General features: G+C 39.0%; 1 protein-coding gene across 2 annotated transcripts; it reads left to right on the top strand.

Moving 5' to 3' along the window:
- Positions 1-12,139: 12,139 nt before the first annotated feature.
- On the top strand, positions 12,140-86,191 carry TTC39B (tetratricopeptide repeat domain 39B). Of its 2 annotated transcripts, XM_058043969.1 has the most exons (19): positions 12,140-12,262; positions 34,741-34,775; positions 61,951-62,055; positions 63,314-63,445; positions 65,208-65,284; positions 66,424-66,491; positions 68,402-68,466; positions 68,628-68,733; positions 70,100-70,165; positions 71,724-71,832; positions 72,649-72,716; positions 72,804-72,863; positions 73,167-73,328; positions 74,391-74,482; positions 74,771-74,891; positions 76,802-76,913; positions 80,248-80,365; positions 81,497-81,613; positions 82,642-86,191. In XM_058043969.1, exons 1-19 carry the CDS (start codon positions 12,212-12,214, stop codon positions 82,736-82,738), a joined length of 1,761 nt encoding a protein of 586 aa, XP_057899952.1. In that variant the 5' UTR covers positions 12,140-12,211; the 3' UTR covers positions 82,739-86,191. The 2 variants fall into 2 exon arrangements, with proteins under 2 accessions (XP_057899952.1, XP_057899953.1); XM_058043970.1 differs by lacking the exons at positions 12,140-12,262; positions 34,741-34,775 and adding an exon at positions 41,777-41,964.
- The last annotated feature ends 30,454 nt before the right edge of the window (positions 86,192-116,645 follow it).

Consider the following 116,645-nt stretch of genomic DNA (forward strand, 5'->3'; position numbering starts at 1 on the left):
GGGGAGCATTTATTAGCTGCCCAAAACCCTACCTGGTCCTGTAGCAGTGGTTGCATATTCAGACAGCCAGTGGATATTCAAAACCCAGTCAAAATACCAATGACAAAACTTCATGAGTTTCCCAAATGTGTGAGGGGTGTTGGGGTGTTGGAACTCCATTTGAGTTTTGGAAACTCTCTATTTCTCCATATCAATTGACTTCAGACTGTCAGCAAACTCTTTCAAGTCAGTGCTGGTGCCAGGAACAGCCATAAAATTTATTTTTTAACTCTGTTACATTTCTGCTAGCCTACATTTGTGAATATGGCCTAAAATACAAGATTTAACCCCACAGATATCATTGGCAAAGAATGGAATTCAGATCAAGTTAGTACTCAGTATTTTTTATAAGGTATTAAGAGCACAGGCACATTTCAGGTATCATACAGGAACACATTTGTGGAATATGTAAAGCACAGCTATTTTTAACATTTTATGACCTTCAGGACAAGGAAATACTCTTGGGCTTATCCCTGTTCATAAAAGACACATTGCCCACATCTAACAAAAGAAAATTGACTCAACCGGGAAGGAAGTTCCATAGTTGTTGAAAAGATGAAGAAATTCCAGCATATTCTTACATCACAGAATTAATGGCCATGTGCAGCTCCTGAAGCAGTCTTGGGCTTGTCCTGCATTACTATTCCCTGCAGAACCACTCCCAGTGAATTGCTGCTGCCATGGAAGAAGACAAGGCATTTGGTGAGAGGGAATCTGAATGCAAAACATCTCCATGACTAGTCTTTGTAAATGCATATTATGCATGATGCATGATGGGGAGCAACTCACCGATTGCTGTCAGCCAACTTTTCCCTTTTTTTCATTAAGTCTTTTGTGACCTCCAGGCATTGACTGATCTGATTTGAAAGGTCAAGGTTTTGGACGGCACTGCAGAGTCTGTTGCCTGCTTACCACATGCTTCATTTTTGGCTTCCTTGAACTGATAAGAATAATATAACTGCCTTGCTTAAGCCTTAACTATTTCTTATCCCCCAAGTGTATTGAGAATAAAGCACTATGAATCTAATTAAATATGAGAACTACTTAGGAATTACCTTAAATACATGGTTAAATAAAGCAAATATGCCATCAAACTTGGGCAGATACAAGAGGATGTGATAGACGACCCAGCCAGAATGGGCAAAGGCAGGTCCAGCCTTACCAGTCTGATCTCCTTTTATGACCAGCGGATCTGCCTGGTGGATGAGGGGAAGGCTCTGGCTACCATGACTTCAGCAAGACCTTTGACACTGTCTCCCACAGCACTCTCCTGGAAAAGCCGGCAGCCCACGGCTTGGACAGGAGCACCCTTCACTGGGTTCAGAACTGGCTGGATGGCTGGGCCCAGAGAGTGGAGGGGAGTGGTGCCACATCCAGCTGGTGGCTGCTCATTGATGGTGTCCCCCAGGGATCAGTGTTGGGCTCAGTCTTGTTTAATATGTTTACTGGTGATCTGCATGAGGGAATTGAGTCTGCCATTACCAAATTTGCAAATGACACCAAGCAGGGTTGGAGTATCCATCTGCTGTAGGGTGGGAAGGCTCTGCAGAGGGAGCTGGAGTGGCTGGAGAGATGGGCCAAGACCAGCACCATGACATTCCACAGGGCCAAGTGCTGAGTTCTCCTTTTTGGCCACAACAACCCCAAGCAGTGCCACAGGCAGGGGCAGAATGACAGGAAAGTGGCCCAGCAGAAAAGGGCCGGAGGGTGCTGGTGGCAATGGCTGAACATGAGCCAGCAGTGCCCAGGTGGCCAAGAAGGCCAATGGCATCCTGGCCTGTGCCAGCAATGGTGTGGCCAGCAGGAGCAGGGCAGGGATTGACCCCCTGTACTCAGCACTGGTGAGGCCACACCTCCAATCCTGTGTCCAGTTCTGGACCTCTCAATTCAAGAAGGACATTGAGGTGCTGGAACATGTCCAGAGAAAGTCAACAAGGCTGGTGAAGAGCACAAGTCCGTGAGGAGTGACTGACAGAGTTGGGGTTGTTTAGCCGGAGAGGAAGAGGCTCAGAGGTGACATTATCACTCTCTAACTGCCTGAAAGGAGGCTCTGTCCAGGTGAGGGGTCGGTCTCTTCTCACAGTCAACCAGCAGTAGAACAAGAGGACACAGTCTTAACAGGAGAGGTTTTAAGTTGGACGTTAGGAAGAAATTCTTCATAGGAAGGGTGATTAGATATTGGAATGGGCTGCCCAGAGAGATAGTGGAGTCACTGTCCCTGGAGGTCTTTAAGGAAAAACTGGATGTAGACATGGGGCCATGGTCTCGCTGACATGAGAGTAGGTGTTCAGTGTCAGGTTGGACTCAATGATATCAAGGTCTTTTCCAATCTAATTGATTGTGGGATTCTGTGGGATTCTGTGATAGACCAACAAACAGTATAGAGAAAAGGACACATCAAACAAATGTAAGCAAATTACAGTAAAGAAATCTATGATGATTTACAATATTTTAGGTAATATCTTATGCAATGGAGAATGAGAAGTTGTTTATCCTACTGGCCTTCAGCAGTTGGTGAAGTAATTGCCAGCAGTTTCAACAAGTCTGTCTGGATGGGTAGTCCTATAATAACTAACTCACTTTGCATTCATATCTCACAGTACTTTGTCAGTGCACCCATATTCTGAGTATGAGTTGATACTTCATGTACTGGAGTTGAAAAGGCCTGCCCTGGCTCAGTCATGTGATGCTGAATTATTTCTCAGAGTGAGGACCCTGGAGAAATATTGAACTGTAAAAATCCAAAAGTAAAATTAGGGCTTTTAAAAGTGGGAAATGAGATTAGATCAGTTCATGAAAAGCTTTGAAGTAGTCTAAACTTTGCCTTCTAAGTGAAATAAAAAGAGAAAATATTTCTTCTTCTTCTTAATAATGATTATGTTCTTCAGTTAAAAATTAATTTTGAAAGCTTTTTCAGCTTATCAACGTAGAAACTAGAAACAGGCAAAATATTATCTAGTCTATTCATGCCTTTCATTCTGCTGCAACACAGAAAACCAAGTCTATTCTGTCCTAGCAGAATATCTTCTTGTTCAATAAAAGTAGTTTTGTGGTTTTGAATAGAAAAAGTAAAAACTATGAAAAGTCTGAGCTGTCTCTTTATCAGTATGAGCCTTAATTTTCTTACCAAAAAACTGTTCTCTGCATAACTGATGGGAATACAAATCACCTTGTCTCCCAAAGGATCTCATATCTTGCTACAAGAACATAATTTTTTTTTTGTCAGAATACCTCTGTGCCCAGCTAGTTTATTGCTCAGATGAAATCTTCTCCTCTGATCTGCCTGCAAACCAAACTTGGAACACTGAGAAAATATTCTCTTTAGAGCTTGTATATTACCTGACTACATGCTCTTCAATGTTTGGCATTTTGCTGATGCATGAACAGAAAATTTTCTTTAGGTTATATGTGGCCAGTAAATGAAATGCTCATTTGGGAAATGTCTACCCTCTATTTGCTGTTTTGACATCTCCTGGGCTTGTGCCATACAAGCTGAGGACATTAATCAAGCCGGAATTCCTTGAGAAAATTTATCTTCATTGCAGACAGAAGCATCCATATGAATTCCATCCATCCATGAGAATTTCTAATGATTTCATGGCTTTTCAAATCAAAGTAAATGCATAATCATAATACACTGATTTCCCTGTCAGTTTCTATGTGTAGCATGTAGTCAGCATATGGCTAAACCAAGTATTTTCACAAAGAGCATAGGTACAGGAGGGGTTTCTACAAGATTCATGAGCTAATTTGTCTCAGAAGCCCAAAATTAGCTATAAAAAGGCTGTAAGTTTACCAGATGCTTGCTTTTTCTGCATAGTTCTCCCCTAGTCCACTTATCCTCAAATCCCTTTGTGAAGTATTTATCTTCATTTCTTTCAAAGAGTCTGCCAAATCAGTGGACAAGTGAGCTCCCACAAAATACTATGTTAACATTTTGCTACAGAATGCATACTTTCAGCCCTAATGGAGGAACAGTGGAAAACTGCTGCACACCAGAGTGGCATGGAAGCATATTAGTTTGGGCACACCATCATCCTGACATGCCTACAGGGCTCTTGATTAGAGCCAGATCAGATACAACCAACATAAAATGTGGACAAGGCAGGCTTGGATTCATCTATAACTCTATCCATACTCTAAATCTATTAATAAATTCTAACTAATAAAGTAAATAAAAAGATTTAAAGAAATTTGTTACACAAGTCTTGCATTTTTAGGACTTTTAAATAACAGGTGGTTTGAATGAGCTAATTAAATCGTGAATGCAGTTAAAATTCAAAGTAAACTTAAGAAGCAAACTACTTGAAACCTACAGTACTTGTATTTAAGTTACTAATGGATACTGTTCACTCTAACAAATATCAGTAAGAGAATACACCAATTCACATTGTTCTTAATATGTGTCTCTTTCTCCATTGGCTAATGTAGAATTTTGAAGCCAGAACACTTATATTTAACCTTCAGGAACTCTTACTAATATACTAGCCAGATGCTGTTATGTACAGAACAAGGTTTTTGTTCTCAGATGAGACACCTTAGGCTTTTCTCAGCTAAATGTATGTATTTGGCTGCAAAATACTGAGGCAGTTCCTTGCCAAACAGCAGCAAAATCTTTTCACTGAAGACGGACCAGACCTAGCATTACAGTAGGAGCTTCTGAACATGGCAGCCTACATGACAAGAGGAAGGAATCATGTCTGTTTTGTAGGTCTGTGTTTTTTAGAAAAGGCATCTATAATGTCAATAAACTGTCAATCAAGAGGAGTTAAAATACAAGTATTTAAATAAATAAATCAATAAATGTATTTTCCAACAGTATGAAGGGATGACCTTTGAATACAATTTAACAACATAGTCTCTTAGTAAGGATTCTTTTCCTTTGTAGGAAGAATAACCTTGATTTGTATATGTGGCATTTTGTATTTTGTCTCAGTGATTTTATTTTGGTGGGGGGAAGGAAGGGGTTGCTTTCAGGCATTTCCATTCCCTGATGACTTGGACATGTAGCAACCATCTGTTCAGCTAGTTCAATCCTGAACATGTTGTCTTTAGAGCAATGAAAGAACAACAAAATGAATAGACAAAAGATGTGACATATTTTCTGGCAAGTATATATTTGAAAACTTTTGTTATTAAGGCAAAGAACATTTCTGTAAGGTGCATTTACAGCTTTTTCCATTGCTTTTCAAATAGTACAGTATGTGATGAAAAAACACATTGGAAAAGACTCAGCTACATAAGTAATATAATTTCAAAGATGTCACTGTCTCCAGTTATTGCAGGATTTACAGGAAAAAACTGCTCCATTTCTTGAAGCTAATAAAAGTATCAAATGACAAAATACAGTTTAGATTGTTAATAGGACCAAAGGTTTCAAAGGGAAAAAAGAGCAAATTAAAAATTAACCTTGGTGCAGCAAAGCAGGCACATCCTTAAGGGTTTATTTAACAAGATATTCTGCAGGAAGAGGTGTATCACTTACAATATGGCATTCAAACATCAAGCATCATGTTAGTGTCAGGGGTAGTGATGGCACATTAATGTATTTTATTATCTAAACAAATACCATAATGTAGTGTGGCTTTTTATATCTTAACAAAAGGACAGCTGGATGAGAACAGTCAGAGGTCATTTCTGACCTCTATTAATCTATAATTGTGTGAAAATGCACTTTGACAAGAGGTTGAGAAAAACCCCATCAAAATACTTCCAATGAGATGAAATGTGATCATGAACAGAAAGAAGCTTAGAGATAAGAGTGGGAGAAATACAGAGAATATCTTGCTGAAATAGCACAAAACTGCAGGAGAGGAGAGGAGAGGAGAGGAGAGGAGAGGAGAGGAGAGGAGAGGAGAGGAGAGGAGAGGAGAGGAGAGGAGAGGAGAGGAGAGGAGAGGAGAGGAGAGGAGAGGAGAGGAGAGGAGAGGAGAGGAGAGGAGAGGAGAGGAGAGGAGAGGAGAGGAGAGGAGAGGAGAGGAGAGGAGAGGAGAGGAGAGGAGAGGAGAGGAGAGGAGAGGAGAGGAGAGGAGAGGAGAGGAGAGGAGAGGAGAGGAGAGGAGAGGAGAGGAGAGGAGAGGAGAGGAGAGGAGAGGAGAGGAGAGGAGAGGAGAGGAGAGGAGAGGAGAGGAGAGGAGAGGAGAGGAGAGGAGAGGAGAGGAGAGGAGGACTGCAGTGAGATGAGAGGTCACACACCAAGATAACTTCCATCAGGTGCCGGAAAGGAAAGGGTTAATCATCTGGCCCGATGTAAGGAGTTATAGGGGAGGCCTCTTAATCCCTTACTAAAAATTGCTTTTTGTTGGATAAATGAGCAGAAGAGGAGAAAAACAGAAAAGAAAACATACAAAAGCTTGGAAAAGCAAAGAAAACTTATCATTTTTATTTTGGGTGGGGGGAAAGGGAATGTGTTGGAATGTGCTGGAATGGAATAGAATGAAATAGAATGGAATGTTAGAGAGTGGTAGTGGAGTGGAACAGGATAAGAATGTTGAGAAGAGAATGTTGACCAGTTACGAGGCGTGTAGGTGATGGGATGCCTACCTGCGCTTTGAAATATAGTGAAATGCCAGGTAGATCTTTGGCTTAGTTGTTTAAAATCACAGAAAACAGAGAGACTTTTAAGCCTTCTAAAATATAATAATGCTTTGGTGTTTTGTTTTGTGGTTTTGTTTGTTTGTTTTTGTTTATTAGTATTCTGCATGGCTTATTGATTTCCTCATATATCATCCTGTTGAATCTGACCTAGTACTCCGAGGTTTTGCTTGGAGGTCTGTACTTACATGGTATATTAGCTGTTCATAAAGTGTGTGTCTAGTGCAATCTTCTTTAACCTTCAGCTTGGCTGTACATTCAGCAGAGGGTGGATCAGATACTCTGTGACTTACACTGTTATGAAAAGCTGTGCATTGGCTGTGGATAAATCCATTTTAAATGGTGTCAGCCTACGAACAGCTTGACCCCACCTGAAGGAGGAGAAACGTATGTAAATGTTGTGGAGTATTTTTTGTTTCTAGGGCTAGAAATTTTAAGTAGCCTTTCTTGGTGGCATCTTTCACAGTTCTCCCTTAGGAAGCTTATAAGGGCCTACAGAAAATAATCCAAATATAGTCCACAAGTTAGAGATAGCACCTGCAGAAATGTTGATAGGATCTATTATGCAAACAATGTCTGTATAGATACATTGGTAAAAGAACTAGAGGCTGCCTGAAATCTGTGTGAGTTAATTGCATTATGCTTTCACTGAGGATCACTTTTACAACCTGGCTTAGGTACACAGAAACAAGTCACATGGTAACCAAGGCAAACCTCTGTACCATGTCCAAAGTTCATTGTTGTCCTCACCCTGGCTTTGTGAAAGACACAGGGCTTCCCTGAACAGAGACTTCCTCATGTGTCTTTTTCAAGATCCTCTTTGTGCTGAATATTGCCTCTGTAATATTTGCCTCATGCTAGTATGGTGAGTGAAGGCAAATATGTCTGTTTGACAAAAAGAAAAGGCTTTGCTTCAACATAACCACCACTTTTACATATGGAAACAAGAGCTGGGAGTTTGAAACCACTCTGGTTCTCTAAAAGAATGCCTAGCAGATAATGAAAGTCTAGGTATTCAAATAAAATCTCTGCATATATATATTTGTGAAAGGAATAACACTGAGGTTCTTCCCTTCCAAATAAAATTCTTGAGAAGTCTAACAAACAAGATTTAGATGAAGCAGCTTACTGCGGGTAGAACACTTTCACTCCTAAGTGTAACAACTCAGTACTTTAAGCTTTGCTTTCTGTCTGTATCTGTAAATCTGCAGAACATGAGTACTTTGGTGTTTTGGAAAGCCAGCTTTCTTCCATGTTTTTCATAAAAATTGCATGTTGGTGTGTTGATTCAGGTCCATAGTTCAGCCCTTTTGGGGTTTTGTTGGGGCCCAAGGCCAGACCATGTGTTTTGAGCACACTGACTTACCTTACTCTAGTGCCTTCAATTGTTGAATTTACTTAGCTAGGTGAGCTGCTTTGTGTCTTGCTACACCCTCCTTTCAGTTGGATGTGGGAAAATGGGTGCTGGGACTGAGAGTTATTTTTCCTTTTAGAGCCTAGGGTAAAACTTGTTACAGGATTGGGTAGTGTGTGTGTGTATGTGCAGGAATTGAATTTATCTTAGGATCTACCTTAGCCTCCTCATACCACTACACATATGCATCAGTGCACTCTCATGTGTTTTAATTTTAAAGGGATTACTGCTGTTGCTATAGTAATGGCTGAAACATTGTTTGTGTCACGGACTAGCTCAGCTTGTGGAAAGAAATAATATTTTCATACTGGTTCCCATCAAGAAGAGGTGTTGCTTCACCTCAATTGGCAAAAAAAGCGCTGGTTAAAAAACCCCTAATTGCCTAGAGTTATCGCACAGCAGTTGTAATCCAAAGGGAAATACATTGTCAGCAATTTTTTGTTCTTGGCTGTTATATCTTGCTTTTCTTTTTTCTTTTTTTTTCTTTCTTTTTTTTTTTTTTTTTTGCAAAATAGTATCTCTGACAAGTTGCTTCAAATATATATGTCTGTGGTTTGCTTTTTTATTTTTTAATTTTTTTGCCAGCTTGTAACTCAATGCAGCAGTAAGAAATTTCATTCTCTTGATCTTGAAAGGTGCTCCTCAAATATGGTGATTCTGACTCTCAAAAATATTTCACAAGGTGTTTTTGTGGGTAGAGTCACATGCAGTTTGTACTGCTCAGAGTACTCACTGTTCTAATAGGTAGTTTATGAAACAGTACTTCTCAAACTAGGTGGGAGTCAGTTTCTGCCCTGCTTACTTGCCTTAGCTCTATCAGGGAACCAGGTAATTGTTTAATGAGTGTTATTTACAGCTTTGCTGTTTGTTTGAGTCGAAGAGTAACCCTACTGGAAAGCAGCTGTAGGACTGCCAGGGCAATTTTCTAGGCTTCTTTTACAGAGAGATTATTCTCAAGGATTATTTTCTAGTCCTCAAGAAAACTGTATCAGTACCAAGTGCTTATACTGTGGTGGATTTTGTTTTTCTATATTATCTAATCATAAGAGGCAGAATAGGACTCTTCATCATTGTAAAATCTGTATAATTGTTTAAGCTCAAAACAACAGAAAAAGATATTTCTTTTTCCAAATTGTCCCATGAATTCTTATAATGAGGTAAATTCACAGTGAATAGCTATACTGTGAAAGGATACACTAGAAGAGTTATCAAATGTCCAAACAGTGTTAACACACAGAAGCATGCAAGTTACGGCTGTGAAAATGGGGAAAATGTAGGCAGGCTTTTTCTGTGTGGGAATTCTATCCAGATATACCTGACCGAGGAGAGCAGACTCTCAAGGTCTTGCCTTCTCTGTCAGATCACAGCAAAATCCTTTCAACACATCCACTGGAATGTTCCCTGAATACTCTTTGAAAGATTAGTAATCAACTCATAATCTTCTTAGTTGTTGCTGCAAGACACCTATAGTCAAATGGATAGAAACCAGAGCTGGCTGAGAACTGCTGCAGGCTCCTCAGAGGATTTAAACCTATTATTCTTGTTCATATTGCTTCAGAAATGGTGGGTTTGGTTTTGTTTTTACAAATGGAAAACCATAAGAGAAATTTACAAGGAATTTCTTTAATGCTTACATTTCAAGTGAGAAGGGGAGGAATTATTAAACTCAATTAAAGCCAAATGGGGTGTGGTTTTGAGATATCCTTTTTGACTACTTGACTATTACATTATTAAGTTACTTTAGTAAAAGCAAGCACTGTAGAAGCTTCTAAAAGACCAAGCAAAACTCAGTAATGGCTCTGCCATTCTCAGGGCTTGTATTCAGACTTCAGTAGCAATTTTCATGCCTTAGCTACCTCAATCAGGCACGATTTGATGCAGTCATCTCCTCCGCAATTATTTTAGTACACATCTTTGTTCTGACTGGAGAAAGGCCATTGATATATATCACCCTCAATCTGCCCAAGAGTGTAAGAGTGGGGAAGAGAGAATACAGTAATATAAATGAAACCTATCAAGAGCTAATTTTGACAAAATGATATACTAGTCCTTGGTCTTGAGTTTGCTGAGTACATTAACTGAACCTCTGACTCATGGAGCTACGTCTTCCACACACAGCAACCACCTATGACTTAACACTCTGCACATTAATGAGATTCCCCAACCTAACTTTAGAAGTGTTGGTGCTATAGTACATTAACAGTTTCTACAAAAACTTAAATGATCGTGTTCATGTTAAGTTTTTATTCTCTGTTGCTAGTGCATAACTGCTTAGATATGTGGCTTCTGCTGAATGGCATAACTAATTCTCATCCAGATCTTATGTATTAGTTGTTATCCTACACATATAATGCATATCCCACAGTATTCTGTTAAATAATAATAGTGGTTAAAAACTGGGTTTCAAATGGAGATAGTATGCTGCTCTAAGCTAAAGGATACCTCAAAGGGATTGCCTCTGAAGTTGAAAAACAGAAAGAGAATCATGTCTTCAAAAGAGAATGATAACTTGCAGAATAATCTTTGTGAACAGCATAAAAAAGGTTTCAGGTGGAGCTGACATGTGGGCAGACATGACTGTGCTGTGAGTCAAATACAAAGCATGTATGAGCCTGTCTTCTGCTTTTGCATGACTAGTATATTTCATATGCTTCAGTTCAATCCTGGAAAATATTAATATCACTGGAATATCTTCCAACAAGTTGCCAGTAAAGAAACGCATTCAAGTGCAATATGAGAATGGGAGAACAGTGTGTCTGTGGTACCCTAACTGAATTTTGCAGGAAAGGTGAACATATTTATGCCAGGTTTTCCTCCCCTTTTTACTTAGCTGAGCTGAGTAAAAATAGCAGATACATCAGAGCAGTCTATGTAAGATTAGTAGGGACACTTCAGTTGTCAGTTTACATTGAAAGCCTGTACTTTTGCCTGTTCTTAGACTTCAGGACCTATCTAGACTATATTCCCAAATCTTACAAAAAGCTCTTAAACTGTATCTTCCTCCTGGTTAGCTGAATCTGTTCAATTCTCTTTCTCTGTTAATCTCTCTCTGGTTCTAATGGAAGCCAGACTAACAAAACTATATGTATTTCTTAACAAGGGCTGTGACAGAGAACCAGAGAACCAGTAGGACGTGGGCATCATGCTACTACCTGCCTTTCAGTTGGCATTGACCTCAGCTGGCAGAATACAGAAAAGCGGAAATTGGTATATTTTGAGCAAAGAGCATTATGATACTGTGAACTAAAGACAGGACAAGGTGAGGTGGGGGACTCTAAGACTTCTCAGAGAACTGTCTGCTTTGTGAACTTTCTTTCCAAGCAAGAGCCAGCATGGTGATGAAGCCGCTCTTCCCCAGAGCCTGGCCACTGGGAGCTGAAGGGCTCTAAGCGCAAGTTTCTCCCGGACATCCGAGAGTGAGTACCTGTAGGTCACTGACACATCGGAGCGGCAGGGGCCACCCGAGGCCCCTCCGCACACGAGCACAGCCCGCGCTGCCCTTCCCTGGAGCGGCGGGCCGGGCGGCGCGGCACTCCCCGGCGGAGGCGGCGGGGCCCGGCACAGACCGCCAGTCCGCCACCGCTGGGTCAGGTGTGCTGAACCGGCCCGGCTGCCGCTCAGGTAACCCAGGCACTGGAAAGGACACCGCGGGAACGACTGCGAGAAGCTTTGCGGCACCTCGGTCACTGAAGCCGGTCACGGTGGCGGGAAGCCGCAGCGTGGCTGGAGGTGGGGCTGCAGGACGGGGGCTTCGGCACGAGTTTGGGACGACGCTCCGCTTCCTCCAACCCGTCCAGCTGCACTCTCCGACCGCTCCCGGGTCCGGCAGCCCCGGGACATCCCATGCCGCCCCAGCCGAGAGGCAGCGCGGGCCGTGTGGCGGGGGCGGACGCCGAGGGCCGGCGGGGCGCGACCGGCGGGGGCGGGTCCTGCCATGCAAACGAGGGGGCGCGGCCGCCGGAGGCGCGGGGCGGCCGGGGCGGGAGGAGGCGGCGAGCGCGGCCCCGGACGGACCGGGCGGGAGCAGCGGGGCCGGGCCAGAGCGGGCCGGATCGAGCGGGGGCGGCCGGGAAGGGCGTGGGGCGGTAGCGCCGCTGGGCTGGGAGCAGTGGCCGGTGCGCGGCGGCCGCAGAGATCTCTCGCGGCGGGCAGCGGAGAGGGAACATGGCGAGCGTAGGAAACGGCACGGAGGAGAGCGGTGGCGGCGGCGAGGAGGTAAACGGAGGGCGATTACCGAGGGGCTCCGGGCGTGCGGACAGCGAGCGGCCGTCCCCGCCGGCGCGGCGGCGGCGAGGGAGATGTGGGCAGGGGCTCCTCTGCACCGGCCGTCCCGGTCGCCCACCTGCTCCGCGGTGGGGGCTGATGGGCGGGCGGCCGGACAGGATAGGGGCAGGCCTGACCGCCGGTCTAGGGGCGAGTCCGTCGCCTGGAGTTGGGGAGAGTTGTCCCGGCAGCGGGGCCGCAAGCGGCCCCTTGCCGCGTCCCCCTCATTTGCTTCCTTTTCTTCTTCATTTCTCCTTTTCCCCCCCTTTTTTCTTTTTTTTTTTTATTTTTAAATTTTGTCTTTAACCCCAGCTCCGTGCGAGCGTGCCGCACGGCCGCTCCGGTGCGCGTCCCTCCCGGCGGGCGGGCGCGGGGCCGAGGGACAGGTGCGCGGCAGCGGCCACCCCCGGCGGGGCGCACCGTGAGGCCGAGCGAGGCCTCGCCGCGGGGGCGTCCCGGAGCGCCCCGTGGGCCTGGGGTCTTACACGAACACTGCCTTGGAAATGCAGCTCGTCATAGCTGTAGTGTGCGTAAGATGCGTTTATAATTTCCCCGTTGTTTTATTAAAGGTCCTTCAAACAGCCCAGACAGAAATGCCTCCAGACGATCGCTTAAACTTGAAGATTGTCCTTGTTACACTGTCAGTGTAGAACACCGGTAGCAGGATTCCTTGACAACACCTCTCAGAAACTGGTGATTGGAAAGTGTTCTCCTAGATGAGCTTTGAGAATGGTACTGCCAAACTGAGGCAGTTTTAACTGGAGCGTGCTTTTAAACACAGATACACAGATACACGCAGTCCTGGCAGGCACGTGTGGGAATACAGACTTGATTTTTGACTGCACAGTCTACAATGAGCAATTTTAGTGTTGCATGCTTCCAGCAGCATCTTCAGGAAGGTTGGCAAGGCAAACCTGCCTAAATTTTGCTGAAGATACTTTATGAATGAGTACTCAATAATACATGCTTTTTCAGTGCGCAGTGTGTGAGGTGTGGCACTGTTGAGATGTGGCAAGTGTCTAAAGTCTACGTAGGACTTGCTATGCCGTGCAGTTCAGTGGAACTAGCTTGTTCTTGGTTAGGGAATGGGAATGTATGTTAGCCTGTATTTCAGAGCATGCTGTGAAAGTTTCTATTTCCTAAGGTTATATGTGGCAGCAATGAAGAGGATGTGAAATGCTTGAATTTCATTGTATACCAGAGTGAATCACTGTGAAATGATAAAGTCATCTCTGTGAAGCCGAGATTTTTATCCAGTTGGGAGAAAAAAAAGTTATTGACTAGCTCTTGCAGCTCTCTCAGTGAACAAATAGTTGGAATTCACAGCTGTTGAAACAGGTATTCAGCAACTTTGTTGTAGCCCAGCTGTTCTGTAAGAACAGTGGGAAAGAATGTACTTCACTGAGTTTGATGTTAAATGCTAATGCTTTTTCAGAGGAAAAGAAACTTCCATGCAAAAGACCAATAAAATGAAAAGGTGGGCATAAAAGACCATGAAAGAGGCGTTATTTGAGCAATACCTTGCAAAAAGTGTAAAGTTTTCTCAACATAAGCCTAAAAGACCTCATGCTCTTTGCATGTGCCTGATTTGCTTAGTGCTTGATCCTTTGGAGTCTGAAACAGACCTGTAGTGGTAATGCAGAAAATACTTTGATTTTTCCTGGTCAGATTCCAGAGTTCAGGAGGAGAGGGTACATGGTTATCTTGGGGATGGTCACTGCTTTTGTAAAAAAAGTTGTCTGGACCACTGTGGACTGTCTTTGCCTAGTCAGTATAGTTAGTATGTCAGTATATGTTCAGTATAGTCTCTTTACTAATAAGCTTGTTGTGATTTTATGCGCATGGTAATTGTTTTTGAGTGTCTTAGCTTTTTTTTTTTTTTGGTGTTTACAGAGGCTGTGATGCATAGATACAGAGGTAGCAGCAAACCTCTATAAGCCTTTTTTTTTTATGAGCTACATGCATCTAAATACTATTGTTTACATAGAGCACAGCAGATGGGAGCTCTGCTTCCTGATTTAAGTGTGCGTGCTTACTACTATATAACGTAGCTTTTAGCATAGAATTTTGCTTTGCAGGGACTTGTGAATGCTTCTTCGCCCCTGAAGCTTTGAAGAGGAATATGTTAAACTAAAACTGGAAGTTGTTTCCTACTTAACAGGACATAGACCAGCAAGAACCTTTCTTCTAAAGTCCAAGCATAAGGTACCAGGTAGCTGCCTCTTGCTGTAGTCTGTCCCTGAATAAAATTTGTGCTTTTCCTGATGCTTCTTGCAGCTCAAGGAAGTGCCAGATACCGTGGGGTTTTTGTTTGTTTGGAATTTTTTGTTTTTCTTTTTGTTTGTTTGGGGTTTTTTTGGGTTTTTGTTTTTGTTTTCCTGATTTATGTCTCATTGGCTGCAGCTGTGGCTTTCCGGTGGGAACAGGGAGAAAATGGCATGAAGTGTAAATAAATCTTTGGATTTTTTAAAACTAACGTAAGTGTATTAGTCCATTGGTGGTTTTTTGTTTAAAGGAAAAGAAACCTGCCAAGAGGAACCAGAGACCTAAGACTAAGAGGCTGTATCAATGAGATAGTGCTGTGGGTATGCCATCTAGGGAAAAAAATAGCTCTTAAACTCAGTATTTTCATGAGTGCAGTGTTGCTTCTGTGGTGTTGAAGTGTGTTTGTGGTCATTCTCCACTATGAAGCAGTTTCCTAAATACTATGTGATCAAAGTGTTCACCTGTGGTGTGGCCTATTGTGAACTCAAACCTGATATACCATCAACGCTTAAACTGCTATATGACACTGAATTCACCCCTTAAAAGAATTCACAATGGTATTCATTTGGAATGAGTTATATATACAGACATACTTACTGTTAAGGGCAAAGTAGCATTCCCAGCCACTGGAGAGTCTTCAAGCAAAACTTTAATTCTTCTCCCCATCCACCCTTTTCCCATCCCCCCTCACTGTCTAAAGATTACTTAAAATAGCGGGCCAGATCTGCTTCCCTTTAAGTTTACTCTTTGCTGCCCTGGTTTTTCAAAGTCTTAAAGCCAGCTTAATTGGTTACTTGGGGATTCCCTATCAATTAAAAAAAATTAACCCACAAACCCAGTCCAGGTCCTTGTGAATCTGAGGGGTGTGGCTGGACACAAAGGTTTATGACTGAGAAGCATCTAGATGATAAAAGAATTCCTTGCTTGGCCAAAGGGAGCTGGACTAAGGATTATTTACAGATCTGAAGGTGTTTTGGTGCCCTTGCTGTGGTAAACTCTAGGGTTTTGTCCTGACTTTAGCTGGGGTAGAGTTAATTGGTGTAATGCTGTGTTTTGGATTCAGTATGAGCACCCTGTGAATAACAGTGACTTCTAGTTGTTGTTAGGTAGTGCTTACCCTAAACCAAAAATTTTCATGAGCTGCCAGCAGCTGGGTGCACAAGAAGGTGTGAGGGACCGTGTCCAGGACAGGTGGCCTCATACCCTTGAACACCATGCCCAATATATAAACTGGGGGGAGTTTGCTGGAAGGGGCCAGTCACTGCCTGGGGACAGTCTGGATATCAATCAGCAAGCAGTGAGAAATTGTATTGTGGATCACTTCTTCCTCTTGGGCTTTATTCTCTTCTCCTTCCCCTTTTCTATACTGTTGTTATTATTATTAATTTTACTTTATTTCAGTTATTCAACTGTCTTTATCTCAACCCATGGATTTTACTTTTTCCACCCAATCTTATTCTCATCTCACTGGCCAGAGAGCAAATGAGTGGCTGTGTGATACTTGGTTGTTGACTGGTGTTAAACGAGGACAGTCATTTTCTTGTGCCAAATAGGAGTTCAGGTAATAACAAATCTGACTAGAACATGTTAGAGAAAATTTTTAAAAGCATTTGTTGTATTAATGGTATGGGAGGAATACAGAGATGCTGCTCCCTGTTGTAAGGAGAAAATTTGTGCATTCAAAGCTCAGGGGGAGTTGAAGATGGCCAGGACTGTCAGAACAATAAAAAAAGGTTTCGTCCTTTGATACGTCAGTAGCAAAAGGCAGTGCAGAAATAACGTTGTCCCATTACAGGATGATCACTTCACAAACAGGGACATACACAAGGCAGAGATGTTTAATGCTTTCTTTGCCTCTCTTGTCAACACTGAAAATGGGCTAAGCGTGTCCCAGCACCCTGAGCTGGAGGACTATGGCTATGAGAATGAAAAAGTAGCTGGATACCCAGAAGTCTGTGGGGCTTGATGGAATTCAGCCAAGAGTACTCAAAAGAGCTGGATAATGTCATTCATCACAAGATCTCTTTAAATGAATTTTGAATGGTCTTGGGAATCTGGAGAGGTCCCAGTCAATTGCAATCTGGCTAACATTTTCTGAAGAGATGGGACTGCAAATGTGGTCCTGGAAACTACAGGCCTGTCAGCCTCATTTCAGTGACCAGTAAAAGTGTGGAGAAGATTATTCTGGGAATAATCTTCTCTGCAAGCATTCAAATACAATGCAGGTGTCAGTCAGAGCCACTATGGCTTCATGAACGGAAAGTCCTACTCCGTACCATCAGAGGAAGAGAAGATCTTTAAATATGTCAAGAAGGTGACAGACTCTAGCTCCATTGATGGGCACTGCAGGTGGAGCAACTCTTACAGGTATCAGTCATTCATATAAACAAGAAGAAATGGACACACAAGTCAGCTCATGGTAAAGTAGGATGAAGCAGGGCTATCGCAAGAGCAGGAGGAAAAGACAGAAAAGAGACAACAATTCAATACCTTATCCCTGAGTGAACTGTGGAATATATTCCACCCATCCTGGAATTTTAGAGTAAGGAAGTAGCTGGGATTTCTTTGCACAGAAGGGGGCATTACCAAGGCAATTAGGAAAAGAATACAAGTTGTCAGCTTCTGGAGGATACTCCTGTCAAGCGTGAAGGAGTGAGGTATCCCCTTAAGGGAGATGTTATGTGACACCCAGGCTAGTGGATCACCATGTCCAGCGCCTGAGGGAATCAGCCATGCTAGAGATGATTTATTGTGACCAAAACAATGTGCAGCCACCCACAGATCCAGGTGAAATCCAGAGTGCATAACTGTTAGGGGTGGCAATATGAGTGGAGCACACCATGCACCATTGTTGTGTGCCCGTTTATTGGTGATAATGAGACAAAGCTCGGTAGCTGCAGAGACAAAGAGGCAGTGGTGGTGGGCAAGGTGCTTGTCAGCTCTGGCAATACTGAGTCCCTGTGGACCAGAAAAAATGGTTGAGAAATGGGAAAAACTGTTCCAGAAGTTCCAGCAACAGAAAAAATGACAGATCCTACTCCTCATCTGTACGGCCCAGTATCTCTGCTATTAAGTGTTCTTTGCTCAAGTGAGAGCATGTAGAGGGTAGACACTGTGGGTTGCTCTGTGTTTTAGTCTGAGGGATCACAGAGCAGGCATGAGAAAGTGGGATGGAAAACCTACCTTGAAGTCTAGAGGCACTGGTACTTGAGTTGTAGGAAGATACAATCCCAAATGGCTTTTTTTACCAGGAAAATTGTTCTTCCAGTCTCCAGTTTACCAGAGTGGAAGATCTTATCTTACTCCTAATTTTTTGCAAAGAAATTCTAATCTTATTTTCTTTATATGAAGTAAGTGGACAGTCCAGTGACCAGGAGTGGAGGGGCCCTGATCCAGCCAGGTGTAGGAGAGGGGCAATCATGATTATTAGACTGTGGATCCGACAACCTAGCATGTCAGACCCATGGGTGTATAAGGCTCTAGCAGTCACCAGTGCAGAGTCAAACTATTAAGAACCCACTTGTACTTCTGGTGTGACAAGGGCATCCCAGTAGCTGACTGTTGGAGGCTGAAGTGAGCTTGACTGGGAGTGAGTGGCAAAAGCACCTTACTGTGATGACCCCTGAGGCCCTGTGCATCCTTAACAGAGGCTACCTCAGGAAAGTACATTTCAAGGACCTAAAGGGTACCAGTGGTGCTTTGGTGTCTCTGCCTAGCACCAGCAGAGACCATGATTCTCACCCAGAAGCTGATCAGCAAACTCCAGAGCCAAGGAGTGATCAGCAGGACCCACTCACCCAGTCAAGTCCAAGGGAGAGTGGAACTAAGGGACAGTAGAACTCTTGTGGCCTGACTGAAGTCATGCTAGCTCTGAGTGCTGCTTTACTGGACTTGCTGGGACTTGAATAACAGCTGGACTCAACGGCCACCAAGTGGTGCCACAACTGATATTATTAGCAGATTTTTCTCAATGCCTTTGGCAGCAGTGTGTGGGCCAGAGTTCACTTTCGCTTGGCGAGGTGTCAAGCACACCTGCAACTGACTGCCTTAGAGTTGAAACACAGCCCTGCCAGGGGGATGGGGTGGGGAATGTGAGGTGTGATGGGGTGAAAGAACATCTATGTGGTATTTAGTTGCTGGCTTAGCTGTAGGTACAAGCCCTGACTTGTATTAAGGACAGCTTGGCCAATTCAGCTAATCTGTGCTTCATCTCTAAACTAAGCTATTAAGGAAAATTTAGGTAATGAAGGTCTTATGATGCATGTTGTACTCTCTTGAACTGCCCAAGCAGGGATAAACACTGTATAGGCTGGCTTTACCAGCCTGGACAGTTTATCTTCAGAGCTAATTTCAAATGAAACCAGCATCGTCTTTAATTCAAAAGCCGGTTAGTACTTGGTTTAAGTACTCAAGAGTTTCATCCACTGCTGCAGCAGCTGCTGCACTTATGATTAAAGAACTTCCTAGTGGTATGCTTCTTTACATCAGTAGCTTTCTATAATAATGAACTTAAGAATAAATTATAGAATGTGCAGCACTGGCTATTTTCTCACTCATATTTATACTGAGGATTCTTCAGCAGTCTCAATAGTAAGGGATGGTGGTAGCTGCCCTTCCACAGAGACTTTGAGAAACTGGAAACAAGCTGTTGTGGTGCCCTTTTCACCTTAAAAACTAGAATGTGGTGGAAATATGGAACTGGGAGGCACTGGTGGGGGTGCTTTCTCTCTTGAAGGATAATTTTTTTTTAAAATCCTCATCTGACTTGTATGATTTTGTTTCCTTGAGTACACTTTAGTCAGCTGAAGAATGTAAAATTTGTACTCTTCTTGCTTGCTTTTTCCAAAGTGTTGTGCTTTGGCACATGGCTCATCCATTTTTCCTGGTTCTGTGTGGGCTCTCCTACTGTCAGAGCACATTGGCATCTAAGATAAGGACCATTCTATTTCAGCAGCGCAAATGGAAAGCTAAACAGGACTAGTAATTTCTTTTTTATTTAACAAAATTAGGTTCTTGTCTGTACTTCCAAGATTCTGAAGTTCCTAAGTTCAAGTAAAACTTTGCTTTACTTAATAGGTGTACCTGTTGAGAGGTACTGTTTCCTTGTGACTACTGTTCAAAATAAGCACGTGTACTTCAATTTTATACTACATATGTTGTTCTGAGATGGCTTACTTTTATTTTTTGCATTTTTCCATTTCTTACTTGCTTCCTAGAGTCATGCATTTGCATTCCTTGGTTGACTGTGACCAAATCTGAAAGTTAATTAGGCAAAAAACCCTGAGTCTTTACTGATTTACTAGAAGGAAAAAGGAGTATGCGGTATTCCGATTAAATTTTCTTCGTTAATATTCACTATTGTTAACCTGTGAGTTGATTCTCCTCAGAGCAAGAGCTAAAGGGTACAGAAGATACGGGAAAAGGTGGAGTCACTGCAAAAAGCACCATGTGCCTCTTAGGGAGACAGATCTGATGTAAATGGTGAAAGCTATGTACCTATGAAGTGAATTTTAAAAAGGAAGTATATTTTGCTTTTACTTCTTTTCTAAGTTTGGTTTGGTTTTGGGGTTGTTTTTGTTTGTTTAGGTTGTTGGTTTTTTGTGGTTTTTTTTTTTTTTTGTTAGTTGGTTGTTTTTTTGGTTTTTTTGTTTGTTTGTTTTTGTTTTTAGTGTTTTTTTTTCCTTAGAGAAAGGGTATGAGGTGGTGATACTTAAATGCTTACTTGTATATGAATGGAAAAAAGTATAACCAAAAGGAAGAGTTAGCTTTTTTCTAAGGTTTTGGGTATTCTTTGTATATTGAACTGGTGCTATTCTGGTGTGGGAAGTAGAATCCAGTATCTTTTAATGTAGCCTTTTCTTGGAGCAGTGAAGGTTACTGTCACTACAACTGTAAATTGTACAGTTGCCTTGGTAATTGGGCTAAAAATTTGCCAGTCATTGTAGAATCACAGAATGTTAAGGGATTGAATGGACATGAAAGATCATCTAGACCCAAGCCTCCCAGCCAGAGCAGGGACAGCTCCCATTAGACTAGGTTGCTCAAGGTGCTGTCCATCCTAGCCTTGAACACCGCCAGGGTTGAGCCATCCACAACTCAAAATTAAGACAGGTCTGAACTGTTTCTACCACAACCTACATGGAAAGACCATTCTGTTTCATGTATAAGCTTAAAGGGGGATGTTTTTCTTCTTGTAGTTCCAGTCAATCTATGTGAGAGCTATGACTTTGTGGAAACACGTTTGGTTCTGCAAATGTTTTTTCTTTTTTTGCTGACATATTCGTGCCAGTATGCTTGGAGAAACCTCTAGACCTGATGAGCTTGATGAAACTGCCAAGTTGATGCCTTGGCTTGGATGAAGGTTCTTGCTAGGCCCCTCTCTTGGCAAAGTGGTTGTGTGTTGAAAGAGAAAAGGAACCTGGTTGCTTCTTGGCAGACCATACATTATTTAGCAGCATGGACCAGGATGACTCAATATAGGAGTAGGTGATAGACATGCCTGATCTTGTGCCTCCTGTCTTAAGTAAATCTCCCAAAGATTGCCTGACCATAAGGACATATTTGAAACTTTCCTTACTATTGCAACTAGTACGGTTTTCTTTTCCTGAAGTTCTGAAGTAGTCTAAGAGTTGGACACACATTACTATTAGTATGTGTTCTGATTAGAGCCTGGACATGGCCAAGACTTGTGTGCCACAGTTAGCCAAGTGTTCACTTGAATAGTCAGAAATGGGAGAGTTTGTGAGAGCTGAAAAATCCTTCTGCTTTTTCAAGCCCTCTCGGGTTCAAAAAAAGGTTTCTGCTCAGTCAACAGTAAATATCACAGACATGTGGACTTACGCGCATACACCAAGTGCTAATGGTAAAGTTTTCTTATCAAGCGAGTAAAGACTTGCTTGTCATCTTATTCTGGAGTAAGGAGGTAATGCTGTTACCACATACTAAGGCAAGATAATCTACTGTCTTAGTAGCAATGCTATTGTTTGTTGTGATGCAGCGAATGAATTGTGCTTTTATTCCAGTTCTCTAAAGCATTCAGTTTGCCACAGAGTGGTATATAAACTTCTGCAAGCCAGTGTTTGGCTGTGCTGCACTCCTCAGATTTCTTGTCATCCCCAGAAGTCAACCTCACACGCACTCTTGCTCTCCAGAAATCCTCTTATTGGAGGGTGAATGAGGACAGTCTGTCATCCAAACAGAGAGGAGGTTAGTGGAAAACCTGTTTCTGAAAATAATTGTGTGTCTGTCAACTCTTGGCAGCACTGGTTCTTCTAAAAAGTGTAGTGTTGGGTAGGTGAGTAGGAATACTTGTCTGTAACTAGTAGTAGGCCAGAGGAAAGAAAAAATATTTCTATTAGTTTTAGTTGAGGGAAGTGGGATTATAGTGATGATAGAATATATCACACTGGCTTTTATTTTCACCAAGAAATAATGGACTAAGATGAAGATGTTTTGTCTGGATTCTCTCCCTTAAGGCTGTTGTTACTAAATCCATTGGGGCAGTTAGTTAAACTTAATGGCTTTGTGACTGTGTAATTTTGTGTTTTACTTTTTGGTTTTGGTGGTTTTTTGTTTTTTTTTGTTTATTTGCATTTTTGGTGGTGTCTTGTTGTTGTTGTTGTTGGTTTTTTTTTGTTTTGTTTTGTTTTTGTTTTTTGGGGGTTTTTTTTTGTTGTTTTTTTTTGTTTGTTTGTTTTTTGTTTTTTTTGTGTTTTTCCCCTTTTCTGCAAACTTACTATTTCCAGGGCTGGAGAATATTTAATATTTTTCTTTTTTTTTCTCTTTAGCATATATAGTAATTTATGGTTAAACAGCTACTCTAAGGACCTGTGGCAAAACTGGAGATAGGCTACTGGAAATATGGTGGAGCGGTAGAATTGCCAGTTGTGGATTTGGTAAATCCATCTCTTTTTAGGTGTATATTATGGTATAAGCCCAACTGACAGCTCACACAGCTATTTGCTCACTACCCCACCAGTGGGATTGAGGAAAGAATCAGAAGGGTAAGAGAACTCATGGGTCGAGGTAAAGACAGTTTAATAGGAAAGCAAAAGCAGTGCACAAAAGCAAAGCAAAACAAGGAGTTAATTCACTCCTTCCCTGGGCAGGCAGGTGTTCAGCCATCAAAGGAGAGCGGAGCTCCATCACAGGTGACAATGACTTGGGAAGAAAAACATCACCACTCCATAGCGTGGTGATGTTTCTTCTACTTCTTCTACTTTCTTCTTCTTCCTTCCCTTTACGTACTGAGCATGATGCCACATGATCTAGAATATCCCTTTGGTCAATTTGGGTCACCTGCCCCTGCTGTGTCCCCTCCCAACCTCCCATGCACACCCAACTTCCTCCGCAAACTGGAATACAAAAAGCAAAAAACAAAGCAGAAAACAAAAACTTGCCTGTGGGTAAGTCCCTCTGAGCAATAACAGAAACATCTCTATGGTATCAACTCTTGTGTTCAGCACAAATCCGAAACACAGCCATATGCTAGCCGCTGTGAACAAAATTACCCCAGCCAAAACCAGCAGAGTGAGGCGTCTTACACAGATGTTCAAGGTTCTTCTCGCTCAGCTGGCTGGAAGGAGCTGAGTAAACATGCAAAAACTGAAGTAGTCCTCATTTTTGACAAAACCCTCCCACCTTAATTTGGGGAATCAGTAATTTGTTACAAAAACAATTTAAAATAATGACTTTGAGAAAAGTAATATATAATAGGGGTTGACTTTTTTCATAAACTGTAGCATAACTGAATACTTATTGTAGTACAGCTTTTTTGGCTCTTCCCAGTAAGAAAAGTATTTTGAAAAGTAATTCTGTTAGCTGCATTAAGGAAGAACAATAGTGTTTGAGCCATTTTAATCTAAATATTACATTATTTTTAATAGATGATGAAGATGTTCATTATTATGTTCCTTTTCAAGAGAAATGGGAAAACCTTAGGAACTCAACTTTGGAGACAAAGCAATCTGCCTAAATTTAAGTGTGTGGTTGGGACCAGAGAAAGAATTTAAATGTAAGACTTGGTGCAAGCATATTGCTAAATAATATTTAAATCTGTGCCATGTTCAGATGGAGAATATTAGCAGGAAAAACATATGCAGCTCTGAGAAATACAGTTTAATATACCTACCTGTGTAGTCTACTTCCCACCACTGAAGTAGCTGGCTTTGTTAAGGGGTGGTCTACTCAGCTTCAGCAAAGTTTTCTTAAAACCATGGGAAAGAGACATTCAGTAGCAGCTCAGTGTCTGTTTTTTAATGTCATTTGGATTGAAATGCCGCACAGTTGTAGCTCTGAATAATATGGGGTAGCTCATGGCCATTCCCTTCTCGAAGATGACATACTTGGTTTGATGCTTTGCCAAAGTGCTGTATCTTCTGCTAAATGTGAACTATGTAATTTCAAGTCATGTTGAGATGAAGGGATGGCCAAAGTTGTATAGTTAAGCTTCAGAGTGAACATTTTTCTCCGCAAATGACACCAAAGGAGTCTTAAAATCCAAGACCAAAAAAAAAAAAAGGAAAAAAAGTAGGTTGTTTAAAAGTCCATTTTCCTTATTTGAATGATAGGATTTTTAGCTGCTGAGTTCGTTAAGTTATATTTGGATTGGAAGTGCAAACTAAATGCAGATTTTTCCAGTTTTGTTCTTTTTTGTGAACTGGAACCAAATATAGGGTCATGTTAGTGTCACAAATCAGGTCCCCCATAGGAGGGTCTTCCTGGAAATCATGGTCTGTATTTATTATCTTCTGCAGTTCAGAGTTCCACTGTGAAAGACTCCTCCTAACTGCTTTCTCAGTTAGTGCTTGTTGTGAATTTGTACACTGGAGTACTGAAAAAGTGCTTGTAATTTTAAATAGTAATGTTTGTGAATGAAGAGGAGGATGTTCAGGGCTGTAAGGGAAAGTAGGCAAGAAGTTATTGGGTACATGTTGAAGTTACTAGTTTCATGCTGAATCAGCCAGAGTGTTCATCTTACAGGTATGTCATCACAGGTAGCTGTGCATGGGCACAAATGAAGGAACAGTAAAGAAAACATAATGGGGACAAAAATTAGACATTACTTAGTGGTTTATGTGCTTTCTCTGAACAGCGGTCTGAGTTGCAACATGGAACACAGTTTGTGGTCCTGTTACCTAGTTTTTCTACAAAAAGCAACTTGTCTTGGCCAATGGGATTTGTACAGTTGCCTTCAATTCCTGTCAGTGTTTCTGTGTGGGTGTTTTCTTCTGGTGCAGCAGAGAAAGGAAGTTGCCTGACATCACTGAAAGAATTGACGTCCAGTGTGGTTAATATTTTGGCTTAGTTTCTTTTGTTTTTTAAATCCACATAACATGTTGCTTTGTGTTTGATGTTTGTGGAAGTCCTCTGGTGTGAGGGAGACATGTCGAGAGGAAGAAGGGGAAGCTGAGATTACATCTTGTGATGACAGCCAAGGATATAGGGCTTGCCTGTACAGTTGTCTCTGAAACATGCTCCTCTTGTCCTTGACTGAAAGTTTTGTGTCTGATCCTTTTTCTTTGTTTTAGGTCTGGTCTTTGCTGTAGATGAGATAAAGCAGTTTTATTCTGGGAAGGTAAACTCTGTATCAGTTTTGTGGTTTATATCTTTGTAGATCATACCATAGTACTTGGTCTCTTCAGTTTATGTATGTGAGGTCTGGTAGCTATTGACCTTAGATTTTATTAGTTGCAGAATTTGGTCTAAATGGTATCTTTCTAACATTAAAAAATAGTCACCCTTAAGTGTTTGTGTGAATGAGTAATTAAAAAATCCATGTGAAATTTCAAAAACTTCTGCAACAGCATCCACAAACTGATAAAAACTTTCTAGTATATAATGACTGTGTGCTAAAATGAAAATGGATAAGGATAGTTGTATTAGGTAGAGATCAGCTATGATATAAGTAGTTTCCTGGCAGCCTGGAAAAATTGTCTGTGTGATACTTCCCTTTCCATAATTTAAAAGAAGATCTCTACACCTCATGTAACATTTTTGGCTTTTTTTCAGTTCTGTGTCTCTGGGTGCTGGTGGAAGGAAGAAAGGGTGCAAGGGGAGGTTGAGTGCTTTGGATTGAACCGTTGTGCGGTTCACGCAGGATTTCCTTTGGCAACGTGTGAGTCATGAGAGGCAGAGACACTTACTGCGGTGTGGGCTTGCTGCAGAGGAGCCAGTGCTCTGATTGCCCATGAGTACTCTGGAGGAGGAGGAGGAGGGAGTGTGTGTGCATGAGCAGCTGCCTAGAGGCACTGACAAACTGTAAACTTACAGTTGTGGTAAAGTGACCCTTTGGGTAGAAGGAGTGATACATCTGGTAACAACTGCTTATTAATCCTGTCCTTGTTATTACATGCCAGCTGGATCTTTGAAAGGCTATAAATTCCCCATGACGTCAGTAAGCTGTACTGGGGGGTGTGCATGCTGGGGAATGGAACTACAACTGTCTGTCAGATGTTACAGCTTCCGACTGGGAAACACATGCTGCTTTCTGTGCACTTGTGTAGTCCATTTGTTGTCTCTGTTCTGGATCCTGCAGTACCTGAAGAAATACCATGCTCTGCTTGGGGATGGACTGGAGGAAGAATTGACATTGGGGGAGACATGACAGAAGAAGTAAAGCTGTAGACTTACATGGACACTTGGCACATTACCAAAATTTAGGGGGGCATTAATAGGCTAACTATTACTTTATGTTAATGAAATTTTTGTGTTACTTGTAGGGTTTTTCTGTTTTATTTTCTTGTAAGAATTACTGTAACTTCAAATGAGAATGTGTTCTTTTTGTGTTTGCCTGTAAGTAGCCCAGGAAGAACTAACACTTTAGCTTACTGGCTGGTTAAGTCAAGATCTGATTCTGCTTAGTGTAATTTAATGTGACATTTGGTCTGAATGTGACACCGTATTTCTGTGTTAGGTGTTTGTCTGGCTTTTTTTTCTGGTGTAAAGAACAAACTCCCTAGAATGCATCTAAAGTAGTTAATCATTAGTTAATTTTTTACTAGTAATGTTTTTGAATTACTAAAACCTTTTGACAATGCTTTTCTGGTAATGAAAATATATAAAGTAGTTTTCAGAAGAGATGGAAGCTAGTCTTGCACAGAGAGAACAAGCCGTGCTCTGGACAAAAGTCGCTGCTTTCATCTTGCATTACAGCCACTTTTAACTGTAGATAAAGTTGATTTCTAAAGGTCTCTTCTGTTACTGCAGTTAGTACTGCTCATGGATCAGAAAATATAGAGACTTTGAAGTTCTGAAATAAGAACAACTTATTCAAAAATAGGGTTGTTGGAATTACCATTACTGCAGCAAGATCTTCTTTTAAAGGAAATGCATCAGTTAAGAAAAATAACTTAAATTGCTTTTCACATAAAATAGAACCTTGTGGTGCTAAATATGCAGCAGCTGCTATTACAATTCATATTCTTTACAAATGAGTGATCAGCTGTATAGTCAAGCAGATACTTAACCAGAGGAAGACAGGAGAAGGTTAAAACCTAAGATAATAATTTTAATGCCCCTTTCATCTTTTTTTTATTTGTTACAGGCAAAGCTAGCCTTTATTAGTTACAGGGAGATTGTTTTTAATATGAGGTAAACCTGTTCTGTTCCCCAGCTTGGGGTCATCTCTGTAATGTATTAATATCACCAGTGGCAAAGTAATGTGTCTTGAATGAGATTTAATATAGGATTGTTGATTACATTGTAGTTTATAAACATTCTGTAACACTGTCAAAATAGCCCTCTAGGAAAGCTGTAATTTGATTTTGTCTGCATAGTCTATATTAAGTGCATGGTGAACCATAATTAGGGTTTTTCCAGGTGGCTTTAGACATCTCTTGGAAGTGGTAAGTATCAAGCATCTTTATATGAAATTGCTTCGTGAAGTCCAGGACAACACAATGTGCTCTTCGTCTAGCTATCTATACTTTGCTTTAGTGGGAAGTAGACTCCACTGTGTCTGTTTCTTATGTTGAGTAAGGACTGTCTCTTAATTGTAACTGCAGCTTGACTTTCTCTATGTCTTTGTGTTTAATCCATCCTATGTGTGAGTTACGTGTCAGTAAAAACTGTCGGGTTCTGCCTCATCAGTCACATTACAAACACTGAAGTATGGGAATGAACGTGGAAAGGTTAGATGAAAATGCTAAATAGACCTACTCTTGTGAGACAGGAGGCATGATACTCCACCTCCAATAAGAGCTGTTTTCTGTTGTTTGTTAAATGGATCTTCCAATAATATTTTTCTTTCCTCTTCACGTAACTTTTATTTTATTTGGTAGGTTGTGTTGACTCAAGTGAGGGCAAAAGGTATCTTGGCTTCTTATCTACTGATACCCTATCTCTTGAAGTGATAACATTTCATTATCAGCAAACTGTCTAGTGATCCTTTGACTAAACTGAGCTGAAGTTTCTGTGGATGTTACTGAGTCATGGAAAGTTAAACTTGATGAGAGAGAGCCAATTCTGAACTAAAATAGATGGTAGGTCACTGGCTAGGAAATACTAACCTTCCCAGATTGTGGAAGACCAAGCTTTTTGGTTTGAGTTCAGTGTGGCTGGTAACTTTCAAGTTGCTCATGCCTTGACTGCCTGTGTTAAGAGAGTTAACTTGCTCTCTTTATGCTGCTCTGCCTTCAGTTAGTGTCTCAAAGTACTCTCTGCTTGTGTCTCTGAAATTACGTTGTGTCCACCTCTTTTATCAAATGAAAAATAATAATGAAATTGGAAGCCAACCGAAGTTTATTGAAAGTTTATTGTTAAGCTGTGTGGCTTAAAGTAGGAAAAGCCTTATCAGATTGGTCTTTCAGCAGTGGTATCTCATCCATGTTTGTGTCCAGTGTCCTGGAAAAAGAGCTGTAACTAGTACTTACTCATGTTGGAATTATTAGGACTAGAAAGATGTAGTAGAACTCTTGCTAACTTTATAAACATAATAAATAGCATCCTAAAATTCTTTTTGATTTCAGTGGTGTTTTATGCAATTTCTGTGGAATGACTGAATGATGGTACAAGATTTTACAAAAAACTGATGAGCTTGACACAGAGTTCTTGAAATACTTAGAGGCTTGTCTGCTGCAAGAATTAATTTGACTGAATAATCTTTCTTTTGGCTAGGAAGGACAAGCTTAGTATTTTCCCTTGTGTAGTATCTGTTTTGAGAAGAATGCTTTTGTATTCTTTCAGTCTTCTCGGGCCCTGTACTAGCTTTTGTGTTCTTCTCAAATTTCTCTTTCTACTGTAGGAAAAAGAAGATGTATCCAGACAAGCTGATTGTATTTGCCTTTCAGGTTAGGATTCCTTGGCAATCAGTTTTGTGTAATGAGGTTGACCAATAATAGAATCATATGCAATATTTGCAGAGATTTTCTATGAGGAGTGCACTTTGGTGCAAATGTAATTAATGTTGAACTCTTGATTATGTGGTTTGTTTGTTCTGTTGTTGTTGTTTGGTTTTGTGTTTTGTTTGTTTGTTTTGGTTTGTTTATTTTTCCAGTACCACTTTCAAACAGATAGAAGCTACATGACACTCCTTTGGTCTTGGGGGTGCCCAGGGAGGTTTGTGTGAGACAGACAGAAAAGGTGATCAGCTAGGAAGATGAAAGCTTTATTGCAGCAGTAAAGTTCTATGCTACTATCCTATTCTTCTGCCTCTTAGAAGTGCTTCCTTTGTAGAAAGAACTGCAGGTTGAAAAGGAAGAAGAAGCCGCTGTCAACACTAAGTAAAGTTGTCCTGGTGTTTAGCCAACTTTTAACTGAAGCTCTATTATGTGTTCTTCAGCAGCATGTTGGATATGAATCTGATCATGGATAACTGTTGACAGCAGCCATTTGTATGTCAATTAAAGTAGTCATAATGCTTTACTTGGTGAGTGTGTAGCTGAATCTGCTGATTTTCCCACTTTCCAGTCATGAAGGAAGGATGCTGTTTAAAACAGTAGAAGCTCGCCCAGTTAATAGCTGGTGAGAGTGATACCAATTTTTAAAATGTCACTGCCCATCTTTACAAGTAGGTTCAGAAAAACCTTAATCTTGAGGCTGCCTTTGGTATGCAGCCAGCCTGACACATGTGACTGCAGTTCCTTTGGCTGAGGTTTGTTCTTGGTCTTGCCCGGGTTTTTACAGTATGGCTGTCTAAGAATCATCTGGCTGCATGCAGTTGAAGGCAGAGTAGGAACTGTCTACTTTCTGTAACATGTTGGTTAGCTGCTCTTAATTATAACAGTTGTTTCCATTGCAAATGTCTGTTCTGTGTAAAAACTGGAGGGTATATATATTTTTTAAAGACTCAATTTTCTTGTATCTTCTGGAAATTTTTGGGTGATCAGCAGCCAAAATCAAAAGGCCAAAATCTGTGTTCCAGACTGTAATGGGGAAGCCTTTGTTCTTGTGGTTACTGACATCTAATTTTCAAGCTAAATGACACTGAAATGTTTTAATTTCTAATTGTTCATCAGCTCTTTAGTTAACTCTAGCAAAAGTGAGTTTTACCTTATCAGATCCACATTTCTTCTTGGTGTGTGGATGTGTCTCTGGCGTTGTAATATTTGGTGTCATTTTGTTTTTGTGGTTTGGTTTTAGTTTCTTTTTTTTGGTTTTTTTTTGTTTTTTTTTTTGTTTTGTTTTGTTCAAGCATGACTCCAAACCAAGTTTTGAATGTCTCATGTTCTATTTAGATGAGAGTGAATAAGTAAGTCTGAATTACCAAGTCTGTTATTTGGCTTCTCACTACTGAAGTTCTTCATCTGCAGTAGAAAACACAGCTTCTCCAAAACAACGACCATTGTCTGTACACTCAGCTCTCTCGAACAACACTCTTATTTTAGGCAAATAATCTTGAGAGTTTTTAAAAAGCAGATGAGTTATGTTTATAGTTCAAATCAAAAAATCTGAAATAATATGTAACCACAAAAATATGTGCTTTTTTTTTAGAGAAATAATTTTACTTTTTACTTTTCATGTGAAAATTGGTTGTACTGTGTAGAGCAGAACTTATGCATTTTCATTCCATTCTTGCTGCCTCAAGGCTATTTCTGTCTCTGGCAAGGGGAAATAATTTTCCTGTTTTGTAACAACTTCATCATCTCCTTCCCCTTTGAACTGTGTGTTATTCAGTTGTTTCTCTTCCAAGGCTATTAATTGTTAATACCTGGATCTGGTGTCGAAGTGTCAAATAAAGCATATGTAGGTGACAGAGATGAAGACTGGGAGATATCTTTTCCTTCCTCTGCTCTCCCAAGTTGTTTCTCTGCCAAGATAGCATTGAAATGATGTTTCTCTCCTATGTTGGGGTTTTTTTTGCCTATAAACATAAGGATGTAGTTTAACTTCCATTTTATTTTCTACTGGCTTGTAGAGTAGATTGCTCTTTTCTGTAAGAAACTGCTATGAAGTCTAATGAAGCAGTAGTTAAAAAATTATGATTTTTACGCACTATATAATGCAAAGTTTTGTCAATTCTACAGAAATACTAGGAAGTGAAAAGCATCTTAAATTTTTGAGATGAAACCTAAATTTTATTTGGCTCATCAAAATACATCTTCTTTACATCAATACTTTATGAATTAGCTGAAGATACATCACAAATAACCTCTTGGATCCTGCTGTAATGCTGGGTATTTTGTTTCCTAACGTATGGGAAAATATGTAGTACTGAGTTGTGTTTTCTCATGCAACTGCCCATTTAAGCAACAGTTGTTCTGTCCACTGCCATCCGATCTTTATGGACACCTTTCCTGCATATTAATAGATGGTTTCATAAGTCAAGTTCTCAGAACTGCTTCTCTTTTTTTAGTTCATGCAGGTACTATCTGCAGTTTGTAGATGTGTGTAGCTGTGTTACCCTACTTCTCTTAACTTCAGATGAGTCAAACCCAATTTTCATGGCTGGATGTATTTATTTTGGACTGAACAGTCTCACAAACTAAATTTTCGTCATTTAAGACCGATAAGTTGCTCTTTTGTTCACCTCCATTATTCTTTTTTTGTGAAGTAGTAATTTCTGATACTTAATGCTTTAGAGTTGTCCACAGAAACCAGATTTGTTAACTGATGTGCAACAAGCTAATAATTCCACAAGAGGGACATTGATTATTTATTTTTTTTCAGAGTTGCGCAAGCCTGGGTGCTCAGTGGTATTCCACAAGTCAAGCATGCCCTTCCAGGCTTCCCATGCCATTATTTAGGCGCGGAGTTGAGTGTTAGCAACCTCCCAAGTACAGCCCCTCTATTTAGTTAATGATTTCCATACAAGTTACATAATCACAGGGATGGGTCTTCACCTGAGCAAGGGTCTTCCCGACTCGACTGTCTGGGAGTTGCGTTGGTGTTCGTTGTTATTATCCAGCTTCTGTTAGCAGTTCTCAGTTCAGTCAAGTCAGCTAAGTGGAGAGATAGCATGTTGTTGTTTGGTATTCTGGAGTAATATTCTAAGGAGCTTTCATATCGCTATAATGTTTGGTAACTTTTAAATGCACAGTGTTTTTAGGTTATCCCTTTTGTGGACCTGAAATGAAAAATTCTTAGCCACCAGTTTCTTTGAATAATTTTTTATGTAGTCCTGGCTAAGGATAAGGAGAAAAAAAATAGTCATAAAATTTCTTAACAGAAAAGGGGGAGGGGGGACGTGTATATATTTATATTCTGTTCCATTTGATATTAAGAGTATATGGTGACTGCTGACTTAGAGAAGCTGTTTGGAAACTGGTTTCGTCTTTGAAACTGTGAGAAACGACCCTCACTTTTAAAATTTTAACAGCTTTATTAAACCTTAATAAAAATTGCAACAAAGGACTGAATAAGGAAAAATTGCAGTCCTGGGAGTCCCTGTGACTATAAGCCACATGCTCCTTTACAAACTGCAAACTTGTACAAGCCTGTGGAAATGGGACTAAGATATCAATTTGCAGACTAACATCCATTACGTGCAGTCTAACATCCATTTTGCGTACAGTGAGAATAGGAAGACATGGGAAAATTCAGAAATACCTATGGATTGGCTTTTTGGTTTTTTTTATTGTTTTGCTGGTTTTTGTTGGTTTTGTTTTTTTTTTTTTTTTTTTAACATAGAAGCTGCCTTCAGTGACTTTGTTTTCAGCGCCTTTGAGGAGTCCCTTGAAAGTCTGTGACTATTCCCTATGCATATGCCTTGGTGTTTGGGGAAAAAGATTAAGGTTGTACTTCATCCTTTTAAATGTTTGGACAGCCATTTGAACAGTGTGAATGACAGGAATCAAAACTCAGAAGCCACCAGGCAAAGGAGGCGTTTAGCTAGACAGAATGCAGATTCTCTCTCTGTTTCTTCCTGAATGGAGGTGCTGCCCTTGTATGAAGGTTTGAAAGAGCCTGCAAAAGAGTCAAATCACAGATATTTTTTCATGTGAATTTCCAGTCATTACTATTCTTTATTAAGTACTTGACAGTTAAAAGTACGTTGACTTTTGCTTTTCAGGTTTGTTCTCTTAGGAGAAATGGAGTTGTGCTCCAAAAGCTATAAGTGTGTTTTGCCGTGTTTGTTCTGCTGAATTTCTTCTTTTGTCTCCAGAAGTGTCTAAAGGAGGCAAGTAGTCTTTAGTGAAGGAGTTTATTAGAAGACTGGTGACTGCTGTCAGTGTCTGGGGTGAGACATGGGTAGCATAATTTCTGTTCAGGATGTTCCTGTTGGTTTCTATTCAGCTTTTTGAAACTCCAGTTTGCCACAGATCAGGAGGATCATTTAACTGGCTTTTTCAGAGTTCTTTTAAATGGCTTTTTCTGAGTTCTTTCAAGTTCTCCCTGTACTTGGCTCTGATGAGACCACTATTGAAATTCTGTGCTCTGATTTAGTCCCCCTCATTCCAAGGCAGACAGTGAGGTGCTGTGGCATGTATAAAGAAGGACATGGAACTGGTGAAGGGTCTGGAGCATAAATCGTGTGAGGAGGGGCTGAGGGAGCTGAGAGTGTCTAGCCTGGAGCAGACTCCAGAGGCTAAATGAAAAGGGGTGTATGGAAATGGGGGTTAGTCTTCTCGAGGTACCTTCCCGGGATATATTAAAAATCTGTTCCATCATGCTTCTAGTTTTTCTTAAGGAAAGAGCAGAACACACAATTACATGTGGGACATAGTTTTTGATTGAAGAGTGACTGAGTAAAGTAGAAGTCTTTGGCTCAGAAGAGAGGTGAGTCGGATAATGTAACAAAAGCTTTCAAAATTTTAAGAAAAGAGTAAGTACAAATTGATTCTTTATTGTTTTTGAATAAATAAAACTAGGAATTGTTAAACAAAGGTAGCTGGAGCCAGGTTCAAGTAGAAATTCTTATTTTGCACAAAATGGGTATCAGGCTCATGGAATTCCTTACTAATTTTATAACTCATGAATAAAACAGAGTCTACATGCGCTTGAGGAAACTGGTATTTGGAAGGAACAGAGATCTGTTGACAATCACGTGATGATCAGACTGTATTTAGGCCTTGAATACCTGGGGTTGCCAGAGGCTGGAAAGTGTGAGGTGGAGAGGGATTTGTGAGGGAGTGCTGTAGCCCATTTGTCCTCGCTACACAGTTCTAGAGCCCAGTTTTGGAAACTGGATACAGAAATAAATGATCTTTGAGCTAAGCTGTTCTGCTTGTTTTTACATTTTTTACATTTGTGCATTTCTTCCTTTATTTCAATTTGAAATTTGAGTCTAGGTGGAAAGCAACAACTTCCAGATTTCTGGACTAAGCTGTTGACATAACAGCTTTTAATGTGGGAGCTAGCTGTATGTGCATGCTATCTGTCATGCATTCCAGACCTCTTGTATGTACTCTGGCCAACCTGCATATCAGGTATATGCACCTTTTGTTTTGTGTGTTGATTATACTGTTCAGCTAGTGCATCCTGACGTGTGCTGCACAGACTCCTGAGGCATAAGCCTGTATTGCCTTCTGTGATTTACATGGTGGAAGCTTAGAATCTAAAAAGGAAAACATCTTTGGTTTAATTCAGCTGTAGTCTGATGTAGTAGCCCATCGGAAATATCTCTGTATAATGATTTGCAGTGAAAGCTTAGCAAAGAGTCAGTAGACTGTGACTATTGTGGTGATTACTGTCTATTGCAGAAGTAAGTGCTATCTGGTAATGGTAAATTTCTGCTGTGCTACAAAACAAATGCACATTAGATTGAAACTTCTTTTTTTCTTCTGCAGGAAAACTTTGAAGATGCCTATGAAAACATCCCTGTGTAAGTAGAATTTTTTTTTTAATGTATGTTTTTGAAATTCCTTATACAGAAATAGAATACTGTGCGCACACCATTCCAGGGAAATATAATTTTATATGCACTGACTACATTCACATTTTTCAGAACAGTTAAAGTCCTCAAGAGTTGAGAAATGGAAGTATGAGTAGGTTGATATATATGATGAAATATTTGTCAACAAATGTGACAAGTGTAAGGAATTAAACCAGAAATCTAGTAACTGAGTTACATACTGACAGCTTTAGACATTTTTGCATGGTGAAAAAATATAGTCACTTAACGTTATTGGGAAAATTTTGGATCATACGTTATGCAAGACTATCTAAGCAAGATTTTCAAAATGGAAGTTGCTCTGTCTTATAATATACTGCTGCACAGATGTTTTCCCCTAATGGAGTGAGATAGTCATTTCTCTGTTGTAAGATCTCATGCTGAAGCAACAACTGTCTTAAACTGTGATGAAAACACATTATGCTGTTTGTACGTGGTTTTAGTTTTTCTCCAGGATTTTATTGCATTTTTATGCCATGAAACACATGAGGAAGGGACTTTTGCTGATATCCTCAGATCACTAAAACACTTCTAGACCCAGCAGTAGGTTTGGACTGAACTTCATGGCCAAAACATCCATGGCCTTGGAAAATTGTATTTTACATATTGCCAGACCCTCTGTTTGTATCTTACCTAGAATAGTAAAGTCTGATCTGTGTAGAACTGAGAAAAATTAAGCATTGTTTCTTGACACTTAGAAGGAAACAAGAACCTGGTATGTTCAAGTTGGGAATTCTTCATGTTAAAGATTACTTACTCTTCCTTGACTGCCTTGCAGTTTGTCCATGATTGGGTAACTTATCTCTTCAGCTGCTGTTCTCCCCTGGGACAGGGACAAGAGTAACTCTGAAATGATATGTGAGACTATTTGTCCAGTGTTCATTTGTTCCATGAGAAAGTGGTTTTGCTGTTTTCTGTTGATGTCTGAGCTGGGCATGGTTGCTTATTTTTGGCATGTAGAGCCAAAATAAATAATAAATAATTTGTTCTTCCTGAGTGTCTCTTCTGTGTTCATAGCTGACTTACAGGTACACTTTTTATAACACAAGTTAGGATGTCAGTTTATTCTGGCTAGTATTGCTTCCATCTGCAATAAGCATTGTATAGAAGAGTCAATGACAGATGATAGAGAGAATATTAATGGGCAAAAAACGGTGTTGTTACTTAACATCACATTGAACATAGTGAATGTGTATATTTTTTTGTATCTGGGCAGGATTCTTCACTGGATTAGACTTGCCTTTCCCAAATTCTTTCAAAGATATGACTGTTAAAAAAAACGTGGCTAAGAAACTGAAAAAAAATCTTGGAATGTTTTCTGAAAGTCTTCCATCTTATCTTTCTTGAAATGCTTTGATTGTAGTTTACAAATGATGCTAGTAGTTTGCCTGAGGGAAAGCCCTTTGTAAATCTAATGCCATACTGGTTGTTCCTGAGTTTTCTCTATCTATGAACAGAGAATTAATTGTAGTTTTTTCATTACTATATTGAAGCAATGAATGGCTCGAGGTTTAAGTTTCTGGGAAGCTGTGTTTGTTTTTTTTATTTTGCTGTTGTTAGTGGTCACGTTCTTAATTTTTCTGTGTCAGTGTTTCATTTTCCTCTGTTTTGGATAGGAAGGTGACATTGTTACAGCTCTGTGATGAGATGCCTGGCATTGGTTTGAGTGCTTTGTTGCAGTTAGTTATATCTTATTGAATTTAACTAAAATGGACCTTTTTTTATGGGGAGTTGGGTCAACAAAGACTCACATTTACTTTTGAGATCAGTTTTGGTTCAGATTCTGTCAGATCATCATGGTGGTTTAGAGAATTGGGAAAGAATGTGTAACAACCAGATCTTCATGTATTTCACACACCACTCTGCAATTCTTAGTGTGAAATATCTATAGAGTAACACGGCTCTGTATTTTGCACCAGTAGATGCTAGTGAATGGTTTTTCTAATCCAGCTTGACTTCAGCTTCTTTTAATATTATTGCTTACCAACAGATACCAGATTGTGCAGGTTAGATGTTGAAAGGGCAGTAAGTTACCTTAATATGGTAAAATCCTTCCTTAAATCCCATGTGCTGGCTGTCATGTCTGAGGACAGGCCCAGGAGAAAATCAGTCTTTGCTCCAGTGGTTTAAGTGTATTAGATTCTCTTTTGTCATCTTCTACTCATGGTAGTTACTGTAGATATAAGCAGCAACTCCAAAACATGTAATGATCACAAAATACTTGCTTTGTAGAAACATGAAGAAACCTTTAAACAGAGGTATTTACTGTGAATTTTGTTTACTGGTACTAAAGGTGAAGAAAGACTATTACAGTAGGTCACTCTGCTATTTTACTTAAAGCAAGCACTAGCATTTAATATCTTCTCTGCCAACAAAAGTAACTGAGTTTTGAAAGTAGTGGTTTGGTAGCAACACTTCATAGACCATCTTCAATCTTCCAAAGATAATAGGTGGAATATATGTCAAAGTAAATTCACCATTATCTGTTTGTGTTAACTCAGAGCTAGTTTGATTGGCATATTCTGTTGTAAAAGGGACTGAGTAACTAGAGACAAACTGTGGTTTCTGTTGTGGAAACTGAAGCCTCTGACAAGAAGTTTTGTTGTGGTAAGCTGTTTTTTACCATTTTTGCACTGGAGTGTTTGCTTCCAAGTTTTGGTCTGGGTGGATGTGTTTGACTGAGTTACCTAGTGCCTGCCAAGCATCTACAGATACAAAAACATAGATATACATACATAGATGGAGCAGATTTTGTGTGGTTTATTCTTTTATGTAATGCTTGCTAAAAATGCCTCATCAATACCTAAATCTTACTGTGGAAAAACTACAACTTTAATTTCAGTCTCACTAAACAAGATAATTCGCTACTTCTCTATTTTTTCAAAATATTTCTGCTACCTTAATTTCAAATAATTCTGAAAATCTCTTCATAGAGAATTCTGAAAATCTCTTTGAATCTTTGCAGATATTCATGTTTTCTGTTGTCAAAGTGTAATTTTCTAAGTTATATTGTCTTTGGCTTTACAACTAGATTGAAAGCGGTTTGAGTTCTCCAACAGTTTTTAACCATCACTGTATTATGCTTAGGATGTACTGACCTTGCCACTGCTATTTTGATTTCTGTATATATTTTATCCTCTGAAGTTCTCAATTTGTTTAGAACATGTATGAAATTATAATTTTGTTTCTATTTCTGTCCATCTCATTTTACTTACTGTTCCTTAAAATGTCATCTGTATGTGAAAGGAATAAGTAGCCATCAAGTTATGTTTGTCAATTCAATCTGCCTTAGATTGCCATGCAGTCTTTCTCTTTGAGATAAAGGCAAAGATAGTGCCTTTGTTTACTAAACCAATATCAGAGGCTTATGTAAATGAATAGCAGCATTTAGAGCAACTGCTCTATCTATATAGCTGTGTGGTTATGTAGATGCTCTGTATGAAGATGCTCTGTCATAGTTTTTGGGAAGAAATGCAGTAGTCTGCCTGATGGCTTCAAGCAGCTCATATGAAGAGGAAGTCTTGATGTTGTGCTATTTTTCTAGAAATTTTAGACACCAGACCCTGTGTCATGTCATCAGTGGAAAGAGAGTGAGATCTCACTTAAATGTGTTTAAAACATTAAGTATTGGAAGAATGGGAGCTTGCATTCTGTAAGCAAAGCAGACAGATGATTTTTGATCAAGAATGGAACTCCTGGGATTTTTTGTCTTTATCAATTTCAGCAGAAAGAGACATACTTGGTTGATTCTCTTTTGCATTTTCTTTGCCTGACCGAAGTTGTGTACTGTTAATCCTTGATCCTGCCAAAGCAGCTCTGTGTGGTATTACTGGGGTGATAGATTAAGGGCCAGAAGTGTTTAAGGAAGTTAGAGCAGGTTATCCTTGTAATCTTAGATGTGTAGTTAAGATTTCAGTTACACCTGCACATGTGAGTGTTTTGTCCGTGAATGAAATTGAACAGTTAAGGAAATGGCTCTAAATTCAAATTTTAATTCAGCAAGCCAACAACTTTTAGGGACAGTTCCTGTCTTCCTAAGTTTAAACTCACATTTTGGCATTGTCTTGAGATGGTGAGAAGCAGCTGTGACAATTTAAATCATCAATATTTTATTTTCTTATGTTTGACCTTCAAGGTTACTGGCAAAAAGTTCGAGTAATGGCAGTTTTTGTGTCTAGAAGATAATATTTTTATAGCTGCATAAATATAAAAACATGACCCACTAGCTACTTTATATTGTGAGTTTCAAGATTTGAAAGAGCAGTAATGATACAGCAGCCTTATCTCTCTAATCTTTCCTCACCCCAAACAGTTCTAAGATTATAGATTTTTAAACTTGGGGGGGTTTCCATTGGTTACACGCTTTCATGGTTACACATTTTCATGTCTAAACACCTGTTTATTCCCACTACACCTTTTGCCTGTGCTTTAAGATTTCTTTGTGCTTGTATTTCAGTAGAAAATGTCAGGCCACATTGTGCTATTGTTTGTATTGGGATCTTCTGTTCACTTTGACACGTGTGTTTCCACTTGTGTTTGTAGCTCCTTAGAAACCGAGGAGAGGAGGTAGACAAAAACCCAAATTCAAAAAAACCACAGAAGTGCCCAAAACTCTGCATGTTTTCCACACTCTTTTATTCTTTTTGCAAGGCTTTGCTTAAAAGCTGGTGCACAAAAAGATATTACAGCATGTTTTTCTGTTATCTCACGTTCACCAAAAGAAATCTGTCTTACTTGAGCATAAATATTTCTTTGCAGTTCTGTGGCTTGTTCATTCATTACAAATCAACGTTGTGGCTTTAAATTCACTTAATTTTTAGAGTGGGACTTTCTGGAGACTTATGGAATCTATTTAAGTGTTGTGTTGGAATCTTGATATTATGCTGGAATACATTATGATATCTCTGTTTTCTTTCTTTAAAGATCTTTCAGGAAAGTAATGTTTGTTCTGTGCTTTGATAAAGATTGCATAACACTATTTGTGGCCCTGCAGCTCAGGAATTGCCTTATCTGAATAACTTCTGAGACTTGGAAAGTGATGTAGACTTTTGGATTTGTGGTGCAACCATTAAGATGTAAGTGCTTTAGACAAGAAAATGGAAAGATGAGTTTTAACTCATCAATGAAGAAAAATAATAAATTAGTCAGAATGTGTTGAGAAGCAGGATTGTTTTTAAGGAAAACAGACTGAAACCCAGATTTGCCTGTGTAAGTGATCAAACAAACAAAAAAAATGACCTTTTTTTTTAATAGTGTTGCTTTGGTTATGTCATGTCCACCCCTTCCTTCCCATATGATTAAATGCTGTCACAGAGTGTTTTGGGAATCAATCTGTGTGGAAGGTTTAGTGTATGTGTATTAGTTCATTTTCCTTTAAGTCAGTTGAGGGGAAAATGTTTGAGCATGGGTTTGTATTTGCAGACAGAAGGCTTGTTTTTGTCAGCTCTGTGGAAATGTTCTCCTGACTCACTCAGCTTTTTCTAGAAGGTAGTTTCTGAGCCGTCAGATGTGGACTGTCTGAACCTTATCCTATGTTAAAAACAGAACACTCTATGTTTTGTGGGGAAATTGAGTTGACTTCTTTGTGACTGGGCAGCCTCGATTAAAACTTGTCTGTTCTTCATGTGTAAACAAGGTCACAGAAATCTTGGCACTTTTACTTTCCCTGCCCCTAATATTGTTATGCAAATGGTCAGTTAATATACTAAGTACTCCTTCAAATGACATGGTGGAGAACTTAGATATATATCTCTCAACTCCTTGGTCTTTAACACCACTCGTTCAAGTTTTATGGAAAATGTAGAATGTCCCGATTTTAAAGGTGCTGTTGTCCATAAATTACAGGTGTCAATTTCATCTCTTTGAAAGGTTTAAAAAATTCATGAAACCTCTTCCACCTGATCATAGCCCTTGGTTCCAAAGGTGTTGTAGAAAATACTGTGTAATTCTTTCCTAGTATGTTACAAATAAGAATGTTTTAACAAAAGTACATTGTTTAAATAAATTGGTTTGAAGTATTACTGCTGATATCTATTTCGCATGCACCTGAAATAAGTAAATGCAAACCTGTAGTTTCCATTTTATTCATTTTTGTGAGTAAATAACAGTAAGCGTAGCTAGAACTAGATACTATTAGTTCAGTTGCTACAGTTTTAAAGAATACCTTTTGAAGGTACTAGTGGAGGACATTGTGTAATTTTCTGCTGCTTAGCTCCCATGTATTGAACTTTCATCATATCTCATCTAGAGAGATTAGACCAAGGGGGATAAAACTATCTGTGTTGTAGCTGTTTTGCTTTTGACTCCTGCTTTCTTCTGTGGCAGCTGATATTCATAAAGAGAATTGTTTTTTAGCAGCTGTCTGTGTTAGTGATTTGTTTTGGTCATAGAACTCTAGCTAAAAATTTGGATTTCTCCGGGAAAGAATGTTGAAGGGTTAATTAAAAAAAAAGGGATGTTTGAGTACTGTCAAATAAAGAAAATCAAGCATGAGCTAGTTATTTTTCTTCAGTGTTCCTTGCTATGAACTCTCATATATTTGATCTAGTTTTCCTGCAGTTGCTTTAACATACTTTACTGCAGTTTCATTAGCATACTTTTCCTTTTTTGTCTTTAATTTTGTCTTTTTTTTCTTTTTTTTTGTATTCAGCAAATACAAAGGTGACTCCTTTTTTGTCTGTAAATATAAATTACTCTGCGTTCCTCATGTCTCCATTTTCCCGTTGCAGTTAGGAGTGATGGATTAGAATTAGGCTGCAGCACAGATTGGTAGAATCTCCCAGCATCCTCTTCCTGCAGAGGCATCAGCTTCCAGCATTGACTGTAGCTGCTGCCACTCTCACTGACATTTCTTTTGAATTCGGCTATGGAGAGTGCCTCTCTTGCCAGCTGCAGGCATGGAAACTTTTATTCTTTTTGCTTGATAACTCATTAATGAAACCTCGTGGATATTGAGAAATAAAACAGAATCACTTTTCTCTTTATGCATTTCTTTGTCTTTTTGCCTTTTTTTTTTTTTGGGGTGTGTGTGTGTGCGCACGGTGGAAAAGAGTGAAAGAAGCAGCACTTATTTTTACACAAGGACTGTATTTACATACCTGAAGTTAACTGAATTAATCCTGTAAGTATATTATCTCTGCCTAATAGTTCTTGAAATCATGAATGTGGTAGCAAGATTTATGGTATTTTGTCTGTGAAAATTTGCTTTAGAATGTATGTCAAAATACAACATTGTTATTTTTATATAGATTTCCTTGAAGATAAAGGGAAAACTATATATTCACAATGGAATTATGAAATAATTGTTTCTCCTCTGCACTTCACAGTGGTGAACAATGCTTTTAGAGAGCAGAAGCTTCTCTGCTGATGTCAGTGCTTAATCAGCTCAGATACTGTAGGTTGTAGAACACTGCAAGGTGTGTATTTTGGGATGCCATTCTTTAAAATGTGGTAATTTAAGGACAGTATCAGACTTAGAGCTACTTTTTCCATTTATAGACTATGTATTCTTCTCTTGGTAGCTGTGCTCATTTAACCATTTGAGGTTATATAATTTTTTACTTAAACATAAATAATTAATTTCATGGGATGCAATGCAGTGCTTTCAAAGTATTGCGTGTTAAGTATAATGCAGTGTGCTTTTAGACACTTTAGTTCAGAATATCTCCAGCATAGGCTCTAAGTTCACTATGTAATAAATACAAGTAAATTGGTTTGAAGTTTAGGAAGAGTGTCTTGCTAGGATCATGATGTCCTAATTGTCTCTTTGGATCTAGGCCAATATTTGTGTGACGCAGTGTTAGTCCCATAAACATCTGGCCTCATCTGGTGTCCTACTTGCAGCATGATTTTCTTTTCCCCATAGCAAGATAAGTGAAATTTCTGTTCATTTAATGTAAAACTTGTAGTGAGCTGTCATTATTATTCGTATATGCGAGCTCTCCAAGGAGGTTCCTTCTCAACCTATTTTCTTGTCAGTATGCCTTATTTGGATCTATTTTCTAGCAGAAATGTTCAACAGATCAAAATTATGTATTTTTTTATGGTGGACATCTACTTGTCTGTATCTACATGCTATATATTAAGTTTTGGCACTATCGCTCTCTGCCATATTCAGATGATCATTTTTGTACATCATATTGCATACAATGACCTCAGCTTGATTATTTGATACAAACTATTAGTCTGATAAGGAGTATGCAAATACAGTAAATTCTCAGTTTACCTGCAAAGATCTCATGTTAAAGCTTACATCTAAAAATACTGAGTCCCATTCAATAAATCTGATAATCTTTTATACTTCTGTGTATTCCCATTAGTGTTGAACAGAATAGAAATTTAGAATAGAAATAGTAAATTGGATTTTTCTTCTGCCTGCAGACCAGTACTGACACTTACTTGATTTTTCTGCTTTCTCAGGTAGACTTGGTCAATTCTAAATGCCTGTGATCTGTTTGTTTTCTTGGCAGTTTTTAAGCTTACATATTTTTAGGGTCAAATTCATGCTGGAGTGGTTTGAAAAGGTTTAAATAGGATTATTTTTTAATCATTTTAGTGATCAGATGAACTGTGTATGCCTATTCAGTTGGGTAAATAGTAACCTAAGGAATTGGCATGTCTTGCTTTCACAATATGGGTGAGTCCTTATGGTAAATTTGGGTCTCTCTTTCTGTCCATGTGCAATGCAATCTGCTGTTGAACTTAAGAACTTGTTGTCATATAAAACTGCTGATGCTTCTCTGATGATAAAAAACCACCTGACTTGAGGTGAATTGATTATTGGCTTACTGAATCTGGATAATGATCTGTCAAAAACTGGAACATTTGGCTATGCTCATGTTTCTTTTTAAAAATACAGATAAGACACAAAAGTGGCTCAAAGTGTAGCCTGTGTTATTTTCGGAGTAGTAGACTCTGTTGGCAGTGGTGGGTTGATGGTGAGCCAGCAAGATGAGCTTCATCTTGGCACTAGATCCTGTGGCACCTGAGATTCAAGCAGATGGTCAATTTTGCCTAGATTTTCTTCCTTCCTGCTTATTCTGTTGCTTTGTTGCCCCTGTAGAGTAGTATGTGAGGATATACACCAATCAGTATTTTCTTGTGATATTCAGATGCTGCGTTGGTAGAGATATGTTGATAAGGAAAATCCATGTTTTTAATAAGACAGATGACCAGGAAAGTTCCTTGTCTCATCATCTGTCCCCATTCCCTCAGTCATTGAAATATTTGGAGGCTGAACCTCTTGATTGCTTTTTTGTAGTCAGTTGTTAGATTACCATGAAACAGTACTCTGGGTGCTGGGCTGCTTTCTGACTGGAGGACAGTCCAGTGCATGCCCTCTTAAGTTGGAGATTGCAAATAAAACTTACATGCAGAATATAAAGCAAATAAACATTTGTCTCCTGACACATGGTGATCTGACATTTATATTTCAAGATCTGATGAGACTTCTAAGAAGGAAGTTTTTTGTAGAGAAAGGTTTTGTTTGTTTGGTGGTCTTTTAATGCATTTCATTTGTAAGACAGCATTACTAATCTCAGCCCTACTATGTTTGGAAAGCATAATACTGTCCATATACATTGCCCTAGCCAAATGACCTATCCAAGTACAATCATCAGCCTCTACCATCCTACCCATCCTCATACTAACACTCTCCACCTGCAAAGCAGGCACAGGGCTGGCCCTACTAGTAGCCTCAACCCAAACCCACGACTCTAATCACCTACACAACTTCAACCTCCTGCAACGCTAAAAATCATTGCCTCCACTGCAGTACTCCTGTAGTGCATTACTGCTGCTGTGAGCAGTAATAATTCCTAAAATAGAACGTTGTCACTTGTTGGTAAATCTGTTAAGTTTAGAAGAGCTAAGACTGAGACTTCTAGTTCTAAAAAGAAAGAGAGGGCAAACACTTTTCCTAAAATACTAGCAGGTTTTTCCTATGCCCAGCTTCTGGTCTGTAAGACAAAGCTGTATCTGCCATCTTTGCCCTTGCCTTGTTGCTACATTACATGTAACATTATACCTGTTAATGTATAGCAATGGATCAAATAAAGTCCTCTCTTAGTGAAATTCCAGTAGTCTATGAAAAGCTATCAGACTCACCTTTTTTTGACAATGCTAAAGTATAGATAAAAACTGTGAAGTAATTCTCAGCTGATTTCGGTGCATACTATTTTAATAATAATTTGTTTTCAATAGGAGCACCTATCTCCTTTTTTCTCCTTCAGTTATCTCTTCTCTTCTCACTGTTTTTCTGAGAGCTCTCACTCCTTTTCCACAGCTGTTTGTTTTGAAAAATAGTTTTCCATTCTTTCTCTTTATGTATACAAATGTGTAATATCAGCTAGCTACTGTTTCTTTTTGCTTTGAATCAACTTTTCTGCCACAACTGTAATCTGAGGCAGAAGAAATTATTTAAAAAATCCTAACCCAACAATAAACAAAACCCCCAAGCAATGAAACAAAACCCCCAGTGGTATTAAAGGAAGGAAAATGGCCTAGTGGTGAGTTGGCTTGATCATTCAAAGGATCGTATGGGTAAGTCCATTAGTATTGCAGCAATGATCCCGAAATTCACTGATAAAGATACAACTAGCTGGCTAAATGCTGCTATCTCATGGGGAGGTAGTGTTGAGGAGGGAGATGCAACTGTACTAATCTGAATTGCTTTCTACCATGGTCTTTGCTTTGGTCTTTGGTCTTTGCATATTACCAGCTTTGTGGGCGGATAGTTGTCTCCAAAAATTCAAATGGAAGGTAGTACCAGGGAAGGGCTTGGGTAATAACAATGCTGTTTGTCTCTCTCTGCTATTGAATAAGATTTCAAATACAGTGTAAGGAAGTCCTAAGGGAGGAATAAGTGAAAATAAGTGTGTTACCCTGATGGTTTTGCCTGAATACCAAGCTACATAACCTAATGTAATTTAAACTAAATGACCGTTTAGGGGGTGTTTTGTCAGTTGTGTGTTTGCTGGCGAGATTTTTGATTATTTTTGTTTGTTTCTTTGTTTTCAAATTTGTGTGATGTTGGGTACATTTTTTATACCAGGCTTTTAAACTAATTTCTTTCTGTTTTCAAATTTGGCTAGCACAGTTTTGTATAATTTTGCTGCCAGTTGGGTTTTTTTAAGTGAGTGGTCAGCACACAGAATATTGCATGCATTGGTGAGGTTCTGGAACAGTGAAGACTGTGAGCCTTCAAAGGAATAAAGTCTGCCTGCATTGGCAAGAAATTTTTTTTCAGTGCTTACCATAAATATTTTATTTACCTAAAATTCATGCTTCTCATAAGAAGGAGTGTATACATCATGAATGCAGAATTTGCTGTGGAGGTGTGACTAGTGGATTTAATACCTGGGTAAAATAAGTTACTGTTTACTATACTGACCAGTTGACTGAAGACTTTCTGTATTAATGGTAATAGCCTAGGACAGGAAATGCTTTATATAAATTGCAAATTGTTTCATATGCCTAGCGGTATGACTTAAGGCATTTTTCTTACAGCATTTAGCCATTTTTCTGTTCTGTGTTTATAAATGGTGTTGAACACTGAGTTTTAGATTAAATGATAAAAAAGTTTGCAACAATTTTTCTGTTCTCATTTTAAAAATATTGATCACGTGATCTTATATTTCTCCAGAATTATCAAGGACGTAATATACTTTAGTATCTTTGCAGCAAGAAATGTTCAGCTGTGAGACAGGTTACTCAATTTGATTCTGCATTTCTGAATTATTCTCTGGGTGAAAGGTGTGCATGGCATGCCTATAGGCGAAAGAAGAAAATTTTAGCTTCATGAGGCTTGCCTGATGACCCTTCAGAGGCTGAGTCCTGTACCTGTCCAACAAGATACTGAAAGACATATGCCAGCTGTAGCATTGTGTGGGATTGAGGGTTGTGTGCAATTTCTTGCATATGTCAGTTGTCCCTCAGAATAATGTGCATTGATGAGAATTCCTTAGGTTCAGACTTTATACAGGAATTATTCCTAAAGGTTGTGCATTTCTGCTTGTATTTGTTTAAACCAAATCATACAGAAGTCTCTCACTTATGAGATATAGAGTAATCCCTTGTATAAGAAAATACAACCCAACTAAAAAGCTGTTTTGAACATTTCCTATGTGCGTGGATTGTAATACCTTCAGCCATCCTTCACTAAGAACTCTAGAACATAAAATGTAGATCTAACAGACTATCTCAGTAGGATTTTACAAGTTATTTTGCTTCATTTCATGATGCTCTTGGTGGGCTTTTGTCATGAGCACTAGTGCAACCCACTGCTCTGTTACAGGAAGGCAGTTCTACAAGTTTCTCACCTTCGGTGTGATGACTTGTGCTGCATCTTTGTGCAAATGACTAATAAAAGTGATAGCATCTAATACTGTCCTTTAAGAAGGGATTGAATCTAAATTTTGGTACAGCACTAGACAGAAAACAGGTATTACTGTTGTTGGGTATATGAGTGATGCATGAGAGGGATAAGATGCAAAAGCCATTTTTCTTTTAAAATTACAAACTTAGAGGTGAGAAGTCCAGTGCTTTCAAAACATGAAGAAAATTATTTGAAGAAATATTTCCAGACAGAAATAATATCTGAGTTGTCTGTATGATTGCTCAGGTACAGTGAATACACATGGGTCTATGCTAGTCTTTATGTGAAAGTGGTTCCTGTTGGACATTTCAAATCTTTGCAGTTACTAGCTGTGCATATAAAAACATCAAATGCTGCCTTAAAATAGGTATTTTAAGGACAAAACATCAGAAAAACGTGTTCACAAGGAGATAAGCAATCCTGCAAGCTTTTCAGACACAGGAGACTGCCCTCTATTTGGATGAACATTAAAAAGGTATTAAGAGCCATACTTCACTGGTGTTTCCTTAAATAAACACGATATTACTCACAGACACACAGTCTGTGTTTTCTACTTAAAGTTTATTGAAAGAATGAGAAACCTTACAGAGGAAAGGTGTTTATCCAAGAGGAATTGACACATGTCGGTGGAAGATAAAATAGTCAAAGAAAATAAAAGATATGGGGTTTGTATAGTGTTTTACAGAGCTAGGCAGAAGGAGTCTCTGCCACAGCAAAGGAGGATTCCTCTTTCTCCTTCACGGAGACTGAAGTAACAGTAGATTATAACAGGACTTCCAGTGTTTGAATGTTTGAGGACTGACAGAAATCAACAAAGAACCTGTTCCTTAACAATTACCTTTTTCTTAATGTATGATTTTTAAATGTTGCAGAAATAAGGATGTTAGTATTCTTGTCCTAGTGACATGCTTCTAATCTGAAGCATCATTTAAAATTAAAACACGGCAAAAAGAATTCTGCCAGGAACAGACTTTTGCTGCAGTAATACAAGGTGTCTGAGCCATTTCAGTTTAAAAAAAAGAGTAGTAATATGGTGGTGACAGTTTTTCAAATGTTTTGGATTACTGCTGTATAGTAAAACCAGGCAAGAGGACATCAAGTGCATTTTCGCAGTGTGAAGTTATGCAAGACATGAACATGAAGTGATGTTTGATTTATTATGTCTGTGACCTGTAAACTGTGATGTTTGATACTGTAATTTTAGTCCAGCTTTTGATGCTGGCTGGGAGAAGGTCTTCCAAGGAGACTGGGAGTGAAGCAGTGTGCTTCAGCAGGCTCTTCTGAGAGCGACCAGCGCTCTTGGGGTCCAGAGCACACTTGCTACAATGGCTGACAAAAGAGGGGAAGGTCTTTGTTTGGAGAACCAAAAGCTGATTATTGCTTTGGAGGGGGTCCAGGGACAAAGATGAACTTGGGCTGAGTGGCACAGAATTTTATGTGGGAAAAAGGGGTTGATCTGAGGGTCAAGGACCAATGGGAACAGGTGGAAGTGGTGCAGAGCAGAGACAGCCGACCAGGGGAATCAGTAGAGTAATAGGAATGGAGCACTGCAACAAAGTGGGATCAGGAGAGGGGAGAACATTCTAGGGAATGTACAAATATGGTGAACGAGGGCTGAACTGGGTGGAACAACTGTACAAACTAATAGAACTCAAGACATTAACATGTGCCTGCAAAGGCCTATGGGAGGGAGGCACTTCTCACCCTAACTGTAGAGGGGTGTTTCTCCTTGCCTGCTTTGGCATCTTTAGGGCTGGGGCATTTCAGCCCTAGTGGCAGGCCCTGGGCCCTCTGCATGGGAGGGCTGGATTTGAGTTTATTTTATGCTAAGCAGGCATGGAAGTACTCAGCTCAGGGTCAGGTGTGTGGAAAAAGCATAGTGTGGTTTGCACATAGTTCCCTTGGTATGTGGAGGGAAGAGAAAAGGATTCCTGTCAAGTAAAAAACTTTAAAATTATCACTGTTCTTGGACATTACAAGGGATCCTAAAGTTGAAGTAGAGCAGTTTACAAAAATAGTCAGAGCCTTCTAGCCAAGAAAATGAAAGTATGGGATAGATTCTACTGAGGATCAACTGTTAATTCCTGTTAAGAAGTCATGTTGTGGCTGTTTAAGATAGTTACTCTTTTTGATATGGTAAAATATAAGCAGTTCAATATTGAGTTTTCTTGAACCAATTCATTGCTGCAAAGGGAAAGATCTACTTCAGGAAGCATATAAACATTCTGTATAGTGACAGTATCAGATTTTGACAGCATATTATGACTATTTGACTTAACAATCTTCCTACAGAAGACAAGAACCAACTGAGAGCAATCCGTTTTAAAGCTGTTTTTGTCATCGTTAGTTTGGCAGTAAATACTCCAGCACACACTTGGATAAATGCTGTTCAAGAAGAGTACTACATATGGTAGCTTCTTGCTGCCGATATTGTAGTTCACACACAAGGTGATACTTATTTAAGTTTATGAAAGTAAATGCCTCTAAAATACTTTCTTTCTGATTTAGCTCATCTAAATGTTAAGGGTCACTTGTTGGCTACAGCATTTATGTCCTGGGAAAATTTTCTCTTAATTGTAATGCATCTTGTTTTCTTGATACTTGTACTCAAAATAGAATTTTCTCCATATTTCCTGCATTTTTAGAAGACCTTATTTTTCCTTTAGTTTGTGTCAGATTTGCATCTTAATATGATTATCTTAAAACAGTTATTGCTAGTTTCACTTTTTTGTGGTCTTTATTACTTAAAATTTTGCTTTATTCTCACTAATCATTACAAACATTTTAGTAACTGTAGTGAGGCTACCTTTGATTAGAACAGCTGAACGAAACCAATTTGCTGGCAATTCAGTGTTGTTTATCAGATAAGGCTGATTATTTTGGCCGTATTGTAAAAAAAGCCAACAAAATGTTTTAGAAGTTTAAGAACTAAATTCTTCAATCCCTATTCATGTAAAGTGTTGCTTGAACACTTGAGTCTAGCTGATGTTAAAAAGGTGATGTGGGACCCAGTTCTAAAGATTTAATATAAAAGGTGGAAAGCACTGATAGATTACAGGTAAATTTTTTTCTGCAGTTCTCCCATTCTCCTGAAACCCCTTCTAAGAGAAGAGTTGGTAAATCACTGCACCTGGGGTGATTGTTAAAAGCTTACTAAATCTTCTGCAAATACAAAGATAGCCACATATACCAAGTTAAGGTTCAACTTCAGCTATATAATAGCTTTTCAGGAATACTCTTAGACTAAACCCTGATGTAGAGAGATGCATGTCATTGCCTAACTCATTACTCATGTGTACATAACTTTTAAATACTAATGCACTGACTTTTCCTTTTTTTAGGCTGGTAGTTATGCTCCCTTTTTCTGTTAATCTACAGAGGGGGGAAAAAATGAAAGGAACTTAAGTTGTAAACTGTTCTGATGCTTTAAATTAATAATGTTTTCGTTCTTTGTTCATCTTGAGGACTGTTGTCCTAATAAGTGAGTATTCCAGTATGTCTGGGGTTTTCAGGTTGTATTCTTATGCTTTGTTTCTGTTGTGGTTCCAAGTAGCTTGTTAGAAGAACCTACTTAAAGTTGCTAATAATTAACTTGCTTATGGACAGTATATTCCCACTGAATTAGAATAATTTCATTAGTTTATCATCAAACACAAAGTACACAAACTATTGCTGGGATTCACAACATTTCCTCTTTTTTCCTGAAAGAAATTTGAAATAGCAGTGAGAGGAAAACCTAAAAAATGCTATCTCTTGGGGAAAAAAATGCCTAAAGTGTCAGGACTGTAATACAGTAGCATTTTATTCTCCTTGTAATGTAACGTTATTATCTTGCTGTAACATTCAGTATAGCACAATTTTCTGATCCTTTTTATTTCATTTGGCTGGGGTAGCATTAACTTTCTTCACAGTGGCTGGTATGGGGCTGTGTTTTGGGTTTGTGCTGAACATGGGATTGATAATACAAGGAAGCTTTTGTAACTGGTGAGCAGGGCTCACACACAGCCAAGGCCTTTTCCACCTTCTGTAATGCCACATTGGTGAGGAGGTTGGGAGGGCACATGAGAGGGGCAGCCAGCATGTATTTCAGAGGTGCAGGTCCTGCCTGACCAACCTGGTTTCTTTTTATGACCAGGTGAATCAACTGGTAGATGTTGTCTGTTTGGACTTCAGCAAGGCCTTTGACACTGTCTCCCACAGCACTCTCCTGGAAAAGCCGGCAGCCCACGGCTTGGACAGGAGCACCCTTCACTGGGTTCAGAACTGGCTGGATGGCCGGGCCCAGAGAGTGGAGGGGAGTGGTGCCACATCCAGCTGGTGGCTGCTCATTGATGGTGCCCCCCAGGGATCAGTGTTGGGACCAGCCCCATTAAATATCTTTATTGATAGTCTGGATTGGCAGATCAGGTATGTCTGCGGTAAATTCACAGATGCACCAAATTGGGTGCAAGTATCGATGAGCTGTAGGGAAGGTAGGAGGGTTCTGCAGCAGGACCTGGACAGGCTCAATCGATGGGTGGAGTGCAACAAAATGAAGTTTAACAAGGTCAAGTGCCAGGTCCTGCACTTTAGCCTCAATAGCCAGTGCCCCAGGCTGGAATAGAGTGGCTGGACTGTGGCCAGGCAGAAATGGACCTCAGGGAAGTGACTGACAGCAGCTGAACATGAGCCAGCAGTGCCCAGGTGGCCAAGAAGGCCAAAGGCATCCTGGCCTGTGCCAGCAACAGTGTGGCCAGCAGGAGCAGGGCAGGGATTGACCCCCTGTACTCAGTGCTGGTGAGGCCACACCTCAAGAGCTGTGTCCAGTTCTGGTGCCCTCAATTTAGGAAGAATGTTGAGATGCTGGAGTGTGTTACGAGAAGGGCAGTGGAGTTGATTAAAGGTCTGGAGCACAAATGCTGTCAGATGTGGCTGAGGAAGCTGGGGTTGTTTAACCTGAAAAAGAGGAGGCTCAGGGGTGCCCTTATCATTCTCTACAACTGCCTGAAAGGAGGCTGTAGCCAGGTGGGGATGAGTCTCTTTTCACAGGCAACCAGTGACATGACAAGAAGACTCAGTCTTAAGCTACACCAGGGGAGGTCCAGGTTGGACATTAGGAAGAATTGCTTCACAGAAAGAAAGACTTGGCTTTGGCGGCCCAGGAAGGTGCTGGAGTCACCACCCTTGGAGGTGTTTAAGAATCAAGAGTGGGTGTGGCTCTTTTTAGCATTTAGTGCTATGGCCTAGCTGACACAGTGGTGTTTGATCGTAGATTGGACTTGATCTCAAAGGCCTTTTCCAATCTAGTTAATTCTATATGATTCTGCACTTCAGGTGATCCAAGCTGACCAAAGGGATATTCCAGACCAGAGCATGACATCATGCTCATTATATAAAGTGGGAGGAAGAAGGAAGAAGGGGAGGACATTCACAGTGACAGCATTTGTCTTTTCATGTCACCATTATGTGTGATGGGGCCCTGCTTTCCTGGAGATGGCTGAGCACCTGCCTGCTCATGGGAAGCAGTGAGTTGATTCCTTGTTTTGCTTTGCTTGTTTGTAGAGCTTTTGTTTTCCCAATTGAATTCCCTTTATCTCAACCCACAAATTTTCTAGCTCTTTTACCCTTCCACTTCCTTCCCACCAGTGTGAGAGTGAGTGAGCAGCTGCATGGGGCTTGGCTGTCATCTGGGATTAAACCACACGAGTCTCTTTCGGTGCCCAGTGTGGGGCGCAAAGGGTTGAGATCAGGAGGTATCTGACTAAAGTGTGTTAAAATAAAATTGTTATAAATATTCATTTTATTGGTTTAATAGTTGCTGGTTACAATATGGATTTATTTGCTCTCATACTTGTCGTATTTTGTCTATATTATCGAAATAATTCCTTACTTGCAGTATGTGTTCTGTGTGTTGTATTTTATGGAATGGGCTTATCACATGATAATGTCGTTGCTCACCAGCGTGATGTGTCTGTATGCAAGATTGCAGGCACCTTTGTGCCTTGGGAGTCACCTGCTGGGAGCAATTAATAATCACATCTCTGGTTTTTTGGTTCCTCAGAGGAACAGCCTATGAGGGAGACACCTTCCTATATCTTTTTCTCCTCCTTTTTTTTTCCTTCCTTGTCTTCCAGGCTGGTAGTCAAGATTTTAAAGATTCCTGAATATCCTTTGACTGCCCTTCAAAACAGCCTGGGGTTTTTTGCCAGGAGCCAGCATGTTGTTGCATATGGTTCAGAGCTTGTTTAAGGTCAGACTAATAACATGAGATCTGCCCTAAAGCTGGATAATGCAGAATGACAGGGTGTTTGGGGTTGTATGGGCCAGTACCTAGGGCAGTGAGCATCTTCAGTGTGCTTGCACCTTTACTCCTGATCAAATGCCGAATCCAGAAAGACTACTAAAATTTTGAAAAAAGTTGTTCTGTCACGATGTTCAACACTGCTTAGTACCTGCAGGAGAAAAAGAAGGTCTCTAAATATGACAGTGAGATGACAACAGGCTCTGCAGCTGCTCCAGCCACCTGAAAGACACTGTGACTACTCCACTCCCACCAACTGTGGCGATGGCACTGAAACCACTGAAGGAAAGAATCAGCGTGGGCTGGTGTTGGTGGACCCTGCACAGAAGCAGAAGAAAGATACACCAAAATCACCCAGTCAAAAAGCTTTAGCAAAAAACAGTCAATGACAAGGAGAGTGAGGATGATGAAGCAGAACCATCACAAGGGTGATTTTTCAGAGCCATTATCAAGGCCATCACAGGAACCAGAAGTGACATGAATTGATCCCTATCCCTGAGGGAGCTATGGGAGACATGAGAAGATTTCAGCAGTCATCCCTGACTATGTTGCTGCCTAGCTAGTGTGCTGGTGGGACAATGGAGCCAACAGTGTGGAATTGTGGTTATGGAGCCAGGCTGAGATCACTTGCCAAGGACCCAGACACTGACAAAGCAATGGGGGAAAAGACCTCTGGCCGTGATTCTTATCAAGTGTGAGGGGGTGAAGGTATCCCTGTAAAGATGATATTCCATGTAATTTAGACAGATGGACTGCTGTAGAGAAAGTGACTCACTTTCTAAGGGAATTAGCTGTTCAAGAAATGAAGTATTTTCATGTGGTCAACACCCAGGTCCCCACAGAGCCAGACCACATCTTGTGTCAATTACTCATGTTGCAGAAATTTCTATGAAGTGTAGCAAGGGCACATGAAACAGTGCCTTTGACAACAGTAATTTGGAAAGATGATGGATGCACCACCAACAGCAATTGATGCAATTTGGCAGCTCGGGTAATATAAAGACAGTATTTCTTCCTCCATCACAGAATCTGTGGAGAAGCTAACTGATGAACTGATGCAGGAGCTCCAGCAACTCGGAGGGAATATGTCATACACCCCATCTGTGTGAGCCTACATTTCAGTAACTGACAGCAGGTATCCTCTTTCTTTGAGAGAGAGGATATAGAGGATACACACCATGGGGCACCCTACGGTTTTACCTGCAGGACCATGGAGAGGAGACAAGGAAGTGGGATGGATGGGAATACCTTGATTGTAGATGCACTGGTGTGGGATTTGCAGGGAAAAACAGCCATAACTTGAAGTTGCTACTTCAGTCTCCAGTAAACAGTTTTTCAGGCAGATTTTTCAGTCCGATCGTACTACTGACTCTGTATATGTACGCTTGACCTGGGGCCTTTGGGGGTGGTCCAGTCTGGCTAGCTCTGGACCCTCGGGCCCTTCACAGTCTACAAGTAAAAAGTAAAAGACTGGAGTCAGTCTTTCTCCTCGGGACGAAGGTCCCACATTTATTATGGAACTATTCCAGGGGATCTGGGAGAGAAAAAAAGAGATCGAGAGTCTCATTGTGGGAGCTTTTAAACCCAGGGGAGGGGGGGTGGAGGAGAGGTGTCGAAGCCAATGGGATGGAAGCGATGGGAGGGGTGAGAGGAGGAATGACCTGGGGAGAGACCACCACCACCACCAGGGGCTTTGGGGGAGAGGGGAAAAACAGAACAAACCATGTGATACAAACATATTATTCAGTGCAAAATACCAAACCCATTGCAAGACAACAAATAAATAAACTATTTAATGCAGTACAACATATGGAGAGAAGTACAAGTCCATTTCTGCAAGATAATAGTAGGAAACATTGTGACCAGTATTGAAGGGGCCCTTCCTCCACCTAGGGGAGGAAAGAAATAACCAGGTTTATTGGACTGTGTGGGTTTGATGACCTGGCACAGGAGCCCCACAGGAGTACAAGGCTTCAGTAGACAGTGGTGCACAATGTACCCTAATGACATCAAGCTGCATAGGGATGGATCCATTTGGATTTCTGGGATGACAGAGCAATCCAAAGAGCTGACTGCATTGGAAGCTGAGACTAGCCTGACTGGCATGAGTGGTAGAAGTACCCTGTCTTGACGGGAGCAGAGGCTCCCTTCATCCTTGGCATAAACTGTCTCAGGAGAGGATATGTGAAGGATTCAAAACGCTGCTGATGGGCTTTGGTATAACTACCCTGTAGACTGAGGAAATTTCAGACATCCCTTTTGCTCTTGGGCTGAAGAACAGCAGGTGCCAATTGCCACCACAACTGTGCACTAGGAACAGTGTCTCACAATCTCACTCTCCAATTTCCATTTATAAACTAATTTGTCACCTAGAGAGCCACAGAGTGGTCAGCAAGACCTGCTTACCTTTAACAACCCTGTATGGCCAGTATGAAAGTCCAGTGGAGAGTGGAGGCTGACAGTAAACTGTGGCTTGAATGAAGTTGTACCACCTCTGAGTCCTGGTGTACTGGATCTATAGGAACTTCCATATGAGCTGGAGTCAAAGGAAGTCACATGGTGCCACAATTGATACTGCTGTTGTGTTTTTGTTAGTCCCTTTGGGAGTAGAGTGCAGGCCACAGTTTGCTTTTGTTTGGAGCTGTGTCCATAGTACCTGGAATTGACTGCCAGTCAGAATGAAACACAGCTGTATCATCTGCCACAGACTGATGAAGGCTGGAACAAGGTGAAGCTCTGAAACACCTGCAGTGTGTTAATGATACCATTTTGTGAGAAAATATAGTAGAAGGAGTTTTTGAGAAAAAGAAGCAAATAATCCAATCCTTTTAAAAGCTGGTTTTGCCATAAAACAGAATAAGGTAAAGGGACCTACACAGAGATCCGGCTTTTAGGAATCAAAATGGACATTGTCAGATCCCAGTGGTTTTTATTAAGGTAACAGTGATGTCTTCAACAACTAGCAAGAAAAAGACAAGACTTTCTAGGTGGTGTGGGATTTTGTAGAATGCACATTCCAGCTTGCAGTCTGATTGTAGCCCTGTCTGTCAAGTGACCTGGAAGAAGAATGATTTCAAATAGCCCTCTGAGCAGCAACAAGCCATTGAACAAATCAAGTAGGAAATAGTTCATGCTGTAGCCCTCGAGCCAGTCTGAATAGGGCCAGTCTGAACATATGTAAAAAGCAGGCTTTTTATTGCAGCTGGAGAGAGTGGACCTACCTGGAGCCTCTGGCAAAAAGCACCAGGGAAGTTTTGAGGCTGACGTCTATGTTTTTGGAGCTGAGCATACAGAGGATCTGAAGCCCACTATACTCTAACTGAAAAGGAGATACTGACACCTTTCAGAGATGATTGGTACTGACACACACAGCTTCTGGCACCAGTTACCTGCGTTGAGTTGGATGCTCAAAAGGACTAAAGGCTTTGCATTGATCACATAAAGAGTTTGGATAGGAAACCCTTCTCATCCAGGAAACTTGGAATTAATCATGAGCTGGCCAGAAGGCAAAGATTTTTGGAATGTCACCAGGCTTGCGCTGAAGAGTCCCAGTACATAATAATTTCCCGGAAACTGAGAAGCAATATGCCTTGTTTACTGATTAATCCTTCTGCTTGTGGGAAAGCAGCTGTATGGAGTCCCCTATGACAAGTCACAGAAATTGCTGGAGGAGAACATGAATTGAGTAAATAAGGAGAGATGAAAGCCATCCAATTGGCCTTAGACTTTACTGAAGGAGAGAAATGGCCAATGCTTCTTTTTTTATACCTCTGTACTGATTCATGGGTGGTCGCCCTATGGTGGGGGTGGCAGCAGTGGAAGCAGAATAACTGGCAACCTAGGGGTAAACCCATCTGGGCTGCTAAACTGTGGCAAAACATTGCTGCCTGGTTGGAAAATTATCTTGGTTTGAAAAGACAGGTGTCTGCTAAGGAAGGCAGGAGCCTCTCTTGAAATGGAAAATGTAAACCCCCTCCTTCAGAATTTTTATGATTTTGAAATTAAGGGGCTCTCAGGCAAAGATATGGGAGTAGTAATAACAGTTATTAGGAAAAATAAAAAACCACAAAAAAAAATGCAGTAATATAAAACAATACTGACAGAGTCAGAATACAACCTGACACCCTGTTGGTCAGGCTGTTGGTAGTAGTCTGATTGAATGGTGGCTGCAGTCCTCTTGCAGTGACAGATGTGGTCCTATTGAAACAATGGTCTTGTAAAAGGGTGCAGGTTTCCTCTGAAGGTCCAGTGGCAGTGTAGATGGGCCTGGTCTTCCTCTGGGAATCCAGTGGAAAAAGCTGCTCCTCTGGGAATCCAGTGGGAAAAGGCTGCCTGTGGTGTTCCAAATCTCAGGTTATGTTCAAGTAGGAATGCTTGGCTCCTCCCCCTGGGTGGAGCATCTCACAATGGGATGATGTAATTTTATCAGTCATACAGTGAGGCTCAATGGCATATTAACAGAAAATATCTTCCTGGAGGGAGGATGGGTTGTGGAAGAGATAAAGAAAACTGCCCCACCTGGTTTTAGCAAGTGGCCCAATTAACAGAAGATAACTGCCCACTTCTGACAGATGGCAATAGAATTTACACCCCCAGCCACATCTTATATTTGCAACTTAAGACAAAAGGCTGTTACCAAGGGTGACGGACAAAGTCATAGACTGCATGGATTCAACAAAAAAAAATATTTTTTGGACGTTTTATGAACATTTGACAAAGGTGTTCCACAGACTAGGGGAATGATGTCTTTCTCTATATCTGTCAAAACAGGTAAGTAGGGAAGGTGATAGGGTATTGGAAAGTGTGACATTTGGTGTGACATAAAGGGTATGGAATAAGGGGTGGATGAGTGTTAGTTTTGGCTAGGGTAGAGTTAACCTTTTTCACAGCATCTCGTATGGGGCTGTGTTTGGATTTGTGCTGAACATAGGGTTGATAATATGGAGATATTTTTGTTACTGCTGCTCAGGGACCTCCCTGATCACCACCTCCCACATCTAAGGCCTTTTCTGCTTTTCGTGTAGTCACACAGGCAAGGGGACTGCATGTATGTGGGAGATTGGACAGAGACACAGCAGGCGCAGGTGACCCAAACTGGGCCCCAAAGGGATATTCTATACCATTCGACATCATGCTCAGTATATAAAGTTGGGAGAAGAAGGAGGATGGGTGGACATTTGTAGTCATGATGTTTGTCTTCTCAAGTCACTGTTATCTGTGATAGGGCCCCCTGCTATCCTGGAGATGGCTGAACACCTTCCTGCCCATGAAAAGCAGTGAGTTAGTTCCTTTTTTGCATTACTTGTGTGTGAGGCTTTTGCTTTCCCTATTAAACTGTCTTTATCTCAGTCCATGAGTTTTCTAGCTTTTTCCCTTCAGTTCTCTCCCTCATCCCACTGCTGGGGAAGTGAGTGAGCTGCTGTATGGGGCTTGACTGTCCCCTGGGGTTAAACCATGACACCAGGTGTAAAATCCATAATAACATCATGGAAGTAGTGTTAACTTAATCTGCTCTGGGTTAGATTAAAGAGTATGTTCATGTAATGTACTAAAATGTATAAAGTTCCTGTCCATTTCAGGACGGGAGATAAGGAAAAAAATAAGATAGAAGGAAAACAGCATGAGTCAGAAAGAGAGTGTGAGTCAGCATTACTGACTGAACTGTTCGCTAGTCTGGTAACTTGCTGTAGAAATTAGTTTGTGATGTTTCAGGAGTAGAAGAGGAAATGTACTTATTCTGAGCCACTGCATAGAAATGCCAGCAAAGATAACCAGGTTGCTTCTGAGTCAGTGTGCTCCTTTCTTCTGACTATTCCGCTATCAAGTTAGGAATCTGAGTTGCAACAAATCCTTCTGGTTATGTTCTTGTGCTGCAGGATGTAGGAAAACATTAGAAAACATATGTGGAGAGTAATGAAACAGGAATGAGGAAATTTCTGGTAGAGAATATGATTCACTTACCAGAAATGACAGTTTGAGAAAACTGGCTTCCCAAGTTTTATGTCTGAAGTGGCAGAGTAACATCATTTGCATGCTTGATGCAGGGAACATTAAATGCATTAACTTAAGGAATACTGTTTGCATTGTCTGCAGACTTTGGTCGCATGTAGGCAGCATCAGGGGAACGAGTCTGTAATAAAGGGAAAAAAACACGATAGCCAGGTGCTAGAGAGATATGTTTCTTACCCATTTAGCTGGGAAAATACAGTTTTGTGTCTTTACACAACCGTGGTTTGTGAGATCACTTTGCAAGTACTGATATACTGTGGTGATACTCAAGCTGGTGGTGTGATGGGATTTGGGAGCCTGATGGCAAACCACCCATACATGCAACTAAAATGCTGTCATGTCCATGGGTGTGTTAAATGAAATAAAGATTAGGTTTTCTGTCCAGTGGAAGTTCCAGCAGTTTCTGATTGCAGAGGTGGAAGTGTGCAGATTTACAACATACAAGTACAGAAAATGTATTTCTGTTCATTAAGATGAGGCTTAGTAAAGCAGTTGAAAACAAAACGTTGCCCTTATATCTTGGTCCTTGCCTTCGGAGAAGTGCTACAATGGTGGAGTACTGTGATACTATTTCTCTGCTCATGCTTCTCATGTGGGAAGCATACTGTTTTGAGGCTGAACACCAGTATATTGAAACTTAGTGTTTTAAGGCTTTCATCAGTTGTTAAATTACCTGTAGTTACCAGTGGTCTATGTTTCTTCAGATTGTTTTATGAACTGTATGATTATACATGCCTTGTTTGCCATTCTCTTCCCTCTCTTGACTTCAGATCACCCTTCATATTCTCCATAGTATGTGAAGCAGAAAATTGCCTCACAAGGGGTTTTTCTGTTCCCATGGCTGACAGAGTTCTTGGCCCACCACAAAGTTAGTAACCATGCCTGCAAGGAGGAGAGGACCAAAAGAGCCATTAGTCCTCTGTAATTTTGAAGATTCCACGCACCTTAGTACTGATCTTGGCATTTGTTTGGGGACAGACCTGGAACAGGCCACTGCTTCAGTGCTAGTCACAAAATAATTGTAGTGTGCAAGTATGAAGAAATAAAAACTAATTCTTGGTGTCTAGTAGGTATGAACTTCAGTTACTGATGTGGTGGTGGTGGTGTTTTTTATTTTGCCACTAAAGACAACTAGTGCCAATTTGGTATTTAAAGGAAGGAAAAAATCCCTCCCCACTCTCTTCCCACCTTTTGTTTTTACCTTCTTGAAAAACTTTTGAAAGCAACTAACCCATTCTTCCTAGCAGGAAAGGCAGAGCAAATGGAATGAGTAATCTAACTAGGCATGGACCAAGTGAAAAGAGTTTCATTAGACACAGATGTGAAAAGAAGATACAAAAGCATGGGAACGCACAGAGGGTAGGGATAATGTGTTATTAAGGGACTAACTCAGGTCCTTGCTTGTGTACTAGGAAAAAAATCAGCCTTTAAATGTAGTTAAAAGTACTTATTTGGAATGTTTTTGCTAGCAGATGATATTCCTGGAATTATTTAATAAAATTGAATGATTTAAAAAAATTTTGATCTTTATAAGCCATTTCAAGACTGTTCTTTGGAGGGCAAAAAAGCCCCCTGTCCAGTCATATTTTCATATTTTCACCCCACTCTTTGTTTTGTGCGTGTCTTAACTGTTAGAGCAGCTGTACTCCTCTGTTGTTCTTTTCTTAAATTCCTCCTTTACAGTTCTTCACTTCAGTTCAGTACTTAAATATTTATCTCATTGACATGATCTGTTGCTTACCACTGCTTAACTGTACTTGGAGAAAGCCCATTATCTAGTTTAAACCTGTTGTTTTAAAGCTGTAGAGAGATTATCTTTTCCAGATCCATCTGTGCACATTGATGGCTGTGTAGCCTCTGGCAGTATGTCACTGCCATGATTGTCAGTTTGTCCCAGGTTTGGCCCACGGAATAATCTGTGAGTGCCCCTGAGTATTTCAGACAGAACTGGCCAAAGAATGTGTTTGTTGAGATGGGTTCTGCTTAAGCAAGTGCAAGTGCTTTTACTTGAAGTGAATTAGGATGAACAAAAGCTATTGGCATAGCTAGGTTTCTGACAGAACTATTTGTAGTGTACCTGTTCGCTGTATGTGTCTTTACTGATTTTTTTAGATTAAAATATTGTCTTGTGACCTCTTTTGAGATTCTAATATGAGCACAGAGTCTGGAACAGCATTTCTACTGATGGGAAAGATTGAGAGCTTGGACATGATGATAAAATTTGAGAATTTTTCTGGTAAGATTAGGAGGACAGAGCTATAAACATCACTTAAATAAGCAATGCACCTGTGTAACATAGATAAAGTGTCAAGCATATGCTTTAGTTTTGAAAAATTAAATTACGAAAAAATCACCGCAAAAGACCTGTGTTGCATAACAAAAAGGCATTTAAAATATTTTTGTTTATATTTACAGTTTGAGTAAACTAAGAATCTGTTTTTTAGGGCATCCAAGATGGATCTCAAGTGTGCTCTGGAAGAATGTTCAATGGCACTGAACTTATTTCTAAACAATAAGTTCTCTGAAGCGCTGGAACTACTTCGTCCATGGTGAGATTCTGTTATTTCCTGAAGTTGTTGTTTTAAACAGACAGTATTTAATACCCGAAGGTTAATTTAAAGTGTCTGAAGATAGTAATTTTAATTTATTCTCTTTTTTCCAAAATTTCTCCATATTTATGGTTTTTTAAACTTTTTTTTTTGGGTCATTAAAGACATCTAACATTGTTTATGAAGCACTGAATTGTGATGTTGTAGAGTTGATCACTCTAGCTGTCTGTCAAGCAGAGGGGAAAGGCTGGGGAGCAAGACCATATTCAATGCATCTTTGATCAAATAATTTGTAAAATGAAACGGTTTTTGACAATACAGAAAAGCTGGAGCAAAGCTCCAGAATAGTCTTTTGGTTATGTTTTTTATTATGTTTGACTTTGGTGCTTATCTTTAAGCTCATCTTTTTATGTTCTGACTATTTTCCTTGTTCCCCTGTTGCCTTTCTTCCACTGAGAAGAAAAGTATGGCAGTGCAGATGTAGGGAATTAAAGAATATGGAGAAGATCACAGATGAAACCTGTCTTACCTGTGACTTCATCAGGAGGCAGTCGGAGTGGCTGATCTTTAGGACTGGGATCTGAATCCCATCCACCATTCTTCTCTTGTCTGTGTCTGAAAGGGGCACGTGGTATTGAGGGATGTGTTGGCAAGAGGGATATGTAGCCAATGTCAATAGAGTGAAGTAATATTCTCCCTCTGTATGGTGCTAGTAAGAATGGATTAAGAGTGATATGTTGGTTGATGTTGTACAAACAAGCTCAAAGACAGCTTTAAATGAAACATCAGAAGGATGACGCAGCTATCAAGTGTTTGCTTTTAGTGGTCTGGAGAGCTCATGTGAGGAAGGCAGTAGGCCAGGAATATTATCTCTTAGAATTAGTTGCAGTTAAGCTCAGTGGAAGATGATATTACTGTTGGAATACCAGGATCTTTCTTGCTCCAAGGTCAGGGAAAATAAAACTCAGGAGACGTTGTTTTTGAAGTCTCACCCTGAAATTTATTATCCTTATCTATTATGAACTCATGAGATGTGAGCTCTCTCTAACAAGTCGAGAAAGTGAGCTAAAATGATGTGTATTCAAGGCTATTTAAGTCCTAATTATCCAATAAACATTTGTAGATTATATTATCAGATCTGTTACTTTCCTGCTTAATTCTTCCATCTTTTCACAAATTTACACAAGTGTCTCTGCATTTAATTTTGTATTGCAATGTAAAGTGTTGCTTAAATGCACAACATTCATGTTTTCCCTAGGTCCAAAGATAGTATGTACCATGCACTTGGATACAGCACTATTTTAGTTATGCAAGCTGCAATGACCTTTGAACAGCAGGATATACAATTGGGGATTTCTACAATGAAGGATGCTTTGCAAACCTGCCAAAGGTGAGCCCAAGCAATCCCAACCGTAATGAGATACTAAATCCAAAAAGTATTATTTGTGACATACCCCAGTTCTCTGTATGTTTTAAAAGCAGGCTCTTGTCTGTATGAGAGTGGCCTAAATTTGTTAAGGTGGAGTAAGTCCCACTACATTACTGGTGAAGATATTTTTCAACATGGTGTTGTGGCAACAACAGACTTGTCCTGTGTGGGTATTAATAGCTACTACATTTAGTTAAATGATTGTTTCACTGTGTAGACCTACACATAAACTGACATTTTTCAACTGTCTGAGCCATTGGCATCTGTGACCTCTTGTTTTTCCAAAAGTTTCAAGGCCTGTATTTTGAATTGTCCCCTCTCAGCATGCAAACATCTTAAAAAAGTTGTTTCCAAAGGTTGGACCAATAGTCTGATACAATTAAGCTTGTACTAAGGTTTCTGCTGAAAACCAAATAAGTTTTTGTTGTTACAAATGTGTTTAGATTACCTTAAAATTAACGATTAAGAGCAATTTCTGTTGCTCACATCAGAAATTATCTGGACTGAACCTTTTGCTTCTGGTCTTTCTTTGAACAGCAAAAAAAAAACCTTAGAGAACGGGTTGTGGAAGCTAAAGTTTAAACAAATCTCTTCTTCAATATTGGTTAATCTGTTTTATCACAATTATTTCCCAAAAAATGACTGCCAAATATTAGTTTAGACATTTAACATTATCATCATCTTAGCCATGGCAAAAAAGAAATGAGAAAACATTATCAGATGCTGTCTGAAGAAGAGAAGGAGTCAGCAGTTTCTGCATCTTTTTTGGACGTGCTATCAATTTGCAGTTTCATCTGAACTGTGTTGTTTAGTGTGTCTGAAGATTAGATGTGCCTCTAATTCTAGACAGCTGCAGTACAGGATTTCATCTCTGCAGGATATAAACTTTAATTCATGAGTACTCTGGTTTAGTCTGTCTCAAAACTCATAAAAATGCAAGAGAAAGGCAATTAAATGTTCAAAGTTGAAGAATTACCATAACTACATGTACCTTAATTGACTCTTTTCTTGTGTGCATTATGTTAATGTGTAGTGTTATAATCTTCTTCTCAGGATCCCACAATTGTCAATGTGTAGTGTAAACAAAAATGATAAGCTAATGGTTAGTATTTATAATCAGTGACTCCTTGGCTTACAGAGTGCATTCATTTTCTGAATATAGCATTGTTTCTCTAGCTTCTTCATAATGCTGAGTCGTCTGTATTTTTTTTCCAAAAATTAATTTTTGGAATTAAAATGTGAGTTGAGATCTCTTGGAAGTAAAGTGTGTGATTTTGTGGCATTTTATCTGGCATAAACCACCATAAAATACTGAAACATGTTTGTTGAAAACAGAGCTCCTTTTCATTTTTTCATTCTAATTTTGTGTGCATGTTTAAGAAACAGAAAAACACAATTCATAAAACTCTGAATTCCAGTTAAAGTGTCTTGCCCAGCATCAGTGACACCTCTGTAGCTAGTGAGTGGCAGTGGGGTTGAAGCTGTCATGCATTTAATGTAGATTAATGGAAATTGCAAGCATGCATTTAATGTTGGATAGGCTCTTTAGCCTAGAGGCATACAAGTCTTTAGACTACTGAAAGAATTGAAACTGTTGACACATGATCGTTTTGCTAAGAATCTCTGTAAATTTTGGTTGGAAGTTTTTAAGAATTCCAGTTATTAAATTCAGGTTTGTGTTGAAATGTATGGCTTTCTTTTCTTCCATGCACAACCTATTTAGATTCAGGAAAAGAAGCACAGTGGTGGAATCCTTGTCCAATCTAGTTTCTAAACAGACAGTGGATCAGTTGACTGAAGGTAAGTAGTTAAATAACACAGTTAAAATAAAAAAGTGAAAAAAGCTCAAAACTATCCCTGCCAATGTATACAAATATGCTTAATTCTGACTTTACTCGTGTCTTACAGTAATAAACATGCAAATCATGTATATAATCTTTTCTAATTTGAATGCAAAGCTTCAGTGGAGAATTCAGGCTAATGGGGTTTTTTTGTCTCTGAGCATGCATGAATTAAGAAAGGAATGCCTTTCACAACACATTATAGGACTGAAGGGAAACTTCCTTTTTTTGACTTAAGAGAGCTCCCAAAAGTTTAAGAACCATTGACTCGGAGGAGTACATCCTTGTCATCAGTTGCATTGGAATCTGTATATATTAACAAGTTTTGTGCTTGTCTGTTTTGCCTTAAGGTGTTTTGGGAAATGGTATCAGTACATTGTTCATGGCTCTGAAAATGCTGATCTCCTATTTCTGATTCAGGCAGAGTCAAGTATGCATTTTTTTCTAACCTGGCACAAGAATCCTCTTTAATACTTGGACACATCAAACTCACCACGTATGCACTGTACATACAGCAGCCTTGTGCATGTGGCTGGTCTTGCAGCATGGGTGCAGAGCAACTTGTGTCATGTGTGTTAAATCAAATGTACTTTAGTGCTGCATGAGGACAGAAAGTCTGCCTGGGGCTTTCAGTTTGTTAAGCATGATTTGGTGAAAACCTGTTCATAATGTCTCAGTGGATGTAGGAAAAGCCTGAACCTCCATGAGGGTTAATATTCATTTACAGAAATTTCTTGTAAGATGTGGAAGGAGGCCTGAAAGACTGAGTTGCAGTGGGCTCTTAAGCTTAGAATCAATGAAAATTGTAGGAGACCCATCTACCAGAATGTCAAGTAGCTTTTGCCATAGACTGAGTTCAGCTCTGACAATGTGTTGTCTGAGAAGAAGGGAAATAGAAGAATTCTGTTGGGATTTCTGTGTTAGAGCTATTACTCAGCAATTACTGAAATGGCAACAGCAGAATTTTGCTTTTTTTTTTTCTTTTTTTCTTTTTTTTTCTTTCTTGTCTTGGCAGCATTTTGTTTGTTCCATTGACCCCAAGAAGACAGTATTGACAATGACATTGCTGATAGTAAATAACTTTTCTTTCTTATATAGAGGAAATGCATGCTGAAATCTGCTATGCTGAGTGCTTATTACAGAAAGCCGCTCTCACCTTCGTACAGGTAAAGTCAGTTTCTCAACAAAAGATGTGATGTTCAAATAAAAATTTTTTGCTATTGAATGTTATTTCATGGCAGCAGTTGAAAGTATGGTAAATCTTGAGCTGCTCAGCAAAGTTCTCTCTTTGTTTGTATGAATAACCAAAGATGATATTCAGATATCAAGGTATTACCCTAAGGTATAAACATACCACCTTTTAAACATACCTCCTGTTTTATACAAAATGGTATGTTTAAATGATTTGCACATTGGATCACATTGGACAGTGTCCAGTGCCTGCATAAAAATATTTTCAAGTATAAGGAAGTGTATTGTTTGAAAGTACAAGTCATTTTTTGCATGAATGAGTAGAATGTTTTCCAACTAACAAAACTTCAGCTGATACACATGTGTAATTTCCAATTCCATCTTGCTCTGTGTGCATATGGTGTCAGGAATAATAAAGTAATGAATGCTTATAAAATGGGCATGCTTAGCATTGCTGAGGTAACAATTCAGCTCACAGAAAGATCTGGTATTTTATACTGTGTGGTGCTAGTGATTTAGGTTGTAATTCAGGGACTTCATGCTACAGAGTTTTCAAATTCAATTTGAAACTTGATTCCTGAAAACAGGAGTTGTTCATCATACTTTTTGAAGATATGTGAGTGTTTAACAAGTGTTTATTAAATATATATTATAGATGATCTTTTCCAGTATAAATTATGAGAAAGAAGCGAGGCACATAGGATACACTAAGGTCAGAATAAGTTCCTTTTGCTTATGACTTAGGAACTACTTGATTTGGCCAGAAGTGTCAGGAAATACTTTCCTGTAACTAGCTTGCTCCTTTACTAGCCATGTGGAATCAACCCTTCTTTTATTTTTATTCGGTGGGTGGAGTCTGTTTTAACCATGAAAAGAATGTCGTTGGAGGTGGTGAGTTAGGACAGTATAAAATAATAAAAAACCATTAGATGTATATTTTCTCCAAAACACCACATCTGTATTGCTTTTGACTGTAATACCCTACTCTGCTGATTGCTGTGCTGCCTCATATTTTTCATTATTGGCTGATCATGATTAGCGTTAGGATGATGATGATGATAACAAAAATGTAAACATTCAGAGGGAAATAGAATTCTTGTACTGAAACACTTGCATTTGGGTGTTCAGACTTGCAGACAAGAGAGATCAGGAGTTTTAAAATGGTAATCTTTTTATGAAAGCAGAATTTCCTTTGGTTGATCATTCTGAGGCCTTTTTTTGTTGCTCTTTTCATTTTCCATGTTGTTTATACTGTTCCTAAGTATTTAAATTTGCATTTCTGAAATGCCAGCATCTTCCCCTTTTATTTGAATTCTAGGAGAAAAAAATTCATCCTGTTGAACCAATATTTTGCTTTTCAGGAATTTAGTTTTGATGGCAAGTGCATTGTGGCTTTGTTTTGGTTTGGTTAACTAACTAGAGGTTAGTAAGGACATAAATTGAAGAACACAGGTAGTAGCTTTTGATCAGCAATAGTTTCATCTGTTCGAGGGATTTTTCAGTTTGTCTTCTGCCAGTTTCTATAGGGTTCCTTGTGTGTGTCAGAATCGCCATTTCCAAATGTTTGAAACAGTTCCTGCAGCGCCATCTGGTGGAGAGCTTTCTTGGTTCATTTAGATGCATCACACATTCTGCCATAACTAACACTTCGACTTTCTTTTTCACCTCTCTCTTCAGTTTTAGAATTTGTAATGTGCACTAAAGAAATGTTTCCCTGACAACTTAGAGCAAGTGTTAATGTCAGTCTTAGAGACACATCTAGTGACTGAAAAACGTTTTTAGTGTTTCCTACTATAACATAAGCTTATTTATAAATTTATATGTAGCTGGAGGATTTTTATGTATGTGTTATGTGTAATATGATCACACAATATTTTTCTTCCAGGATGAAAATATGATCAACTTTATCAAAGGTGGCCTGAAAATTAGGACAAGTTATCAAATATACAAGTAAGCTATTAGAAAACACTTGAACTCAAAAGTAATATAAGCAGTTGGAGTGGCATTAATACTCCCAAAATACAAAGGAATATTTTTGTATCTATCCTAGTCACCAGTCAGTAATTTCTATGTTGTGTTTCCCCTTCCCTCGTTTTTTTCTCCATCACAAGGGAATGTCATCAGGTGCTACAGACGACTCAGGGGAACAAAAGCAAAAATGAAACGTACTACCAGTTTGAAGGAGGAGTGAAACTTGGAATTGGAGCATTCAACTTGGTATGACTTCTTCTTCTACAGAAAGGCCATTGGGTTATTCTGTAGGACTGTCTTTCTTTGTATATGTGCTACTGTAACTGATTTAACATTTACACATTTGTAAAATAGAGATATGGGGTTTGGAGGTTTTATGCAATGTGAAACCAGCATTAACTTCTGAGTGTGTGCATGCTTTCTGGGATGTTTCTGTTAGTTTTTTCTGAACAGTTTAGTTCTCTGGGATTAACTAATACCTCTATTTCTGAAGTGAAAAGGGAGCTGCATCTACCTGTGTGTAGCAGGATTTTTAAAGATGCTTATGCTGTGGTTACAAAATGCCTGGAGTGACTGTTTAATTTTAACTCCCCCATGTATCCCATTCTTTTACTTCAGTGACATACTCTAGATTCTCATAGATAATTATACATAGAAGAATGAACAGTAGTTTACTGAGTTTGTGCAAAGGAAAATTGCCTTTTCTTTACAATTTGCTACAGTTACCTTTTCACATCTGTCATGGCAATAGTTAAAGCTGATTTCTGCCAGTATGTTAATTTCTGTATCATTCTAGATTGGAGATGGCCAATTTTAAGTCTGGTCAGAAGAACTCAGGTTTATCTGCACCTGACTTTAAAATTCAAGCAACTGTGTTCATAAGTGTTCTTGCCTCTCCTATTCTTCATGGAGTCCTCTCAGTAGGAGGCTTAACAGAAAAAGTGTCTGATGGGCAAAACGTATTAGGGTGAATGGAGCTTTCTAAAAACTGACCCTCAAGTTGACCTGCTTCTTAATGCTATGGAAAAGGTGGTTGTGATGTTTGTACATTTTCTGTTGTGTAGGATGTGGAGGATGCAGTAACAGAGGGAACAAAAATGCCTGTGATAGAGGGCTAAAGCATGATAGCAACAGCTAGTATTTCTAAAACCATTATGCTCACTGATCTGCTGATTCAGTACTCCCACAAGAGGAACAAGTAGAGCCTCTGTGAGACTCCTAATAAAATGAAATAATAGTATGGTGACATGGCAGTTGTAGGTTGTGAGTCATACTAAAATAGATTAGACTTTCATTCTAAAAGACCCACAGTTTTCAAGCAATTTTAACCAGCTGAAGATAGAAAACTCTGTCATTCTCTAAAGAAGCACAGCTGGACTCTGTCTATTTTCATGCTGGATGGTCATCAGAATTCTGAGCATGCATGTTTACTTTCAGGTTCTTTCATCTTTTAATTTTTTACTAATGTAAAAAATTTTTACTAAATTTTTACTAATGTCTAATAGCATTTAACATAGTAGGTGGCCTTTTTGGTTCACATTTATAACAATGTAACTTTTTTTTTGAAGTGTACATGTTTACAGTTATCTTTTTATTTTTAAATGTATTTCAGATGCTGTCACTTTTACCAGGAAGGATCCTCCGACTTCTAGAATTTATTGGATTTTCTGGCAATAGGGTATTCAGTTTGATACTTGCTTTTTCAAATTAATTTTTTCTCAGATAAAAGACTGGATGGATTTAATGCCATGTATTCCACACTGGAAGCATAATATTGATTGTTTATCAGTATTTTACTGTTGTTAAAAAAAGAAATGGGTTAGATGATACAGGCATAAAAGCACATATGGTGATACTCCACTCTTTAACATGCATGAGAAAGGACCAGTTTACTTAAGAGGAGATTTTGCCAATGCAATATCCTTTCCTTTTGGTGATCCTTAAGTAGGGGATATCAGCTTCTTTTCCTAGTTGATGTAGTCAGAAATTGACATTCCTCACCAGTAACTGAGGGAAGAGTTATATTTCTACATTTTTCCACACAAATCCCAGCCCATTTCTTTGGGGAAAAAAAAATTGTGAATGTCACGTGTCATCCTGGACTCTAGGTACATCTTTCTCTCATGGATGACAAAAATATTTGTAACTTGTTTTTTAATTATTTTACAGCTCTTTAAAACTCCTTTTGATGCCCATAAGAAATGAAAAACCTAAAAAATCCTTAAGTAAGAAATTGTAATGAGGTGACCCACAGAAATGCACACAACTGAACTTCAAATTACTATAGCTGCAGTCACCATATGGTCTTATTGCTGTTAGATTGTCCACAATATGGTTCTCCTGCTGTAAAATTAGACTTCAGTAGAGACCAGTTCATTCCATTTCTTCCTCCGTAAAACCTGGTTCTTGCTGAAGCTTTTCCAAAATATCTATTTTTCCCTGACTAAAAATGCAGTAAAGGCTGGAAGAAAAGAATGGTTTTGAAATATCACAATTTTTTTTTGTGGGGTGCTTGAATTCTCCTATAATTCATCAAGTTGCTATGCAATAAAACTGATCTGTTAATATTTGTTTTGAGGCAAAAATATGTTTCTGAGGAGTCACTGCTTTTGATTAGGGAAGCTGTGAGCTCAACATCCCTCAGATAGTCAAGCTGTTATGTAATGGGTCTAAACAGAAACGTAAGGGAAATCTCATGTGTTAAGATCTGCATAAGGCTCCATGAATCTGGATCTGTCTTTAGACATTGGTGTATCAGCAGAGGTAATATTTTGGTCAGAGCCTCAAAATAGTTGACTTATGGCTGACTTGATGGAAGAGAATTGAGGATAGCCAGGGTTTTCAGTGGAGGAAGTCTCACGCCAACAAGTAGCACTGGAACAGCTGAGAGAGTTTCCCACCGCACATAGATTGAAGGATGTTATTCTGAAAGGTTGAGTCAGAACACAGTGGGGAAGGGTTGTAGACCTGTGTGTCTGCATGGTTCATGTGGTGTTCCCATTTCACCAGAGCACTGAAATGCATGATTTTATTAAGAGTTAGATTAGTCTTCTTCCTGAGTGCTGTTAGCCGTGACAGAAATATTTTGGTAGAGGGTTTTGTTGGATTTGAGATAAGTACTGAATTGTGAAATACTTACATCTGAAGGGAAAATTGAATTTTCATTAGCCAGAAAAAATTGATAGTAACTCTGTATACTTATAGTTAATTCTGCATGTGTTTGTGATATTTCTTAGGAGTTGGGCCTCTGCCAACTACGGGAAGGCGCATCTGGCAGCAGTTTGAGGGCCATTCTGTGTACTTTCACCCTGTTGGTTTATCATACTTACGTCTCCTTAATCCTTGGTGAGACCCACTGTGTAGCTTTTCAGTCATGCTACACCTTATGATAGATATTGTGATTTATTTATATAACAGAATTTCAAAATTGTGGCCAAATAGGAGTTTGCTGTATACTTAATTATGATCTAAAATTAATATCCATGACAAAGTTGTGTCTGCAGAAATAGTGAGGGTAGATAGCATTATACCAACATCTTGCTCCATTTGCAGGGCTGTCTCAACAGCAAAATATTGCAAAATATTATTAAGTACAGGAAAATAATTATCCATAAATTTAAATCAGATGTTGTGAAAACTATCTCCAGAAAAAAGCTATAGAACCAGAACTAACTATTTTTGCCATTTAGAGCTGGAAGTCGTAATTAATTCTATATGCTTCTTTACCATATATTTTCTCATTCTTTAATATTTAAATATTTTAGTACTTGTCCCTCAGGCTCATCAGGAAATTAAGGAGAACTTCATTTCTTCCAGTATCACTTGTATTTCATTACTGATTTCAAAATTAGGAGAAGAGGCAGCTGAGGATGTTTTCCTATCTTGCTAAAGCAATTAAAGGGATTTAAAAATATAACTAGGATCAGTGATGGAACAGTCCAAAAAATATTCCTATATTGTCTGTAATTTTTTTTCAATTTACAGACATTTAGTATTTTTAAATCACAAAGTATTTTTGAGACAAGAATTTAGTTTATAGAAACACAAGATGATGAAATAATTCTGCTTTCACATAAAGCTATCATCCATTGATCTGTCAAATAAAATGTGAAAACTTGGATTCTTTTGAGTACATTGAGGTTGGTTTGTTACGTTTTCTAGGTACAGGGGAAGCCAACCTTCAGGAAGCAGACAGTCTCCTCGAACCCTACCTCCTGAAATTTCCAAATGTGCGTATTTCTAATAAATGTTATAACAGAAATGTATTTCCCTATGCTCAAACTCCTAATTGGTTATTTTTCTCATCTCTTTTCAAGGGTTCCATTATTCTGTTTTATGCTGCCAGAATAGATATACTGAAAGGAAATTTTGAAAAGGTAAATGATATTTTTTTCTAAAATTTTTGTTTAGTGTTTAGCCTGAGGAGTAAAAACAATTAATTCATCTATGTATCAGTTGGACTGATAAGTATGCTGTTACCCCTGTTCACATTCACTGTCAATGTTGATTCCAGCCCTCTCTCTAAGTGAGACTGAAAGGGAAGTTTATCTCATTTTACTTGTCAGGTGTTTTTCCACCTGGGTGCTAGGTAAGAGCTTGTCCTGTAATTAGACAGTGCTCTCACATGGAGCTATAATTGAGCCAGTTTTCATCATTCTTCCTTAACTACTTACTCATAGGCACAGTTGAGGTTCCAAGACTGCATAGCAGCCCAGCAAGAGTGGAAACAGATTCATCATCTCTGTTACTGGGAACTGATGTGGTGCTACACCTTCCAGCAGGACTGGCTTCGGGCATATCGGTATGCAGACCTGCTCAGCAAAGAGAGCAGGTGGTCTAAGGTAAATGGGCAGGTGGACATTGTTGTGGTGTACCAGTGGTCTCTACAGTTAAAGTCACTTTTAATTTTGCACAATAAGTGTAATGTTTGCCTTCCTGAGAAACTCATAAACAGAGACACAATGGGACCAAACTGTTTTAACTGGGTGGTTAAGGATGACTTTTTATTTCACATTTTGAAGCAGCAGAACCATAAGCAGCAATGCTTTGGCCCCTCCAAAAATGGAGGTGCTTACCCAGGTTGGGAGAAAGAAGAGGGATGGGAAAACTGTAAACTTGTGTCTCGAGTCAAATTCTAATATTCACTAGTAAAACTTGGCTGAAGAAATTGTGTTTGGTGTTTATAAACACACACACCTAATCTTCAGATGCTTTGTGGCACAAAATGAGAAAGACTGCTGGGGACAGGATCTCACAAGAAAAGCTGGCCTATCAGATAACCTTTTCCTTGTAAAAATGTTTTTCACGGTATGAAGCAAGCGCAATGAACCAAGCCAATAACCTTTTATGCATTATTATTATCTGTTCCTCTATAGATTACTCTTTTATTATCTTAATGAAAAAGGGTATACATCTAATTCTTGGCAAAAGAGGAAGAGAATAGTATATTCAGCATGAAATGCAACTGTCTTTAATAGAATTACAGATTTTTTTTCCCTGCAAAAACCCAGTTATTAAACATTCCTTGAATCAGTACCCAGATATTTCCGTCTGGTTTTTTCATGTCTACAAGTAATAGATCGTATAATAACAGTAATGGACTTTAGAACAGTTAAGTCATTTAACCTCATCTCTTTGACAGTGGTTTGCATAATAAATTCTCCTGTTTTTTGCAGGGGATACCTTTAACTTTCTGACTGATATAAAAATATAAATACATTAAAAATAAACTTACAGCATAAATTCTGTGACAAAGGGAATACTAAACTTTTATAGTTATATCTGCCTGAGAATTATGGGAATACTTTGCTACAGCAATTGGGTGAGAGATTTGAGTCTTTAATGTATTGATTAAACACAGAAAATCAGATGTGGTAATCTGTTGCTGTTTCTTTTTGAAACAGGCAATATATGTATTCCAGAAGGCAGCAATTCTGTGTATGCTTCCAGAGGATGATTTGAAGAAGACTGGTGAGGACATAGTGTCTTTATTCAGGTAAACTTTTATAAAGCAGCTGAATGTGTACTCTTTGTCCTCCCATGTCTTTATCTTATGTGTTTTACTTCTTGCTTATAACCATAAACTTTCCATTTTTTTCTCTTTGCCTTTAGCATAAGAATTGCTTTTATCAGCAAAGATAAATCCTGCAGCTCTGGTCTCCATGGTGTAAAAAAATTTTAAGATGTTAAATTTCAGAGGATAACAGCAAGTCTTTTTAGCTAAAATGAGATGAAAAAAAATACCAACAAAAAACTTTTTTTTTTCCATTTTCCCTTCTTGTAGACAAGTGGATGGTCTAAAACAGAGAATTGCAGGAAAATCTATCCCGACTGAGAAGTTTGCAGTTAGGAAAGCTCGACGCTATGCATGTCCTCAACCAGTGAAGCTGATATTACCTGCCTTGGTATTTGTTCTTGCTTTGTTTTCATCCTTTTCAAAGAGAAAAGAAATCAGAGTAGTTCATTATACAGGGAAGGAATAATATTGTCAGGTATTATATGTCTGCATTTTAAGTTTTTTAAAGAAGTACTGCATTAATTCAATGTGATTTTGGTGAAAAGTATTAGAGACTAGATCATGCTACCAACTAAGCAGCAGTATAAAACAAGTGCCGTATTTTTCATGTGAAAAGCTCAGCATACAGAAAACTGCATTAATGTTCTTTAGGTTGGTAGGATTTTAGTCCTTGTCTTCTAGACTCATTAGGAAGTTAAAGAGTACTTTGGTACTTTCTGTTTTTCTTATGAAAATGAAGTGTGGTGGTTGGTTTTTTGTGTTTTTTTTATTCCCCTTGTATTGAGTCTGATTAAAACAAGCAGAAGCTGAAGTAACTTTATGAATGCTATTCTAATTTCCTGTATTTTAACATCAGAGTGATTAGTATTGCACAGTCTGCTTCTGTGTGCACAGCACTGATACTTCTCATATGTGTATGCTAAAATCTTTGTATGTCCATAATTTACCAACAACTGTGCATGAAAAACCTAATTCAAGAAGAAATTTCTTATGTTAATGCTCATTGATATAGATGGAGGAGTCTAAATAAAAGTAATCCTCTGGTTCTAAAATTCATTCTGTATTAAATTGCATGTAGAGGACTAAGTAAAATTTGTCTTGGGCTTGTACAGCAGAGTGCTTGTAAGTTGTGAATATATGTATTTGGTCTTGCTGTCAAATTCAGCATTCTGTTTTAATTTAGGAACATTCTCATCATGGACTAAGCATAACCAAACATAATGTATGGTTTATTTCAGTAAGTATAAATTAGACAGGACTACAGAGTTGAAATAATCTAGCATGATGTAGTTGATGATGTTATTAACATTGTTTCAGACTTTGATACAACCAGATTTTTTCTCTGTCTGAAAATGTACATATTTACACTACAAATGCAAGTGGAAATCTTTCACCAATGTATTGTATCAGCTTCAGAATGACATTAGGCATCATATTTCAGAGGTGTAATTTCAATTATGGTAGAACAAATGATACTCTAGTTTGTAATGACTGAGTAAAGATCTTGGCAAAGCTCCTTGTTGGTGAGCATTAACCCTTATTCTCCTCAAGTTTTACAATGTAATAATGTATCAAATCAAGCTTATTGCTTTCTGTTGTACTGAGCCATCTGGGAAGATATGTTTCCAGGATTTGCCTTGATTTTTTTCCAACAAAATTTTGTAGAAATTATAGTAAAATCATATGTTGGATGTGCCTACTGGAATCACATTTTTATCCAGAAAGTTTTATCTACCTCCAGTTTTGTCCTGAATGGCAGGTAATTGTCTATGAATTAGAGCATTTAGAGCGTGGTTTTGGGTGCATGCTTACATAAGTATGCTGTATATACAAGAACACACTCAAATGCAAATTCCAAATTTACCTATCATCCTTTAGAAAGAACTACTTTTAGCTCCTTCTTTATTTTAGGTGGCAGGGACCACAAGTTTAATCTAAAGCATCTGGTTTTGCTGACATGTTATGTGGGTGATGGTAAACTGTCCTGATAAAATCTGTTCAGTTTAATTTCTGAAGATCTGTGAAAATACATGATAGTAGAATCCGTTAAAAAGGCATCAAAACATTCAACTCTTAAAAACACAAATTGCCTTTGTCAGCACACATTCAGTGTAATTTTTCCTTTCCTATTCATAGATGTGTTGTACCAAAACAAGCTTTGGTAGTATTTTATATACTCAAAAATGTTCCACAACAGCCTTTTTAGAGGCACTCTTTAGTTAAATATTTATGCAATTCCATGGGTTGTTCTTACCTTTTTGTGTTGGTTGGTTGGTTTTGTTTTTTTTTTTTAATCAGGAAATGATGTATGTCTGGAATGGATTTGCAATTGTGGGCAAAAGAGCAGACCTTACTGAAAACTTACTGGTAACAATTGAGAAAGAAGAAGCTGCTCTACAAAATGAAACTAGTAAGTGATCAATTAAGGTGGAATTAATAATCTTATAAGAAATGCTGACATTTTTCTATGCTTTTGTCTTCTTATATTCTGTGATGTAAGTGTTGGCTTTGACAATGTTCTAATTAAGTCAAAGTATGGAAGTTTTGGAGCCTCACGAAATTTAGGCATGGTTCTTCAATATGTTCTTTATGCAGTGTGATTGATGCTGCAGAAGAATACAGAAAACTCAGGGACATCAGGTTATTGGTTACAGAACATGGCTGGTCTAGCTTATTTTTTCTTGTCTTTGAGAGTGTTCTTGGACCATAATCTGCTAATATCTTAAATGTCTGAAAAATATTTTTTCTAAACCAATTCATATCATGCTTTATTACATATGACACGTGCTGCAGAGAATATGACAAAGTATAAAATATTTGATGAAGTGCTATGCATTAATGAGTCGGGTTTTTTGTTTTGCTTTCTGGCAAAATTTGCTAGTTGTAAAATTAAATATACTTAATGAATAAACTTTGACCATGGTTTTACATCTTGGAGTAATGTTTAGAGAATCAGCCCATAATTTACTCCTAAAAGAATTTAAATTCATTTATTACAACTGGTTTACTGCATAAGTACTTGATTTTTGTCAGATTTTATCAGCATAGTTCTTTTACCTGTCATGTGAATTTTTGGGGAGAATTCTCTTTTGAGTTTTTCTAGAATAAATGTCATTTTTCATGTGAATCTTTTTAAATGATAATTCATTAAAATAATTTTTATTGAACGCAGATTCTACTCACATTAATGAACAATTTAGCAGTTTAATGGTTGTATGGTTTAGTGGTTATGAACACTAAACCATAAGTCACACTTATGAACAATTTTAGTGGTTAAAACAGCAATTCAGAAATGTAATATATACCTAAGTATGATTTATAGTGTAAATTGAGACGATGCATAAGAAATTATCCAGGGACCTGCAAGAAATTTATAGTGGTCAAATCTGGATGATATAATAAACCAAATGAGAGTAACCTGTATGGCCATGTTTGAATGGGGTTCCTTTATTTTCTGTGTTGCCCTTCACTTTTCTGCAGGATCAACAGTGTGCCTTTTAAATCTCAAGTGTTTTCCTTTTTTCTTGTAATATTAAACAAAAGTGTAGTGACATGCAAGATACTTGCAAATAAAGTAATTCCCCTGAGTTCCACATGGAGAGTTCTGACAGAACCTGTTGGAAATCCAGTGCTGTATTGTGCTGTGATTTGTACTAGAAGTGCTCATCTGTTGTAACAGTGAAGTAAATTTTCTATTGAATCTCTGAGGAAAGATGTACAAGGTACCAAAATTAAAGCAATGGAGATAAAATCACTGTGTTTTTTCTTATGGAAATTCACTGTTTGCAAATAGGATATAGTCTGGAAGTGTATATACTTTCTGGGTTCTTTTTTTAGTAATAACTTCTGTCAGATGTTATTTTATTCTGGATTTCATAGATGTGATTTTGATCTGCTTTTAAAGATACTGATTCAGTGAAAATAAAGAGTTGCTACTGAATTCCAAAAAAAAAAAAAAAAAGATTAAGGCTGCTGACAAGGTTACAATAAAATTTTAATAGACCATTTTTAGTAGTAGTAATATCAAAGGATTGCTAAGGTCCTGTGAAAGAAGGGTGTTGATTATACACAAAGGTCATTTTGGGATTGAGACTTCATAGAACTGTTTTTATTTCATTTGTTTCACATGAACAGGCACAGCATGGGATCTCTCAAGGACTGAAAGTAATTTTATGTTGTATAGAGCTGAAAATAGAGATGGTAGAAGGAACAAATGGAGGACATTAGAGATGGTGTTTTTATTTTTTTTTCCCCAGAATTTCTGGGAATCTTTATTTTTTTTTTCATATGCAATATATAAAAACAGATTATTTAACTTCAAGAAAAAATAATTTTTTGCTTGTTTTTTTTAATCCTGGTATTGATACATCCTTTGTTGTAGACCACTGCAGCTGCAAAGATGGTTCTCCCACATTTATTGCAAGGTTATCTGTGTTAAATTGGCCTGTGCATTTGTTATTTGTGCATTTAGTGTTAATGTTTTAGCTTCTATACTTTTGGGAAATTAGAGTACTAGTTGAAGTTGTTAAAGACTGGTGAGCCCGTACTGACATCAGTGCATGCCCCCAGTTATTTCAATGAATGAGTCCTTCAGGAGACAGTCACAGAGTCCAACACCTTAGCCTAGCAAAACAGGCTAGAGAGAATGCAAAGTACTCCTGTGCTGCACTTCTGCTGTCCCTAAAAGCACAGTCTGTCAGTTACAATCTATCAAGACTTTCTGGGTTTAAACACAGACAGAAATAAGGCTGAACATGATGGCAAAGCACTTTGCGGAGTCCTAAAATGCATTAGTCTTGCATGTTTCAGAACTGTTTATGTAGGATTTCTTTGGCAGACTATTAAGGAAAAAAATAATGTGACCTTAGAGAGCTGGTAATTAGTTGTAAACAACATGATCTGAAGGGAGAGTGTTTTGCTTCTTGAATTGTTAATGTATGTAGTGCCATCTGTCTATCCATATGTGTTTTCTTTCATTTCTTTTCCTTCCATGTACCCAGCAAATGCTACAAACTAAGGGAACTAAAAAGGATCACTCTTGTTAAGTAAATTTTGAATTGTTTCAAACACCCTCTTTCATCTGGTATTTTTAGCTCTATTGAACATAAGACTTTCAATGAAGTTTTTCAAATATTATACACTATTACTTATTTTCAAATATTTTTCAAATATTATACACTACTTCTGAGGCTTCTCAAACATTAGAGATGATAAAAATACTAGCAAACATTGTTTCTTGAATTTGTACCTGAAAATGATGCTTTTGAAGAGTTCTGTAAGAGAGTCATGGCGTGGTTTTACAGGTTTTTTATGCTACTGTTATCAGGGGGAGCTGTTAAGATAATATGATGGTTCCTGTCTCACTGTAGTTTTAGCTATAAAGAAGTAAGAAGTCTTTAAGTAAGGCAAGTAAGAAATCTTTATACAATGACTATTTATGTAATGTAATACATTTAATTATTGACTGTTTAATCTTCAGTTAATGAAGTTTATGCCCATTTGTTGGATGTTTCAATTTTTCTTATTTCTTCTTTGCCTGTCTTTTAAGAGAAAGATACAGATGTCATGGGTGCATCTTCTTTAGTAAGCAGTATTTTAAACCATGCCTGAAGGATATGTACATTTTGAGGTATAGAACATAAGAAGCAACATCCTGCATCTGAATACATATTCCGTATTGAAAATCTAATTTTCCTTTTCATGATGTCTTCAAATTGTTTGACATATCTCACTTTCACTGTTAGATCACAATGAATACTATGTGGATGATGTGTGCATGTTGCAGCTGCTGAAAGGCCTCTGTCTGAAACACTTGGGAAGACTCATGCAAGCTGAATTATGTTTCAGTAAAGTAATTCAAAGGTAAAAAAATAACAGAAATAGATTTTCTAGTTTTTGGTGACATTTCTGATACTCCTGTTGCAGCTGTCATGTTAGAATTTTGACTAAATAAACATAATGTTAAGGATCTGAAATTAAAATACCTCTGCAAGTAGTTAGAAAACCAGAAAACTTTACATGTATTTTTCTGTAGCAATTTAACGCTTACTGTAGCTTTGTATATGTGGTGTTAAATAAATAAATAGGCTAAATAAATCAAACTGTCAGGTCGTATCCAAATACATTTGGAATTATATTTGCAGAGCTACGTGTAAGTAATGACAATACAGATAGGTTTACTGTTCGTTTGGCCTAATTTTTTAATTCAATATTTAGTAGTTAATGCTTCAGTTCAGTAATTAATGCTTCCCCATGTAGATGAGAAGTTGTTGTTACATGTTGCAGTTGAAGACTGGTTTCTCCTGTGCTGTGGATTTTCGGGCGTCAGCTCCAAAACATTTGTGATAGCTTTTCTATATGAAACATGAGTCCAGTACTGGTTGTAGTTGAAAATGTCTTGTAAGTTTTTAGGTATTTGGGCTGAAGAAGCATATTTACATGTGCAATATTTCTAACAAATTATTTAGAAAAATTAATAATGGAATTTTTTATTAAGAATTTGTTGTTGAGTTATTGTTAATGTGTTCTAGTTCTCTTGCCATCTTGTTTTCTCTTACAGTTTCTAAGGTCCTATATGAGTTTAGTCAAGCACATTGCGAGTTACAGGGCAGAGGGGTTTGGTTGATTGCAAGTTAAAGGAACACTATTTCTTAAACATCTTTTTCCAAAGGGAGCTGGCAATGGGCAGGCTTTTGTAGCTGAGGTATTTAGAAAAAAACTAAAGACAGCAATTCTTCATAAAGTGTATGTTTTGCATGGGTGAGGGTAAAAGTTTTCTGGTGCATGGAGTACCTACATTTTGTTCAACTTTATTTTCTACTACATGTTTAGGGCTCTATGATGCTTCAAGACTGTTTATCAATTAACCATTAAAAAAGGGTTCAGAATGTGTTTTCTGGCTATGTGCTGTTACAGGCAGTGATTGCTTTTAAAGTTAACTAGTCACTTAAACAGGGTTGTAAGTAACCATTTTGGTATTTTTTGGTTTTTTAGTGAGAAGCAAATAAAATATGATAGCTACTTGGTGCCATTCACGCTGTATGAATTGGGTCTTCTGTACAAACAGCAGGATGAGACAGAAAAAGCAATAAGATACATAGAAACTGCAAAGTAAGTGGATTTTTTTTATCACCTTGTAAATTAAGAATAACTGTGTATTTGCAGCATTGAGGACACTTGTTTTTTCTTCCTGACAGCTTCCTTGCAAAATCCAAGTAATTATAAATCTCTGTTCTTGATTTGCAGGACTTGTCCAATATAGTTGAATTTTGCAGTTCCATGAAACTGCAAAATTCATACACAGTGGAGTAGACAGATTCAAATAAGACACAGTATGAAGGGAAAATGTTTACTTCTTGTATGGGCTTCAGAGATGCTGAGGGTCCACTGCATGCATGGGATGAAGCTGGAGAGTCCAGGGAAGGGATATGTACCATTCTGTCCCAGAGGGCAGCTGTGGGAATTAAATCTGTTCCACTAAAGGCGTTCATAAGAGAGGTCAAAGGCCACTACACCTGTCTGATCACAGCCCTTTTTCCTTTCACATGGTGTTGCAGAAGACCAGTTGAGAGTTTAATTAAGTACTGTAGAGCAGCATATTTGCATTATCTGTAGATTGTAGTATAAGATAGAATGTCCCTTGTGTTAACAGAGAAGTAGCCCAGTCTTGTAATAGTGTCCCCTCCTGGTTTTTTTTTTTTTTTTTGCTCGTTTGTTTGTTTTGGGGGGATGGGATTTACAGAATATGATTTCTGTAGATATGATGTTTATTACTCTGGCTTAATTGTGTTCTGAGTCGAAGCCTGCATTTTCTGCAAATACGCTTTTCTGTAGTTAGAAAAGGCTTTGGCTTGTCTTTTCACAGCAAATTTTAGTATTTGGGAGGGCTGTTAAAAGGATCAAAATAAGTGAAAGAGATGCTAAGACATGGATTCAGTTTATGAGGACATTTAATTTTAGTATTGGTCTATGTTTTCTTCACTCAATTTGTGGATGTAGTTTTAAATGTGTCCTAACTAATCTGTGTGTCAGTCTCCGCTTCCTGTTGTGGGAATAAAGATTGTTAACTTACAAACATAGGAAGTATAAACAATTCAATCCAGACATCTTTTTCTTAAAATAAGTTGTCTGTTTTGCAGAAACAACTACAAGGAATACTCTATGGAGTCCAGGTTGCACTTCAGAATTCATGCAGCACTTGACAGCTTGAAGGTGTCGCCTGCTTCAACACCTTGAATGAGAAGGGATGCTTTTCATGCATACAATAGATAGCCTACACAATCTTTTTTTAATCATAGAGAAGAACATAATGATTGTTTTCTGTCACTTCTGATTTGATGTTATTCTTTTAGACTTTTCTGTATGGCGCCTATACTGTATCTACATGCTGTTAAAGAAGACCTTATATTTTGTTGATAAAAATAATTTAATATTTGACTTGAATGAAAGGGGGATATTTTTAAAAAAAAAAGGTGATGGTGCAATAAAGTTTAATGAAAATACTTTATTTTTTTTATATAAGAACAGATGCAGGTTATGCAGTGAAACTGGTGATAATTTCTGCATTTTTTGAAAGTTTTATTTTCTGCAGTGCACTTGAGACTTTTTTCTCCTCTGGAACAAAAATGCAATGTCTGCAGATAACCTTACTCACATTTTTTTGCATACTATATTCTGAAATTTGTGTTCCAGAGGAAAGAATTAGTAATTTTTGACTTAATTTTATTTTGGGAACAAAATTAAACTGTGTGAAGTGCAATATTTTTACTCTGTCAGATGAAGCTAAGCAGGGCTACAGTTATAATGTCTTCGCAGGTCTGTTTCATTCAAAAGAAACATATATTAGGAGATATTTTTCACTTGTAGAAAAGCAGAGCTATAAAGGATGTTATGTCCTTGTTCTCAAGTAGTCTTAAGTTGATCCTGACAGATTTATTTCACCTGTTTAACAAAAAACAAAAAGCACTGAGAACAGTCATTTTGAAACTTACACAGGAGGTCTTTCCCAGTGAGAAAAGACTGGGAAATTTTGCCTGATGTCCACCCCAAATAGTTCTTGACACAACTGAAACTGATTGTTTCCCATCTTCCCTGTCATGGATCTGGAGAAAGGATTGTTCTTTCCATTTTTAAAGCAATCGTTTATTGGTGGATTTATGTATTTTCCTAATAACAAGTTAGAATTCATACTAACAGAAGTTGATTGTGCATCAAGAAGTGAATCCACTTTTAATCTTGCTGTTAAGAAAATGTGCGTATTCTAGTCTAATTTCTACCAAAAATGTGCAGTAAAATTGAGATACTTATAAGTGCATTTTTCCTTTCATGCTTCTATGCAAACAGCAGTATGAAATTGAATTTCCCATTCATTTAGATATGCAGATTCTAGCTGTCTGTTCCTAAAAATAAAAATATATATCTTTTTTATTTAAGTACACACCAAATAACTCTTCTTTCACTAGCTGTTGCAAAACTTGCCATTTCCATATTTTATCCATGTTTGGTATGTTTACTTCTGCACAGTAAATTCATAGTACCTGTGCTCATGTATGTGATTCGCTGCCCTTAACTACCACCTAAACAAAATCAGGACGAAAGAAATAGGTGAAGAATGTGTCCTCAGTAAATGAGTAACTGAAGTTTCTAATTAAACATTCAATATGATTTGTAGAAGTTCTTCTCAGGTTACTGAGAACGCAGCTTTCTTCTATGACTTATAAATAATGGGGTCATTTAATTGCTTATAATTCTGTAACAGAGTGGTATATTTACAGGAGAAGTAAGAGTTTAAAAATATTAGCTAAATAAACATAATGAGTCTTTCAAAATGGAAACCTGATCCAAAGTATTTCTTTGTTGGTTGGAATTTGTGCCTATTGTAAATGTGTAACTTCAGTTATTATGTAAAATTATACACATGTGAATTTGAAACTTAAATACCCAAGACACTGAATTAGTGATAAAGTATGCATGTTTATTTTCAAATATATTCAGTTGACTGTAGCTAAACCTCAAAACAGAGATTAGCTGTCAAATGACTTCTCTAAAGATTTACCCATTTATATATATCTGATTGTAGTGAGCATAAACTCATGTATTTTCAGAAAATACTTTGATGCATCTGTGGGCATTATATGTTCAGTTTAGGATTATTTTAGTTTAATCTGATTATTAGATTGGGGTCTGATTTATTTTTCTGTAGAAGGTGGTGGGAACAATTACCAGTAAAACTTCTGTAATTTGTGTTGCAAACAGTACTTCATTTCAGGAGAGTTGTAACTGGGACTACAGACTCTCAGGGCGGAGCATGATGTAGTCTCTGATCTCTTGTTTTTGTGGGGAGTGTCTTACAGCTAATATTTTAGGGGTGATTTGAGATAGAAATCAAAACTAACAAAAAATGAACAGTGATCTCCCTTAGAAACTGATTTTTTCAAAATTTAGTACAAAGCTTCAAGAAGCAGTGTACTTTTTCCATGGGTGATGTTACTGACTGAAGAGACACGCTTATCCACAAAAATTTCCAGTACCCTCTGTAGTGTTTTGAGCACCCAATATGAAGTGCTATTTAGAGCTTGCCTCCTTTCTGTGCTGCTGTTCCAGGCTTGGCTAGAAAGATTGACTGATCAGATTTGTTACTTTAGGCTTTATTCTGAATGGCTTTTTTCCAAGTTGTTAACAGTGGACATACAAATGTGTGAGAGTGATTTGTTACCCTTCAGTTAAGGTGGGTCTCCACAGAGCTGCAAGAGATGCTTAGTTTTCCAAATGCTGCAGAAAAGTGCATGTCTCCTTGACACAATGCATCTGTGATGCAGTATTATTTAGGACATTATGCCCGAGTTAAGTGATTCCTGTCTAAGAGTTCATACAAAGGATCTGTGGCTTTTTGAACTTTTTTTTTTTTTTAATCTGCTATATTCTGTACTGGGCCTTAAATACAGCTCTGATTTAGTCTTAACTGCTGTTTGTAATATTCACCACACACGCTCGTCCTCCATGGGAATTTTGACTATTGTGCTGAGACTTAACTAAGCAAAGCTGATAATTTACCTATGATGCTATAGCCTCTCTTGATAATAGTAGGAATTATAATATATACAAGAGCAAATTTAACTTTTTAGTTTAAGCAAGAAAGGCTGAGCTTACAGTTACATTATGACAAAATGTTGCTTATAGTTCTTTCCAATAATAGATTTTTTTTAAGGTAAGCAATAATAAATTGGCCTGCTTATAGGACAAAGCTTCTCTTTGATTAAGAATTGCCTACTTAGAAACTATTACAAAAACCTTCATGTCTGTGCATATCAATCAAATATTAATCTGTTGACATCATTGTACTACAGTTTGTAAGTCTTTATTCATCAGAATAAAGAATGAATTTCTGTTTTTAAAAAAAATTGAAAGCAAATATATGTTAAAAGAAAGCTGGTGCAAGATTGTTATATATCTGTTCTAATACACATGGGGTAGCAGCTGTATGTAGCACTTTATGGCCATAGAAATGTATAACAATCAGATCTTTTTGTGTTTCTAAAACACCTTGCAATGTAATGTGTAAAACAAGTAATTTCTTGTGACAAATTCCACTTAGACTTTGCGGTTATTTTATTACTAATCCTAATGTCTCATGTCTTTTGTTTCTGTATATTCTTACACTGCCTAGTGCAACAAAGAATGTTTGTATTTCCCCTGGTGCTGCAGTCTCTTTGCTTGTAATCTACTGAGGTTTTCACATGTTCTCATCTGGTACTTGATGAGTAAACAATGAGGGAAGAAAAACAGAAAATGAGGAATGAAGTATCTTCTGGTTTAAAGAGCATGTAGAAATGTTCATTATTATGGGCTGGATTTACTTTTCAGAGGAATAAATCACATATGCTTGTGCTACCAAGTGCTGAATTTGGCACTGTATTTTAGTTGTATGTCAGGAACCTCTAGATGAGATTTACCAAAGCATTATCATCATAAGGTCTGATCTCTAATTTATAAATGCTACCATAAGCATAGAGTTCTTATACAACCAGTCCAGACTGAGTGGTTGTATAAAGCTGTCAAGGACAGCTTCTGACCTCTTGTCAAGGTCTGTTGAGTGAACAAAGGGTCTTTTGAATGTAGATAGCAAATACAAAATAAGTTGCAGGGTTTCTCGGTTTTTTGGGAAGGTTTTGTGGTGCTACTCGTGTTTTGGGATTTTTTTTAAATTGTGTTCTGGGTTTTGATTTGTATTTTTCCCTGTAATCTGGTAATAAATGCTATAGGACAGCTTCATAAAGAAACAGTGTGGCTCTTAACTTTGCAATTTGTAGAAGAGTACCTTCTGGGAAAAAAAGTCAAGCGTTCATGGTTAGCATGACAAATTTAATGCTTAGTGATTGCAAGATTAAATACTTTCCTTTTTGTAGTAGTGTAAGCATGTACTTGCAATGTGTAGAGAAGCTCATGTCAGCTGTAATCCCAGGTAGGAGCACCTTCCTAGATTTAGTCACTTATCTAAAGAGAGAACTTCTTCAAACACATAAGCAGTAGGAGATGTTTCTGTCTTTCTGTGTCAGGTCTTCTGTTCCATGAAAATTGCAGTGGTTGAGATTCAGTATCTGTGCCATTGAAGCATGGAAAATACTTAGTGTTCACGTCATGTGACTGGGAAAAGTTAAGGTATTACTAAAATCCTGCCTTAGAGGTTAATGGTCTTACCTGCTTGAGCATGTAAATGTGGACCTCAAAACTCAATATTCTGACTATACAGTGGATATAAGAGTATATAAGGATAATTTTACTGATATGCTTAAATGACATGTTACATCAGTATTTGCAGTCAGGGTGGAAGGATGTGTAAAATTAGGTTAATGCTATTTATATAGCTTATGTTAGGCTTAACTTGTTCCAGAGCATTAGGTGATCTTCAGAATTAAACTTGGTTGTAGAAAAAAGGGCAGTATGAATTTAAGTACGATTTTATTTTCATTACAGATTTGCTCAAGATCATGGAACTTAGATCCAGGCAAAACACATTGCCTACATATGCTCAGTACAGATATAAAACTTTCATTTGTAATACCCCACTCACCTTGATGAGATTGTTTCTCTTTTAAGAGAGGTTCTGTATTGCATGCATTGATGAACTTCCATAAGCAGTATTCTACAAAGGAATCTAGCTGTAGTTAAAATTTCATATGGTGTAGAATATGATGCTCAAGCTTTACTTAAAAAAGGTGCATGGCTCTAATCTGCAAATTCTAGTCATACCAGTAAAGTCACTTCAAATCCATCTGTATTAGTTTTACATAGGAACATTGAAGACTTTTGACAATGAAAACATGTCAGATGTTCTTTCACCTACTATTAATTGGTTTTGCACTTTGAAGAAAGTTTAGACTTTTTTTTTTCTATAATATGCATAAAATTCAAGATAGGTTGCTTTTCACAACCCAAAAGGAAAGTATTCCTCCTGTAGTTTACAGTAATTTCATTAGACTGTTCATATGCTGTGGAAGCAACTTACTTCATTTATTGCAAGCAATAATACTAACAATACTGTAATCATTGTGCCTGCTTCATAATTAATTTTTGGAGTGGGAGATGCTTTAAATCAGACTTTTGTGAGTTGGAAGAAAAGGGAAAAAGGTGAAAGTGAAATGTGTTATGGAGAGTTCTGAGTGGCCATAGAAGATGAACAGTAACATCAGGATGTTACTTTAAATGCAGTGTACTCTGGAGGCCTGTGAGAATACATCTAATGAATATCAAATTACAGACTGTTTTTCTACAAGCTAAGATTTTAATAGTTTAGGCAGAAAAAAAATAAGCCTTGCCTGAAAAATGAAACCTGCAACCCAAAATACTGTATGCTGTTGAGTAATAACAGTTCTTACTGAACAAGTCAGTTTTTAAGGAAATCTGTGGAAGATCCGGATAAGCTAATTGAAGATGTTGGATATGTGCTGTATGTGAAAAGTTACTTATAGAATGTTACATATTGAAAAGGACCTTAAAGAGCATCTGGTCCAACCCCACTGCCTGCCATGGGCAGGGGCACCTCACCCTAAACCAGACTGCTCAAGGCTGTGTCCATCCAGGCCTTCAGCGCTACCAGGGATGGGCATCCACAGCTTCTCTGGGCAGCCTGTTCCAGTGCCTCATCGCCATCACAGTAAAGAATTTCTTCCTAATCTCTAACCTAAATTTCCCCTCCTTCGATTAGTACTCATTCCTCTTTGTTCTGTCACTGCAGGTCCTGAATCCCCTCCCTTGCCCTGCAGGCCAGGCAGGTTTTTTTGATACAGCCAGGGTTGGTTTGGTTTCTGGGCTACAGTTCATGCTAAGTTGTTCATCAACCATCCCCTCATGTCTTTCTCCCTAGGAGATCTCTCTCTCCTTTGATAACCTGTGGGAGTTTGAAGTCAAGCAATCTGTTTAAAATCAAGTTACATATTTTCTTGTCCACTTCTGGTTTTCAGTGCTACTTGGTAAATTGGTGGGCCTTACATTATGAATATTCTATTTTCTATTTTTTTCCTTTTTGTTGTTAGTTTTTATTAAAGCTTCTCTGTTTATTTGATATATTAACCAAAGGACATGTTGCAAGAAAGATACTGGTTTCAGTACTGCAGAATTTAATTCAAATTTTACTGATTGAAATTGGCAGGACAAAAAATGGAATTCTGGTTTCTGAAACAAGCAAGTTTCCTTAACTTCAGGAATCTTAGCTATGCAGCTAAATGAGATGAGGTCCACCAAGCTGAATATCCTATAATGTGTCATCTGGAAATTTTGTCTTGATGGATTTTGGAAACTGTTACACACCCAGTCTTTCTGGTGTATGAAACCCCGGTGAGAATTTGTCAGCATCTGTTTTCCTTCTGGAGAATTCTGCAGCTGAAAAAGGAGCTTTCCTTTAATTTTATTTTCCTTGAATTTTTTTACTGCTTTCCTAGGACAGCAAAGTTGAAGTCTCACCTCTTTGCTAGATTGTCTGAAATTGGTGTGAGTCTTCAAAGAAAAATCTCCTCTTTTTCACGAGTGTCTAGCTCCATGCTTCCCTGGAATAATGTGCAGCTGAGATACCTGCTTGTCTTTGCTGGCTGTGGCAGTTGGCCCCATTGATGGGAAAGAGGATAGCCACTAGGAAAGGGAGGAAATGCAAGAGAGATTCATGTGTGAAGGATAAGTAGGAGTTTCTGTGGCACATGAACAATTGATGTCACCTTAAACTATGGAACCAAATAAAATAATATGAAATGATGAGGACTTCTATCACAAGGATTGACAGAAAGGTGTCTAGGAAGAGAAATTATAGTGCAGAGTACTCACTTGCTAACTAAATGGAGGCAATGTAGTCCAGAGGTGGTGGTGTCCTAAACAAACAAAAAACCAAAAAACCCACAAACAAAAACCAAAAAGAAAACCCAACCAACCAACAAAAAACCCCCAGACTGCTCACTTTGCAACAAGGAGAACCTGTGGGGGTGTTACACAATTTCATAATAGCTCTTCCATCTGGAAGTTCTTAAGTTACACTGTTGTTTTTGTAGCATGGCTCTGACAATAGATGAAAATTTATAGCAATTGTATTGTTAACTATTAAAAACATTGCTTGTCAGAAAATAGATCAGTGTAGCTGTAGGCTCTGTCTCCCAGCTATTTCTTTGGGAACATTTAAGGAGCACTTAAACTGTCTTAACTAAATATTGGCAACTACAATACTGCTACCCAAATTGCGTGGTAGTAGCCTGGTCAGTAGCCCTGCTAGATCTCACAGAAAAGACTCTGCATTGTAACTCCTGGTCTATATGTGCCAAACAATCCACCATTATCAACCCAGTGTGTCCATATGGATTTCAGTGTGCTTGGTGCAACCTGGCTATCTGATCCTGTTAACTGTCTTCTGTGACCAGCTGTACTGTATCACTGCACAGCATACATGTGGCTTTGGTTACCAAAGTGGCCTTGGAAGTATCCTGCAAGGTCTTGTGAAGAAACCAGGAGGTCCCATTTCGTTCCTGGCATCGTATGGAGTTCCAGAGTGCCCTGCTGTGCCATTTAGCAGTTTGTTGGTGTAACATTTTTTTCTCCTCCCTTAGTACCCTGCTGGCAGTCAGGCCCTAGGAAACAATACACCATCAGCAAAAGCTTGCTTATATTGGATTGATTCCAACAGTGTTTGTGGAAACAGCTGTTTATTAACTATCATGATACTGTGTCTGAGCTTTTTTGGGGCCAAAATAGGACTGTTTTAAGGACCAAATTCAAGTCTCAGCTATATGCACTTTGATTCCTTTAAAACCACTAAAATTGTCTCTCATAGATGAGAGAAAGGCATGTATGTTCTAAACAAAGTAAGATAAAACAGCAGTGGAAATAGTGTTCATTGCTTCTCTTTTATTTACAGTGTGAAGCTATCCTTGTGGTAGCTGACCATGAGTGCATGCCACATAAAATCCCTTCTTTTTGAGACTTGAGGCAGAAGTTTGAGCACTATGCAATTCAATCCAACCAGAAGGCATGGAGGGTAGAAGTATTTGGCAGGAAAATAGTTGTTATAGAACAAAATTTTGTTTACTCAACCTTATTTTGTAGGCATCTTGTCCATCTTCTGTAGCAGACAAGAGGCCCTTCATCACTTGTAGATTTCATCCTCCTTTTGTGACTGGTGCCTTTTATGGATCTTCCAGGGTTCAGATCTGGAAAAGGGAACTCGGAGGGGTGGTGGTCTTGCTCAGAGAAAATTTCCTGCTCCCCTGCTCCACTGTCTTTGCCTGCCCTTAGCAGGACCTAGTTTATCTTCTCTCTCCTCTCCCGACTCCATGAAAGCTCAGGGCTTCATCTGCAGGTTTCTGCCTGGCTCTCCCTCTGTGCCAGGTGAATGGGGGGAGCAGACAGAGTGGCACGTCCAGCAGCTCACAGAGCAGGGAACTGGCACCGTGTATTGAATACAGATTCACCAGGGGTACCGTGCAGAGCCAGGGGAGCAGCCCATATCCTGGCACCTGGCTTTGCCTGCCAGTGGCTCACATTGCCTCTGGCTTGGCTATGTGTGGAAGTGACCCTAGTTAACGGCAGCTGTACGTGGCGAACATGAGCAGGGACAAGTGAAGTGACAGAGAAGATGCCAAACATTACAAGGTGCCCTTGTAAAAGGAAAGAACCCCAGCAAACAAGAACCCTGTGTTGTCTATCACAGACCTGGTTTTGGCAGCAACACGTGCAAGAGACTGCAGACTCACCAGGCCTTGGGCTGATCTGTCAGGGAGGTTGCTGCAAACCTTAGAATGGAGTGACCCTTCTAGCAGCTGGGGATCACAGTCACTTCTGCTGGCCAGAAATGCACTTTGGGAACTGGGCTAAGTAGCTTCTGTGGCAAAACTTTCCTCTAAGCAGAGCACCCCAGGATAGCATTCTCTCCAGTCTTGAGCTGCTATTTTGGCACCTGCCTGGAGGTGAGGTGCATCACATAAGCCATTTCTCAGACTCACATGAGAATGCATTAGCAAAATGAGAATGCAATAGCAAAAAATGACACTGTGAACTTGCTCAACTGCAGAGTATGAGATACAGGATGGCCAGAACCATAGGTCAGCAGAGAAAAGCAGCTTTCCTGCTGAGTGTGGGATAAGCCACCGTCAGTGAAAATAACCTAGTCACATCCCACAACTCTGTGTTCAGGACAGTGAGATAGCAGCAGAACATGGAATGACCCAGTTTCAGCATCCTCAATGACAAAATGTTCATCCTTGCTAATCCCTGATCACAATTTGCAGGGGGAGCTGGTTGTTATCAGAACATTTACTGATGGTCATGTGAAAGTAATGAGCATGTTCATGTGTGTAAAAGCAGAGCTTGAGCTTGAGATGTTCCACACCTCTTCACATGCTTCTCAATATGAGTACAGCAGAAACTGCAGGCTTATTGTGCTGTCCCAGAATTGCAGTGACTGGCCAGGGACTGTGGAATAGCACCTGTCATGGGATCTTTCAACCTCTTGATTTTTCTTCCCCTCTACTATCTTTATATTGTTCCAAGAAAATAACTTAAATGAGCAGATCAGCACTTCTTGGAAGGGAAAGACTCTATTCCTCAGGGAGGGCATTGGCTGCCAGAAGCTAACCTCACCCTTGACAACACAAACAACAAAGGATTCTGAAATTACACAATAAAAAGGGTTTGCTCTTCACAGGAGCTAATTGAAATTGGGAATACAAAATGCTGTGGGAGTTATTTTCCAGGATATGAAAGAAATAGCTGTAGCTATAATAAGATTAGCAGAAGCTGAGAAATATGTACAGTGTTACTGAGGACAATCTTCTAATTGCTGGAGAATCAGTTGGAGGACTGAATACAGACATCTGAAGGTTGTAGAGAAAGGTTATTCACAGAGAAAACAGTAGTCTCAAAGGCAGAAAGCAAGATTTGAAGACTGAAAAAATGCTATTGGTATCACCAAGGTAAAACTTCTTTAAAAACTGATGATGTGGATTTGGGGCTCCAGAAACAGGTAAATTGGTCATTGCCTTTTTGGCTGCATTGCCTGCAGGTGCATGAGTACATGACAGTGAAAATGCCAGCTGAGAGGACACTTTGGATTGGAGGTCCATAGGTACAGTACGTGACACATCCAAAGCAGGGAGCTGCTCTGGGGGGCTGGACAGCCTTCCTTCGGCATTTAGGGTGGGAGGGGTAAAGAAGTATCTGAAATAACATCGGAGGGGGTGGTTGAGACAGATGGATGTTAATTGTGGTCAGACCTGTCTGAGTCTTGTGCATTGCCCGTTTGGATCTCATGCATTTCACATCTGGGGTCTGTTCCCATTTTGGAGAAAAGCAGGAACGCCACTGTGGTGGACACATAGAGACTGAGCCTGGTGCTGTCACTAGGCTTAAGGTTCCTGGTGCATGGATGTCTTGCTCCACCCACAGAAAAGAAAGCAAGCATTGCAAAGCTTCAAATCTGCAATTTTCCTGCTAGGGGATTGAAGATAGATGTTGAAAATGAGACAGGAATGTGAAGCCGGGGCTACTGAGAAAAGAGCTGTGTGTGCTGTGAACATGGAGGGCAGCATAGCAGTAATCAGAGAGGTGGTATCTCCTGACAACTCCTTGCTGCTCTTGCTATGAGAACCAAACTGTGTGGCTTGGAAGAAATAAAGAAGATCTACAAGAAATATTAGCTAATAAAGCACTACAGCCAGATGGGCATGAAGCTGATTTTATGGGACATTCTGCTGCAAATAAATTCCAATTTTACATAAAGATTTTAATGTACTTGAAAACTAAAATATTCTCCTCTAACTTAATTATCCCACCAGAAAGAAACCCAAAGAAATGTAGCGTGCACAAATCTATATTATAATCTTGCACTGACAACAATAATTTTAAATTAATTACTTTTATATTAGGGGCCAATGTTATAAGATTTTCTTAAAGCAAGTTTTCCAGAAGCCACTGCTATCTTCTTCACTGAAGAGGAGTATGAGAGGACTGAGTATGCCAGCTTTGCTCTGGCATTACAATTTGATTGACTAGGAACATCTCAGCAGGAGATTCAGTTTGCCTCCTGAAAAGGTAAGGCATTCACTCAACCAGTCATTTTCTCAGCCTACAGTCTGGAAGACCAGCAATTATGCTTTTCTACTGGTGCTCTGGCAAGCAGATTGCTCTTGCCCTGCGTGTGTCAGAGCCCCATGAGCAGCCCTGATGAGTGCCCTGATGACTGCGAGGCTCTGAGAGCGCTGGCACACAGGCTGACAGCAGTGGACACCAGCTCAGTGCGTACTGAATTAGCCTTTGTGTGGGGCTAGAAGCACATGGACTGTTGCATGTGCCGTTCCTGGAGCCTTGCAGTAGTAACATCTTTTTGTCAAGAAGTATTTCTGAGTTTTAAGTTGCACCAGCCAAACACAGATTTTCTATCTGCATATGATGAAATATATCTCCATATTTATCCATGTGGATATTATTCTGCAGAATCGTTTCTGTCAGAGGTGAAGACTTTGAATGACGTTACTCATTAACCAGAACCTGGGACTTTGTTCAGCATCTTTGTTTTATTGTACATGTATTTCATGTACATCTCTATTAAAATGTATTTGTTTGACATTGGTTGCTATGGTGTATATATGTGGACAGTCTTGCAGCTTTAGACATACATATGAAAATGTGTGCATAAATATATATGCTATTTAAACATGTATTTAAAATACTTCACCCTGACAAAGCTTACCTGCTTGGCCTGGAATCTGGTCAAAAGATACAACAATATAAACTACTATTTGTGGTGAACTAGTGGAGGTGCCAGTAATTTTTGGTGTTGGATATCCTAAAAGCCCTACTTGGCTTGCCATCTTCAAACCCTTTGAAGTAAGGTTTGACAGAGAAGATGCTGAGCTGACCTGAAGGCATATGTCTTGCAGCCAAATCCTTTATGTTACAGAAGTCCAGCACACTTTCTTTCACTTAGATTCTTCCTTGTGAAATATATGGAGTTTCTCCCGTGGATTGGGATGCCTCTTCATGGTTGCTTCCCAGGGATTTATATAAAGGGGAAGAAATATTCCATGAAAAGAACTGTGGCAAGATACATCAGAACTTCTACTTAAAGTTTCTTTTGCTAACTTTAATAAAAAATTGCTTTAATATAGTGCATTTTTCCATTTTACATCATAGATGACTAGTTTTTTAGCTTTTGTACTGTAATTAATTTTGATACAGATCTTCTGGCTGTTAATTTCTTTTAATAGATAACTCATATTTTATTAATATATCTGATTTGCCATCTTTAAAACTTGTGGGACATAGTTATGAAAAAAAACCTGTTGAGAGGCTAAACTGAGATCCAGCTGCCCCAATACTCCTCTCTCTGAGATGCAGTTAATACAGCAGGGGGGTTTTCTTGGCACCTTGTGACTCAGTGGCAGGGCTTCTTTAATAGATTTTGTCTGAAGCTCCCACTTCACCCACAGCACTGTCCAGTGAGCAGGCAGGGCCAGTGATTTATGCTCCAACAGGAGGCAGATGAAATCTGCTGTGGAGCTGTTGCTTTCTGCTATGCCAGGCAGCAAACTCATCTGTTAGCAGGGAGGTAAAATTTACATGAGGCTTTATTTGTACCCTCATGACCAGGTGCTAAGGAAAACTAAGATGGACTCTGAGTCTTCTGCACCTTTTACTTTCTCGTTTTTTGTTTTGTTTTTGTTTTGTTTTTTCTTTTTCTTTTTTTTTTTTTTTCCCATGGCTCCATTAAGGTTATTAATATAATTTTTGTATTTATATGTATTTTACCTAAGTGAATGTGAAATGAAAGCAACCCTGTCACGCTCAGTGATGTCTCCACATCCTGTGTGAGCACCCTCTGCCTTGCTCCAGGGCCGCGTTGTGTTCTATGTGTTTCACACTAAAGTATGGTGAGAGATCTTCGCAAACCACAACAGATCTTTCTGGACTTGTTAGCAGGCTATATTTCTCAATGCTCCTGCTATAAAGGCAGACTCTTCATTTCTTAAGAGTACTTTTTCTAATGGGCCCGTGAGGCAAATATAAATTACCAATATAATTCTAGAAATGGCTACAGCAGGACTTTTTATTACCTAGCAGTTTGTGACTTAAAACATCTCATCACCTCAGATTTCTGGGAAATTATGTTCCTTGTTGAAGCTGGGAGTATTTTTTTTCAGTTTATTCTAGGTTTATAAGGCAAAATCTAGGACTGATTCAGGGTAAAACACTGCCTTTAAAACTTTATGTATCGAGGAGAAGGAGGAGAAGTATTTCTGTTGTTTATTTGGTCCTTTGGAAGCTGTATAGAGGTACGAGAAGCCTTTATGAATAGTCTATGAGAGTAAATATGTCTATAACATCTAATAGCTTCAGCACAATAAAATTTTTTTAACCTGTTTTTTCTGTTATTGCTGTGCTGTGCTTTCCTCAGTAGGTGGCAAACTTCACAAACTGTAGCTGGGTGGATTTTTTTTTTTTTGCAGGCCTTTAACCTCAGATAAAATAACATGTGCTGGGAAAGCTTTGCTTGGACCTCATCCAAATAATATTTGCCCTCTTTCCCTTGCCAAAAAGCTGCCATTTTTGCTCCTAATTCAAACATTTTGTTTTCTGAACTGATCTGTGAAAAAGTGTATCGCTGCTGCAATGGAGTATTTACTCTCTGTCTGTACTGCTTTTTGAGATTAGTGAATGAGCAACAGCAAAAATGTTCCCTTTTTGCTATTTAAAAGGAAAAACAACGTATCCATGAAACACAGGTGGAGTTTGTTGCTTTGTTGATATGACAGATCAACAATTAGTTAAAATAAGAACAAAGCACTGCTTTTTTTTTTTAATAATAAGTATCCTCTGTTGCTACCATTTTTTTTAGTATCGTTAAGTGTGAGGTAGCCCATGAAATTCTTCATATTACAGAAACGGGGATCATCTTCAAGAAACTTAAGAGGTTCCTCTGGCACATAACAAAAATGACTCCTGTGTTTCAGAAACCATGGAATCCAATTCAAGCAGTGACACAGAGTAAGTGAACACATATCCTGTTTCACACAGGTGAAATAGAGAACAGGCTATGCCTTGGGACGGACCAGTGACATTTCTGCTAACCATCCATGGGTTTTGCAGAGGAACTTATGTCTCAGGAGCATTTGAAAAGAAAAAGGTGGGTATCTGATGCACAGGGGCACTAAGAAAAGAGCTGAAAGCATAAGGGGCTGTGACCTGGCTCTTTCCAAACACCCTGGAAATATTTGTCATCGCATTCACAGTATAAGACATTGTGCATGTAATGCGTGCATTTTTCTGTGGCAATTTTTTCTCTGGTGTTTCATCACTAGAAAGAGGTAGTGAAGAAAACTGTGGAAAGAAACAAGAAGCAAAAGAGAGATTTTTCTGAAGATCTGAAAAGGACTAGGGAGGTTCAGTCCCTGGGATGACTGTTTGGTTGAAACTGTTGTTGCAGCTGTTCGGCTTGTTTTTAACGACATTGAATTTAGACAAAGAACAAAGGCCCTCTATTCCTCTGCAAGCAAGTCCTCTGTGGGAATGTTTCTGGGTCTGTGAAAAGAGATTGCTTCCTCATTAGCAAGAATGAAGTGTGTTGGGGGGGGGGGGGAAACTGAAAACAGTCAGATTGGAAAGGAGCTGTAGTCTGAACTGGAATTTGCTCTTCTGAGTGGTAATGATGACAAGCCATGCATCCAGTGGCAGATAATTTCATTACGCTGTGTGCGTTTATTTGTGTTTCCAGCCATGAGATCCTGAAGCAATGATGGGAGTTGTTTTAAAGCCTAACATCTGCTTTTTGAACTGGAGGACCCAAACTTACAGCATACATTTAAACTGAGCAAAGCATATTGGCTTGCTGTGGGAGAACTCTGTTAATACTTTTGATCCAAGGATGAGAAGTCTTTACTCTCCTTTGCAGCCCTTGCCTCGCCCTTCCTTTTCCCTCACCATGTATTTCTTCATCCTTTAGCCAGCAGGCTCAGTAGATCTAATAACATAATCACCTGGTGTGATCATATTCACAATATAATACCCTGTTTTGTGCTTCTCTGTACGCTGCATATTCCCCACATAACCTCTCGATCCTGTCCAAATTTGTGTTCATCTTAATCATGTTACCTCCTAAAGTTTAAGGTAAGATTTTTCTCTCCATATTCTGGCTCTATTGTTTCCTCCTCTTTTTCCCCATGAACTTTCTGCATGCAACTAACTCCTCATTTTTTCACCCATACCCTCAGTTTAGGATGTGGCAGTTACATGTCCTGGGGGAAAACCAGCCTCAAGAAAGCAAATCAAAATAGTAGGAGCTCATAGCCTTCCTGAGGAGGCACAGGGATCTGTGCTAGCACACTAGCTCTGCTGGGGCTAAAATGGAAGACTAAGATGCATTCTGGTAAGGAATAAACAGTATTGTATGTGAAATACAAGTGCAGGATACTACTGTAAAGGAAAATGTTCCTCTCCTAATCAATAAGAAAGACTCAAAGCTCAGAAATGGGGAAAGGTTCTGCAATCATGGTCCTTAAGGTCTGCCTCTGACTGTTGTTATAAGAATGAGAAAGCTTGAGCTTTATAACTCACCACCTGGGGAAAAGGTGGAAAGCAGAGATGATGCCTGGATATCAAGGCTTGACATGTCCACAAGCTTCTGGGGCACCAAGCCAGAGGGGAAACTGTGTCCTTTCAGGGCAATCCCTTGTAGCCAGCTCTAGAAGAAGAAAGAAGGAGGCCCATCTGGCTCCAACTTAGCTCATGCAGTCAGTTGGTCAGGCAAGATGAAGCGGATGCTTAAGAGGCATGAGGAAAACGGGCATCAAAACCAAAGAGTTGGAAAAATATTTGGGGTAAATTCCAGGGAAGGGTGGAAGAAGATTGAGATACATATGTCAAACTGAATGCTGAGAAAGATGATGGTGAGGAGGAACACCTATTGTGGAGCTCATGCTGAAGAGAACCATGTCCCATGGGAAGCCCAGCTGTGAGTGTCTTGGGAAATACAATATGATTTATAGGGTGGAAGGAGATGGTGGGACCATGGGCGGTAGGGAACATTTTCCTGAGGATTTAGCTGAAGTATACTCATCTGCCCATTGATATCCAACCAAAAGTAATTGGTTTCTCTGCCCCTCTGGTCCCTTCAGGCACAAACCAAGGTCCCTCAGAGGGCTGGGCTGACGGCTGTGCTGACTAGAGGTTTATCCAAGCTCAGCCACCATCACCACATGTGCCTGCCCTGAGCTGCACACAGGCCAGCTGCGGGGCAGTGGAGGGGCAAGGGGAGGTGCACAGTGCCAAGGCTGCAGCCCCAGCTCCTCACGGCACAGTCCTGTGGCTGCAGGAGCCATCAGCCCCCCCAGTGCTGTGTTCCCTGCCATGCGAGAAACCATATCAGGCTTCAAGGGTCTAGGGGTGTCTCCTGTAACACTGACCATGGTCTGCTCTACTGCTCAAGACAACCAGAGATTCACAAAGGGCTGGCTTGGCTGTCTCTCCCTTTACCCTGGCATGTTGTGGTGCGTGTGTGTTGAGTTTATTGTATTACTCCCCCATTTTATGTATTGTTTCCCCCTGTTTAATGTAAATGGTTCTGCCCTCCCCCAGTTTAGCCCTGCCAGTTATGTTATTCCCATGGCAACTCCCGCCATTGGGGTTGTCAGTTCTTTTGGTTATATAATTTCTCCTCCCTCTCCTTCCCTTATATGTATATTGGCTCCTCCTCCTGGGCCCAGTCAATCACCCCCCACTCCTCCCAGCTTTCCAGAATCTTCTTTTCCCTGGGGGTTGTGGTTGGCTGAGGTCCCGGGGCCCCTCCTTTACTTTGTATTTATTGGTTTCCCCCTTATGTCAGTTATGTTAAGTTCATCCTTTCACCCTTCCCTATTGGTTCCCTGTAAATCCCTCCCATATACACCCCCTTCCTTTAAAACCTCACTTTTCCCTCCCCTCAGTGCCATTCCCTGGTTGGTGCTCTTTGGTTGCTTTCTCAGGTTCATCAATAAACTGACTTCACCCCCAGTGAGTGTGCGGCTCCTTCTCTCGTCCCATCGGCAGCGAGTTCCGTCCGCAAGCCAGCCCAGCCCGAGGCCTACAGACGCCGAGGGGGGCTGGCAGTTTATGCAGCTGGGTGTCGGCCTTAACCTCAGCTAGCCGGACATTGACCTTATTGGCCACATACACCTCGCCGCACAGGCACAGGCTTTGGGCTGGTATTTACAGCTGGCATCAACAGTGCGGTTCCTGCCCATGCAACCTGTGCCTGCTGGTGGGAGAAACTGAAGCAATATACACTGCTATCACAGGCCAGGATCTCCTTCTTCTGCGTGTTGTCCTGGTGAAGCCAATGTGTTTACTGAAGGAAGGAATGATTCAGAAATCCTGATTGGGTGTTTACTGACATCCTGTGAAATCTGACAGGGTTCATGCTGGAGAAAGGGAATGCTTAGCCCTGGCTCCATGGGGGTTGAACACAGAGAATGCAACTAACAGCACAGTGAGAACTTTTTCTGCCTTATTGTGGCCTTGTGATTGGCAGTGTGTAATGTCACACACAGCTGAATAAATGTTGGCTGTGATACAAATTGTTTTTTCATGTATGTCTCAGTGATATCCCAGGTATTTAAGTTTTCTTTTCCACTCAGTGTATTACTGTATGAGAGAAACAGTGGAAATTAATATGTTCATATACCTGTGACTGCTTTTTACTATCTATGGTGCTTCTTCAAACACATTTCAAAGTAGTATTTTTAATTTATATGACTTTCAGAAGCTCTGATATATTTTGTCTGGCTTGTTGTGTTTGGTGTTATTTGTGTATTTTAAATAGATAATCCTCATCCTTCAGTTTATCTATTAGCTGTGCAGTATCAGAGCTCTGTAAATTCAGAGTAGCAAGTAACTGATTGCCAATTTTTCTTCTGAATTTCAACCATGCCTCCTGTCCTTTGCTGTGGCATTCTTGGGTTTTCATGATCCTGTTTCCTCTCCCACTTGGAAATCTGATCTGACTACATTGTTGGAATTTAAAGCACGAAAGCACAATTGCAAGTAACTTATTGCTAGTCTGGTCATAATTTCTCTTGTGAGTTGTAGTTATTATCCATGGCTCAATTGACTGCTCTTCATCCATTAGTGATAGAGATGCATCATTCAAGTAATGAAGCTATTCACAAGGCACCTGTCTGGTCATTTATAAGATAGAAGATTCGTAAGCAACATTCCTAGCCACCTGTGGGATTTCATTATTTCATTCACTCATACAAAGATCAGAAAAAGTCACCTTCCAGAAAATCAGTACAGGAATTAGGAATTAGATATAAGTTCAGAAAAAACTTAAATGTCTTCCCATGAATACCAGTAATTTCTTCACTGGGAAGGGGTGTTCTTGCAACTTATTTCTCTGGAATAGCTTTGTTTAGCACACATTTGGTAAAAAGCTACAGTTTTCCAGTGTTGCACTCTTTGCTGTTAACCTTTGTGTGAATTCTCTGCATCAGTTCTTGTGACCCTCCCTAGGATTATTTAGATAATTTGAAAAAAAATTATAATTAATGATTATTCAAATTAGTAGTTATTCATTATATGCAGGTTTGAATGGAAAGACCTGAGGAATAGAGTGAATGTTACCCTTATAACTAGAAGTGTATCAGGGGTGAAGTATATCAGGGATCACTACTCAAAAGGCAGACTTGTACAGGTGCTTTTTAGGGACAAAAGTCCCTAAAAAGCTAAACTAGTGTTGGTGCACTATGGTGTTAATTTGATTGGCCTAGCTGCATTTACCGTTTGGGAAGTTACTGCAAGAAATAACTTCAGAATCATAGTTTCACAAATTAACACTCAATATATGAACACTTTTTTTGGAGCATTTAACCTGTGCATTTTGGTGAGATGAAATGTTTCAGTGTCGTTCATCTTTCTGATTTTGACCAGTATATTTTACTTGAAATATACTGGTCAAAATCAGAAAGATGAATAACACTGAATAACACTGAATAACAAAATCAGAAAGATTAATAACACTGGTCTTCATTTGCTATAAAGAAAAACATGCACCCAGTTTGCCATAATAAAATGCAGGATAATGACTTTGTGAGGTTTGACTGCTCCTGCCATTGTGTATACCTTAACACTGATATGAGGACAAAACTTATAGCCAACAAGCCTTGTGTTTGCCAGAGTTCAACTTGTTTACCCATAAGTCTTTAATTCCTTTTAATCAGAATTCCAGTTCCTATTGAGCAGTCAAGCTCAGTCATCCAGGAAGACTGGCAATGTAATTTTGCAGCTTTTACTCCCTCAGTTCCCACTGGCTGGAGGTCTTGCTGATTAGCTAATAAAGTGCTTTCTGGTCTGCAGAGTGGAGGAGGAGGAAGTCTTGCTGGTATTGTTCTTTCATTACTACCTGGAGATGTTATTCTCTCACACGTTTTCCCAGTTCCAGGGTAATGTAGGAATCACTGTGGGAGTTCTTGCTTTGTTCACTGCATGCCTCTAGGAAGTGCTGCAACTGCACCGTAAGTTTGTTTGGACTTGTTCATCAGTTGATGAAATCTGTGCTACATAGTGAGCTTCGCCCTGCAATGAGGTGCTTTTACAGAAGCTGTTATTTGGCCTATCAAAATTTATGGTATCAAGTAAAACACTTCCAAGGTCTGTCATCAATGGTTGCTCTTTTTTAATGCCAGATATTTCACTGTTCACTTATGACTTCAGAAGATAAAGTGGCAACTGGAGTTTTCATGCAGAAATTTTCAGGACACCAAGATTTTTCAGTGGCAATTTCTTAGTTGTCTCTGAGCGAGTTTGAGATTGGGGTTTTCAAGGTATTTGCATAGTACCTGTAATTCAGAGCTTGGCCAATGATACCCATCTGGAAAAGCTGAGAAATACTTAAGGCAATAACATTGAATCTTTTTACATACATTGGGGTTATTCAAACCTATTATAGTAAAAATATTACCCTTAACTAGTACTGGAATCTATCTACTACTGAGTCTGGCTGTGTCCACAAAACAGAGAACAGGAGTGGTGGGGTGGGGTTGAGATTCCAAGAATCTTCTCTTGCATTTTCTTCCTGCATCCTTCATGTTTAGGAGCAGTTTTAGTCACATGTAGCCAGCTCTGGCAAATGTACGTGTCCTCACAGTGGTGAAATAATAGTGAGAGACAAAAATTGGTACTCAGGTTGGCATGTAAAAGTAGTTTTTTCTTTAGTTTTCTGTAGTTACAGTTTAGCAATTTTCTGTCAGTTTGATTTCGCTTGTGCTTACTTTCAATAGATACTTTTTGAAATGAAATAGGGCTTGGAGAATGGAGGCAAATAGATTATCAAGAAATTGAGAAAAAATTGTTTGTTTTTTTTCTAAAAGCATCTTGAAAATAAGCATAATCAGTTAAACACTGCCAAGAGCAGTGTTTTAGATAACTCAGTTGCAATTTACTTGAGTTGTGAGGGTATTTTTGGTGGTGTTGTTTTGTTTTTTGTTTTTTTTTTTAACTGTTTATTTGTTAGTTTGGGTTTATTTTTTGGTTGGTTTTTGTTTTGTTTCATTTGTTTGTTTGTTTTAAATATTTTTGTTTCAGAGAGTAAAAAAGTTTTAAAGTTCTATATTGGATAACTACTGCAACTGGACAATGTTTATGTGACTTTGCAGCTACGTCTCCAGATGTAAAGTATCTCCATAAAAATAGGAAGACTTATTCAGAAGACACAGGCTGAAGTTCCTCTTTCTACAACAGAACAAACACTGACTCTAATAATATAGGAACTGAATTGTTGTTAATAATGTTATTATTGGGAGCTGTTCTTATTCTCATTCTCATCTTAAATGTGTATTTTCCAGAAGATTGCAAAAATATAATGAATCTGCAGTGGATCTCTGAAGGGTTTCATCCTCAGCTGAGGAAAAAGGGGTTGAAAAGAGAGGCAAATATACATTTTTGTTCCTCTTCCTGCCCTCTGTTCTGTCCAAGCTTTCCATGGACAATTGACAACTGCAAATTCTGTCTTATACTTAGCAGCTCCTGAAGGCAGTGTGGCCATATACTTTTGCTAAACAGATGATCATTTTACACCTGGGTTCACCAGGTTGGGAAGGTGTGAAAACCCACCACAGGGTTAGAGGCTTTTTTCTGCCAACTCTATGACTTTGGAAGAATTTTTCCCCTAGTGAGAATGTGTGGCCCCCTGCAACATTATATTTACATTATCTGTAATTTTCAGTTTCCAGATCTAGTAAGAATTTTTGGTGTTGTTTTAGCTCTTGCCAGCTAAGATACTGCACTTCCCTCCCTTTGCCCTTCACCAAATGTAGCTGCTTGAGTTCAATATTCTCTTCTCTGAGATGCTTTTAAAAAATCTCTTTTTAAAGTGTGAAAGCCATATGTGCCTTATCACACAGACGATCATTAACCAGGCCAAGCCTTTTGGCAAGTGCCCTGGAGCCTGTGAGGTACTGTGTCTCTGGAGATGCTTTCCTTTTTCATCTTTTCAGTATCTCTCTGCCTTTTGCAGGGATCTGGCTGTAATTTACAGCTGGCTTAACTCAGAGAATGTAACACAGCTGGAATTTCATCTTCAGCTGCTCTAGGAATAAATCACATCCTAGGTTTCCTTATCAGCCATGAATGCTGTTACTGACACAGAACAAATTGCTTTACCCCTGTACCAGACAAGTTATGGGCAGAGATGTCAACCTGAAATGCTTTTGTACAGTCCATGTTTGAATTACCTCATGTACGGATGTAGATTCACATGAAAGGGGATGAAAAGATAACTGACTTTGACAATTCAGTACTGTTACCTTCGGTTCACTCTTGTATTCCTAAGGTTTTTTTTTTTAATTATAAATTTGAGTGAAAGATAAAAAAATGCACCAGTTCACAGGATTTATTTAGTGGCCTTCAGGATCATTAAACATAGAATGTGGTAGGAGGATGCTTACTCAGGATTTTTTGCTATTAATGAGAAGCCTGTGCCAACACTTTTTTTTTTTTTTTTTTTTTTTTTTTTTTTTTTTGTAGCAGTGCTGCATTTTAGTATTAGAATGGATACTGGTTTTTATCATCCATTGTAGAAGAAAGTAAATTTGGGTCAGAATGAACTGGACTACTAAAACTGGCAACATTCCATCCAATTTCTTTAAAGAAAAGTTGAATTTCTCTACAAGTATAAACTCTGTAAGAAATCTATGTAGCACTACATAAAACACTAGAATAGGAGATCCAGTGAAGACTGAAATTCCACATGAGCAAAGTAGATTAGCAGCTTTTGATGGCAGAATATAGCCCTTGTGCTTGCTCCTGTGTGGTGATCTCCTCAGGGCAGGAACATATCAGCTCCTTAAAAACACAGCTCAGGCACTGGTGCAGCCATATTTTACAAATACATTCCCCAATAAGTGGATAAGTAAGTGGTTTCTGTTGTATTTCTTTCTTCCCCTTTAAAGCTTTAATGGACTACAAATGTCATGCGTGGAGGTAAATAGCAAATCTTTGCATGTGAATAGATTTCTCTGTTGGCATGGAAAGCAGCTGTCTCCTCTGGAACAGATATGAAGCTCTGAATAATTTTGTGGTTTATTTTAATTTGTGTTGGGCCTTATTTTAGCTTTTTTATTTCTGTATGCACAAAGCTGTGAACAAATACTGTTAAGTCTTAGAGAATGTGGAATATTTTTACAGCATGCTGAAATGCTTGCCTGGGAAAAACGATTATTAATAAAATGTAATGCACTGAAAATTATTAAAGGCACTTTACTTATTACATTTTCTGACCATCTTGGGAGTTTTAGTATCTGTTAGAAGAAACAAAGGATCTGGAGTTTTTCCACTCCTTTCAGTATGCTGAGTTACCCCAGAAGTGGTAGGGCTGTTTCTTTGTCACTCTTACCAAACACGCCTTTCCTTCCACCTGTGGAGAACAGGGTGAGTGAGCGGCGTGTTAAAAACTATGCAGGGAAACTGTCTGTGCTCAGTCACACTGAGAAAACTGCCAGTTCTGACTAAAACAATTAAAGTAGATTAATGTATGGTCTGAGGGAGATGTTCTTGATGTTTCATGGCTATCTGTATTTCATGGAATTGCCTGGGAAGCACTAAAATGACTGGCTGCCTATTGTGAGAGCAGGTCTCCATGCAGTTTGTTCAGCTCCAGCTGTCTCTGGCTGTGCTAATCACAGACAAATTTCAGTAGCTCGGGGTACATAGGGTGACTTTTCACTGTTTTATCTTTGGGCAAGGTAAGTCATGGTCTGCGTTGAGACTGCTAAAACTTTCTAAGACTGTCTAGGAAGACTTTTCTCCAGATGGGGATATTGCAAGCAGTACAATGAGAGAGACAGTACAATGTCCTGAGAGACAGATCGTGGTCCTGGGGAGGGCTACATCCATCACACAAACTGGGCATGATTGGAAAAAATGGGAGGAGCCTTTTTCTTCAAGAGAAACTGAATTTTCCAGTCACAGGAAAGTGAATCAAGATGAAACTATTAATAGTATTGCTGGAAGTGAAATACGAGTGTTTTTAACACCAACATTTAGGTTTGTCCTCCTGCTTATTTTGCTCAAACTTCCAGGGTTACTATAGAAATAATTAATTGAACATGATGACTTCTTCAACTTACTCATGGTTTTGAAAAAAGAAACACATGTACTATGCAGGTACAACACTTAAACTCTGGATATCTTATTAGCAAGTGTTTTGGTGTTTTTTTGAGTTTTTTTGTTTGGTTTGGGGGGGTTTTTTTGTGGATTTTTTTTGTGTTTTTTTTCCTTTTCTCTTCAAGAGGGTACACTACACATTTGTGTTGAATTAACACAACCGCTCTTCCTATTCTATGGGAGAAGAGACCCCTCCACTCTTCAGGAACACAAAGGAGATATGTTTACTTTATCATGCCATGTTATCAACATGCCACTTTATCAACCTACAATTCTTCTTTCTGCAAAACAAGCATCTTTCAGTCAAGTGAATTTTTGTGTGTTTAAACACAAAAAGCACTGAAGTTATACAGTGAAATCTGACTAGTAAATATTTAATGGTTTTTAACAGGAAACAAAAAGTTTGACACTACAATTATTATTTTATTTTGTGGTGGACCAAAATATAACCCGTAAAAGAAATTTCAAATCTGCTTTTTTGACTTTCCTGGCTCTTATAAAGAGCTGGCCTTTTCTACTCAACCTTAAAATCTCTGATTTTAAGAATAGTCTCTTTGCTTGTTTTCTTTCCTGATAAGCATCAGAAATAGCTGCTCTGCTCAGTGCTGGTTCTGGTGAAGGATGTCCTGACACAGAAAAAGGCTCACATATGTGTTTTCTGTGTGTATTCTTTGACTGATGGGAAGATATCTCAAAGTATTAGCCAAACTGCTATTAAAATCAGGATAAAAAGCTGTGATCAAAAGCTTAGAAGAACCCCAAACTTAGAATTTCCCCAGGCTCTCTGTATCTTTTGCCTTCCTTTTCTTGACTCCAGTGGGAAAACAATTTTCCCAGTTTCCCTTATAACTTATATTTGAAGTGATCAAAATTTAATGTTCTGACCTAATTAGAAAAGAGTTTCAGCAGCAATAGACCTACTTCTCTCTCATACACTTGCACCTTTGCACTATTAGTTAAAGGATATCCAAAAACTCCTTTTTTTTTTTTTTTTTTTTGGCTTCCTATTTTTATCCTCCGCATTCCCCTAAAGGAAATTTGAGTGAAAAGATGAGAAGAAAGAGACAGGGAAAATAAGGTTGTAAGCTAGCAGGCAAAATACTACTTGGCTTTTCCTACAAAAATATTCTGGATGGGCCCCTGACCCCTGAGCTCCCTCTGCTCACTGCAAAAATTATAGGAAACATTTTTCTCATGGGGAAGGAGCAAATTTCTTCCAATGTAAGCAAATGCTTCAGCGATGTAGCCAGCAGGAGGTTACAAAGCAGCATTAGCAAAGAAATGTGTTTGCAGTGAGTAGCATTATGTTTAATTTCCTAAACAAACAGTTCATTTTGCTGTTAAACTGTAAATGATGTAACAGGTGTCAGCTATGTTGATTCTTGCCATTATTAACCGTTTGTTATTTTTTGGGAACATTCCTGTCCAGCTCCTCCCACCTCCCATCTTTCAGAAATGTGCTTTTCATTATCCTATATCCTGTTTCAGCAAGGCTGAGAATGGCATGCTAAGTATGGGTGTAACACAGGCCTCCTGATTTTAACAATGTTTGGTATAGTTAGTGAAGAGAGAGTGTTCTCATTACAGAATTAAATTATATAGTGCAAAGACAGTATGAATAGTAACTCTGGCATTTACTTTGTTTATGAAGGGTGATATATTTGCTCCATATGCTGTTGTCTCCAGCATTTGGCAGTGTTCTTAGCGAGAACTGGTTTGGCTATTACAGCAGAACAGAAACTTGGGGCCCCTTGGACTGTAGATATTCAAGAAGTCATGGTCTTGGTTTCAGAGAGGAATGCTGAAATAGCAGTAGTCCCTTTAAATACATTTAAAGACGTTTCTTATATGCAATTTATTTCTGTTTACATGAGATGTTATCTAGAGGATGCTAAGAATTTAAACATCATTCTTCATTTGTGCTTACTGGGAAAAGCTGATTGTAACCATCTGTTGTAACACAAACTCAGAAAGGGATGACCTTTCCAGTTTCAAGTTACTGCCTCCCTGGTCTCACAGCCCAGCAAAATGAGAGCAGTGAACACGCTGTTGCATTGCTGGGCCCTGGCTGAGCCCTAGGTAGGATAGAGGGGATCCTTCAACACTGTGTGAAAATGAAAGTAGACATTGCTGTTTTACAGTGCTGTGTGGTTGCATCCAATTTTTAAATGAAATCAACAATCCATTTGGCAGGGTTTTTGGCACTGGGAGTATTTCTGCTTTGTTTGCTAATAGTACTTCTACTGAATTGTTGATAAATGATGAATTTTGGATCCCCTGATAAACTCTGAATAGGGAGAACAAGATTTATTTCAGTGAGGCTCCATGGGAGCTCAAAGATCCACCTAGGCAATGATAATTTTTCATAGGATTACAGGTTGGATACTAGGCCTGCAGGGTAAGCAGCTTGTTGACTAGTGCTTAAAATCAAGATAACTGAAGTTTCCTGGTTTTGAAGCAGATTGATAGAATATGGTTGAAATGAATATACTGTTAAAAATACTGCATCTGGTCTCACTGTCAGGCCTCTGAGGGTGTGCTGCTGTCACCTGAAATCCTCAACAGCTGGCACCAGCAAGGGGGGGATGCCAGATGCTCAGCGCCTCTGCAGATCAGTGCATTGCAGGAGGACATCCAAACACAGGGCAGCCAATTGCCACGTCCAAGGGAATTTCCTGGCCCTGTCTGGTACCGACACAACTGAGAGGGATTTACTATGACAGGCTCTTGCAAAGAGGAAGATGTTAAAAATTGTCAGGACACAGCTTCAGGATTGAGAGGAATGAGGCTCCAGAGGGTTTTATCCATGACTTGAATGAAGACTGGGAGGGAGAAAACATGTGCTGAACACATTACCACAGAAGACACAGGACATCAATTTGGATTAAGAATTTTTTATTTTTTAAAATTATTATAACTTCAGTAAGAACTTCGCCTTCTCTTTTTGGTTTGAAACACAGTGACATTCTGGTTTTGGTACAACATGTTTGGTCTACTCAAATAAATACTTTAGAAATAGAGGTCTAAAATGAGATTTGGCTAAGACTGTTGGCTTATTTAGAGACTTTAAAAAAACATTGGTTAAGGTTAAAAGGCATTTTTTCTATTTGCATTATTATCTTCTTGATGCTCAATAAAAATCTGTGGATTCTAAGGAGTAAAACCTGGTCCTAAAGGAAAAAATAACTCAAATAATTGTCAGGTCTTACTGATTTTAGCAGAGATGGTCTTCCATCTCAAAGCTGACCAGAATTCTGTGGTTTTGTAGCTTTCCTGCACCCCCATTTATAACAGTCCTGATAAGGTCAGCTTTGGGAATAAAGGCACAGTATTAGAGGCAAGATAATGGTTTCTCTCAGACACATGATTCCTTTTGTCAGTTGTTTTGTTGGTCAGTATCCTGCATCGTGCTGGAGAAAAAAGGGAAAGGCAGGAAAAAGGAAAAGACATATGACGGAAGTGAGGGGTGTCTGCTGGCCAACACGAACTTACTTTGAATATTGAAGTCAACATAGAGTTTACATTAAACACTGAAGTCTGGTCAAGAACTTGCCCTTAATCTTCAAGAACTGCCCTTAAACATTGCATATAAATGTAATTGGCTATGCTTCCCTGAAGGCTAGAAAAGCTGGACTAAGCAATTCCCTGCTCATGCGAGTCCCTCTTTTGGGAAGGAAGTCAGCTGTATTAGGAAGATGCAGCAGTAGAGAGAGATCAAAGATATAAAGAATAAATTTTTTGTTAAAAATATGGAAACTATCCAAAATTTGCTAATGTACAGTTATTATCAGTTTATCAGTGCATCCCTCAGTTGTACTAATGACCCCCCCCTTTCCATCCAGTAGTTTTGGTATTTGGTTCTAAATACCATGCTGCTTTACACTATTTTTTCAGACCATAGCACAAGGTAGTTAACAGCATATGTAAGTCATTGCCTTCTTTGGCCACAAGCAATATATAATTTCATGGCTTGTACATCTGAGCTAAGTGTTTGTAGGATGTGGTCTCTCTGAAATCTCAGTTTTTTGTAGAAGTGCTATGGCAGTATTGTTAATGGAGGGAATAGGCTTGGTGAAAGGAAAGAAATGTGCACTGTTAGCTGTTTCCTTACATTCCACTCTCATCCCAGTGAGACCTGGCAGTTCACAAGAGAATGTTTTCCTGTCAGACTGGGGTGACAGAGCAGCCCAAGCCGTGCCTGAGGAAGGAAAGCTGTTTGCAGTCATTCACAGCAGCTGGGTCTGCCACAGCTGGGATTTCTGCAAGCATCCTGCTCCTGCACCTTGAGCTCCTCCAGGTCCCATCTAGCAGGCACCGTGTCTGTATTTGTCACGAGGCTCCAGCTCTCTCTGTGCCCAAGCTGGTGAGCACAGAGGCAATGAATTTCCCACTTTGGTCTGGAGCCAATGCAGCACATGTGGGAGGAGTAGTTCTGTCCGATTTGTTTGAAGTGTTGCCCCAGCAGCCCATGTTCTGGGCTTTCCCAGGACACAAGCAGTGCACAAAGTGTCTCCCAACAGTGGGACCCAACAGGGCTACTTCCCTCTGAAGTCAGAGCTGGAGGATGTACACTATGGATGTGCTCTAAACAGTCAGTAAGGGAAGGATCTTTGAACAGTGTTTGCATGGCTTCTTCCTGCAAACTTAACAGTGTATGCATGGCCATGCAAGTGGCTTCAACTGAGGAACCCCCTCACTTAAGCACACGCTTCTCCTCTCAGCATAGCAACCAGACTCAAATTTCTCATGTTGAATGCATGGAAAGAGAGATAAGAGTGTGCTTGTTTATTTAAAAAACAGGGCAAACTTATCTTATGATTTCAAACTCTTTTACATCAATAAAACTTTTTGAAACCATTCCTTCTACCTTTTCTTAGGATGAAAGAGTAAATAGCAGAATACAATAGCCTCAACATAATGAAATTCATTAAAGACTGTGAGTCAGGATCATATCTGCCACCACAGGTAAGAGATCTTTGATACTGCCTGTATAATTCCCTTCTGTGTGATTCCAGATGTGACATGAGTACATGTCTTAAAAGGATCCAGCTACAGTTTTTGGCTAGGTTCTTAACAGAGTTTTTGTTGATGTGTGCACTGGTTTGTTATAATAAAGCTATTTGCTGCAAGACTGAACAGCTCATAAGTGCCACTGGTGAGTCTTTTGGCTTGTCCTGGTTCAAACTTTGAACATTAGTGATGAGAAGTTTGGTACACTTTTTAAATGATGCACATTTAAATATGTCTCTTTACAATTTGAAATTGTGTAATTGTCCCAGACAATTTGACATGCAGTCTACAGATTTGTGACATTAAAACTTTTATTTTTTTAAGCCAAGATGTATTTTAAAAAATGTTTTTTTCAGGTTTTGACATCTCCTTAAGTATCCAGTTGCTGCATGTAGTGATGGGCTAAACTGCTAAGGGAGTATGTCCTGTCAGTTCTTTCATCTGCAGAGGACAGGATTATCTCGCCTCAAAAGCTATAAAAAAAATCAGTTCAGAAATTCCATCTCACTAGAAAATGAACGAATATTCACCCCCTGAAAAACTCTGGTGTAAAGTGAGCCCCTTCTGCGCCAGCCAGGCAGAGTTTGCTCAGCATGGTGGTGTCCCACAGGACAAGCTTCCTTTGGGCTTGCAGCCACGCATGTCTTCAAAGAACTTAGTATTCTTGAATTCAAGGTAGATTACTTTTTCAGATCGCTCAGTGTGACATTTAATTCTGGAAAAAGCCATTTTCCAAAGTTGTGGGCAACTGAGACATGCAATGCAAATACAGGTGCATGCATCACTAATTTTCCTAATTACAGCCATGCACACTGTAATGCTGTTAAGGCTGAATAGGTTTCTAATCACTCTGCCCAGGCTCTCTTTGGCTTTCTATTCTGTCTGCACTAATAAAGTTATTGTAAATTTCAGTCTAACAACACTTGAAGTGTGCCCCAATCCATCCTATGAGATGAGGTTTAATGAGACTTTGAGCAACGTGGTCCTGTAAAGGACACTTCTGTCCATGGCAGGGGGTTTTGGATACATGATCTTTAAGGTCCCTTCCAAACCAGAACACTGTCATTCCAGAATTCCATGAGGCTTGTTGGTGGCCTGGAAGTTCTGCAGCTGGTTCAACATATGTGATGTAGTGCTCTCACTTTGGATCTAACCTTGGCTACCTTTGGCTTGGGAAAGGCAGAAAATGGGACAACTTTCTTTGTCCCTCATTCATATTTCTGTTCTTTCACAATATCCCAGCTCTTTATGCAAGCATCTGTTTTTCTGACCAACACCCTACACTCCTCAAGAGACTTTGTGCTTTTTCACTCAGACCTAGGCTGGCTAATTTAAAATTCTGTTTGGACATACTGCCACTGCCAAGAGAAAAGACACCTCACATAATCATTCACTGTCACTCTGTAAAGAACCTCAGCTGGAAAGAGGTTTTAAATGAAGTATATTTACTTCCTTCAGTTTTTTTTTTTTTTTTTTTTTAGCTTGGCTTGTCCTCTGACCAGTGCAAGAAGGATGGTTCAAGAAAGAAACAGACGCTGTGAATAAAAACTAGGCACTTCCAGGTGAAAATGAAATGGACCTACATTTGGTCATTTGCAGACTTAGAAAAGAAAGACAGCAAAAAATAGTGCAAATAGTGAAAGAGGAAGAGAAGGTAGAATAGATTTTTTTTTAAAGACTCTACCAACTACAGTGACTAGGTGCTGAATTTTTAGAAAGTCTCTGTTCTTCATAACATGTCTAGTGTTTTGTGATGTCTTTTGCCGTTTCCTTTTTCATATATGGATGCTTATGAACACAACTCACAACACCTATTCAAGATTCTTTCTCAAGACATTAGAGGTTCTTACTTAAGAATTTTCTTCTTCTCTTTGTACTATCTACTGTAATCCTGAGTTCTTGAAAAGAAAAGGAAAGAACAATTCCTTGCTTCCAGTGACAAAACTTTATTGCATTACTCACATAATTTCTTATAAAATTCTTGCTGATCTCCATCTGCTTGTATGCATAAAGATACAGGTCTGTGTCAGGATGGGGAAACATTTCTTTGGTCTCAACAGACCATGTCTTATCACAAATGTGCTGTTGAGTAGAATGTTGAACCAAAGGTGTGTGAGATGATGCTGCTGGCCATAGCTGGCATCTGGGTTTCAAGCTCTCTTTTCCAAGCCAGTCTTTGTTCTGCTCTCCTCTCCTTTTCTTTTTGGCTTTGTCTCTCAAACCTCTCGTGTTGCCCTTTCTGTTCTATCTTCCTTAGGTCTGCATCTGCCCAGATAACAGAGGGTACTGCTTGTGCCACAGCTGGGCTTTGATAATAAAGTAGAAAGATGACAGGAATACCCACCTGTAAAGTGGAGATATTCTGGAGGAATATCCATTTTTCCAGTTGCTGTGTTTCATTCATTACAAGCAAGAATCAGATCTGGTGCTGTTAGAATTAAAATAACACATCTTCCTAGAATTCCCTAAGCTGTCCTCAGCAGGTGCAAACTAGTGTGGTTTCTTTTCTTCTCCTATCTCAGAAGGCTCCTTCAATTTTCTTTAATTAACCTCTCATCTTAATAATACCTTAGTTGAATGCCAAGAAATGAAAATTCTTCAGAAGTAATCTTTTTAGAGGATTATAGCAGCTTAAAGCACTATTTTGTGCTTAAAGACTTCTGCATGCCTTTGGAGCAGTTAGGGATTGCAGAGGTTTTGGGAATGTGTTGTCACACTTAAAGCACTGCTGTAGGTAAAAATGTACACTCCAGAGGCAAGGGAGGTTCTTTATGAGGATCAGCATTCCTGGTTTTTAGCCTGCATGCTCTGCATAGAATGATTTCAATATTCCAAAAAGTATGGGTTTTCTGGAACTACTGTTTAAGGTCAGGAGCAGTATCTGCTATGCCTTAGACCTACCATATTACGCTTCTGAGCATAATGTGCTCTGCATTCGCAGAACTTACACCCTGCTGTAGAATACAAAAATAAAATCTGTGACATTGTTTGGAAAGCTCTTTTTGCAGATCTTTCATAGTCAGAGGCAGAGCGAGCTAAATAAGGAAAGCCAGTGAAACTTTGGAAACATGAACTGTGATGGAAATCCATTTGTAACAGCTGTGGTCTAAATCCATATGTGGTTTAAAGCCAAAATAAAGGCCCTGCCCCACAAAAGGCTCAGTTTTCAAAGACTGGATAAAAATCTCCAGAGTCTCATTAAATTCACTTGATTGATCTCAATTAAAACAACTAAGTAACCTTTCCTGAGTGCAAATTACCTTAATAGCAATAATGTAATATTCCTAAAAATCTTTCAGTTTTAAGTAAATTGCAATTGAAACAATTGCCCCTTTGCATTAATGAGGACACACGGTCTGTGAGATTTGGTTGAATGCTTGGACATGTAACAACAGACTTTAAAGAAAGAGAGGGAAAACGTGGGCATTTTTAACATGCATTTTGAAGCCCAGTTGTGAGCACTGTTACAAGAAGTGGGCAGACTGCCAGCATGAACCAATCCTTCATGTGTTTTGGGATTATTTTTAACCATTTTTAGCCTACATTTTGAACACATAGTGTTTACCCTTTCCCTCCTATGCATCTTGATGTGTGAAAAAATGCTTTTTCTATCCCTTATTAGGTACATTAAAGAACAGGCCAGCTCTTTTCTAGTGGGAATATAATTATTTCCTCTACCACAGGGATATTGCCATTCCTCCTAGGTCTTCCTTAAGTGCTACTCTACAATGGTGCCAAATTAAATATTTTCATGGTGCTCAACTTGTCTAGGAACTCTGTGCTCCATGTAAGACATTGATGTATTAGAATATTTTCTTTAGAAGTTGTATGAAGAATGTACTGCTGCTATCAGGTATTGTTGCTCACACAATAAAATTTATGTCATGTAGTAAATACCTGGAAAATAATTGTATTTTTTCCCTCACAATGTAGCAGATCTTCTTGTACAGCCTTCAGAGTAGGATAAGAACAATTCTTTTTTGTTCCTTTGAGAACCTCATCCTCCTTACAGGAGTGTTGACTGAATGTGCAGATATCAAACAATGTGGGTTTAGGCCTTTATTATCAATGTAAGTCAAAATGCAAAAGCAGAGATGGGGCTGTGTGTGAGGTGTCTCGTGTGTGTGTGTGTACTCTTGCTTACCTTGTGCCTCAAGTAAGGTCTTCTTTAATTTTTCAAATAAAAGCCTGTAAAGAAAGTGGCTGATTTTGACTGTATCTTGTTAACAAAAGCTTGCAGAAAACTTTTAACTTATTACCTTCATATCAACAATCTGGACCACATGATTTTACTAATAATTGATAAAAAATGTATACTGTGCCTAAGTTTCGTCTATGGGAAACATAACTACACTATTTCCTGTGTGGGCAAACATTGAAATGGAAAGACTGAGTGTTTTACAAAAGGCTTGTCTTCTCTTCAGTGCTCTGGCATTTATCGAGAAAAGCTTGGGTAATTTTGTTCTATCCTTTAGGTAATGTGACCTTGATAGATTGCAAAAATTAATTGTAGTTAAGAAGTACCATAAAAAATGGAATGCTAAGTTCATTGCTGCAGTAATAAAACCAGTTTGAAGACAGCTTCTGCAATGATATTATTGATTAATGTGTCACAGGCTTTAAAATAAGCTGCCACTGTTTTAATCAGCCTGTAAGGACTGTTATGCTGATGCTCCCAATCAGACCATGGTACAGTACAGACAGGCCATTCATCACAGTGAATTAGAAGTTACGTTTCAGCAAGCAAAACCAGAAACATACAGGCTCACCCACAGCCATCTACACAACTCAGAGGAGACAAATACTTATAACAAGGTTTTCTGAAGCCTGATAAAATGTGTGGTCTGAAATCCAGGACAGTACATTACTCTAATAAGAACATTGTACCTCAAGGAAAATTTTGTGCATGGTGGTTTTTTCCCTAGGGAAATATTGGCCAGATTGTATCATATTACACATTGTGTAGCTTCGAGTT

This window comes from Melospiza georgiana, chromosome Z (assembly GCF_028018845.1).
Source record: "Melospiza georgiana isolate bMelGeo1 chromosome Z, bMelGeo1.pri, whole genome shotgun sequence".
Lineage (NCBI taxonomy): Eukaryota > Metazoa > Chordata > Aves > Passeriformes > Passerellidae > Melospiza > Melospiza georgiana.

What these genes read in the sequence shown, in the direction of transcription:
- TTC39B (XM_058043969.1), top strand. Translation starts at nt 12,212, where the DNA reads ATGGCGAGCGTAGGAAACGGCACGGAGGAGAGCGGTGGCGGCGGCGAG. An exon ending in AGCTGATATTACCTGCCTTG is followed by an intron (nt 74,892 to 76,801) that starts GTATTTGTTCTT and finishes TTTTTTAATCAG; the next exon opens with GAAATGATGTATGTCTGGAA. An exon ending in TGCTCTACAAAATGAAACTA is followed by an intron (nt 76,914 to 80,247) that starts GTAAGTGATCAA and finishes TTTCACTGTTAG; the next exon opens with ATCACAATGAATACTATGTG.